Source organism: Schistocerca piceifrons, chromosome 1 (genome assembly GCF_021461385.2).
Source record: "Schistocerca piceifrons isolate TAMUIC-IGC-003096 chromosome 1, iqSchPice1.1, whole genome shotgun sequence".
NCBI lineage: Eukaryota > Metazoa > Arthropoda > Insecta > Orthoptera > Acrididae > Schistocerca > Schistocerca piceifrons.
The window spans coordinates 725322182-725466360 of record NC_060138.1 but is presented as its reverse complement, the minus strand read 5'-3'; the positions used below and the strand labels follow the sequence as shown (position 1 = coordinate 725466360).

General features: G+C 43.3%; 1 protein-coding gene across 1 annotated transcript; it reads left to right on the top strand.

The window, feature by feature from the left end:
* Positions 1–22947: 22947 nt before the first annotated feature.
* LOC124772622 lies at positions 22948–132788 on the top strand. The gene is made up of 9 exons (XM_047249339.1): positions 22948–23041; positions 52378–52645; positions 72945–73122; positions 91489–91917; positions 101100–101336; positions 106793–106948; positions 112147–112534; positions 115547–115971; positions 132630–132788. Exons 1-9 carry the CDS (start codon positions 22948–22950, stop codon positions 132786–132788), a joined length of 2334 nt encoding a protein of 777 aa, XP_047105295.1.
* Positions 132789–144179: the final 11391 nt, after the last annotated feature.

The following is a 144179-nucleotide window of genomic DNA, read 5'->3' as shown; positions in this document are numbered from 1 at the left end:
ATCCCATGTGGAATACTGATGCACACAAGACATCTTCCTTCCAAAGAAAATACCTGACTAAGAATGGATTCTGCCATGAGCTCTAATGTGCTGCCTGTGGTGGAGAGAAAGGATCTCATGACAAGAAATTCCATTAAATAGCATATGATATACTTTTTATTTATAAAATTCAATTTTCAGAGGCTAGTTGTTACTTTTATTTGGTGTGAAAAGTTCACATCCAGCAATTACATGTCCTAATTACGTAATTACACGCCAACAGACTGAAGATGTCACCATATTGGAAAATTTTCCTGTGTGATCACTTTGACATGCATGGATCGACCGAGATAGTTCACAATGCCACCACCAGAGGAAGTACCACACCCCACCCATCGCCCCCTCCTTCCCCACTAGTCACAGAAAAAATTGGTAGGGAAAAGACTCACCCTGTGCTGGAGAAGAAGGATCTCACGACCCGAAATTCAAATCAGTCAATAATATATTGATGCATATTCTTTATTTAATCTCTTTGCAGGAGACGGAGTTCCTCCACTTCCACGGAAATCGTGACTGCATCCCCTATTCTTGCTCCCCATGGCATAATAACTGCAATCACAAGGGAACGAAATGGCGATATATTAGCCACCGTTTGGGCTCTTCCGCGTGTCTGTCTATCGTCAGGGTGCCACCACGAAGGTCAAAACAGCCCAATGTCCTAATGACAGATCAAGTTACTATATACCACCAACCACGGACTGCATATCGGCCGCCGGCCGAAGTGGCCGAGCGGTTCTAGGCGCTTCAGTCTGGAACCGCGTGACCGCTACGGTCGCAGGTTCGAATCCTGCCTCAGGAATGGATGTGTTAGGTTTAGTTAGGTTTAAGTAGTTCTAAGTTCTAGGGGACTTACGACCTAAGAAGTTGACTCCCATAGTGCTCAGAGCCATTTTTTTGTATATCGGCCTTCTTTGACCTCGCAGCCCCCAAACAAAGCATCAAGTGGTAGCATTCTACTGATCGGCAAATTCCAGACCCCATTCCTGTCACTGTCGCACGCAAGACGCAACTCCCTGCTGGCCTGTGTGAATCAACGTCTCCAAACACGGAGATGGAGGTGTTCACCTCTCCTCAGAATACTGTATTCCTGTTGACTAATGCTGGATACAAAGAAAGAGTTGACGCAATTTCGATATAAAAAATACGGTGAAATAATCCATTTGCGCTACACTGTCAAATTTACAGGAGCCAAAAAGGTCCTTAAAACACTCACGTCCACCTTACAATGATCCTTTTTCATAATTAAACATATTTTCAACGTTTTAGTATCACATGCAAACATTATGAAAATCATGTAATCAAATTTCCGTCACAAATAGATCGTAGCGCTAAATATGTCCAAGGTCTTGTACACGCCCTCCTCCACCACAACATTTCCGCTAAACATATGTGAATGTATGCGTGCATGCAATATCGGCAACAATAAATTGATCAATCGGGAATTTAACGTCGTGATCTGTCAGTCGCGGGAGGGGGGGGGGGGGGGGGCGACGGGGGGCACCTCCTTGCGATAGCCGCTTCTCAGGCTCTCGTCGAAGCAACCCGAGTCTTGGCAGCGTGTGCAGTGGCGTTCTGTGCTGTCCAGTGGACAGAGGACAGTGGGCGGTGCGTGCTTCTAGATCGAAAGACTTTTAACAGCGTAATTACGTGTGATGGGTGTTTCATGATAGTATTCCTTGTGCGATCGGAATAAAAAAAGCGATCGATTTAATTAGTTCTTATAAGAACTGCATCTTCCCAAACAGTAGAGAATGACGAGCAAGAGAAATCCAAACCCTGAAAATTGATTTTTTTAATAAATAAACAATATACCTTGAATTTCCTGTCACGAGACCCTTCCTTTCCACCACAGAGCCACTAATTTCCATTTAGGGGAGGGGAGGGGGAAAGGGGAGGGAGAGAGATAGGGGGATTTCTAGAGTGAGAGGGATTAATGCATTGATCAATTTAATTAAGTAGTCAAGCAAATTTATGAGAGTCAAACAGGCTATTCGAATAACTCAGATCTGGAAGTGTACCTGCATCAGCGAGGGAGAGGGGGGTGGGTTGGAGGTTTCCTGTGGGGTTGGGAGGAGGAGGGGGAGTGGGAGAGGCGGGAGTACAACATGTTAAGGACCTGTTGAGTGCATCCTTGCCCCTGGTGTAGGTGACCCGCACTAACAAACTGCAGTGATGCCGCCCTTGTCCCACTACTGTCACTCCATCCACTGTATCACACTCCGGCTTTGTGACATGGCACATTATCTTGTTGAAAAATGCCACTGCCTTTGGGAAACATGATCGTCGTGAAGAGGTGTACATGCTCTGCAATCAGTGTCTCGCTGGCCATCATTGTGTTTTGCACTAGCTCTACTGGACCCATGGATGCCCACATGAATGTTCCCCAGAGCATAATAAAACTGCCAATAGCTTATCTCTGTCTCCAGCACGGATGTCAAGGAGCTGTTCTGCTGGAAGACGACGGATTCGAACCCTCCCATCGGCATAACGAAGGAGGTATCTGCAATCATCAGACCAAGCAATGCTCTGCCATTGCTCTAACGTCCAGTTCGGATGGTCATGTGCCTATTGGTACATGCATGGGTCATCGGCTGAGGAGGTCTACCGTTAGGAGTGCTCGGTGCACTGTGTGCTAATACAGTTGTATTCTGATGTCAGTTCCGCCACTGTTTTACCGGTCTAACCAACCTACGACACCCGACATCTAGAATGAGGAATGAAATTACAATGAAATCCAGATAATTAGCTGCTTACAGGGGTTGATAAATATCGATGGGGACAGTTGAAAATGTGTGCCCAGATCGGTACTTGAGCCCCGTATCTCCTGCTTACATGGCAGACGCTCTATCCAACTGAGCCACCAAGGAAACAGAGGATAGTGAGACTGCAAGGACTTATCTCTGGCACGCTTCCCGTGAGATCCACAGTTCCAACTTACTGTCCACACTCTGCCCTGCGCACTATACTCATTACTCGCGGCAGTCAATCTACCGAATCCCGTAATTTGAATGCATCCGCACTGAAGAAGATCATTGGCTGGTAAGCCTTATCTATATGAAGACAGTATCTGTTCTTTCGGACATGACCATCTTCATATCTACGACGGTTGGAACTGTAATAGTGGCAACTATTTATTTACAGGTCATACAAAATAGATATGTGTTTCAAAGCTTTACTGACCTTCAAAGTAGTCACCAGCTTTGTGTACAATCTGTTGCCAGCGATGTGGAAGTTTTTTCAAAGTACAGTCAGTACTATGCTAGATTGTACAAAGAGACGACCGAAATTTAAAAAAACAAAAACAGCTGTAAGAGAAAAGAAGAAGGGCTGAAATTAGGTAAGTTATACCCCCTAGTGCTCATCAAAGCAAACAGCACCAACTCTTCAGCTATCCACAATAATTTGGCAGCGGTAGGATAGCGCCAAGGCCCGTCCCGACTGCAGTCTTTATAGCCTCAGAGGATGTCGTTAGCCTTAAGAGACGAAACTTCAGGTACAGAAACATGCCTTAGGCCACGACGCAGTGGCCTTATAAATAAGTTCAGCAAGGATGTAAATTCTGTCTGTGAATGCCTGCATTGTATGTGGCGACAGATATTTCGTTTATTTTGTTTGTAATAAATAACATGTTAAGCTAACTCTGATCGTAAGTCAGAGCACAATTTCGGACCTTTGTTGACGGTATAATGAGGAAGCATGCCTCTGCAGTTAAAAGATGATGTATGACTTCCTTCTGTTGCTCTTTTAGACTTTTTTATGATCGTGATTGTTGCGTCAACAGCTGGACGTCGTTAGGTATGCCATACAGTGATAGCTGCTGTGGCAGAAGTCTTCGACATGCTCGTAGGTTAATGTGAGTACAGCGATCGTTCTAACGTACGTAATTACCGATACTTAGCGGAACATGCTTTGTGGGAGAGGTACACTATGAGCATGGATCAGATCTAAGGCTCCAGGGCAATCAGTCCTATGAACCATGTATGTGTGTGTGTGACACACACACACACACACACACACACACACACACACACACAGAGAGAGAGAGAGAGAGAGAGAGAGAGAGACGACCGACTATGGAGTGGGGGTGCGCGCTCATTGTCTTCAATTACGGACCGCTGCGTCCCTTGATTGCTGGGCGCAACCTTCGGCAATAACAGCGTGTGTGTCCCAGGCAGGCAGGCAGGCACAATGCGTAATGGGGCTTTACCGTTTATTACGCCCGGGGCTTCAAAACGAAGAAGACGGCACGGCGCGGCGTGGCGCGGCTGTCGGCTGGCATCACAAGTGGCCTGTAGCCTCCACGACCCAGTTCTGAGGCTCGGGGGGCCTTCCACAGAGTCAAGGCCGGGAAGGGCAGTGTCCGCTGCCTGCGGAGACTATGTTACTGACTACCTGTTGCGGTTGTAACAAATTCGTTCACTGCACTGGTTATCGAATCGTAATTTATTTTCACTGACGGAAAAAAAAATCACAGCAGCAAGGAGTTATGGGATACAAACGAAAGTTAATAGGCATATTTCTAATTCTGAAAGATGATATCTACTCATATTTCACGCTAGTGACATAAGAGTGGCGTTATTAGTGCCACTATGAGAATGTTCTAAGGTCGTGAGCGTTAGCTACCTTTGATAATTGGACTCTGGTGAGTTAATGTTAGTCAAGAATGCCTTCAAGGTGACAAAGGCACCATTATCAACATCTCACTGAGGTTGAACGAGGTTGTGTAATAGGGTTTCTTCTGCGATACTGCAGAAAGATTTGGCAGGTATGAACCCACAGTAGCCGACCTGAGTGGCCGAGCGGTTCTAGGTGCTTCAGTCTGGAACCGCGCGACCGTTACAGTCGCAGGTTCGAATTCTGCCTCGGGCATGGATGTGTGTGATGTCCTTAGGTTAGTTAGGTTTAAGTAGTTCTAAGTTCTAGGGGACTGATGACCTCCGATGTTAAAACCCATAGAGCTAAGAGCCATTTGAACAATTTTTTGAACCCACTGTACATGTTTGCCGGCAGCGATGAACACGGCAATGTGCGGTCACAAGAAGACCGGGATCCTGTCGGACACGTGGCACTACCGAGAAGAAATACCATCGTGTTCGACGTATGGCTCTGGCGCATCGTAATGCATCCGCAGCAGCAGTCCGAGCAGAAATAGGCACCACAGAGGCACAACGAACTGTTATAAATCGGTTAGTTTAAGGACAGCTCAGAGCCAGACGTCCTGCTGCGTGCATTCCACTGACGTCAAACCACCGCATTTGAGGTCCGTCTGATTAGCTGGGTGGTAACGTGCTTGTCTCCCATAAAATCTGGTCCGGGTTCGATTCCCGGCAGGGTTGGAGATTTTCTCCGTTCGTGGACTGGATGTTGTGTTGTCCTCATATTCATTTCATCCTCATCACCGGCAAGTCACCCAGTGTAGCGTCGAATGAAATGAGATTTGCACTTGGCGGCCGAACTTCCCCGAATGGGACCTCCCAGCCAACGATGCCATATGCTCATTTCCATTTCTTACCGCATTTGAGACTTCATTGATGTCAAGTGAGAGTTCACAGGAGTGCAGGGTGGAGGCCTCTTGTGTCTTCTGATGAACGCCAGTTCTGCGTCGGTGCCAATGATGACCGTGTGTTTGTTAGAAGGATGCCAGTTGAGAGCCCGCAACCAAGCTGTCTGCGTGCTGGACTAAGTGACCTGGACATGGGTTTATGATATGGTGTGTGATTAGTATGACTGCAGGAGCACTCTCGTGGTTATCCCTCGCACCCTGACTCCAAAATTGTACGTCAATCTGTTGATTCGTCCTATTGTACTGCCATTCATGAACAGCACTCCGGAGGATGTTTTAATGTACCAGCATTTCACGTTTGCAATGGCTTATCCTCGGGGTTACATTAATCTGTGATCTTACAGAGTTAGTCGCTTAAATGCGTTACCTAGACAAATATTTTCCATAAATTTCATTACTGTACATTAATTATTTTTTTGGTGCTGCGGTTTTTTCCGCCAGTGTTACCAGTTAAATATCGCAAATTGGAAAAAATAAATAAGTAAGTAAAATGCAAGAAACGAACGTCTTGTTCCGGACCTTGTTCACATGAAACGTAATTTAATGCTCAACTTAGGTAATCAAAGAAAAAAGTATTTCTGTGAGTTCAATAGTTTCCAAATATGTTTCAGTAACCTGAAATTTTCAACTACTTCAAACAAATTAAAGTAGCTCAGAACCCAATTAAAATTAAAAGCAGATTTTTGATGTACTAAGGGAATCTGTAGGCACCTATACTATGTGAATTACAGTTCTCATATGAGTTTTGTCAGAGATAAAGACTTTAAGGCGGGTTTTTTATCGTCTCTGAGAGTGGAGAGCTATGGCAGTTCTTTGAGAATTGTCGCGACAACGTCCCAACCTTGAACCTTAAACCTCAGATGCCAACTAATTTAAATCCAACTTTAGTCAGTAGTTATGTAAAGAGTTCCCCAGGAGAAATGGCAAATATTCAGGGATATGACAGGAACTACGATTCGAAGAAAAAAGTCTAATAAATATAGGTTCTGAAATTTATACCTTAAGAGATGTGAAGACCTCATCTTCGATACGGCGAAACAAATCTTTTGCAGTGGACATATTTTGCTTTTCATTTTTTGGGAGGTGGCAGCATGGCCCAAAAAAAAAAAATATCGCTGAACATGGTGTCAGTGGTGTATACCTTGAGAACTATGAGCCCTTGTTTCATCTTCACTATTGTGGTATACACCTCCTCTACTGAAGAAATGCTCGTAGTTCTTAAGGTACGCATTTTAGAGCCCACGGTTCATAGCCTTTTTTGCTTAGAATGATAGATCTTTTCATATCTCTGAATGTGGAGCGCTCCTGAGAACCCTGTATTTGAAATGTAAACTTTTTTGTTGCGTCCCATAGCCCATGATTGGGAAATGAGCTACATGCCCGACGGGGCATTGGGATATTTTCCTACTAATGTTAAGGTGACATCTAACCTGCAAAAACAATCCAAGGCGGACAGCTCGAGAGGGCCCCGTACCTTAGCCTGCAAGATCACCCGGAAGTCCTTTGGATTTTTCTGTCTGGGATCAACTCAAAAATCGTGACAGCGGTTGACGAACTGGAGCAGTCAATCGTACAGTCTTCTCAAGATTTACTAGGTTACGTAAGAATATTTGAAAGAACCCCTACCTCACTACAAAGACGAGCGCAGTCCTTTAACAGGTGCGAATGTACACTAAACTGGGACATGTGACATTTTGATGCAATATTATATTCCCTGTTACATGTTGCGGTCGTAAGACCTGGAAAACTGAAAATGGCTGTGTGAGTGCTGTTCTGAACCCACGCTCCTCCATACCGCATCAGAACAACGCCGAATGGAAGAATATGTCCTGTTTCTGTGGACCTGATCGAGAAATTATCGAGACCACTTAGATAAGGACGCAGTTGTACTGACTAGGACAGTTTTCAAAAGCTGAAATCATTGGTGGTAGGTGCAGAGTCGTAATTATCTCGCAGATGCCTGTTTATGTTTTTGTTCTTGTTATCGTTGACTACGACATTTGGTGAATGCGGACTGTACTGTTTATACCTGTTTGTGTAATTCTTATGCCGGCCGCAGTGGTCTAGTGGTTCTAGGCGCTCAGTCCGGAACCGCGCGAACGCTACGGTCGCAGGTTCGAATCCTGCTTCGGGCATGGTTGTGTGAGATGTCCTTATGTTAGTTAGGTTTAAGTAGTTCTAAGATCTAGGGGACTGATGACCACAGATGTTAGGTCCCATAGTGCTCAGAGCCATTTGAACCATTTTGTATAATTCTTCCTTTTTTTTTTCAAATAATATGCGCGTGGCGCAATAAACTGTAGAAACTAAAAGGGGCCGGAACATCCAGGACTGGTTTAAGTCTCAAACGACACAAACCGCCGCTTGAGACGCCAAGTTGAGAGGGTCGTCAGAATCGCCACAGATGTAACTTTTCTATACAGGACGTATCACAATTAATAGCGGCCACTGGGGGAGGCAGGATCGCAAGTGCAAGATCTGAATACAATACATGGTATGTTGTTGCCCAAGAAGCTTGTCAGTGACAGAGTCATTGTTTCAGAATCATTGGTATATTCTGTGCAGTTAAGTGAACCGTAATTTAAAAAGTGAATTATAATAAAACTTTCAAAATATTTTTACCGTTAAGTGAAATATCTCATTCTACATAGAGTAATAATTATTTGAAGAAAATCTTATTATTGGTAACCGGTGTCGTTATGACCATAAAGCAGAACCAAGTGATATACGTTGTGTCATTCCTTTTAATACGTTGAATAACAGGTCCGTGATTCTTTCATGCTAAATACTGTGTGTGCATTCTCTTTGTTCTCAGGTGGCAATATGAAAGTATTTCTTCAGGCTGACATTTCAGCACTTTTTATGTTAGGGACATTCATATATATCAATCTTAGACAAACACCTGGAAGGACAAAAATTTTATTACTACTTCTAAAATTACATAGAAATAGTAAAATGTTGTTATCGCGTATATAACTATAAAACACGGCCTGTTTTCTCGCCGGTTGAAGCTCTCGTGACGTTCCATATGTCAAACGGTATCAATTTTCACAGCAGTGAGTACCCACTGTTTGTATTACACAGTGGTCTAACGTTTAAGTACCTATTTGGTTTCCATCCAGGTCCATTTCTTTACTTAGGATAGTAATTCCTACTGACGAACAATCGTAACGCTATGATAGTTGTTTTTGGTTTACATCTAAGGCAGAAATGTGTTTCGTTGTTCTCTTTAATTACGGATATGCACTCCCTTTCTTATATGCATTGGTCCGTCAAGTCCTTTCAAAAAATGACTTTTTTTGTAATCCTGACGTCAATAAAAATCATACGTTAAAAAGGAAACACACACACACACACACACACACACACACACACAATATATGAAAAGATACTAAGCATGACAGTACTTTATTATATCAAGATCATCGCTGATCATCATAAACATTAACATATCGGTTTCAGTACGTTAACTACCGTCTTCAGATGTGATAATAATCCACAAATACTTTCGTTACAATGTACAAATACAAGTTACATACATACTGAACGTCATGAAAACCGGTAGGAAATACGTAAATAAAATATGCATACTGTACATCTTTCAATCACATGGCAAAAGATAGTCTGTTTGACAATATACCAGTTCTTAAGATACAGAATGCCCTTGTTGAAGACATCGAAGTTAGAGCTCTCCTTTCGACGTGAAACAGGAAGCCTACTCTCTGGCGCTGGAGGTATGGTCCACATCAATGAACATTGTACTTTGGCAGTCGGATGACTTCAGATGATCGAAGTTCTTCTGAACATGCTGCCACAAGTAAACAATGTTGCAACATGGTGGGCTCTAGGGCGGTCGGAGTCAGATGTTTGCCTGGCAGAACGGCTAAATTACAAACGGCGCTAGCGTCGTCAGACGACGTAATAAACTGGCCGATAGTGCTCGTAATGAATGAGAATGGCTCTTCATTGCGGGGAAATAATAAGTCTCTCCCATTGTCTGCCGAGGGGCAGCTCCGCATCCACGATTCCGTTGTCCGCATCCACTGTATCCAGACAGGAGAAGACTCTCTCTGTGCTGAAAGGGCAGCGATTTAGTGTGCCGTCACACTTTGTTGCTAAGCACAATAGTACATTCCGCAATAGAAAATACGTTTGCGTTGGTGTCTAGAATAAGACACAGAATTAACAGAAAAACCGAAAACCAATAATTCAAATATTACGAAAGATGTGATACGGCTTTCACAGAAATGAAGAAAACATTTTACAATAATGAAAACATCTTTACCACAAAGGACATAATGTTTCACACATATGTCGCTGATAATACTTCTCGTTACTAATAAAAAGGACACGCATCCCATGGGCACGTGTGTCTTGTTATTCACTTGACAGAAGTGCAGATATGCAGAACCGTAAATAATTGTAAGTTACTATATGAACTAATGGCCCAAGTGGTAAGTTTTCCACTGGAATGGGGAAGTTAGTTAACAACTTGATGAAGCAACAGGATCAATAGCGACCGGATTGTGGAGTCTTTTAACACCAACATTTGAAAGTAAGAACAAAAGAGATGATCAAAAGGGAAGATAGTTGAGCGGATGAGAAAGAAGTCTGTTGTAAGTGTATAATTTTGATGACAAATGGTGAGAGCAGTTTGTCGTGTAAGTCTCTGAGGGGATGAAAGATAAAGGCCGTAAGTTAACAGAATATAACGAAATTTGAATTATTGTGCATTTGCATGATTAAATTTATAGGTGTGAAATTCAGTACCCAGGACTGCCACGTCTGGCAGCAACAATGGCTCTAAATTTGACATGGAGCCGAACTTAGCTTGTATGGCAGATATAGCTACGCCATGCCATGGAAGAATATTTTAGTGGTTGTGGCTGGTGGGTGGTGTCGTGGCAGTTTCTTGGCACCTATGAGAAAGTGTTTTCATTGGACGGGAAGTCTGCAGAACGTGCTGCCCAGGACAACACTCAAAGAAGCTCAGGTCAGGACAGCGCGGACAATACCGTCGCTGCGCGATCCTTTGCATCTACATGAATACTCTGCAAATCACATTTAAGTGCCTGGCAGAGGGTTCATCGAACCACCTCCACAATTCTCTATTATTCCAATCTCGTATAGCGCGCGGAAAGAACGAACACGTATATCATTCCGTACGAGCTCTAATTTCCCTTACTTATCGTGGTGATCGTTTCTCCCTATGTAAGTCTGTGTCAGCAAAACATCTTCGCTTTCGGAGAAGTTGGTTATTGGAATTTCGTGAGAAGATTCCGTCGCAACGAAAAACGCCTTTCTTTTAGTGATTTCCAGCCCAAATCCTGCATTATTTCAGTGACGCTCTCTCCTATATTTCGCGATAATACAAAACGTGCTGCCCTTCTTTGAACTTTTTCGATGTACTCCGTCAGTCCTATCTGGTAAGGATCCGACACCGCGCAGCAGTATTCTAAAAAAGGACGGACAAGCGTAGTGTATGCAATCTCCTTAGTAGACCTGTTACATTTTCTAAGTGTCCTGCCAATAAAGTGCAGTCTTTGGTTAGCCTACCCCACAAAATTTTCTGTGTGTTCCTTCCAATTTAAGTTGTTCGTAATTGTAGTTCCTAGGTATCTAGTTGAATTCACGGCCTTTAGATTTGACTGATTTATAGTGTAACCGAAGTTTAATGAATTCCTTGTAGCACTCATGTGGATGACCTCACAATTTTCGTTATTTTAGGTCAACTGCTAATTTTCACACCATTCAGATATTTTTTCTAAATCGTTTTGAAATTTGTTTTGATCTTCTGATGAGTTTATTAGTCGATAAACGACAGCGTCATCTGCAAACAACCAAAGATGGCTGCACAGATTGTCTCCCAAATCGTTTATATAAATGGGTCAAATGGCTCTGAGCACTATGGGACTTAACATCTGAGGTCATCAGTCCCCTAGAACTTTGAACTACGTAAACCTAACAAACCTAAGGACATCACACACATCCATGCCCTAGGCAGGATTGGAACCTGCGACCGTAGCGGTCGCGCGGTTCCAGACTGAAGCGCCTAGAACCGCTCGGCCACCCCGGCCGGCATCCCTGTCGGGAAGTACTATAGCTCTGTGTGCGCGGAACTGGACCATTCAGGTCGGCAGGTATCGCCGACCAACCGTTGAGAGATGATATCTAGATAGCATGGAGACACCGTAGGGAGCAGACGTATGTCTCGACCAGTCAATGGACGCAGCTCGTGGGTACCTTGTAACGTGTTACAGAATTCTGCCCTGTACACTTTGTAAAGTAATACGGAACAAAGTATCTTCACCTAAAGTTCGGTCTCATCACTGTGGGAAGTAAGAGGAGTACTCGTATTACACTCTCCAAAGTAAAATGTACTAGTGCAAGACCAGAGAGAGGCCTGCAAGTAAACCGCGTACAGTAATCCCTTGCGTATCCAGGCACACAGCGCAATTGGTGTCAATTTTACGTCTGTTACATGCTGTTTTCATGAAGATGCAATTTTAATGGTCAGTGGTGTAATTTAATGGTTGCTCAATCATGTATTAGGAATCTCAGATGTAAAAAGAACCGAGATTGAGTCTTTAGAAAATGTTTTTGTTTGTAGTGCTCGCTCCTCTTCCTTTTTGAGAATACGTACAGCCGGTAGCGTTACGCTGCAGGTAGTTAACTGCCGATTGAGGAGGTGAGGTATCGATATGAGGTAGGAGGACGGTAAGCAGCAGGCTAATTGGAAACTGCTGGCGGGGCAGGCCGTGGCTCGTAAACTGGCCGGACACTGCCCCGGACGGCAGCTGGGCTCGCCGCTCGCTTTAATTAAGAGAGAGAGCAGACCGCCGCGCAGTGTCCGGCAGGAGCAGCGCCGATCGCAGGGTACACTGTGCACTGTGCGGCTCCTGGCAACATAATCTAACCTTCCATAATTGCGGACAATATGGCGCCTCTGACCGTCTGGTACGTTACATTACCTGTAAGCCCTGTAGACTTAGGATGTAATTATAAGCACATCCGGAGATAAAGCAGCAGAAGACGTCATACTTATGCTAGAGCTAGCGGATCTCTCGGGGTGCAATTGCGTACGTGAGTGTTCCTCAAAGAAGAAGCGTATGGGTACAATCCTGTGAACATACACTACTGGCCATTAAAAGTGCTACTACACGAAGATGACGTGCTACAGACGCGAAATTTTACCGACAGGAAGAAGGTGCTGTCCTATGCAAATGATTAGCTTTTCAGAGCATTCACACAAGGTTGGCGCCGGTGGCGACACCTACAACGTGCTGACATGAGGAAAGTTTCCAACCGATTTCTCGTACACAAACAGCAGTTGACCGGCGTTGCCTGGTGAAACGCTGTTTTGATGCCACGTCTAAGCAGGAGAAATGCGTACCATTACGTTTCCCACTTTGATAAAGGTCGCACTGTAGCCTATCGCGATTGAGGTTTATCATATCGCGATATTGCTGCTCGCGTTGGTCGAGATTCAATGACTGTTAGCAGAACATGGAATCGCTGGGTTCAGGAGGGTAATACGGAACGCCGTGCTGGATCCCAACGGCCTCGTGTCACCAGCAGTCGAGATGATGCATCTTATCCGCATGGCTGTAACGGATCGTGCAGCCACGTCTCGAGCCCTGAGTCAACAGATGGGGACGTTTTCAAGACAACAACTATCTACACGAACAGTTCGACGACATTTGCAGCAGCACGGACTATCAGCTCGGAGACCATGGCTGCTGTTACCCTCGACGCTGCATCACAGACAGGAGGGCCTGCGATGGTGTACTCAACGACGAACCTGGGTGCACGAATGGCAAAACATCATTATTTCGGATGAATCCAGGTTCTGTTTACAGCATCATGATGGTCGCATCCGTGTTTGGCGACATCGCGGTGAACGCACATTGGAAGCGTGTATTCGTCATCGCCATACTGGCGTATCACTCTCGTGATGGTATGGGGTGACATTGGTTACACGTCTTGGTCACCTTGATCGCATTGACGGCACTTTGAACAGTGGACGCTGCATTTCAGATGTGTTACGACCCGTGGCTCTACCCTTCATTCGATCCCTGCGAAACCCTACATTTCAGCTGCATAATGCACGACCGCATGTTGCATGTCCCGTACGGGGCTTTCTGGATACAGAAAATGTTCGACTGCTGCCCTGACCAGCACTTTCTCCAGATCTCTCACCAGTTGGAAACGTCTGGTCAATGGTGGCCGAGCAGCTGGCTCGTCACAATACGCCAGTCATTACTCTTGATGAAGTATGGTATCGTGTTGAAGCTGCATGGGCAGCTGTACCTGTACACGCCATCCAAGCTCTGTTTGACTCAATGCCCAGGCAGTGAAGGCCGTTATTACGGCCAGAGGTGGTTGTTCTGGGTACTGATTTCTCAGGAGCTATGCACCCAAACTGCGTGAAAATGTAATCACATGTCAGTTCTAGTATAATATATTTGTCCAATGAATACCAGTTTATCATTTGCATTTCTTCTTGGTGTAGAAATATTAATAGCCAGTAGTATAGTTGTCGTCTCCTCGAAAAACGGGATTGTCCACCGCATAATGTTCATGAAGATGTAGAAAAAACGGAACTTGGCTACCGAGAATGTTGAAATAAACATCCTGGTAAGGTGTTTGAGTGGTGCTAAGGCGTGATGGAAAGAAAGACCCTATAGATCCGGCTCCGTCCTCAACTACAGCCTATTACATCCTCCGTACAGTATGGATTAAACGCCTCATTGGGTGGTCGTGCTCTCGACGCCTTGCATCATTAGAAAAGAGGCAGAATCGAGACTCGTCGGAAGATATTACATTCGCCCAGTCAGCAACGGCCTTTATCGAGATACCCGGTTCCAAATGTCCATTGCATACAGTTCCCTCCCGCTCGGAAACTGTGCGAGGTGGACTTACGTTAACTGACAGCTGTAATCCCTGTCTGGTTCGAAACCGATTGCCACTGAAAAGGCGTTAAATCTACCTCTGGTCCCTCCCAGTTAGAATTTACTTACGACCACTGTCCTCTTATACCCTGGTATACGGTTGCAAGTGGTACACCATTGCCTCCAGACAGGTTGGACAGTCTGCATTGATACACAACTTTCTCTCTGAAGAAGAAGAAGAAGAAGAAGAAGAAGAAATTGCTTTAGTCTGTAGTCGCACTTTTTATTTTTCCTACTGATAACCAATTTCGGAGTTGTAGTCAGTAGACAAAATAAAAAGAACGATTGTAGACCAAAGTTAATAGTTTTCTGGTTGTGCTGGTCGCTCTTGCACCTTCCTTACAGCCATTGCGTCACGTCTCCACGTCGACTCACCTTACTGCGCTGATTTCATACAACTGATTGGCACATACATATCATTTGACTATCATGACCCACATAAGCGGTGGAGGGTCACGTGACTGCCTAGTTCCACTTCTGCACCCCATGGTGCCCTTTCAAGGCCAGAACAGTATTTGTTGAAAGTACACTTCTGATTCATTAAACCCAAACTGTTGCAAGTTTCTAGATTAATTTCATAGAAGTTACTGTCTACATACAAGGACAACACACTTTTTTCTCCGCCACTTTCGGTCGAAAAAATGTAGAATTTGTTGTGCGACATCGTGGGATATCCCCGTTTCAGCCCCTATAGTTAGATAAACTTCAGCCGCGCGTGGTAGGCGCGCGGTCTAGGGCGTCTTGTCACGGCCCGCGCGGCTCCCTCCGTCGTAGGTTCGAGTCCTCCCTCGGGCATGGATGTGTCTGTTGTCCTTAGCGTAAGTTAGGTTAAGTAGTGTGTAAGCTTAGGGACCGGCAGTTTGGTCCAATAAGACCTTGCCACCAATTTCCAAATTTTCATAAATTTCCTGTAGGTGTTGGCGCTATTTGTATCGTTGAAAACGGTGTTTCTAACTAAGATGGGTTCCAAGCAGATAGCTATCATTGAGTTTCTTTGGCGGAAAGCCAGAGCATCGCAGATATTCGTAGGCCCCTGCAGAATCCTTACGAAGACCTGGCAGTGAAGAAAAGCGCAATGAATCGTTGGGCGAGGAGTCTGTCATCATCACAACAAGGTCTTGGGAACCTGTCCGATGTCCCGTTTGTCGGCAGATCCTACACAGCTGTGACTCCTGCAATGTAGGAACGTGCGGACACTCTCATTTGGCCTGTTCGACGGATCTCTGTGAAACACCTTGGTGCTCAACTGGACGTCTCTGGGGTAGTGCTGACACACTCGTCCTCCAGTTAGGGTACTTTTAAGATGTGTGCCAGCTAGATTCCTAGCCGCCTAACACAAGACTGTAAAGAGCATCGAAGGACCATCTATGCGAAATCGTTTGCGCGTTACAATTTTTTGTCGAACATCATCACAGACGATGAAATTTTGATTCATCACTTCTAAGCGGAAACAAAACGGCAGTCCATGCAGTGGCGCCACACCACCACACCCTCAGCCGATAAAATCATGGCGACGGTCTTCTGGGATTCCGATGGGGTTATTTTGTTTAATGTCCTCCCTCATTGTGCAACAATGAACTCGTGTATTAAGCTGCTCTCAGGAAACTGAATAAGCGACTTCACCGTGTTCGTCCCCACTAAAATTCAAACGAACTTCTGCTTCCCCATGACAACGCATGGCCTCACTTAAGTCCGTGCACCCGAGAGGAGATCACAGAACTTCATTGTACTGCTCCTCCTCATCCACCCTAAAGCCGAATCACACACCTTCCGTCTTTCATCCATTTTGGCCCAATGAAGGATGCACTCCGTTGGAAGCAGTACGTGGACGACGGGGAGGTCGACTAGTAGACTGGTGCCATGCGGGCATACAGCCGTCCCAGTTAGGTAGCGTAAGGCCGTTTCAGGGAACGAAGATTTTGTTGAAAGACAGGGTTTTGCCGGCCGGAGTGGCCGAGCGGTTCTAGGCGCTACAGTTTGGAACCGCGCGACCGCCACGGTCGCAGGTTCGAATCCTGCCTCGGGCATGGATGTGTGTGATGTACTTAGGTTAGTTAGGTTTAAGTAGTTCTAAGTTCTAGGGGACTGATGACCTCAGAAGTTAAGTCCTATAGTGCTCAGAGCCATTTGAACCATTTGACAGGATTTTGTAGCCAAAAGAGGGAACAAAATGTACTGAAATCCTAAACAAAACCGCCTCCATAATCCCGATTAGGGATTATAGCCGGAAACGTGAAGGTTGACAGAGTGTCCATCTGAATGACATAGAGGCTCGTTGGTTGGCTCTTGTAGGAAAAGGCGAAGCCAGAGAGAGTTCCAGGTTAACTTTGGAGTATTGAAAGCACCCTGTGTGGTAAATGGCGCTCAGAGCGACACTCGGGTAAAGGAGTGTGTGTTTAGAGATAAAGAACACTGTCGATGGAGTTTAAACAGTTTCGGCCGATTACACTTTTGCTCTGGAAATAGTGTGCGAAAGTTATCACATGCTGACTATAGTTAAGAAACAACTGCATGCCGTTGACGTCATCGCATATGAAGTCTGCTGTATATTCAGAGAATCTGTTTTGGTGAACATAGAACTTTCGTGGCAGACTATATTTCTAGTTTAGAGTGTTTACGTGATTTTGTGATTACTAAGTATAGAAATGCTTTGTGGGATATTCAATTACCAAGTAAATAGCTAATGGTTCTATGAAATAATAATGCTGTGTTCAGTTACAATTCACTTTGGTTTACACTTTCATTTATAGTTCATATCCAGTTTACAATATTTTAAAATAGGAAATTTCCAGTTTCGGAAAAGGCAGGGGCCAAGCCACTGGTTCTGAGAGAGTGAGTTGAAAAATTAATCGAAAATATAATCCACCGGCCTTCTTTCAGTCCAGGTGTCACAACAATGATAAACTGTTACCGTCTCAATCCTTCTAAATACTTTAGTAAGGTACTTATACATCAGCAGTTTAAGCAAGCAGCATAGAATGAGCAATCGCAGTCGATGACACCGACATTTAAGAACAGTCCATAAATCACCGGAAAAATACGCGTCAAGATTTTAACTTAAATTGTACTTGAGATCAGGTAAATAAGAGTTCAAACCGAAGTTGGTGTGAACACCATACTGCGTTGTCATATTCTAACTGTTGTGCCTCCCTTTTCTTAATTACACAAGTAGCTAATGTTTATAACTGTCTTATGAATTTACCTTTTTTAAATTTATGTTCTTAAACCTGTGAGTATTAAATTATGGATTAATGGTGAAACTGCTGCAGTTCTCTGAGGAGCACTGCATTATCCCAGTATACGATTTCGAACGCTTTTACGCTTTTCGAATAGGTGAATCATATTTTAAAAAAGAAAAAAACTGACAAACATGTAATTTTCCAGAAAAAGGGAAACTGAAAGAGGGAATCCAATATTTTTTTCAATGATGAGTGCGGGTGTACCAGTTATTTCAATATTACATAAAAACTAATTCTCTGTCATAATCAGCTTGACATGTTCATCTACATCTACATCTACATCTACATTGATACTCCGCAAGCCACCCAACGGTGTGTGGCGGAGGGCACTTTACGTGCCACTGTCATTACCTCCCTTTCCTGTTCCAGTCGCGTATGGTTCGCGGGAAGAACGACTGTCTGAAAGCCTCCGTGCGCGCTCTAATCTCTCTAATTTTACATTCGTGATCTCCTCGGGAAGTAGGGGGAAGCAATATATTCGATACCTCATCCAGAAACGCACCCTCTCGAAACCTGGCGAGCAAGCTACACCGCGATGCAGAGCGCCTCTCTTGCAGAGTCTGCCACTTGAGTTTATTAAACATCTCCGTAACGCTATCACGGTTACCAAATAATCCAGTGACGAAACGCGCCGCTCTTCTTTGGATCTTCTCTATCTCCTCCGTCAACCCGACCTGGTACGGATTCAAGTTAATTGTTAATCTCAAATATTGCCGGACCTTTCAAGACATGTAAGGAATGTTTCCAAGAAGTGTAGTAAGCAAAACGGTATGCATTCTGCTGTACACTCAAAGCTTTTAACTTTGTAATCCACTGAAATATGTAGCCATCTGTGGTTTCATTATGATAGAATCATAGGCTCGATAACGGAATTGGGAGATCTTTAACGACAGACGAGTAGTGATACGATAATTCCTATGGTTTGAAGCGTAACTTTAAATAGAAGAGGTGAGAATGTGCGTGATGTAGCGTTCAAGGCTAGCGACTCAACGCAGTCATCACATTGTCCCTCAATGTCTGCTTGTCAAAGTTGGAAGATCTATGCAGTGTTGGCAGTTATGTCCATCACTTTTATTACATGATCTGTTCTCTTGAAATCCCGCTGCATACAGTAAGAAGTGTCATAGTGTTTCACTTCGCATTTGAACTGCTGTCGACCGTCGAATGTCACTAGAAAGGAGTACATAGTTTCATTACGAGAAGCACAATTGGTTCCTTTTGTGGCAGGTTAACGTACGAATGCGGTTAATTTCAACTAAGGGAGCAATTAGCCGTTCAGTTAGATGTAGTACCTCTTTGATTCGTTCTGTGTACCAGTGAAGATTTCTTTTGCGGACAGCGAACAATAGCTGATTTACTGCCACCAAGTGGAAGCTAAGAGCCGTGTCGAACGACGGCACGTGTTGGGAGCGTGGCGCATCAGAGAAAAACCTCTGTGTCGGATGTGTACTCTGCCGCTGACAGCGGCTAAAAACTGATCACTGGATTGCGGTGGGCTTTTCTCTGCATGAGTCAACACTTTGAGGACAAATGAGGCGCGAGATGCTTTCTCAGGAACTACGTGCTTCAAAGACTTGCGTCAAAAAGAAGGCATGAGAAAAACGGACCTCCCGATCGCGGGAAAATGATCACGAGCAAACAGCGGTGGGCCACTCACACGTCGAAGCGCGCCAGGCGCAGAAGAACCGTCGCTGTGCTTGCAGAATACACGTATTGTGCGCACTTTATCTTCAGGCGCCAGCAAGCTTCAAAATGGTTCAAATGGCTCTGAGCACTATGGGACTTAACATCTATGGTCATCAGTCCCCTAGAACTTAGAACTACTTAAACCTAACTAACCTAAGGACAGCACACAACACCCAGCCATTACATGGCAGGGAAAATCCCTGACACCGCCGGGAATCGAACCCGGGAACCCGGGCGTGGGAAGCGAGAACGCTACCGCACGATCACGAGATGCGGGCGCCAGCAAGCTTTTAGATGAGCAACATACAGCGAAAACTTCTGACCAATTTCTCGCAATCTGTAACAAATAATAAAGAATACACTTTTACCACCACACGTTAGAGATTCGGATATCGGCAGCTCTCCACTAGGAAAAATTTCGAGTTAAAGTCAGCGATGAGCCGTGATATAACATGCTAATGCCCATTCCCACTGGCAGCTAATATATATAATACGTAGACCCTTCAATTCAACGTGAATTCTGAACACCGGTGCAACATAAAAGAAACAACTCTAACAACTCTAGAGTAATCCAGCACTCGAATCCGAAACATGTAAACACTGACCAAATACATACCACTCACACATATCATATCCTAAGAAAACAGAAATCAGAACAAAACAGTTTCTCAAATGATATGATGAACTGTTTAGATTGGCAGCAAACATGTTAGTAACGACTGATGTCATCTCGACCAGATAGATATATTGTCTTCTTTTCCATCGAAGCCTGTTGGTTAATTGCCGTCGTTTCCTGTGTTCTACGTAACTGCAGTAAATTTGTAAAGACTGAACATCCAGTATAATTTGACAGGTTGCCGTAGCAATGATCTGCAATCATCCTGGAAAACATATTTACTTTTTACTTGAGTACTACTTCATTTATTGAAACTACAGTTATCACAACTTGTTGATAAATGTTTCTGCTGAATTCCTGTTCTATCCGATTCCACAGTCCGCTCGCGTCTTTTGTTGTTTTTCTATCCAGCGTGCGGTTTATCTTGACATCTCTCGAAGGAACATACTTCGAAGATTCCAAGAACTTGTTTCCAGAGAACAATCTACGGACATTCTTCAGTTGCGCACTTATTACTCCCGCAGGAGCTGGGAACATAAAATTATACTAGTAGCATCCCTCACAACGGCATAAAATGAGCCATTCACTTCACACTTCACCAGTGAATGAGGGATCCTTCATTTATAGAACATTCTGACAGTTTAAACATGTGTACTGCATCAGGACACGAAACAGGTACCTTGCCTTCCGCGAGCAATACGTAAACTATTTGGCCACGATAAGCTCGTTTCTTCTCTCTCGCAACGAAAATTCTCTATTTTAGAAACTAGAGTTGATAAATTATGACAGATGTTCTTCGATCATAAAAATGAAATAAAATTATTCTGTGTGAGTAGCGAAATTAAAACTATTCTCTATTTTCGAAACTAGAGTTGAAGTTATTCATCCTATAAATTATGACAGATGTTCTTCGATCGTAAAAATGAAATAAAATTATTCTCTGTGAGTAGTGAAATTAAAACTATTCCTTCTTCACACCTGATTTTTTGCCAAACCTAATGACTTCCTCTATAATGCAAACGTAATGTGGGAAAGTTCTCTATACTTTCTGAGTCCTTGACGCTCCAACATACAGTGCCGCTGGAGAAGATACCTCTTACAGTCGGATTACTTTTCTTATCAAATAAGCAGTAAAACGGTAGGATGCAACTTTGTCTCGTCTGTGGTATAATCCTTAACACTAGTACATGCACGATTCTTATCTATTGACGCACTGATATGTTAGAGAGTGCTGGTTATATAGTCGTCTAGAACAACATATGAACGGACTCTTTCCGTAAAAAGCAGTGTGCAATCGTGGCCTCATGATTGCAGAATATTTCTGGACTAGCAGTCCCGAAGAACGGATATTGTAAATAAACGGTGTACTTACAGAGTAGGAATGGTCTGGAGAATGAATCTTTGCAGCGAAATGTGTGTTCTGTTTGGAAACTTCCTGGTAGATTCCTCAGCCGTGCATGCACAGCTCAGTCGATGTGAATTTTGACATCCGAAGGGAAGGTACCCGCCTCTGAATCCGAATACGGGCATACAGTTTTCATCTCATAGGTAGTTTCAAAACTGCACACATTCTGTTGAAAAATGAAAGCTTCATAAAAAAATAAAAAAGGTAAGCTGTGGCTAAGCCTTTCCTCCGCAAGAGCTTTACTTTCTGGTGTGTGAGTCCAGAAAGATAAGGAGAACATCCGGGAAGACTGGACGCAGGAAATGGACTTGGGGACGAATCATGAGTTGTGCCTTAAGAACTCAGTCGGTAAGAGTACTCTTCCGTGAAAGGCCAGGTCCCAGGTTCGGGACCCGGCCAAGCACACAATTTTATTCTGCCAAGAAGCTTCACAACAGTATACATTCCGTTGCGGAGTGAAAGATTCATTCTGGAGCCTTAACATACGGCACTCTAGAAAAAAGCGTCTGTCGTACACCTTGCAATGATTTGCAGAGCGTAGACTTGAATGACAGACAGAAGAGGAGGCCCATCATCGCTCACCCCTTTGCCATATTAAAACGTACACAGTTACGAAACAAAGTTTTTGATCGCCATTTTTATTGTGTGAAGTATCCCATTAGTAAGTGAATATGGAACCACAATATCAGGTGGTTGTAATTAAAGTGCAACTATTCACAAAGGATCCATGTGAGCTGTAATCATCGTACAACTGCGAAACTTAGTAGATATTCTAATGCGTTAATGCGGAATCGATTTACGCTGGAAAAAAAAATGAAGTTTCCTCCACCTGGTGCAAATTAGGGCCCTGTGAATGTAATATTTTCTTGTATAATGGATTAGGAATGGTAAGTGGACAGAAAAGGTCAAACAAGTGAGAAAGGCATAACGTTGATTTTATTATAACCATCGATAAACGATTTGTTCAACACGATAACCTGAGACGTCGATTAGATTCTGTGAAGCTCCAGGTGCGCGATTGATCACAGAAATAATTAGCGTTTATTGGGCAGTATTCTTCAGCAGATCGCAGCAAAAACCTTTTCCCACCACTACCACTACCACCAGATTCGTTAAGTGAACAAGTGCCGATGTTCTGAACTGACTTGCTTTATAGTAGTCTTTCTCACATTTTTAGAACAGGAAAGTGAAAAGTGTGTTTAAGGACAAGAAAATAGTTTTAAGAAGCTAATACTTCTGCGCATCTGATAGAAAATGTAAATAATTTCATGGTGTTCCATGATGCTCCATAAGATTCCATGTAAATTGTATTTCTGGTGCAAAGATAATGGCGGTTCTAGATGTAAATTAGTGTTCCTTGCACGCAGTGACCACTTACACGCGTCGCTAGAAATGGACGGCGAGCTTTCGTTTCCTATCATCAGTAAGTGCCTGAGGAAGCTTCCGTGATGGAAGGCCACGACTATGACAGACGTCAGGTGGCAACGGCCGACAAGGACGAAAGCTTTGCTGACAGATCGACATCACTCAAGTCGCTTCAAGGTGCGTTCCACCAGCAGTTATTTTGATATGTCAGAAGAAGACGTTATATGGTCGTTGTTCAACAACAACTGCGTGATTCTTTAACTGTAGAGATAGGTAGAAAACACTGATTTCGATCCGGTCTGAAGGCTCGCCAATGATTTTCAGTTGCTAGAATTTAATAAAGCGTTGAACTGATGACATATGTTACATTACTTCAGGTATGCGGAGGGATGAGTGAGTTGTTTATTCATGGGTTTCTGGTGAAATTACACTTGAATTAGACAGACTCTCATGTTGTTGTTGTGGCTTCAGTCTGAATACTGGTTTGACGCAACTGCCACACTAGCATTTCATGTGTATGTTTCTTCATCTCTATAAGACTACTACAACAAATTTCCACTTGAATCTGTTAACTGTAATCAAACAGATCTGCATTCGACGACTCATTTGCGGGGGCAGGCAGTGTTAAGAGGTGGACGTGCGACCGTAGTGTTTCAATGTTGTTGTCATGAATCGCAATGGAGCAACGTCTCTGTATTAGGACGTTCTCCAGAATGGACAGTTCTTTTCCGGGTGACGGGACCTGGTTTTACCAATACGGACCTTCCACAAAACGACGAAGTGCAGATATTCACTTAAATAGTCAACGCCTTGACAACATATCTGACATTCAAGCCAATGTGGCCCGCGAATCGGACAACATCCCAAAGTAGAATTTTTCTGACAGTTTCACGTGGTTGTACTCGTATGAACGACGTAGAACATCTGAAGCATTAAAACCACCGTCTTAACTTTTTCTAATTTTTATTGATCCAGTCTCGACACTTCTTGGTCTGACGGGGTATGTAGATCACCGCACACATTAGACAGTATTTCATAATTTAAAAAGCTGGTGCTACCCTCGTCCTACATTTCTCAATAACAGCCACACCACGTATTACAAACACAGTTTAGATACTTTACTCTTAGAGTGCTGTCTAGTTCCTGTACAAGTTGGAGATTGTATTTTATCCTAGATAAAAAACTCCAGAGAAAGGATTACTGTTTTCAACAAAAACACACACACACACACACACACACACACATTCTCTCTCCCTCTCCCTCTCTCTCTCTCTCTCTCTCTCTCTCTCTCTCTCTCTCTCTCTCTCCCTCACACACACACACACACACACACACACACACACACACACACACACACACACACACTAGTGTGTCTCTATAGCCGTCCATAATCGCGAAGGTGATACTGGTGCAGGATTTTGTGCATGAACTGACCTCTCGATTATGTCCCACAAAAGTTCTATGCAATTTATGTCGGGCGATCTGGGAGGCCAGATCATTCGCTCGAATTGTCCAGAATGTTTTTCAAACCATCAACTGTGGTCCTGTGACATGGCACATTGTCACCCATAAAAATTCCATCTTTGTTTTGGAACATCAAGTCCATAAGACTGCAGATGGTCTCCAAGCAGCCTAACATAACCATTTCCAGCCAATGATAGGGTCAGTTTGACCAGAGATTCCAGTCCATTTCATATAAACACAGTCCACGCCATTATAGTGCTACCACCTGCTTGCAGACTGCCTCGTTGACAACTTGCGTCCAATAGCTTCTTGGGGTACACTCGAACCGTACGATCAGCTCTTACCAACTGAAACCAGGACTCGTCTGAGCAGGCCACGGTTTTCCAACCGTCTAGGATTCAGTCGATATGGTCATGGACCCAGGAGAGTCGCTGCAGGCGATGTCGTGCTGTCAGCAAAGGCACTCACATCGGTCGTCTGCGACCATAACCCATTAACGCCTAATTTCGCCTCACTGTTCTAACGGACACGTTCATCGTATGTCCCACATTGATTTTTGCGGCTATTTCACGCAGTGTTGCTTTCTATTAGCACAGACAACTCTAGACCAACGTCGCTGCTCTCGGTCATCAAGTGAAGGCCGTCGGCCACTGCGTTGTCCGTGATGAGAAGTAATGCCTTACCATTTGGCTATCTTGACACTGTGGATCTCGGAATATTGAATTCCCTAATGATTTCCGAAATGGAATATGTCATGCGTCTTCCTCCAGTTCCTTTCTACGTTCAAGGCCTGTTAATTCTCGTCGAGCGGCCATAATCGTTTCGCTGGGAATATCTTTATTTATTTATTTATTTGGTCTACCGAGTAGCATCTTGATTTAGCCAACAATAACACATAGTTACAATGTACATAAAATTGAGGAAAAGAAGACAGAAATGCATATTTACAAGTAGACAAAGCTCAAAACCGACACAGCTGTGTCCACTGTATTTTTGTAACAATTAGATTAAAAGGTAGTTAAAATTGTGTTGAGTTACAGTTCACACCACTGCTGAAATATCTGGAGATGCAAGACAGAAAAACAGAATATATACACCAATAAAGTCTACAGATTGGGCCTAGCACTCTTAAGAATCTTAACACTCACTTTACAAAGGCGAATGTCTTCGGCAAATAAAAGTGAAGTAGCTGGCTGAGGAAGCTGATATCCCATACTCGGCAACGTCTTCAGAAAGTCCGACCGATCGCAGTAAAATTTGGTACACATAAACATGATGTGGTTGAAATGGCTTCAAATTGCTCTAAGCACTATGGGACTTAATATCTGAGGTCATCAGTTCCCTAGACTTATAACTACTTAAACCTAACTAACCTAAGGACATCACACACATCCGTGCCCGAGACAGGATTCGAACCTGCGACCGCTCGGCCACAACGGCCGGCAAGATGTGGTTGACCCCAGCTTCCAACTCAGGATCACACTCACATGCTGGCGAAGAGCAAACGTTGATGCCATGTAGATGTTAAGGAAAAGAAATGTGATTTATCTCTAGGAATACTGAGTCGCCAGTCTGAATAGACAATCTCGTGTTTTTCGGTGTTGAGGAAGGTCTTATCTGCTGTCGAATGCCGCGAGTTGGTTGTCGCTGGACGTGTGGTGGTAGCCTGGCTGCGTGTGGGAATTAAACGCTTTCGTTAATCATTCACTACGATTGTGTGGTTCATGCTTAACTGTTTCCTTGATTTGGATCGCGAGGTTACTGTAACGTTCATGTGCTAGACACCCCTCTTACATATCAATATCTGTCTTTGTGGGCTAGTATGTTTCGAGGTTCGGTACAGGATCTGTTTGCTATCGATCCATCCCGTGACAGTTCATTCCGAGAAGATCGACATCGTACACTGACCTAGCAAATGTCATGGGATAGTGGGACACAGTGGCGCAGGTGCGATGTGTGACCAACACGCTCCCCCTGTGCCAGCTGCACTTGTGTAGGAGACGTTCTGGGAAGTGGTTCTGCAAGTGATTTGTGTAACATGCAACGTCTTCGTGAGTTGACGCCATTGGAGCAGCGTATGGAGGTCGGCACCCGCTGGTGCAGGAATTCGGCTTCACACGTTCAGCCGTGTCCAGAGATGCCTGAATGAGTGTGTCACAGTCCGGCCATTCAGCTACCCTCGATGACCGTGACAGGGTACGTCTGAGACGGATCGTCAGTAGTGATAGAATATTGCAACAAATCACGGCTCAGTTCAACACATGACGCGCCAGACGCGGCTCCCAGTGAAGAATCCTTAGGAATATGGGTTCCATGGGATATGAGAGCAGGCACCGCACACTGCTGCAAATGTTAACCCAACGTTATAGAGCACAACGGCTTGCATTTGCCGTCAGTCACCAGGGATGGCCGGCCTGGGTGGCCGATCGGTTCTAGGCGCTATAGTCTGGAACCGCGCGACCGCTACGATCGCAGGTTCGAATCCTGCCTCGGTCATGGAAGTGTGTGATGTCCTTAGGTTAGTTAGGTTTAAGTACTTCTAAGTTCTAGGGGACTGATGACCTCAGAAGTTAAGTCCCATAGTGCTCAAAGCCATCATCAGGGATGGAGGAATGGCGTAACGTAATATTGTCGGACGAATCACGATTTCAACAGCAGCATGTCGATGGATGCTACTGTGTGCGGCGCAGACCACGTGAATCAACGGATCCCGCGTGTCAAGAAAGTGTGGTCCGAATTTTGATAGTGTCTATGTTATGGTCAGCGTTTCATTTTCCTGGTATGAAATAGTCCCTCTTGTTGTTCTGGAAGGGAGTTTGAATAGTTCGCGGTATACTGAGCTGCTCGGGGACCATCTCCAACCTGACGATTCAGCGGTGTTTTTCTGCGGTGTTTCAAGAGGATAACGCGCTGCAACATCGCCCCCACATCGCCCGGTAATGGTTCCAGGAACATGTAGGATAGGTCCAAGGACTTAAATGGCCATCTCAGAGCCCAGACTTGAACCACAGCGAGCATATTTGGGATGTCATAGAAAGCGGGCTCCGTGTCATGGATCTTATTACATTCACTAACAGACCAGAACTGGCTGCCTCTCTGCAACCGATTCGGTGTCAGCTGCTTCCAGAGGACTACCGGCGACTTGTAGACTCACTGAAAAAAAAAAAATGGTTCAAATGGCTCTGAGCACTATGGGACTTAACATCTGTGGTCATCAGTCCCCTAGAACTTAGAACTAATTAAACCTAACTAACCTAAGGACATCACACACATCCATGCCCGAGGCAGGATTCGAACCTGCGACCGTAGCAGTCGCGCGGTTCCGGACTGAGCGCCTAGAACCGCTAGACCACCGCGGCCGGCAGTCTCACTGCAGTCCACGGGTCCAGAGCGGGCCCACGCGATATAGGTGCCTATCCCGTGACATTTGCTAAGTCAGTGTATTATTTTCTCCCACCTACGACTGGCGAAATGACACGAGAAAATCAGAGGAATTAGAGCTCAGAGGTTTATCGACAATGATTCTTCCAACGCGATGGAGCAGGGAAGGAATGAAAGGATAGTGGTAACAGAAGTAGTTTCCGCCACGAAGGTGGCTTGCTGAGTGCAGATGTAGAGCAATATATAGAGGAATGAGGATGTGTGAGCACCAGGTGGAGCTACACTGAGTGTCACAGTGTGGCCAGCAGCTCTGCCGCGGAGAGAGCTCGTCGACTGTGAGGGCTCAGCAATAACTGCAGCTCTGCCTCAATGAAGCAGCGGCCGACGGCGCGAGCGCTGAGTTGACGCCCAGTAGCGGCCCCGCCTGCGGCTGAATGAAGCCGCGTCCAAGCCTTGCCGGCCGGCTGCCTGCCACTGCGCAGGCATCGTGTGCGCGGCCCCAAACCGGGACGGGACGCCTAACGGCGCTTTTTATGGAGCTGCCTGCAGATATTTCGAAAGGAGGCGGCCCCTCCACGCCTCGCATTTCGACCCCGACTTACGGCCGACGTTACACGCCGACTAATTGGACGGCAATTTGCCCGGAATCGCCTAACCGATCTGATACAGTGTGCTTTAGTCGCCGCCGGCGGAGGCGGCAGGAAGCTCTACGTCTGTATCGCTTGCGACTGGCCGGAAATTCTTTTGACAGCTCGTTTGCAAATTCCAAAACTTGTACTCCGGGATGCTGGAGGCACTGTGTGATATCGTTTAGTGTTCAGTGCGACTGTATAACGACTGAGAGGTCCTGTGTGCGAGTCCATTATTCTTCTGGTCTTGTCACGGAGATACATCGTAAGATATCGACGAAGGTTGCAGAAGTTTTCTAGTTTATACCTATTTTTCTGAGATTTTCGAAAATTTTGCACTATTTCACATTTTCGAAAGGCTCTCCTCGGTCTACAAATGGAATGATAGTTTCTTGATTTTTCTTAAGGTTGGAATCCATTATGAAACGTAATGTCAGAACTGCCCCTCTGGGGCCTTTATTTTTCCTACAGCAGAACTGATCGTCATCTAACAGATCCCGAAGTCTCCTTTCCATTCTTCTGTATACTACTCTTGTCAGTAACTTGACTGCATGAGCTGTTAAGCTGATTATACGATAGTTATTGCACGTATCTGCCATTGATATTTTCGGAATTTTTTGGGTGTGATGTTTTTCCGAAAGCCTGGTGGTATGTCGCCAGTTCCACCGATTCTACAGATCAATCTGAATACCGTAGCCGTTTGGTTGACAATTCCCTCAATAATTTTTGAAATCACGATCTATACCTTCTGTCTTACTTGAGTTCAAGTCTTCCAAAGCCCTATAAAATTCTAATACTGTATCCCCTTTGTCTTCCCTTTCTTCTTGTACACAATCATCAGACGGTTCCTCCTCCCTTGTAGAAGCCTTCAGTGTACTCTTTCCCTGTATCCGCTCATTCTTCTGTGTTTGACAGTGGAATTCCAGTTGCAGGCTTTGCTTTTAATTCCACAGAGGGTTGTTTTGAATTTTGTTTTTGTTGAATCTGTCTTTCCGATGATCGTTTATTTTCTGATCTCTTCACATTTTTCGAGTAACCACGTCGCTTTAGCTTCTTTGCGCTTTTTTCTTATTTTATTCCTAAGTGTGATTTCCTTTGTTTTTCATTCTTTCGTCGAGTAACTGAAGTACTTCTTCTCTTAATCTTGGTTTATTCGCAGTTATTTTCTTTACACCTAGTTTTCTATCCACCCTTTATGATTGCCCCTTTTAGTGCCCACTTTTCTTCAACAGAACCGCCTATTGCGGTATTCAGCATCTCGGTATCTTCAGCCTTAGAGAACCCCAAACTCTCATCATCATTTCTCACTTGTGTTCACATTGATTCTTCCGGACGATTCTGTTAAACTCCAGCCTGTTCTTCATCATTACTAAATTGTGATTTGAGTCTACATGTGCCCCTGGGTACGCCCTATAATCCAATATCTGATTTCGGAATCTCTGTCTCATCATGATGTAATCCATCTGGAATTTTCCCCGTCTCCAAGCCAAGTATACCTCCTCAATTAGTCTTTCTCTTCTCTTAGTCCTATTACCGAGCCCATATTCTCCCGTAGCTCTTTCTTCTATTCCCTTCTATGCTACAGCGTTCAGTCACCCATGACTATCGTTTTTCATTTCCTTGTATGTACTCTATTTCACGTGGAATATCCTCATACGCTTTATCTCTTGGTCTTCTGCTTGTGACGACGGCATGTAGGCCTCGACTATTGTTGTTGCCGTTGATTTGCTGCCGATTCTTATGAGACTAATCCCATCACTGAACTGTTCAAACTAACTCACTCTCTTCTCTACCTTCCCGTTCACGACGAATCCTACTCCGATTACACCATTTCTTCCTCTGTAGGTCACGTCAGTGGCCTCCACTACATCTAGACTGAGCCCTTCATTCTCCTTTTCAGAGTTTCTAAGTTCCCTACCGTATTCAGACCTCACGTTCCATGCTCCGTCTCGTACAATGTTACCATGTCGTCGATTGTTCGGTCGTTTCCTCGTAGTTACCTTCTACCTGGCAGTTCCCTCACGGAGAACGGAACGGGGCACTAATCCGGAATCTTTTGCCAGTGACACGTTTTCAGTTACAGGTGAAATGTCCTAGGCGACACCTTATGTATCTTTAATACAGTGGTCTTTACTATTCTAATGCCGTTAATCACGGCTGATTTTTTAGCCATTTGGGGGCAGGTTTCCTCTCCAAGCGGAAGAGGATGCCCTGAACCTTTGCCCGCTCCTCTGCCGTCTTTCACGAGGCCGTTGCCACAGAGAGGGTGACTTCTTATGCTGAAAGCCTTCTGATGAATTTTATTAAAAATTTATGGAGAAGTTCATTTAGAATCTGGGCGATCTGATGACTTGCCAAGAATGCTACCCCTAGTCCACGCGTTTTTTAATTATTTGATTCTTTGTTTATAAATTTTTAATCAGTATTTTTTGTAGTATTTGATGAGTCGTTCGGTGGCCATGTAACTTCACTTCACATGGCCACACGGAAGGAATAAAATAATGAAAATTAAGAAGCAGATAAGTTGCACAAATTAATACATTTTTATATGTTATACAACGTTTTATTTTACTTGAAATACGTGTCTGATTACAACGCAATTTACTAGTGTTCTAACATAGAAACTGTCAAATCAAAATTTGTGAGCCTTAGGTAAAATAAATATAATGTTTTATCATAACCAACAGACAAGTCAGTCGAAATGACACAAGTAATTGGTGACACACTACGATGGGATAGCTAGAATTGTCTTCCTTAATATTTCAGTGTCACATAAAAATCCCCGCAAATGGACCTCAACTATTTGGTATGAACTAATACTAGATGACTCCAATGTAGGAAATTCAAGCAGACAGGAGGTGGGACACTCGCCGTTGGAAGAACAGGCCGTTGCGGTAGACAGGTGGTGGCTTTAAAATGGTAGGTTTAGCCTAGTTTTGCTTGCTTTAATTTTTTATTATGTATAATAACTGGTTTTCAACCATCTAGTTATTACTAGCTAACAGGAGCAGATATACACTCAGATCACATTGTAGTAGTGGTGATGACTAGGTTGAAGTTTAAAAGGTAAGTTAGGAAGAATCGATACGTGAAGATGGGGGATATGGAACTCCTAAGGAACGACGAGATGCGCTTGAAGTTCTCTAAGGCTGTAGATACAGCAGAGAGGAACAGCTCAGTAGGCAGCCCAGTTGAAGAGGAATGGACATCTCTAAAAAGGGCAATCACAGAAGTTGGAAAGAAAAACATAGGTACAAAGAAGGTAGCTGCGAAGAAACCATGGGTAACAGAAGAAATACTTCAGCTGGACGATGAAAGAAGAAACTAGAAAAACGTTCAGGGAAATTCAGGAATACGGAAATACAAGTCTCTGTGGAATGAAATAAATAGGAAGGGCAGGGAAGCGAAGATGAAACGGCCCCAAGAAAAATGGAAAGAAATCGAAAAAGAAATGGTTGTCGGAAGGACTGAGACGGCGTATAGGAAAGTCAAAATACCCTTCGGTGAAATTAAAAGCAAGGGTGGTAACATTGAGAGTGCGATGGGAATTCCACTGTTAAATGGAGAGGAGAGAGCGGCTAGGTGGAAAGAGTTCATTGAAGGCCTCTATGAGGGGGGAGGATTTGTCTGGTGTGACAGAAGAAACAGGAGTTGATCTAGAAGAGATAGGGGATCCAGTATTAGAATCAGAATTTAAGATAGCTTTGGAGTATTTACCATCAAATAAGGCAGAAGGGATAGATAACATTCCATTAGAATTTCCAAATTCATTGGGGAAAGTGGCAACAAAACCACTATTCACGTTGGTGTATAGTATATATGAGTTTGGCGACGTACCATCTGACTTTCGGAAAACATCATCCACACAATTCCGTAGACTGCAAGAGCTGACAAGTGCGAGAATTATGCCACAATCAGCTTGACAGCTCACACATCCAAGTTGCTGACAAGAATAATATACAGAAGAATGGAAAAGAAAATTGAGGATGTGTTACATGACGATCAGTTTGGCTATAGGAAAGTAAAGGCACCAGAGAGGCAAGTCTGACGGTGCGGTTGATAATGCAAGCAAGACTACAGAAAAATCAAGCACGTTCACAGGATACGTCGACCTGTAAAATGTAGAATGGTGCAAGACGTTCGAAATTCTGAGAAAAATAGGGGTAAGCTATTGGGGGAGACGGGTGATATACAACATGTACAAGAGCGAAGAGGGAATAATAAAGAGTGGGCGACCAAGAACGAAGAGCTCAGATTAAAGAGGGGATAAGACAGGGACGTAGTGTTTCGTCCCTATTGGTCAATCTGTACATCGAAGAAGTAGTGATGGATATAAAAGAAGGGTGGAAAATCGGAATTAAAATTCAAGGTGAAAGGATATCAATGATACGATTCGCTGATTACATTTCTAACCTGAGAGAAAGTGAAGAAGAATTACATGATCTGCTGAATGGGATGAACAGTCTAATGAGTACAGAATATGGATTTAGAGTAGATCGAAGAAAGACGAAAGTAATAAGAAGTAGCAGAAATGAGAACTGCGAAAAACTTAACATCAGGATTGATGGTCACTAAGTAGATGAACTTAAGGAATCCCACTACCTAGGCAGCAAAATAACCAATGACGGATGGAGCAAGGAGGACATCAGACGGAGATTAACACTGCAAAAAAGGGCTTTCCTGGCCAAGAGAGGTCTACTAGTATCAAACAAAGGCCTTAATTTGAGGAAGACATTTCTGAAAGCGTAAGTTTGGAGTACAGCATTGTATGGTAGTGAACATGGACTGTGGGAAAACCGGAACAGAAAAGAATCGAAACATTTGAGATATGGTGCCACAGACGAATTTTGAAAATTAGATTGACTGATAACATAAGAAATGAGGAAGTTCTGCGCAGAATCGGAGAGGAAAGGAATACGTGGAAGACATTGACAAGACATCAAGAAATTTCTTCCGTGGCAGTAGAGGGAGCTATAGAGGGAAAAGCTATAGAGGAAGACAGAGATTGGAAAACATCCAGCAAGTAATTGAGGATGTAGGTTGCAAGTGCTGCTCTGAGAGGAACAGGTTGGCACAAGAGAGGAATTCGTGGAGGGCCACTTCAAACCAGCCAGAAGACTGATGACCCAAAAGAAAAGTAAGACAGAACTTTAGAACAGAGGGAAAAGATGGACCACAGTATATTTTGTACAAACAGTGAGCATAGCTTTCGATACCGTTGTGATTCGTCGAATGGTACACGAAGAGTTTGGCTTTTCCGTTGATGTCTTTAAACGAGACTTGGTTACGTACCTGCCTATGTTTTACCTCTTTCTTTTCTTTTCATTACACACTCATCACAAACACAAAACTTCAGTTTGTTAGCGCATATTAAAATTATCCAAACGTCACAGCTAAACTCTACAGTCACGATCCACCGTCCAAAAAAACAATAATATAACGTGTACACAAATACCTTCCCAGGAATACAGATATCTTGTGTTGTTCATGAGGGTCACCCATTAGTACATGATTTTCCTTTCCACAGTCTGTCAACTTTATAATGCATTGCAAAATGACTGTCACTTTTCGTTATTCGCACACATGGTGTTTAAGTAGCATCTTTATTATAAATCAAATGCCTAGATCCACGTCGAGTAAAAAACTGTCACTTACTTCCAAAGGTTTTCCTTCGGCACCCACGCACAATTTGCAGCTGTTATTGCCATACAATAGTACATGAACCACATACTAGGAAACGATATAAATGATCACGTTAGTTAATATGTCAAGCGAACGTATTGAGAAACCTCTCTTGTTTTCCATATGTTGTTGCCTGCGCGCATTCTCCAACCTGAACGGCACATTTCAGAAAAAAAATAGACGTTTCTTGAAAATGCCACCAGCATCACACTGGAAGTAAAAGCTGTGCCGTATATACAGCAACAGTTTTAGGGCTGCTGTTGACTCTCACGGCTGCGTATTCTGTTTTATTTGATACCATCAACACACGCTGACAACAACACCTGTCGGCCTATCTACAACATTCCGTGACCTCAGGACCAGTTAAAGAATGATTATGCACTCTCTGGATTTTACGACAATGGTACTTATCGTCGCCGCCCACGCTGAGCGTAAATCCCTGACAGAGAGGGTAATATATTTCAGCCTCTTCCCATTTTGTGGTTCCCAAACAAGTCGACCGACGTCTATACCTGCCAGTCGTAAATTTTGTACGCGGTGCTCCAGCATACTTCTTCAGCCCGTGGAGGCTGCAAACACGCGGCCGCCTTGGATTAATGGCGAAGTCGCACGTGCTGCGAGCGTGCCCCAACTCACACACACACACACACACACACACACACACACACACACACACACACACACGCACACTTACTCGACATGATATTTTCGAACACGTACGTGGGATCGTAGGCAGAAAGTGTGAGAGACGAAACGAAAAGAGTGGTAATCGTTTTCTGTTACTGTACAGACCTGACGCCTAATTTGAATGAGATAAATATCAGCTTTTCACGAGCATATCTCTTGTACCATTCATTTGAAAAAGCAGAAAGAGACTCAGTTCTCCTGCTATCTGTCGGATATGCTTAGTATTTCTCGCACCATAGTGAATCTCCACATGTGTGTGTGTGTGTGTGTGTGTGTGTTTTGCAGTTCTCTGAATTTTCGAGTCGTACATTACACCTCTATGGAGACTGCGAGCAAGCAGTTTCACGGCTCATCGAACTCTGTGCCTTATAAGAAATACCTCTGCCTCCATCGCTTATCTTACGCAAATGGCGTGTTGAGAAAAGCAAGAGGAAATATTTCAGGAATCAGGCTGTAGCCTCAGCGTATGTTTCACTTCGTAGTGCTATACCCCTCTTCTTAACCGATCTAAAAGGTTTAGTAGCTTGTTGCCGATGACAAGGAACAAATCCGTGCTCGAGCATCTGTCCGCAACACACTTTTAATTCCTCACAAATATTCATCCCCGCGTGTACTTAAAGTGGAAATAAGTCCTCTCAGGTACAATGTCAAAGTAAACATCTCTAATTCTTTAATGCCTTATCAACTGGCTCCAATATGTAACGAGACGTGAAAGTTTTTCTGTTATCTTCACTGGAAGTACCAGCTCTTGTAACAGGAATGAACGTACCAGCTGTTGTGATCATCTAGACATATATCCGTATAAAGATTCTGGACACACAAATTTCAGTATCGGTGTCTTATGTCCAGACAAACACCTCTCAGTTGGGTATAAGAATGTTATCATCCGATCTTTGTGCGACTAATTCATCACGTAAGACATGTTGCCTGCGTATTAAGTTGTATCAACGAGCTGAGGGGTACATTACCTTTCCTGGCTTCGTACTGGGCATCTGTTTCACTATTTGTACAACGACTGGTAGTATAAGTCACAAATATTGTTTCACGAAGTCTATTGACGATTAAAAACTGAAACGCGCTGTGTCAATGTTCCACAATACTGTGTGATATTAACATGTGTGTTTCACATAGCATAAATCACCCTCAAACTCAAGAATAAACGGGTCGTAAACCCTTTACAGTGTCAGTCTGTAGGGTCACGTACATCAGGTTTGTACTTTCTCTTTTAATTTTCCCCGCAGTGATCAGTTTTCTGTTCATGGTACGGTATTTAAAGAGAAGAATCTGAGAACATGAGATTTTCGGTAACGTAAGCAGACAGACCTTTTAGAACCAAACAAGTTTCGTCTGAACCATTTTACATTTCTAGGATTCCTCTGCAAGTAAGTGGGATAACAATGAAGTGTGCTTATACTTCAGCACCATTCAAGCTGGTTGTAGTTTTTAATGAGTTCTCACACGCATCCAGACGTAAGACGGACTGCTTCGTCATGTGCACCGCAAGAAGTCCGCACACAGATATATATTTGTAAGCTACATGTACTATTCGTTTCTTGTCTTCTTGCTTAACAGAATCTTGGCAACCTTTGCTGATGAATCAAAACAGTAGTCGTGAGGAAAATTTCTAACAGTGTAAACAGTGTGATAAAAACGTGATGTGTTCACGCTGGATATTTAAAAGCAGTGATTTGCCTGCTGTCCTACGCCTTCAGATACAAGTGTGACTCTACAAAACCTAACTGCCACAGGAAGACAAAAAATGTCGGTCTCTGTGTTGAGTCGGCATTACTTATTCACTTCCCGTCTCTTAATGAAAATCACATTTCTGGAGCACACATTAGCGTTTTAAACGTTTTACGTGATTACTACTTAATAAATAGTTGCGCGATCTCTCAAATATTTCCCACTCTATTCAATAGCATACAACATGTCGCTGAAAACATAAAAAACTTTAGCGGAGCCGTTTGAAGTTTGGCATAAATGTAATAAAATGAAGGCCTTCCAAAAGAAGCCCCGGCATGGCCCAGTGTCTGGTAATAATATATATTTGGCTAACAGCAAAGAGTCCACGAACAATGATCATGAATCACAGATAACAGAATATACATTTAGTTGACGTACAACGGAATAAGCTTCCGTTTTCAGAACCAAATGGCAAGTCCACAATGAACTAAGACTCATCAGGCAGGGAGGATGTGACCATAACTCGAATAGCAAGGCGACACACATGTGGCCTCTAGGTGAAGGGGAGCCTTATACAAGGTGTACCACCTAATTCTGGCATCTGTAAGAAAGAACTTAATTAATTTTTATGTGACAATAAAATCGTTCAGGCAAAGCATGTTTGCTTGTGTAAGGTATGTCTGCTTACGTAACCGAAAATCATTTCACATAACAGAAAAAGCTACAGTGACCGCTTGTATTATCAGAATAAGTCTAAGGTAATATTTGCGCCAAAATAGATCAGCATGAGACAATCACTGAGTGAGGTAGGTCAATGATGTGCACCGCAGGAGTTGTGTGTGGAAGATGGCGGTTCGAATCCCCGTCACGCCATTTAGTTTTTTCGTTATTTCTCTAAATCGATTAAGACAGAAGTCGGGATCGGTACATTAAAAAGCACACGATCGATGACTTTGCCCGTCCGTCCCAAAAACAAGCTTGTGCTTCGTCTCTAATGCTGTCTCGTCATTGGAACATTAAACCTCAATCTTCCTTCCTATTTTTCTTCCTTCGTTACATATTCAGTAAGTCTATTTTTAGATCTAATAAGAAATTACAAAATAAAAGTACATTAAGTAGGGGAATGTTGCGATTGCTCTCTTTTGAGAATGGCGTAAACAATAGTTAGGCGGCGCTAGATTCCGCGGAGGGTGGTGTTAGGCTCCGACCGACACACAGTTCAAACGACCACAATAAAAGCACAAAAATTCTCATATTCTATGAATTTTTATTCTATACTTCACATAAGAGCTACAATAGAGCTCGATCGCTAATTGGTATGATATATGTAGCAAAAACATACCTCAATTCCACTTTAAACAGGCCAATTTTTTAGAATGAACACTATCTTTCATGGAATACTAGCTTAGCTCCTGCTGTTTCGTTCGCGTAGGTTGTATGATCTGCAGAGATTCTTTTGCTTACCTTGAATCGATTTTTTGTGTTGTTCTTAAATTGTAACATCATCTAAATTTTCAGTATAATTAGTCAGTTAGCTGCATGGTCTTTTCGGAATGTGCTTCAGACCGAAAAGCGATTTTGATCGCTGGAGTCGGAGGGCTTTGTTAATCATGACTTTACAGATCTTGATGAGACTTTTCTACAAATATTACCATCCCCTAACGCACAACTCTTTAGAACCCAAATAGGAATTCCCACAGATTTACCTTTAAAAATGCTTTAATAATGAAATATTTTCATAAAACACTTCATCCGCTGTTTCACCACCTTAGGCGTTAAATTTAATAACTGAAATACGTACTTTTTATTTGTAACCAAGAAGTCAAATACTAATTTTCACAGGTGTAGCTTTAAAAATGCTTTCACTCACTACCTCAACCAACAAGGGCTCAATTTCCAAAAATGCTGAAAAACGTATTTCTTTATTTCTGTCCGAGAAACAAAATACCAGTTTTCGTAGTTCTAGCTTCAAAACTGTCTAAATAGCGACGTATTTCCAAAAACCTTTTCATCTCTTATTTCATCTCCTTATGGGTGGAACTTAGTAAAACCCCTTTTTAAAACGACGCCTGCAGTATAAGACCAACACCCGCTCCTAATTTCAAGTTTCTATCCTTATCAGTTTGAGGTAGCCGACGATGAGTAAGTCAGACAGTCATCAGTCAGTCAGGACATTTCATTTTATAGATAGGGATGTAATTCGAGTGAATTTCGGTACCGATATCAGTAACGGCTTTTTGATCGAGGCAACGTCGAAATTAACATAGTTCTCCCCGACGCCAAAATGAGATTGGACGCCTTGTATACATCGACATCCGCATCTGTAGTCCGGTAAGGAACCTGCGGTGTGTGGTGGAGGATGCTTTTGGTGGTACTGGTATTTCACTCCCGTTGGATCCACAATGTTTCATTTCTTCTGATGTTATAAGTTAACCGATGCTTCTGGTAGCGTGCCCCTGCACGTGTGGAATTTCAGCAATAAAGCTCTCCGTGATACAAAACGCCTCTCCTGTAGTGACCGCCACTGGAGTCTCTTAAGCAGGGCCGTCGCGAGGGTGTATCGGCTGTAGCAGTCGCTATTGTCTCAGCGCTTGAAACGGCATCGCGGTTGTACCGGTCTCGCGCCGACCTTGTGAAGAGCGGTGCTAGACAGAACAAGTAAAACTTCATGAATGCAAAGAAATTGTGCAAAAGAATTTTTATTTGATATGTAGTGCTGAGCAAGTTCGTCTCTGGTCTAATCATGAATGGGCGGGCGGAGGGATAAGCGCAAACGTAGTGCGCTATCCTCGCGTTGGGCAAAATCTGGTAACTCTGGAACCAGCGCGCCGCTGCGTAGTTTTTAATTTTGTGAACATCAGCATCAAAGAGGTGAGCTTTTCTTTGTTCATTGTTTGCTGATATGTCAGCAGATAACGTTTTACGTCCAGGGACTAATTCTAGAAGTTTTAATCATGTATCTTTTTTTTCTTTTCGGTTAAGGTTATCGATTAAACATGCTAGAAAGCCGTGATAGAGACAATAGGAATTCGGAGGTGGGGCGGGGGAAAACCATGGAAGAAAATTACGGGAAGAATTCCAACAATCACAAAAAGGTGCCCTACAAGAAATTTTTGTGCAACTGTTCATCGCAGTCGTTTGATCAAACATCGAAGGCAAGTCGATTAGCGCAACGATGGGTGAAAGCAGAGAGGAAGAAACTACAGAACGAGAAGTATCGAGTAAGGAGCCAGTGGTAGAGTTTTCATCATCTGACACTGTAAGTTAAGATTCGAAAAAAAAAAATCACTAGTCTTTTAGAGTAAAATCTAGCTGAACCTTCGGGACTAGCAATTAATCTGAATGATCCGACAGAATGGTCAGACATTATTCATGCTTCAGTGACGGAAATTCTGGTACAAAAGGGTTCTTTGGAAATTCCCTTAACGCTCCAATTCCCAAGAAATGAAGGTGGACGCGCTTTCCCAAAGAATTTTGAGACTATAAATTATCAAATGGTGAAATTAATTCAGGAGTTTTGTTCATTTACTCTAAATCTAAAGATGTCGTCTATTGCTTCTCTTGCCATTTCTTCAATGTTAAAGACGCACCGCATATGACAAGTTCAAATGGTTCAAATGGCTCTAAGCACTATGGGACTTAATATCTGAGGTCATCAGTCCCCTAGACTTAGAACTGCTTATACCTAACTAACCTAAGGACATCACACACATTCATGCCCGAGGTAAGATTCGAACCTGCGACCGTAGCAGCAGCGTGGTTCCAGACTGAAGCGCCTAGAACCGCTCGGCCACAGCGGCCAGCATATGACAAGTAAACTCTGCAAACACGAAGGATTTAACTCACGGAGCCGTTGTAGTGATGCCTTTCAAGGACATGAACGTCCTGTGGATCACATTTCGTCCTTCACAAAATGGGTGCAAATGAAACAAAGGCTAAAAAGGGACAGCACGAATACGTGACCCCCTCCCCCCTCTCCCCTCCCCCCTCTCCCCTCCCCCCCCCCCCAGAGTGAGCTCGTGTGCGGCGCACATGGGGCCCTGAGCTACTGCAGTCCATTCTTCGTTCCCAGGATGCATTTCCTTCCCAGTGCCCCTTCCTCCCTGACCTCACTTCTTCCCGTCTGCCCCATCATTCCCTCTCTTGGTGCTCTTATTTATGTCCACCAGGCTATACAAGTGGTTTCCTGTATTCCTTGAGGTTTTGTTCCTCTTGCCTTTTCTTTTTCATCCTTCCTTTTTGGCGTTTTTTGTTTCCCATTGGAGTTTGACTGCCGCTTCTCAATTTTCTTTCTGTAATATGAGCCATTAGTTGAGGAACTCCCTCCCTAGTATCCATGGCGTGGACAACTCTCCCCCCCCCCCCAATTCCTTCACTCACCCATCCCCACCACAGACCCCTCAGCCCCGCTAGGTCACCAGCACGTGTAGCTAGTCCTTGTGGTGTAGCTAGACCATGTGGTGGGTCTACTATATACCTGTCTGGCTGAGCCCTCTGACAACACAGCAATAACACATCTGAAACCTGAGCTGTTGCCTTCCCACATAGACCTAGGAGTAGTTGCTTATCATGCTGGAGCATAAGAACTCTGGAAAATGGTCGTCATGCCAGATGGCCCTTCTGTCGCTGGGTGGCGCCCATGGGGAGAGTCCCTGATCTGAGTCGGTGGTATCAGGGTGGATGCTTTGTGTATAAAAGACAGGCCATTCTTCTACAACCATCTCTTCAGTCGGTGACGAATCATTGGATGCTTCTCCCTAAGAACTGTGGCCTTCACTTCCCAGGCTACACCCAGGGAGAAGGGCCAGGTACCCAGCTTGGAGTGAAGCACTTTCTCCTCTACCTGGTCTGCACTAGGACGGATGGCGACATATTCACTGCCACAAAGTCGTTATTTGAAAATACTGAAAACAAGTTTGCCGAAGTAGAGTCTCTCAGTAAAAAGTGGTCAAGTTCACTGTTGATCGAATCTTCTCCTTCCACCCAATCTGCAACCTATCATGCTTGTGATCATCTTGGCGATGTCCTTGTGTCCCTTACTCCTCACCGGTCTTGTTCAGAGTGTTCAGAAAGGTCGGAAGGACTATTGCACCAACAACAGTGCCATTATTCTGGCTTTTGATGGAGGTAGCCCTCCAGAGAAGGTCAAGATTATTTGTTGTTCGTGTAATGTGTACGTCCTGCCTTCCATGAGGCGTTACTGGTGCTTGCGTTTTGGGCACATATCTTCCTGCTCTATTGCGGACGCTTTATGTGGTGACTAAAGCCCTTCTGGCCTGTTAATTATTTTATATGTGACATGTAAATACTGCCCCTGTCTTTTATTGCTAGTCAATACTTATACTTTTTATATAAAAAATGTCTTTTCCTATAAATTTGTAAATATGTTATAGGCCATTTTAAATGTTTTAATTCTGATGAAGGCACTCTTAGAAGTGTTGAAACCTGGTCAATAAGACTAAAAATAATAGTGATAGAGGGCTCATTAGTTTCAATTTTAATATAGAAACGGTCACCGAACCAAGCAGCCATGTTTAAAACTTTGCTGTTCTACGTCTGTTTTCGGAATATTTAGAGAGGTAGCTTATTCTCACTCAGATCTATTCCGAACTAATCTTCAAGACACGTGCAGAAGTTTGACGGGAGTCATGTTGAGAGCATCAAACCTGTCAGATACCAGATGGGGAAAGTTTGTGAAGCTCTCGAAAAGGTTGCCAAAGCAACAAAGGGTTCAACTGTCCGATCTGAAGCACTGTCTTTAGTATATTCTTCCATTAACTCCTTCGAATTCATGTTGGCTCTTATCACATGGCACGACCTCATACATTCCATCAATGAGGTTAGTAAAGTAGGGTTCACATCCGCTATGTCAACTGCAAAGGAATTGATGGCAGATTTAGCAAAAGAAGCGCATACGATTTTTCGACGAGACTGGAGATCCAGACATTGTCGCCGACGAGAACCAAAAGCAGCACGAAGCCGAAGAAAGATTTAGATTACTACTGGGTGGTCATCAAAGAAACTTTCAGCGGCATGAGATCAAAGTACAAACAGCAGATTAATTATTCCAAATAGTTAGGATTTCTCTTTCAGCTGTCCAAACTTCGTGAGATGCAAAATGAGGACATTGATACGACCTGCCATAAACTACCGAGTTACCTGCAAGGCGGGGAACTACCTGATGTAGGCACATTTGACTTCGTCTCAGAAGTAAAACTGCTGCGGTTTACGATTCCTCCTACAGTGAAGGCAGCGTTGGACGCACTTCAGCACTTGGGCTCGCTCAAAGAATCGTATGCCAGTATCACCACGGCCTATCGCAATTTGCTGACGGTACCTGTCATCGTGATGTCTGAAGAAAGAAGTTTCTCAAAATTAAAACTTACTAAGAACTTCCTAAGACCTACCACGGCGCAGGACCGCCTTAACAGGCTACCTACTCTTTCAATCGAAAGCGACGAGGTGCATCAACTGAAGAAAGAAGATTTGATTTGAGATTTTGCTTTGCGCAAGGCACGTGAAATTCTGTATTTGTAAACACATGCAAGGTCAATTGCGTAGTTTCCGGCTGTTAAGGTTTCAAAATGTTCAAATGTGTGTGAAATCTTATGGGACTTAACTCCTAAGGTCATCAGTCCCTAAGCTTACACACTACTTAACCTAAATTATCCTAAGGACAAACACACACACCCATGCCCGAGGGAGGACTCGAACTCCGCCGGGATCAGCCGCACAGTATTAAGGTTTAACTTGTTGATTGCCAAATACTTTATATACTGTACGTGTTCTTGGGTTCGCCGCGATATTAGTGCGATTTAAGATGAGGTTATTAATACTGATAAGAGTTCTACATGCGTGCAAGTAAAGAGTCTTACAATTTTAAGATAGCCAAAAAATAATAACACAGTTTCCATCTGTTTTGTTAACTTGCTCTTAGCCAAATACTTTACATGCCTCTTGCTATGTTCCGTGATTTTACGCGTTTGAAATATGTTTAATTTGCCAATAAAGAAAATGAGTTGTTTCAAAGCAATTTTCTCGGATTTTGTGCTCCCCCTTCCCACCCAACCCCGATCCCTTTCCGCGACCTCGCGTTTGGCTTTTGCTAAGTGATCCCGTGACGAAACGTGCTTCTCTTTGTTTTATAAGTTCCAATATTAACAAGAAATCAGTTGACCGAAGCGAACTTTTTACGGTGCAAGCATACGCTCGAGGCTGAGCGCGTGGAACCGAAACGGGCGACGCATTATTTGAGACTCGTGTGAGAAACACGGACGCGGCGCCTGCTTACATGACGCAGATTGCGTGTTTCCGCTCGCTAAACGAGCCGCCCCGAACCTGCATCCACGGGATCATAAAAAAAGGAAGCGCTCGAAGCGGTGACATTGGAGGCGCGTTGCGTTAGCGGTGCGGCGGGCCGTGAAGGCGGAACACAAAAACTCCCGACGGGGAGCATGCCGTGCAAGGGCTGCACCTCTTTCTCGCTGGGACGGCGGCAGTGGGAACTTATGGCCCGTCTCGAGCTATCTGGGTGGGCGATACAACACCTGCCGCTTCTCTTTACGTGCGTCCGCTTTCTGCGCTTTCACGCGCTCACAGCGAAAGTATCGGGACCATCAGAACGATGGTCGTGTTTTTCATTGACGGACTCCCCATTATAGTACTTCGGATATGCCAAACGGCGTTACCTTCTGTGAATAATACCCTTACAAATGCAACTATACGGTAACAGAGACGTTTTCAAGTCATGGAGATCTCTGATGTATATACGCAGACTGAAGCGACGAATGAAAATTTGTACCAACGTCGGGATTCGAACCCTGGTTGCCTGCTCACTAGGCAGATGCACTAACAACTGAGCCACGCTTGCACACTGGATTTGCACAACTGCACGCCTCCCTTCTCACTCCAAATTCCATTTCCCGCCTCGGCCCACTTGGTACTCCCCCTAGTATCTAACAGCATTACAGAGGCTCTCCAACTGCATTGTTCGATCTTAGGGGAAACACTGGCCATTAAAAATGCTACACCGCGAAGATGACGTGCTTCAGATGCGAAATTTAACCGACGGGAAGAAAATGCTGTCGTATGCAAATGATTAAATTTTCAGAGCATTTACACGAGGTTGGTGCCGGTGGCGACACCTACAACGTGCTGGCATGAGGAAAGTTTCCAACTTATTTCACATACACAAACAGCAGTTGACCGGCGTTGCCTGGTAAAACGTTGTTGTGATGCCTCGTGTAAGGAGGAGAAATGCGTACCATCACGTTTCCGACTTTGATAAAGGTCGGATTGTAGCCAATCGCGATTGCGGTTTATCGTATCGTGACATTGCTGCTCGCGTTGGTCGAGATCCAATGACTGTTAGCAGAATATGGAATCGGTGGGTTCAGGAGGGTAATACGGAACTCCGTGCTGGATCCCAACGGGCTCGTATCACTAGCAGTCGAGATGACAGGCATCTTATCCGCATGGCTGTAACGGATCGTGCAGCCACGTCTCGATCCCTGAGTCAACAGATAGGGACGTTTGCAAGACAGCAACCATCTGCACGAACAGTTCGACGACGTTTGCAGCAGCGTGCACTATCAGCTCGGGGACCATGGCTGCGGTTACCCTTCACGCTGCATCACAGACAGGAGCGCCTGTGATGGTGTACTCAACGACGAACCTGGGTGCACGAATGGCGAAATGTCATTTCTTCGGATGAATCCAGGTTCTGTTTACAGCATCAAGACGATCGCATCTGTGTTTGGCGACATCGCGGTGAACGCACATTGGAAGCGTGTATTCGTCATCGCCATACTGGCGTATCATCCGGCGTAATGGTATGGGGTGCCATTGGTTACACGTCTCGGTCACCTCTTGTTCGCATTGACGTCACTTTGAACAGTGGACGCTACATTTCAGATGTGTTACGACCCGTGGCTCTACCCTTCATTCGATCCCTGCGAAACCCTAAATTTCAGCAGGATAATGCACGACCGCATGTTGCAGGTCCTGTTCGACTGCTGCCCTGGCCGGCACATTCTCCAGATCTCTCACCAACTGAAAACGTCTGGTCAATGGTGGCCGAGCAACTGGCTCGTCACAATACGCCAGTCACTACTCTTGATGAACTGTGGTATCGTGTTGAAGCTGCAGCATGGGCAGCTGTATCTGTACAAGCCATGCAAGCTCTGTTTGACTCAATGCCCAGGCGTATGAAGGCCGTTATTACGGCCAGAGGTGGTTGTTCTGAGTACTGATTTCTCAGGATCTATGCACCCAAATTGCGTGAAAATGTAATCACATGTCAGTTCTAATATAATACATTTGTCCAATGAATACCCGTTTATCATCTGCATTTCTTCTTGGTGTAGAAATTTTAATGGCCAGTAGTGTAAGAAATTTAAACTGCTGCTGGCGATCAGAATGAATGGCTCCGTGAGAGTTTTCATCCTCCGATAAATGCCGCAAGGGTATTTATATGTGTACAAGTAATCGGAACACAGATTGAATATTAGTTGCGAATTTCTCATTTAGAAACTGTGTAAAATATCCCTTCATTAATAACTAAATAAAACGAAAGATTTTCGAACATAAATTAATGTTTTTTTCCCCTTGTTTTGGTTTGAGGAATCTGCCCTCAAAGATCATTAAAGTTTTCCTGGTACACTTAATTTAGCACTTAATTTGTCTTGTACATCATACGTTTCGATAAGTAATTTTTGTTCTTGGGTACCTAATGCTGTGTCAAATGTGATGATAACTTTGTATGAGCAACTTCATTGGCTTGGCAAAGTCTCTGTGGATCAAAAACGTGTAAATTTATTGTTGGTAACTTTCTGCATCTGTAAATAGCGTAAAATGAAGAAATATTTTTAAAGCTCACACGTGGTAATCATCAACCTCTTAGTTTTCTTTCCGTTCACTTTGACACGGCAAAACCATATGATACACCGTTACCACAACACGGTTCTCAGTATCTGTGTTCCGAGAATAGGAGACGTATAACTTAGATTGGCACAGAGCAAGATAGCAAGACAAGCAAATTATTCGTATTAAAGAGGGGTTATAGAGTACAGTAAACTTTGCCGGGAGAAACGTGAGGAGGAAAATTCTTTCACCTTCAGGATTCGAACTAGTTAAGTCCCACTTGCTTAACATCGCCTCACCACGATTCATAGACTTCTGACACAAATGCATCGCCTGACAAAAATTGAAAGATTCTGTGTGCCGACATCGGTTTGCTGCCTCCTCGTAGCCTATTACGTTCCATGTGTACGGGTGTGGCGTGCGGCGTTCCACGCACTCTCTTCGAGAGGCCGTGTACCTATTGTTACCAATGACCGATTAAAAGCGAGGGAAAAAAGTGGAATTACCCTTCCTCTTGACATCAAGTTCATTATGTGAGAAGATGGTCAGAAGAAAGTGTACTTGATCTTATAGAAGAAACCATCCCGGGAGTAACTCATGAGCGATATTGTCTTCACGCTAAAATTAAACTCATCTTCCCGATCTACCAATTTAGCGAATGATCAGTAGTCCCGTACTTAATGAGCTAGACGTATGAGATGTATCAAACAGCGGTTACACAGTGCAGGTTTCAGCTGCGACTCACAGACGTGCTCATCGTCAGAGGTAAGAATTAGCTGATAACGAAAAGATGGAAGGAACAACGCAGTGACGTAACGCACCAATAATAAACACAAACTGTTTACAAACAAGGTTTTCTTGTACAGAAATCGAATACTTACAAGAATAAAATAAGATCAGTTAACCAAATTCTGAATCATTTCAAAAGGTCTGTGTGTCGAAGACAGTGCACAGTAACTGATATGTCAGCGGAGCAGAGGGCGTTTTCACGCATAGACACCTATTCAGGTGGTCGTTAGTCTACTGATACCGAAACCCGGTGTAACTCTACACGGCAGAACCAATGGCTGGCAGCTAAGCAGTGACACCTGAGCTTCGGGACCCTGGACGTGTAGTGAGCGGTTCCATCCTCGCAGCTTCTGGAGTGTCTGCGTCACGAGCAGCGGGGAGTAAATGAGGACACTCCTGTCGTGAGAACCCGGTACATTACGGCGCCGAGTCCTCCGCTCCTTTCCACTGACAGCGGCCGGCGTCAGTCATTTGAAATGCCTAATTTGTGTGCGCACCAGTAGGACAACTGCTTCCCTTCAGGATTTACCCGTCTGCTATTCCCACTATCCTGTAGTAACACTACCAACATAATTTCACTAGTATTTCATTTATCATTAAAGGCTGGCGTGGAGGTACTTGTACATTGTTTAGTAATGAGTTGAACTCAGTCCAGTATCCCTATACCCCTTCCGTAGAACATGGACTACCCGAGGATATTAAGCCTGCCAGCCATTATAGACACTCTGAAGATGACCAGGAATGTTTGCGTCAGAAACTTATGTTTCTGAGTGAATCATTGTTGACCATTTATTAAACATCAACAACCATGAAGAGGTTAAACGCACAGAAGAGCTTTCACTGTACTATGGCCTTTACTTGTGTTACCACACGGTAAATGAAACATCATTTCTGTGTAAATAGGACTACCATCAACTAGAACTTAATAATTCTGGTGAACTTAATGAGGTAATATTGCTATGTTAGTACCTGCTTTCTTTTACTCCAGATAGAGAGAGGATATACTCATCGATATCAGAAATCTGCTGGATAATTATCACTAAGGTTTTCACAACTTTAATTTTTTTATTTCTTTTTTTGAGTGCGTTGAGATCTGATATAGTCATATTGTCAAAATATATCTGCTGTTACATATGGTAGTATTCGTCACTTTATTGCTGATGTTTGAAGGTTTCCCGCAAGTTCTGAGAATATTAGGTCGAAGCACAGATTTTTAATGAGTTGAACGACTATGAATTCCCATTTGAAACAAGTTTTTTTATTCTTCTGATTTGAGAACTCATATCTGCAGTTCTGTGGCTTGAATTAGTTCATCAGAAATAATGCGAGTAGGTTTCACAGCATGTATTTACTTCAATTAAAACTTTCGGGCTGATAGGTAGTGGTCCAAAAATATGGAACTATTCAGTGACGTTTCTGCGGCTTCGAAGATTTGTCTGGATTAATCAGTAAAACAGAATCTAGGCTAGTAGCAGACTGCTGTGAGACAGGAACGAATCTACCAAATCGTATGAGCCCCACATGGGAGTTACTACATTCAAAATATTCCTTCGGCACATGGATTTCTATGGATTGTCTTTAGATTTCATGTATGCTTGATTCTGTGTCTATCACTTAAACTGGGGCAACATTATTGACAGTAGTTTCACAGAATGGTTCTGATAAAGAAGGGAAGAATAGGTTAGAGAAGGATGGGAAAGGAAATCGGCCACAGATTTTCAAAGGAACCACCCGCGATTCGTCAGGAAACCTGGATCTGGATGGCCGGACGGGGATTAGAACCACTGCTTTCCCGAAAAGGAACCCGGTGTGTTTTAACTGCACCACTTCGCTGTGTTGGGTTTGATCAAGACCTACAGTCCTGACGTCCATATTATTCTCGCTTCCGACCAGCCGCCTTACTGACTGCATCCAAGATCTACACTCCTGGAAATGGAAAAAAGAACACATTGACACCGGTGTGTCAGACCCACCATACTTGCTCCGGACACTGCGAGAGGGCTGTACAAGCAATGATCACACGCACGGCACAGCGGACACACCAGGAACCGCGGTGTTGGCCGTCGAATGGCGCTAGCTGCGCAGCATTAGTGCCCGCCGCCGTCAGTGTCAGCCAGTTTGCCGTGGCATACGGAGCTCCATCGTAGTCTTTAACACTGGTAGCATGCCGCGAGAGTGTGGACGTGAACCGTATGCGCAGTTGACGGACTTTGAGCGAGGGCGTATAGTGGGCATGCGGGAGGCCGGGTGGACGTACCGCCGAATTGCTCAACACGTGGGGCGTGAGGTCTCCACAGTACATCGATGTTGTTGCCAGTGGTCGGCGGAAGGTGCACGTGCCCGTCGACCTGGGACCGGACCGCAGCGACGCACGGATGCACGCCAAGACCGTAGGATCCTACGCAGTGCCGTAGGGGACCGCACCGCCACTTCCCAGCAAATTAGGGACACTGTTGCTCCTGGGGTACCGGCGAGGACCATTCGCAACCGTCTCCATGAGGCTGGGCTACGGTCCCGCACACCGTTAGGCCGTGTTCCGCTCACGCCCCAACATCGTGCAGCCCGCCTCCAGTGGTGTCGCGACAGGCGTGAATGGAGGGACGAATGGAGACGTGTCGTCTTCAGCGATGAGAGTCGCTTCTGCCTTGGTGCCAATGATGCTCGTATGCGTGTTTGGCGCCGTGCAGGTGAGCGCCACAATCAGGACTGCATACGACCGAGGCACACAGGGCCAACACCCGGCATCATGGTGTGGGGAGCGATCTCCTACACTGGCCGTACACCACTGGTGATCGTCGAGGGGACACTGAATAGTGCACAGTACATCCAAACCGTCATCGAACCCATCGTTCTACCATTCCTAGATCGGCAAGGGAACTTGCTGTTCCAACAGGACAATGCACGTCCGCATGTATCCCGTGCCACCCAACGTGCTCTAGAAGGTGTAAGTCAACTACCCTGGCCAGCAAGATCTCCGGATCTGTCCCCCATTGAGCATGTTTGGGACTGGATGAAGCGTCATCTCACGCGGTCTGCACGTCCAGCACGAACGCTGGTCCAACTGAGGCGCCAGGTGGAAATGGCATGGCAAGCCGTTCCACAGGACTACATCCAGCATCTCTACGATCGTCTCCATGGGAGAATAGCAGCCTGCATTGCTGCGAAAGGTGGATATACACCGTACTAGTGCCGACATTGTGCATGCTCTGTTGCCTGTGTCCATGTGCCTGTGGTTCTGTCAGTGTGATCATGTGATGTATCTGACCCCAGGAATGTGTCAATAAAGTTTCCCCTTCCTGGGACAATGAATTCACGGTGTTCTTATTTCAATTTCCAGGAGTGTATTTTATTCCATTACAGTAACAATGGCCGCCCGGGGTGCCCGAGCGGTTCTAGGCGCTTCAGTCTGGAACCGCGCGACTGCTACGGTCGCAGGTTCGAATCCTGCCTCGGACGTGGATGTGTGTGATGTCCTTAGGTTAGTTGGGTTTAAGTAGTTCTAAGTTCTAAGGGACTGATGACCTCGGATGTTATGTCCCATAGTGCTCAGAGCCATTTTGAGCCATTAGGTTTTCGTACCAAGCTGGCCATGCGGGTGATTAGATTTTCTCCGACGCTGAACGGCATATTTGTACATACATAGTAGATTATCTTCTTGTGCGTTAGCCTCTTTCTGCCTTCTTCTTGACATCACCGCCCATCTACGAAATTAAGGTGAAAATATCTTAGTCTGGCGGAGAGCTGGCACCATCTTCATGTCCTTTTACATGAAACTAGGCAAGTCATTTAGTTGTTTGTGTTATCGTGGATACCACTATATCCAACTGGTTTCGTCAGACTTATTCTGGGCAGGCGTAGAGTCTTCACATCTCTAACGAGATCCACATCTGCCGAGAACAAGTCTGCAGAAACCAGTTGGTAATAGTGGCCCCTTCAATAACATAAATGACTAGGTGACACCTAGTTTCGTGAATATGGAAGATGGTGGCAATGAACCACCGAAACTGGGAGCTAAATAAAATTATTAAATAAATTACTGATGTTTTCTTCAAGTCTTCGCCCCCCGTAGTCCCGGTCCATGACACAAGATGGAAATACAGGAACATCACGGAGCATGTGATGGGCGTGGGCACGACCAATACGTAGTGTGGACGCCACTTCTGATAACGTCAAGCGCCTCTCCGCTAACATCATGTCCTGCGTTGCAGCAATGTTTTTGTCATTGGTAGATGTGGACAGACGCCCACTTCGAATTCCATCCTCTCCACTTTCTGCCGTCCTTCTCTGAACATGCAACGCCAGCGGCTAACTATCTGAGATGACTTCTTCACCGTACACAGTCTGCAGGCGCTCATGGATAAGGGACACACTAGTCCCACATGTCCATTCATACCGGATAACAGTACGCGCTTCCATTGGCGATCACGTAGTCAGTCCGTCTGCTATCGTGTTAGGTACTCGAATAATCTTGGGCACGCCGGTCTGCTGCTACTTTCCTTTCTTCGGCGTTCTGCGAATGCGCCGGCCGGGGTGGCCGAGCGGTTCTAGGCGCTACAGTCTCGAACCGCGCGACCGCTACGGTCGCAGATTCGAATCCTGCCTCGGGCATGGATGTGTGTGACGTCCTTAGGTTAGTTAGGTTTAAGTAGTTCTAAGTTCTAGGGGACTGATGACCTCAGCAACTAAATCCCACAGTGCTCAGAGCCATTTGAACCATTTGAATTTGCGAATGCGTCATTTCTCCTCTGGTGACGCCCCTCCCGTCGTTCAACCAGCAGTGGGAGTGGATTCATTTGGCGCTTGATTGTGTCATCTGGTGTACCAAAAAAATGGTTCAAATGGCTCTGAGCACTATGGAACTTAACATCTGAGGTCATCAGTCCCCTAGAACTTAGAACTACTTAAACCTAGCTAACCTGAGGGCCTGAAGATGAAGGTGTATAAGACATCGATTGCAAATGAACTAAAAGCACAGCAGAGTGGAAAATTGGTACGAAAATAGCCTTAGTGGTACGCATTGTAGTGTATGGAACCGGGGACCTAGAAACGACGGAGAGGTATACAACCCCACGACAGGCTACAGCAGTCCACTCACCCCACCGCCGCCGCACACCGATCGATCCCCCCCCCCCCTCCCCCCGGGGACATCTCTCACCAGACGAGTGTAGCCCCAATGTTTACGTGGTAGGGTAATGATGGTGTGTTGTAGACGTAAGTAGAGAGTGGTACGTAACAAAAGAAAATGAAGAATTTTCCGCACTGCTGTTGTACGCTCTGTTTCTCGGGGATTGGTTCGCCTGACTACGGACGACGACCTGCCGCCCGGCTATTTGGCAGACGTGCCTCTAGCGGCAGGCAACGCCTCGCGAAGGCCCGCCTCCCACGGGCCGCAGGTGGGCGCGGGCAGCGTGGAATCCGGAAGGGCGGCAGTGGCGGCGGCGGCACCTCAAAGGCGGCCCAGACCCACATATCGGGCCCAATTAATGCGCGCCTGGGAAGCCGCCGCCTTTTACTTAGGCGTCCGGGGCCCGGAGTGCGCGCAGCGCGGCAACACGCCTGTGCTCTGCACCGGCGACCGGCGGGCCACACGTGCGCCGCATTCCTCGTGAGCAGCGACAGGCGGGCTGCCGGCAGCAATCGGAGCCGATGCCTGTTACTCTCCGAATGCCGATGCTGTGCTCGGCTGCATTTACAACGCCAGAAGCATTTACATGCCCGTGTGGCCTGCCTCCTCCCCTCCCCGTCTCTCTCCCTCCCATCGTAACTCGCAAGGACTTACTGCTGTATGCAGAATTCGAAACCTTGGACCGAACGGGGGTCAAACACGGACCATTGCTTTCATGGGGTAATGCTCTTACCAGCTGAGCTACCCAGGTACTACTCATAATTATATTTTCGCATAATACACTGACGGAAAAAGTCGCAACACAAAAAGTAATTAATGTAGCGCAGCGTATTTTCAAGAACTGTCTAGGACAGAATTCCGAGAATTTTTCTAGTTAACATATTGAAGTGGTTAACATCACAAGTTCACAGGTTAATGTAAGCGCGAGATAAGCCATTGCAAATGTGAAATGCTGGCACATTAATAATAATGGCCCCGCCAGAATGTAGAATCCAAACATGCGAACATGCATGCATTGTGTTGTACAGATGCCGGATGTCAGTTGTTGCATGGAGTTCCATGCCCGTTGCACTTCGTCGGCCAGTATAGAGACAGTTAATGCTGTTTTTGGATGACGCTGGAGTTATGGTCCGATGATGTCCGATATGTGTTCGACTGGAGACAGATTTGATGATGGAAGAGGTCAAGGCATCATGACTGCACTTGGTAGAGTATGTTGCGTTACAACAGAGTTATGTGGGCGAGAGTTATCCTGTTAGAAAACACTCCATGCAATGCTGTTCATGAATCGCAGCACAACAAGTCGAATCACCAGAATGACGTACAAATTTCCATTTATGGTGTGCGGGATAACTATGAGAGTACTCCTGCTGTCATATAAAATCGCACGCCAGAGTGTACATCCAGTGCGTCTAGCACGCAAAAGAGTTGGTTGCAGGCCCTTAATTGGCCTCCTTCAAAACAATACAGGGGCATCACTGGCACCGAGGTGGAACCAGTAGACCTCCACCCTGCCTTCCATTAGCACACTGGACTCGCATTCGGGAGGACGACGGTTCAATCCCGCGTCCGGCCATCCTGATTTAGGTTTTCCGTGATTTCCCTAAATCACTTCAGGCAAATGCCGGGATGGTTCCTTTGAAAGGGCACGGGGCCGACTTCCTTCCCCGTCCTTCCCTAATCCGATGAGACCGATGACCTCGCTCTTTGGTCTCTTCCCCCAAACAATCCAATCCTGCCTTCCAATAAGGTATCGCTTGTCACCATTGAAATCACAAAGGGCTATGGTTTGGGATCAGTGGAATGCACGCTACAGGGCGCCTGGCTCGGAGATTTTCATGAAGCAACCGAACTGTCACAGTTAGTTCACTGCCATGCCAACAGCTGCTCAAATTGCTGCTACAGATGGAGTACGATGCACCAGAACCATACGCCGAACACGATGGTCTTCCCTCTCCGTAGTGCTACGTGGCCTGCCGGACTCCGGTCTTCTTGCGACTTTTCATTCTCCTTATCACTACTGACAGTATTCACGTACAGTGGCAACATTCATGTCAGGCCTTTGTTCAATATAACAGAGGAACAGCCAGCTTCTCGTAGCCCCATTACACGACCTCGTTCAAATTGTGGCTCAAATTGCTCTGAGCGCTATGGGACTTAACATCTGAGGTCACCAGTCCCCTAGAACTTAAACTACTTAAACCTAACTAACCTAAGGACATCACACACATCCATGCCCGAGGAAGGATTCGAACCTGCGACCGTAGCAGTCGCGTGGTTCCGGACTGAAGCGCCTAGAATCGCGCGGCCACGGCGGCCGGCTGTTCCAATTATAACGGCGCCTTTGTCGCCTTAAATGCATTATTGACAGAGGTCAACTCATCACGTTCAGACTTAAACGTAACTAAAACTCACGATCCTTACAGCGTGTATCCTTACAGCACCTATCAAGTTTTGTTTATGTCGCATGACTCCTTGGTATCATGATTTTTTCCGTCAATGTATTTTTGGAGTTTCAGCCAGCAGTGATCCAGATGTCGTACCTTATTACCACTGTTAATTTAAAAGTGTAGTCTATACTTCATATAAAGTTCGAAGCCAATTCAGGTCAAACATCGAGATCCATATTAGCTCTTCAATGTCCGTTAATCTGGTGAAAGATTGGCTACAGGGGAATGACTGTGACCACTGACAAAATGATTTATTTTACATAGATATGTGTGCTACTTTTACATTCTGCTACGCATTTCAGGTTTGCGTCTATGATATCATGATTTCATATATCGTTCTTGGTAGAGGAATACACTTGATTAACTGCAAATTAATCCGATCTTAATTCATTGTAGAAGTCTGTTGCATGTTCTGTGTTCATTAGCATTTGGTACATCAGGACTTTTTCGACGTAGTAACAATTTTTTGTCTCAGAAGAAGCTAACCAATTGCCGATAAACGCAAAGCAGATAAGGAAACAAGTTGGCTGCAACATTCGGTTAGGTTAAGAGCGTTTTATAATGCGTAAAATCTGTTTTATTGACAAACATAATGCGCTATTAGATAATAGGTACAAACCTGAAACGTGGAGTAAAATGCGAATGTAACAAAAATCTACGTATAAAATAAACGCGTCTCGTACCGTAAGAGTACATTTAAGGCCTTTTATCCAAGCCGTGGAATAATTCTTTAACGTCTGCTACAATAAAGGAACTTCCTCATGTGTTCTCTCTATCCTACAATGTTTACATCTGCAACAGCTGACGTGCCCGCGATTCACTAATGATGTAGTATCTCTCCCAGCTGCATCATGATCACAATATGCATCATCACTCTAAGCATTCACTCCTCTTGTCTACAGTTTACATCTCTAAAGACTCGGTACCTATTTCTATTTCCTTTGATTTTTATCTGAAAGCATTTTTACTGAAGATTTTATGCCCTGCAATGTACCGAGTGGGTGACAGATTTCATTTCTCGCTTATTTTAGACAATTTTTGTGTTTACTTATTGTTTACTGTGGGGCTACATTAATTTTCTTTTCTGCCCGACTTCTTACAGTCATCCTGTTCATAATCTCATCACTGTTGCTAATATATACTCGCAGAACATATCCGTGATCTAATAACTTCCGTCTCTGAGTCGAAATCGCCGTCCATCCATCACATATTTTATACTCACAACCAAACATCATCAGGCACACAGTCTGTTGACTATGTCCCTCATCTCGTCACACATACAAGGACGCAAGTGGGTGGTGCTTGCGGCCGCGGCATTCGGTTACTTACGATGACATTTGTAATGCGGCCGGCTTATCTAGCGGTCGGGAAGCATAACTCGTCTCCTCGTGTAATGGGGTAATGCGAGGAACTTTCCCAGCAGTCCTTAAATCATCGCGCAAGAAAGGCTTAAACTCGAACCGCTGCATCGTTTCTCAGAGATCTTACGGGGGTGCCAGTGCTTCATTTCTGTTTTTCTCAGCTAGCTTATTAGATGAGACCCAGATAGGGCGCTACAAGCGTGGAGTACGCCTTGAGACATAAAGTTGTCTGAAGTCAGTAAATATGATGCTGGTGCATTAGAGTGTAAGGCTGGCACTTCTGCAGTTTTTGTGTGTTCGCTGTGCGACGTTTTGAATTACACTAAACTCTCGCTTATCTGGCCTTCAGCTGTCTTGCCTCTCAGTAATCCGGCCCACAACCGGACTCTAATCGCTAAAGCAGAAATAATGCACAGAGCAGTGAATTAGCGCGAACGACAACATTAAACAGTGCTATACATAATTGAAAATGTGACCATTCCTTGCAGTTGGTATCGTGGTTTCTAAAAGCAGACACATTATGTTAGGCCCTAAGCAGAAATTCTGAACAGAGGTTCTTCACAGTCGCCGTTGTTGGTGAGTACATTGGTGGACGGGCAATTGTTTGACATCAAAAGATGTTATTCGACAGTACGTAACCCAAACGGAGAGCGAGTTGGGAAAACGCAAGGTTGTGCGAAATAGTGAGAATGAAGAACTGATCGTAACAGTTTATAAACACATCAAAAAAAGTTTTGCATCACACCGGTTCCCAGACTGTGGATATTGTATCACAGACACAGTCCGCTTCACTGTTCAGAGATGTCACTAAACTCGCCCAAAGATGTAAACAACCACGCATGAACATCGCCTATTAGACGTAGGGGGTCAGACAGCAGATCAGTTCCAGTCATTCCACCAGGAAGGAGGTTTGTGTTGTCTGTAGTTCAACCGTGCCTACCGGTCAATTCTGCGGTTCGATTGCGTCCGCATTGTTACTTTGTGCCAAGAAGGTCTCTCAACCAGTGAAGTGTCCAGGCGTCTCGGAATGAACCAAAGCGATGTTGTTCGGACATGGAGGAGATACAGAGAGACAGAAACTGTCGATGACATGCCTCGCTCATGCCGCCCAAGGGCTACTACTGCAGTAGATGGCCGCTACCTGTGCATTATGGCCCTGAGAGCAACGCCACCATGTTGAATAATGCTTTTCGTGCAGCACAGGACGTCATGTTACGACTCAAACTGTGCGCAATAGTCTGTGTGATGCGCAACTTCACTTCCGATGTCCATGGCGAGGTCCGTCTTTGCAACCTCGACACCAAGCAGCACGGTACAGATGAGCCCAACAACATGCCGACCGGACCGCTCAGCATTGGCATCACGTTCTCTTCACCGATGAGTGTCGCATATGCATTCAACCAGACAATCGTCGGAGACGTGTTTGGAGGCAACCTGGTCAGGCTGAACGCCTTAGCCACACGGTCCAGCGAGTGCAGCAAGGTGGAGGTTCAAATTGTTCAAATGGCTCTAAGCACTATGGGACTTAACATCTGAGGTCATCAGTCCCCCTAGACTTAGAACTATTTAAACATAACTAACCTAAGGACATCACACACATCCATGCCCGAGGCAGGTTTCGAATCTGCAACAGTAACAGCATCGCGGTTCCGGACTGAAGCGCGTAGAACTGCTCGGCCACAGCGGCCGGTGGTGGAGGTTCCCTGCTGTTTTGGGGAGGCATTATGAGGGGCCCACGTACGCCGCTGGTGGTCATGTAAGCCGCCGTAACGGCTGTACGATACGTGAATGCCATCCTTCGAACGATAGTGCAACCATATCTGCAGCATATTGGTTAGGCATTCGTCTTCATGGACGACAATTTGCGCCCCCATCGTGCACATCTTGAATGACTTCCTTCAGGATATCGACATTGCTCGACTAGAGTGGCCAGCGTTTTCTCCAGACATGAACCCTATGGAACATGCCTGGGATTGATTGAAAAGGGTTGTTTATGGACGACGTGAACCACCAACCACTCTGAGGGATCTGCGCCGATTCGCCGTTGAGAAGTGGGACAATCTGCACTAACAGTGTCTTGATGAACATGTGGATAGTGTGCCACGACGAATACAGGCATGCATTAATGCAAGAGGACGTGCTACTGGGTATTACTGGTGTGTACAGAAATCTGGACCACCACCTCTGAAGGCTCGCTGTATGATGGTACAACATGCACTGTGTGGTTTTCAGGATCAATAAAAAGGGCGGAAATGATGTTTATGTTGATCTCTATTCCAATTTTCTGTACAGGTTCCGGAACTCTCGGAACCAAGTTGATGTAAACCTTTTTTTGATGTGTGTGGTATCAAGGTGTTGCTAAGTGGCTGAATGAGAAAATCTGTGAAACAGGCCAAATTTTAATAGATGAAGAAATAATGAAAAGCGCGCAGGAAAGTAATAATGAAAGTGATGAAGAAGAGGACGTAGGAGGAGAAAGGACGAAAATTTCTCACACTGACGGTGTTGTTGTTGCATAAATTTTCCTAGAGTACGATATGCAGCTAACTTGAACATCCTGTAGAAACATTGATGAATGTAAAGCGATTGCGTGATGAAGCATGTCACTGTCGCATACCACCATTGCAACAATTAAAAATCCGGGACATATTTCGTAGGGAGCTACGTATTGCACATGTGCATTCTGAAAGACTATGTTTTCTATGAAAATGTAATGAACATTTCTTGTCCGCAGCTCGTGGTCGTGCGGTAGCGTTCTCGCTTCCCACGCCTGGGTTTCCGGGTTCGATTCCCGGCGGGGTCAGGGATTTTCTCTGCCTCGTGATGACTGGGTGTTGTGTGATGTCCTTAGGTTAGTTGGGTTTAAGTAGTTCTGAGTTGTAGGGGACTGATAACCATAGATGTTAAGTCCCGTAGTGCTCAGAGCCATTTGAACCATTTTGAACATTTCTTTGAATTTAATAAAATATAGCCCTTATGTCCTTAAACTAAATTTCAGACACTCTCAGTAATCCATCAATTCTGCTAATCCGCACTCATATGTGCAAGGGATGGCTGGATTAGCAAGTGTCTAGTGTAGTTAGTTTTAGAACAGATGCTTTGTTAGTGTCATACAGTGGTTCTCTTGCTTCTTATTGTTGTTTGTTACGGATTTATCGTTCTCAGAGAAAGACATGGTTATACAAGACGAACTCAAAATCCGCTCACTAATATTTTCAGAATATTTTGGTATAAAGAACCCGGTGGCTCGTTACAGAGAAATAACGTAAGTCTTATAGTTTCGGATTGTTACCCCAGTCGTTTCAATGACAAAATCTTCACGACGTTGGAAAATCTTCTAAAATGCTATATCGAAATTGTAAAACACGAAACACAGAGTAATGCAAAATGTCTCGGCTGTACTCGTAACAGCTCAGCACGGCATCGGCTTGCCGCTCTCCCACTGATTTCACAGAACCCACACGGTGCTTACTGGCCATTTATTCATTAAATAAACCCATCCATTCTGTTTCAACGTTCTCAGCGGAAACTTAAAAAATCCAAGGCAGAATCGAGCTGTGCTGAATACAGGCTTCAGGGCGAATAGTTAGCATTAATGTTGTCAGCAGCGAATATAGTAAGTGAATGTAACTAGTTTGTTTCTAAACATTTCACACAGTGCACATCTGCAACATTTGTTCTATTATCCAAATATTTTCAACGCAGTCCGGATACCAAAATAAGTGGAGGTAAGATATTAAACGAAATAAAATTATTCCGTAAGACGCCACCGGAGACCACGAGTCCCTTGTACGAAACTGTCGGAAAATATCCCTGAAGAACCTCTAAAAGTTTCGAAAATAATTTAATGTCGAACACAATCACCCTGATTTCAAACGGAATGGTCGGTTCATAAAACACAAGTTGTGTTTCAGCCTCACCACTGCGAAAATAACGCCGTCAGTTAAGAACAAATTCGCTTTAGCAATGTTGACCTTGAGCCACAGCATGTCTTTTTATGATCTGAGTACGGCTGATGCTGTCAAAAACACGTCATTTAATTTTAAATTAGTATGACCGTGTCTGACACTAAATTATTTTCAGAACAATGGCTGACTGTAGCCTCCATCTCGACTAAAATGTCCTTTTTTTTTCCTTCATAAGTTTATTGTTGGTGTTATTGTTCGCTCTGGATACTGAACTGAATCATTTTTTAAATGAGAATTAAACATGACGTTGTTAAACAAAGGTCGTTGTTGTGACTTAAGAGCGGAAAATTTGTAGCTCGATTTTAAGTGATTTCCTTTTGAAGTTAGGATATCGACAGTCACAATAATATGTTATATTTAAGGTTAACCGTCTCTGGCTTTAGATCATTATAACGAATGAAGTTCCCATCACTCTTAGTAAAGGGAAAAAAAAGAGGCGGCTACTTCGCCAGTCTGAATGCAAGGTAAGGTTTCTTATTGTTTTCTGTTACAAACAAACACAAACTTGACCATCCCAAACAAAGCAGTTTCTGTTACAGAACGTTCGACCAAAATGTACATAGATAGGACTGTTGTCCTTTCATTTCAATTTAATATTAACAATTATAACCTTTACGATAAACCGAGAAAAAGGGAAAGTTCTCAAGTTGCAACACATCTGTAATAGATTTTCGAATCGTCAGTCTGTCCGAAGGTGGAATTCGGTAATCGTAGACTTGATGAAATCCTGTAGTCCGTATTGATGATCAATAATGTAATGGCTGGAAAAAACTCTCTGTTTTATGAACCATCAAAATCTGTTCAATTATATGCGGCATTATTAGTCTGCTGACAGACATTTCGTTTAGCGCTCTTGTAGTGGGGACTTATTTTTCATAACGAAAAATCGCTAAATCGCTATGCCGTTGTGATGCTCGGTCTGGAAGCAGCCGTTCAGGATTCTGGTGGCGCAAGAATATTCTCCGCCACAACATGGTTGGCAGGGTAGGTACACAGGGCAGGGCACAGTTCTGGCCATTACACTCTACTCAACTCTCCTGCATGTTGCAAAACTACGTAAGTTGATAAATTAAGAGTGGGAAAAATATCTGGCTAGCTAGATAGCTCATAACAGTCCAGACCACTACATTCTACAGCCGCATTTCACTTTAACCGCAGTCTGCTCGCGAACCCGATTCACATTAGTTGTTCGGCTCTAGACAACCGAAGATTGAAAACCACTGTCAGTGTCGCTCGCTTAACTGAAAAGAGGCTGTGGATGTTCTGGTATTGGGGACACTGACCCTCATTCGATCACAGCCCATGCCTCAAAAATGACAGATTCGTTGGTTGGCGTCTTTTCACATTTCCGCCTACATGTGCATGTGAGACTCTCTCCAACAAACGGGTCTGCGTTGAAGCGGTCACCTATGCACCTGGACTTCTCAGTGCTAAAGTAAAGGAAGTTTTAAAGGTGCGGTCTGCGTTGAAGAGCCAAAGCATCATAACCGCGAGATAGAGCGCCTCCTGATGGCGTTGCGGGCAACGAAAATACACTATCTACTCAAAAGTAGACACCAATTAGCCGACATTAATATGGGATATGACGTCTTGAACTCTGCAGGGGACATTTTTAAGGTAGTATTTGAACGTCCAATGGAGGAATCGAAGCCCATACTTCCTCAAGAACCGAAACCAGAGAAGGTTGTGATGTTGGACGCCAGATGTGGAACGAAGTCGACGTTATAAATTATTCCAAAGATCTTATAATTAAATTTTCCCCGAAACATTAATCTCTCATCTTTATCTTCGATAATGATGGGCGCTGTAGAAATGAGTTAGAATTTGTTCCACGGCTAGTACTGGAACCATGGTCGCCTTGCTTACTAGGCAGAAATGGTGACCTTTACACCACCGCAGCATTACGGTTAACATAGCTGCATAGACTAACCAACACCAGTGCCCTCCCCAACCTAAACTTCAATTCATACCTTCAGCTTATTCTTCCCCTTAATCGTCACTATTGCCAGAGCTCCCCGGCATGGAAATAGCATCCCAGCATTGGACATAACGGGGAAATCCTGTACCTCAGGTGATCTTATGGATCTTGCTGGATCTTATAATTAATTTTTCCCGGCCGTGGCACAAATGTTAATTCATTTCTTCAGATTCCATCATTATCATAGATAAAGATGAGCCTTAGATGTCTTGGGGAAAATTTAATTATAAGCTGACCTGAGGTACAGGATTTCCCCATCATGTCCAATGCTATTCCAGTGCCGGAGAGCCCTGGTAATAAGCTAAAGATTTGAACTGAAGTTTGTGTTGGAAAAGGCACTTGACTTGGTTAGTCCGTGCAACAACGTTAACCATAGTGCTGTGGTGGTGTAATGGTCAGCATTCCTGCCTAATGAGGAAAGAGATCCGGGTTCGAATCCTGGCTATGACAAATTTTAATTATTATTCCAAAGATTTTCCATTAGATTCACGTACAGTCTCTGGGTGGGCCAGTCCATTTCAGTAATGTTATCTTTCACAGACTAGAGGCTGCTTTATGAGAGAATGCATTGTCACGCTGATACAGTCATCATCTGCGAACTGTTCATCTACTGCACACAAACACAGTGCAGTAAAATGGGTTAATATACTTGGGCATTGAGCGTTCTCTTAAGCCCTAACCACATGCTAACCATGAGAACCACCCTCATACCATAACAATCCGCCTCGTTCAAATGCCTCCATTAACTTCATTATCGTGAACTTGACATCCTCTCTACTTTGCGCTAGCGACAATACAGGCCGAAAATGAGGAACTCCACTGACGTAAGTCACATTGACATAGGACATATTGTTATGACGCTATGCTTAGGAACGATCATCGCCTGCCGGAGTGGCCGAGCGGTTAAAGGCGCTACAGTCTGGAACCGCACGACCGATACGGTCGCAGGTTCGAATCCTGCCTCGGGCATGGATGTGTGTGATGTCCTTAGGTTAGTTAGGTTTAAGTAGTTCTAAGTTCTAGGGGACTTATGACCACAGCAGTTGCGTCCCATAGTGCTCAGAGCCATTTGAACCATTAGAACGATCATCTCGGAAACGGTGAAACTGCTCGGCTGAGCACCTATTGATAGTGGTTGAAGGACGGTGAGACCACAAACAGGCGATATTGTGTTGTAGGTCCATGTCTCGTCACAGAGTGTGGGTGTTGAGTGGTTATCCTCTCTATAAAGCACCACTGGCAATGATCTGAGGCACATATGATCGAACAGGCATAAGTGCTTCGGTGCGAACTGTTCTATGTTGACCCAGTGACATAGTCAATTATGATTCCAGTGAGAACAGAATCATCGATATAGTATCGATGGAAACGTATCGTCTGGTCGAATAAATCGCGTTTCTTGTTATGTCAGGTCGCTAGTTGTGTCCTTAAATGCTGCTACCATCAATGCGGACGACTGCTCAAAACATGCGCCACGTCACGGACCCAGGCACTTGGGGCAGTATTATATTAAATCTCGGACACTGCAATTGCAATTGGAGGGTACGACTTGAAACTAATAGCTGTATGAATAAACGACGTTGGATTACAATACAGCTCTTGGTTTCAATTACCATAATTCAAGTATTATACTATAGGGGACATTTACCTGAGGTTCCTTGGGACCTGTGGCAGCAATCGAAACCGCTATGACAGTTGTGGGCTGTGTGAACGTTGTTGCTGTCGACCCGCATTCCCTACGCTTGATGTCTTCCCCGGTGTTGACGGTATCTTCTGCGGGATAACTGTCCGTGTTACAAAGTTAGAAACGTGTTGAAGTGGTTTGAGAGGCATGTTAGTGAACTCATGTTGATATTTTGGCCAGAAAATTCACCTGATCTGAACCTATCGGAACAATTTTTGAATTAACTTGTTCTGCTTTAAGCTAGGAAAATACTATTCATTGCAAATGCAGTTTCGCCACAAGGTCATTTTTGAGCATTGCGGGGTATTGGGGTCCGCTCGACAATATCCCACAATGCTTGACAGCGACCATGCGTAAATTGCAGATGCAATAAATAATATAGGGTGACCCAAAAGTCCGTTAACATTTGAAAATTCAGTACTTCACGAAATGATATAGGTAGAGAGTATAAATTGACACATATGCCCGAAATGAGTGGGGTTTTATTGAAACAAAAAAATTTGTACAAAATGACCAAAAGATAGTGCTTTATGGGATACAGAAGCAATAATTAACGTAACAATTGATATTTACCAAAGGCGGTGCTCTCTATTAACAAGTGCTTTACACGTTGTCAGTCATTCATCAACAATACCTCTAGTCGACGGACAATGTTGTGGACAGCACTGTACAGTATATCAGTAGGTATGGTGAGAAATTTCCGGCAGATGTTTTCTTTAAGTATCCCTGAAGAGGTCGGACGATCGTGGTAGATGTGAGACTTCAAGTAACCTCACAACAGACGATCACATGGATTGAGGTCTGGGAATCCAGGAAGCCAAGCATGAAGAAAATGGCAGCTGAGCACGCGATCCTCACCAAACGTTGTGCACAAGAGATCGTTCACACATATAGCAATATGGGATAGGGCGCCATCCTGCGTAAAAGTCATACCTCCCAGCAGCTGTTTATCAACCAGGCTAGGTATGATACGGTCCTGTAACATATTGACGTACCTCCCACCCGTCACGCTGACAGTTTGAAAAGCTGCACTCCGCGTTTCCTCTAAGAAAGTGGGTCCGATTACGACTGATGCGGTAAATCCACACCACTCCTTGACCTTCTCGTCATGCAGTGGGGTTTACACGACAACTTAAGGATTTTCGGTAGCCCAAATTCTGCCGTTGTGGATGATGACAGTTCCTTGGAATCTGAAATGGGCTTCGTCGTTCCACAACACTTTGGACAACCAATCATCATCTTTCCCCAGTTTCTGAAGTGCCCACACTGCAATTGGAGTGTACGATTTAGTGTTTTCCAAAAAGTAGTGCCTGGAAAGCCGTTGTGACGTGCGACTTCACGCACGCTGACTTCTCATGCAGAGATGAACCAGCTAAAGTCTCCGTTTCTTTCTGAACTCTCCGAGCAGCAGTAGCACTACGGGTGATCGTCCAACCACCCTTGGCTTCGAACTTTCAGATCATTTTCTTCACATCAACACTCGTCATACAACCCTTGCGCCTTCGTATCACCTTATGCCGATAGGATCGTATAGCTGGTAAAGGTAACATGCCGCGACTGCTGACACATCTGGATATCTCTCTCAGTACAGCCCATTTTAAACACGATTCTCAGGCGGCGTCAGTGGTGTGTTGCTGTCCAGTGCCATCTGTTGGCCAGTTTTTGCACTCTTTTTTGGTTTCAATAAGACCATATGACATTTGAGGCATGTTTGTCAGTGTTTACTTCTCTACCGACACTGTTCTATTAATTAGTGCATTTTGGAATGTTAGCGGACTTTTGGATCACCCCGTATTTTAACAGTCTAAAGCGGAAAGATTTCAATCAAAATTTCACTAAGGCTGTGAACCCAGTCCTCATCAAAATTCCAGTGGAAAACGCCTGGGACTTAAATGAGCGTCAGCTCCGCGCCCACAAAACATCAGCTCGTAATTTACAGGAATTGCGTGACCTGTGCGTAGACATCTGATCCCACGTACCTCCAGAAACGTACAAAGGTCTTATAGATTCCATGCCGCTCAGAATCACTTGTATATCGCATTCCACAGGTGGGCCAACACGCTATTAAGCAAGTGGTCATTATGCTTTGGCTCAACTGTCCACTTCCGCTTACACATTTGTGAGGCCGACCAGTTAAAGAAAAGATCTCAAAAATCGTCTTAATGGATTTGGGCACGATAATAAAACATCACCCGTCCTGAAATCTGCCTAGATTTATGGTTTCATCAGAGCAAAGTTGTAAACAATTACTGTTCTAAAGCATGTTCTAGTACAGCGTGACAGGAATAAACTGGAACACCTTATATATCTAGGTAACTTTGTTTCCTCTACCCACGATACGCATTACAGGATTGCCCGCAATATCTATATACAGCCATATCCAGTAGTAATTACAACAAGTGGTGCTGCTTCTAATGCGCATAACCTTCAAGTTAATTCCGCTATAACTGCGGTTAGTTGTGCCCCCCCCCCCCCCCCCCCCCCCCCATGCATCCTGTAGTGTCTTCCTGGAACTCCCCGACAGCAAAGTCTTCACAGTCTCGGTTTGGACAATTTCAGTTTGGTTGGAAAGACAGGGAAGTGTGTTACATTTCGAATACGGATACCTTAGGCTTTTCGGTTCGGAATCTTTAGGTCTGTGTCAGTTTTCAGCTGTACAGTAATCAAGGTGATGCTGTGTTTTTGTGTGAGTGTCCAGGAATGAATAATCATTGGAGAAAGATGTGAATGGAAAGAGAAATCACTGTAAATGACAATACACCCACCCTCTCCAGCATTCGTCCCGAAGCAGGACTATTATGTGTAGGAAAGAAATGTGACTGAAATATGAAGTGAAGCCAGAAGTTAGACACCTTAACGTAGCAATCAGGTTTCCACATTTGTTCCGCAGTCCACTGGTCCAGTTTGCAGCGCAGCGTCGTTTGGACGATGCTTTCCAGACTGGGCTCGTCGGTAGCCTCGACACATGTCAGCCACGCACCGCAGTCTCAGCAGCACTGAGTGTCTCAAGCCCTTGGAGGCGTTGCCGAAAGTAAAAACTTTCATAATAGGTCCATGCAGAGTGAACTGTCGTACGAACACGAACCACGAGCTCCGGCGTAAAACGGTCCTCGATATGCGGGACTTTCTAAATCCGTCGCATGCTTCTCACTCTGCGCTACCTCATTGGCGTCTACTGCAAAGTGGCACGATGCTTGTGAAATGGGACTGGTTTTAGACATCATGTGGTAACTGTAGCTTAGGCACCTGACGTCGATCAGGTGAGCTGGCTAGATTCTCTGGAGTGGGGCACGCCACGTTGGATCGGAACGTAATGTTGTGGCACTGCGCAGGTCGTGTAGCGTTCCGGCCAGCTGGGAGCCACCGCTGATTTATGCGGGCCGTGACGCGGTAATAAGCGAGCTCTGGTGGCCAGATTTATCGCCGGATCGTCGCGGCAGAGGGTCTCCTATCAGAGCATGGACGAGGCGCCGACGTGCCGACAGTGTAATTGTAAGGCTGAGTTACGCCCCGTGCTGCGGGCCCCGCCGAGCGCGGCCACAAAGATGTCACTGTCACTGTCAACGCCTCCCCCTCCCTCACACACGGCTGCTGTTACGTATCGCCCATAAATAAGATGTGATCCGTTAGGTCTCCAGCACTGACAGCCTCGCGTGTACTCTCCCAGCTCATAGTACAAAGTATCATTGTTAGTGGCTACACTGGTCTCCATAAAGCGAGAAATCATTACAGATGTGACCATAACACGAACAATAACGAGTCGAATGTGATGAAATATAGCCACTATGTATAACATACGTGATGACACAAACAAAAACATACAGTTTAGCTTTGACATTGCAACATGTTACTAATGCACAAAATGAATAGGCCAGTTTGTTAGAATACAGTAACATCAACAAGGGGTGTAGTCACCAGGGTGTCAGTGCAGCGATATGTGGGAGAGTTAGGAACGGAAAGGTGAACCATACATATCAGCCCCTGACTACTTCTGTTCGTGTTTGACTTCTCTGCACTTTAATTGGCTGTGTCAGTTGAAGTGTTAAACGGTGCATTGATACATTTCTACCAATTAGGCTAACACAGCTGACTTATCACCGTCTCACTGCCGCAACTGGCACTCAGCTCACAAACATTTACAAATTTCAGATGAAGAAAATAACTGGTTTACACATAGTTGCTCCGTGCGGTGCTGCTGTGGTAATAATATGCCCAACTGTAAGAAAACGAGTTATGTTTTCCCATTTTTTGTCGTTTTCGATAATTAGCCCTACTTTACGGGAATTTTTAGTTGATTCCTAAAGCATTTCACTTTAGATGTGTTCCACTTTCAGCTCAAACTCAGTAAAATCTGAAACACTACAGAAAATAACAACAAGATCATCATCAGTGACAAATAACAGACGTACAAATCAAGATTATTTTTGTTTTTATTCTTCAGTAAACCTCTTGCACACATTGATACAAATGTACTCCATTTGCATGTGAAATCCCACATGCTAATAGGAAACGTATATGAGACATCATATTGCCGACAATTGTTGGTTGGTTGATACGGGGGGGGGGGGGGGGGGGGGAGACCAAACACCGATGTCATCGGTCTTATCGGATTAGGGAAGGATGGGGAAGGAAGTCGGCCGTGTCCTTTCAAAGGAATCATCTCGCCATTTGCCTGAAGCGATTTAGGGAAATGACGCTAAACCTAAATCAGGATGGCCAGACGCGGTTTGAACTGTCGTCCTCCCGAATGCGAGCCAACGACTGTAATTAATTTTCATGGGCTCCATGGCACGTTGTTTCTACTAGTTGTAACCAGTTTCTTTGATACTGTGTACTCAGCGTGGATATTCCCGCCATTTTTTAAAATTTTTATTTGTTTCTTTGAATCACAAGCCTTCTCACTGGTTTGATGCCTGACTAAACAGAAGTTATGACCTCAGTACTGGGCATCACATCTGACAGACACTGTGTCAGTCTTTAGACGTTATTGTATCTTGCATGCCGACCACTGTGGTCGAGCGGTTCTAGGCGCTTCAAGTCCGGAACCGCGCTGTTTCTACGGTCGCAGGTTCGAGTCCTGCCTCAGGCATGGATGTGTGTGATGCCCCTAGGTTAGTTAGGATTAAGTAGTTCTAATTCTAGGGGACTGATGACCTCAGATGTTAAGTCCAATGGTGCTTAGAGCCATTTGAACATTTTGTATCTTGTCTCAAATATCATGTGTTCAAGAACACACTGGATAGCATCAACAACTTAAAGAAATATACGATTGTGTTCGACGAAACATAAATAACCAATAACCTGAATGTGACAACCACTGACTCACTGAATCTTTCTATCCAGAAAAAGAGAGGAAGGAAAGGAGGAAGAAGAAAGGAATAAGAAAATTTATGATGATGAAAATGGGCTACCACTCATGCAGCGTCCTCACTGAATATGCTGATATCGTTCTGATCTTCAAAGTAGGAAACAGGACCGTTCAGTCAAGACTACCTGTCGTAAGGTGTCGGTTGGTGACAATGAACCATCATAGTCTAAATTCACCTTGGAGATCAGTGATACTTGGAACTCTGCTACTTTCTCGGTGGTTATGCGTGAGTCGCATGACAGTACACTCTCAATGCAATGTTATCATACCAGACTGTTCATACGTTATCAGCTGTTTCTGCTACTCGGGATAAATCCCATATTTCTCTTTCACATGAATGAAACAAGTGCTTTGCGACAGCATGTCGGATCAATTATACCTACTTGTTCATGAACAATTGAGATGTTCCCTGAGATCCAGAGGAACATACACAACCTTACGAAACAAAAACAAAAAACAAAAAAATGTAAACCACCCAGAAGACACGGTCTGATGTCACTGCAACACTGTACACGTACGTAGCATCGGTGGGTATGTAAATGATTAGAGTTGCAATTCTCTGTGGCAGGTAGAACGACCACCAGAGTGCGTTATTGTTGTCCGTGTTTAGTGTTCTTCCTTGAACAGCAGCAGATGTTGAGTGGTCACTGTGAGGACACGGAGATACCGCCTATTAGTGTGAGCGGTATCAGCACCTGACAGAGTTTGAAAGGGTCTCCATTTGTCCCGATGGCTCAACCGTGCAGTATCCAGGTTTGTGGGGCATTCACATGCGATCGCGGCCAGTCACTGGACTGTATGGGAACGTGGGGGCAGGCATACACGTCGCCAAGGTCCCAGTCGTTCTTGTCTGACCACCGCAACGGAGGATGGTCGCATTCTTCACCAAGCACATCGTCACCCGTTCATATACCCGTCTGCCATCGGACAGCAAGTAATGGAGTCCCTGGCCGGCCCGTTTGGCCGTGATGTCTAACGCACGGCTTTCCGGACGGGAAGGCGCGCCTGGTCCCCGGCACGGATTTGTGTCGAGGTCCGGTGAACGGGCCAGTCTGTGGATGGTTTTTAGGCGGTTTTCCATCTGCCTCGGCGAATGCGGGCTGGTTGCCCTTATTCCGCCTCATTTATACTATGTCGGCGATTGCTGAGCAAACAAGTTCTCCACGTACGCGTACACCACCATTACTCTACCACGCAAACATAGGGGTTACACTCGTCTGGGGTGAGACGTTCCCTGGAGTGTCCACCGGGGGCCGAACCGCACAATAACCCTGGGTTCGGTGTGTGGCGGTGGAGGGGTGAAGTGGACTGCGGTAGTCGTCGTAGGGTTGTGGACCACTGCGGCTGCGGCAGGGATGGAGCCTCTACGTCGTTTCTAGGTCCCCAGTTAACATACAATACCATGGAGTCCCTGCGACATTCTGTGTCATACCGCATCATTACTCGGAGACTACCAGCAGCCGGACTAGGAAATTATCGTCCCACAACACAAGCGGCTGCATTTCTGACATCCAGTCAGTCGCCGAGCCAGGACGAAATTAAGATGTGTTGCGTCTGTAGCCTGTATGATGTGGTTGAGGGAAACTTGAACACTCCAAATACTCAATAAATGACAAAAAATTACACAATTATTTACAATATGTACAACACAAAAAAATTATACATATCGTTTGTATCACTGGTTGCCTCTGTTTAACACTGTCTACGACTGAAATGGGCACGTGACCTTCGGCAATTTACTTTGGCGCAGTGACAGAGCGTTCCATGGTCTGACGAAGCCCGATACCTTCTTCATCATGAAGATGGGATTGCGCGAATCGTTTGTCTTCCAGGGGAGCAGCTCATTGACACCTGTACTGCGGGGTGCAGACAAGCTGGCGGTGGCTCTGTTATGCACTGGGAAAATTTCATGTGGGCATCCATGGGTCCAGTGGATCTTGTGCAAGCCACCACGATGGCCAAGGAGCATCGTAAGTTGGTTGCCGACTACGTACATCCCTTCACGACAACTATGTTCCAGACGGCAGTGGCATTTTCAACAAGATAATGCGCCATGTCACAAGGCCAGAAGTGATGGAGTGGTTCGAGAAACACAGTGCCAAATTCCAATGAATCACCCCCTTCCCCGGAATTTACGGGAATCAGGTGACTTGTGTGTGCAGATGTGATGCCAACTTCCCTCAGTGACCTGCCAAGGTTCATAGCTTCCATGGCAAGACACTGTTATCCATACCAAATGTGGACATACTGACTACAAGGTAGTTGGTCATCGTATTCTGGCTGATCAGTGTAGCTGCTTTATGACACCCTTATTTCTAGCATTTGTAGACTTAGAGAAATCTTTTGACAATGTTCAAATTCTTTTGACAATGTTCAAATTCTGAAGGTGGCAGGGTAAAAGACAGGGAGCGAAAGGCTATTTACAATTTGTACAGAAACCAGATGGCAGCTATAAGAGTCGAGGAGCATGAAAGGGAAGCACTGGTTGGGAAGAGAGTGAGACAGGGTTATAGCCTCTCCCCGATGTTATTCGATCTGTATATTGAGCAAGCAGTAAAGGAAACAAAATAAAAGTTCGGAGTAGGTATTAAAATCCACGGAGAAGAAGTAAAAACTTTGAGATTCGCCGATGGCATTGTAATTCTGTCAGAGACAGCAAAGGACTAGGAAGAGCAGCTGAACGGAATGGACAGTGTCTTGAAAGGAGGATATGAGATGAACATGAACAAAAGCAAAACGAGGATAATGGAATGTAGTCGAATTAAATCGGGTGATGCTGCAGGAATTGGATTAGGAAATGAGACGCTTAAAGTAGTAAAGGAGTTTTGCTATTTGGGGAACAAAATAACTGTTTATGGTCGAAGTAGAGAGGATATAAAATGTAGACTGGTAATGGCAAGGAAATCGTTTCTGAAGAAGAGAAATTTGTTAACATCGAGCATAGATTTAAGTGTAAGGAAGTCGTTTCTGAAAGTATTTGTGTGGAGTGTAGCCATGTATGGAAGTGAAACATGGACGATAACTAGTTTGGACAAGAAGAGAATAGAAGCTTTCGAAATGTGGTGCTACAGAAAAATCCTGAAGATTAGCTGGGTAGATCATATAACTAATGAGGAGGTATTGAATAGGATTGGGGAGAACAGAAGTTTGTGGCACAACTTGACCATAAGAAGGGATCGGTTAGCAGGACATGTTCCGAGGCATCAAGGGATCACCAACTTAATATTGGAGAGCAGAGTGGAGAGTAAAAATCGTAGAGGGAGACCAAGAGATGAATACACAGATTCAGAAGGATGTAGGTTGCAGTAGGTACTGGGACATGAAAAAGCTTGCACAGGATAGAGTAGCATGGAGAGCTGAATCAAATCAGTCTCAGAACTGAAGACCACAACAACAACAACAACATACCAAACAAATCAGTGCGTGCACCAAGGCTAGAGGGGGTGCAACGTCGTACTTGTTGTTTCACTGCAATAACATCACATGTCTTCTCAATCCGTGAAATTTCATTTCGTAACCTCTTCCTTTCCGGGGGCTTAGCTTTCCTTGTCGAGCAGTGTAGTGGTCGAAGCGGCGTCTGCATTGATAAAAGCTCAGTTCAATAATAGCTAACGAACCGTATCGGTTACACGTCTATTTACTCCCGCCTTAAATCCTGACGCCGGAGTAGCTGGTACGGGTTTGCAACTGCTTCTGTCAAGCGCTAGTGGTCGCGCAGCGTAACTGCCGGCGGTGTGTGGCGCTGCCTTGTATGGAACAGCGGCGGTGACACGGCACGGCGGACTTTTGTCCTGTCAGCGTAAACCGGCGCGGCGTTTCCCGCTATCGGCGGCGGCAGCCGGTCGCAGCAGGAAGCGAGAAGCCCGGCCGCCTCGGCGAGGGGAGTCGGTCCGCGCCGCGCGTCCTTGCTGGGTCAGTGTGGCTCGCGGTCAGGGACCCGTTACGTCGGCCGGGAATGTTAATGACGCAGGAGCGGAGCTGAGCCCGCAGCCGCGTCCGCCGGCGACACCTCCGGCTCCGGCTCCAGCTCCAGCTCCAGACCCGCCTGCCCAAAGCGCAGCCGCGTGGCCCGCCTCGCACCGCGCCGTGGCGGCCCCCTGTCTGGGGCGGCCGACATTACCTCCGTCGCCGGGGTTACGAAATCACTCGTAATTCACCGCCGCACAGCTGCAGCTGCGGCTGCGACTCCAGCAAACCGGTTAACAAAACCTCCTGCATCAGCAGGTCTTCACTAAACGTCGTGACAGGTTAAAATTCAGTAGTGTTTCCACACTCATGTTTTTCTCAGTAGCCTTTTACAACCTTACCTAACTAGTGTTGGACTGTGGTTTGTAAACTGGGTTTGTTTATTACATAAAATATAATTTAAAGCAATTATCTGCGTTAGGCAGTTTTTATTTTCTTCCACAACGCGTTTCGAGGGCTTACACCGTCTTCTTTTCAGACGAATGGAAAAAGTGGTAGAAGCGGACCTCGGGGAAGATCAGTTTAGATTCCGTAGAAATATTGGAACACGTGAGGCAATACTGACCTTACGACTCACCTTAGAAGAAAGATTAAGGAAAGGCAAACCTACGTTCCTAGAATTTGTAGACTTAGAGAAAGCTTTTGACAATGTTGACTGGAATACTCTCTTTCAAATTCTAAAAGTGGCAGGGGTACAATACAGGGAGCGATAGGCTATTTCAATTTGTACAGAAACCAGAAGGTAGTTATAAGAGTCGAGGGGTATGAAAGGGAAGCAGTGGTCGGGAAGGGAATGAGGCAGGGTTGTAGCCTATCCCCGATGTTATTCAATCTGTATATTGAGCAAGCAGTAAAGGAAACAAAAGAAAAATTCGGAGTAGGTATTAAAATCCATGGAGAAGAAATAAAAACATTGAGGTTCGCCGAGGACATTGTAATTCTGTCGGAGACAGCAAAGGATTTGGAAGAGCAGTTGAACGGAATGGACAGTGTCTTGAAAGGAGGATATTAGATGAACATCAACAAAAGCAAAACGAGGATAATGGAATGTAGTCGAATTAAGTCTGGTGATGCTGAGGGAATTAGATTAGGAAATGAGACACTTAAAGTAGTAAAGGAGTGTTGCTATTTGGGAGCAAAATAACTGATGATGGTCGAAGTAGAGAGAATATAAAATGTAGACTGGCAATGGCAAGGAAATCGTTTCTGAAGAAGAGGAATTTGTTAACATCGAGTATAGATTTAAGTGTCAGGAAGTCGTTTCTGAAATTTTTTTATGGAGTGTAGCAATGTATGGAAGTGAAACGTGGACGATAAATAGTTTGGACAAGATGAGAATAGAAGCTTTCGAAATGTGGTGCTACAGAAGAATGCTGAAGATTAGATGGGTAGATCACATAACTAATGAGGAAGTATTGAATAGGATTGGGGAGAAGAGAAGTTTGTGGCACAACTTGTCTAGAAGAAGGGATCGGTTGGTAGGACATGTTCTGAGGCATCATGGGAACACCAATTTAGTATTGGAGGGCAGCGTGGAGGGTAAAAATCGTAGAGGGAGACCAGGAGATGAATACACTAAGCAGATTCAGAAGGATGTAGGTTGCAGTAGGTACTGGGAGATGAAGAAGCTTGCACAGGATAGAGTAGCATGGAGAGCTGCATTAAACCAGTCTCGGGACTGAAGGCCAGTACAACAACACCATCTTCGTCAATTTGTAGCGTTGCTCTTGGAAGGCGAAAAGAAAAAGAATTGTTATTTTATATTTCTTTGTAAAATATCTAAAAAGTGAATATTTCGGTGGGCCACTTGGCAACAGAATCAGGGATTGGTTATACTATTATAATAACATACGTTGAGAATTAAATACCTGAATTAGAGTAGCAGATTGATTTATTGAGATCGTTCGGAAGAAACATTATCATTTCTGGGCATTTTTATAGTCACGATGTAGTCATACCCGGAACAACACTAACGGACCAGAAGATTTATGTACTTTAAAAGAAATGCAACAAAAAAAGAGTTGATTCAGAAATAATAGGAAAACGATAATGTTCCTTCTGCCTCATGCTGCGTTCAGCCCATAACCGTGATCATAATTTCCGGTGATGAACTAACACAAAATAATTATCATTCAAGTAAATGAGGAGATGGAAATCATCAAGGTTAATTTACTAAAGTAAGCACACTTATCTTTAACACACTTTTTTTAAATCCTACGTGCCTTTTCATATTAAATTGCAATAGATGGCCATTGCGGTTAAATACTTTATACATAACAGTCAAAATGTCCTCTTGATGCTGTCTGTTCGTAATCAATTACAAGAACCTACATGTTTTCTGATTGGAAAAATAACAATTAGCATATTCACTCAATATTTTCACATAGAATATAAAATACCGACGCGGAACGCAGCAACTCCGCGTCCGCCTTTCATGGAATACAAACAGTAAAAGGTTAGGCGCCCAATGCCTCATTTGTCTTGAAACAACAGAATTCTTGTTTATATCATTAATCGATACACGTACATAGAGATTTACAAGCACCGCGCAAGAACGGCAAAGATAAAGAATAATAGATCCTGTCGCTGCTATGCGATGGTTCATTTCTTTTACTTTACAATTGTTCGATAACTTTAGGCCATCAGGCGTTTACTATTGAGCGTATATTAATGTTTGTGATGCGAAAATTACTAATATTACAAATTGGATCAGTGAATTACATCACAGTTTTGCTTGCTGGATGTAGCCAGTTGTCTGTTTTGAATTATATTTCGCTGCGTATAAGGTGAAATCAGCACTACTTAACGTGATATTTCGCTAAAATTACAAAATTTTATGTGGCTTACAATGTCTTCTAGCAGAAATTTCTGCATCTGTACAATCTCTGGACTGTTTATATCGTCGTTCCATGTTTGTGTGGCATCTAATGATGAAAATGTACGATGATAAAAATTCTTCTGGATGTTCTACCTCTTCATCGTATAAAATGATTTAATTATAAACTCTTAAACCAACATTTCGACTGTAATATAAATGTCTTCCTCAGGGCAAGAGCCTTACCCTCAGGAAGGCCGTCGTAATACGGTCCAAATATCGGTTTTACAGTTTATTTTTAAAGTATTTTATATAACGACGTGGATCAGCACCAAGGAGAATTTGAATCATCATGCCTCCGGCCGCTGAAGTCTACCTACTTATGAAAATGTATATTTATGACGAACCTCATGGTTCTTCTTGCTGGAAGATATTGTAAGTAGCTTTATTATTGTTTAAAATTTGTAAGAGTTGTGCCATATTGCGTTAACAAGTGCTGATTATACTTTATTTGTAGCAAAATAAAATTAGAACTAGAAAACTGGCTACATACAGCCAACCAAATGTAACTTAACTCACTCATACATCTGAAGCTGAGGGTGTAAGTCGCGAAACACGCTGTGAGAAAAAATGACAAATAACTGAGAGAGATAATTGTTTTATATTCTGTTAAAAGTCGGAAGCAGGGAGTGGCGAGGCGCCCCCCTCCCTCCCCCTCCTTCTCCACCCACCGAGAGCGCAGACACAGAGGGTGTGCAATAACGGACCGGAAAAGAAAACCAGCAAAGAAAGACGGTTTCAGAACTAACCGGAGAGATACGAGAGTTCTCCTACCCGTCACGTTGCTATCTGCTGGCCACGAGCAGAACCCTTCCCTCGGCCCGCTACTACAGACGCCCGCTTTCGTCACAGTATCATTTCTACAGTGGCATTTCGTCCAAGAAGCATCATACAGAAATGACTACAACTGAAGTCTATCGCTGACATGGATTAAGTGACAACAGTGCGCTTGGCTAAAACAGCACCTGAGAACGGAACACTGAACAAATGAGTTCTTGCTGCTACTTTGCTGCAGAACTGTAGGATCTCAAAGTCAGACCACAGGTTGACGAATTTTGCATATTTCTGCGAGAGTGGACAAAGTAAGCAATACACATGGAGGGGTTGTGCAATTTCCTCTAATGCCAGTACCTTTGCTGTACCCAAATTCGTTTGGTACAAACTGCTGTATAAAGAAAAAAAGTCAATAATAATCCTTCTGTGGCTGATTAAAAGGTTTACGGCAGTTGTTAGATGCTGCGCTAGTCTAAGTTGAAGCCTCTTGTAAGCAGACGTATCCTCTTTCATTGGTCTTTGGCTGCGTGGCTCAACCATCTGAAGTCGCAAGATCATTGGCAGTAAGCTTTACTTATGTACTGGATAACCTGTTGTTACTCTAGCGCGAATGAAACCCTGAGATATGGTACAGCATCGAAAGTCTTATCTTCAGTAATCACCGTGCTAAATGTTTAATCCATGATTTCTCGTGTCAAAACTTAGAGGACAGTTTGTTTTGCTGTACTTAATTTTGATTAAACCTACTTAAAAATTACAAAATTTACTAAAACTCTAAAGTAAAAAATTCAGAATGTAGCTTTAGAGAAGCGGCTGGGAAGGGGGGAGGGAGGGGGCGGTTGTAGGGGGCCCATATTTGACGAGTCTGCCCGTGGTGCATGTGGTCGTATTAGGACGGCTATGGCTGGACGACACTACAAGACTCCCCTCTTGACTTTCAGGAGGATAAAGGCACTGGGAACACAACTGTGACGTTGCAATCGACAACGGAAGCAACATTTATCGAAAAATCAAGACACCTTCAGTAAGATTTGTCGACGGGAAAAAAGGAGGTAAAAATGTAAAATGCTGAAAATGACAAATTCTGAGAAATATAGGAGAAAAGTTTACGGAAAGACGGATAATAATATGTTATACCTACAAAAACCAAGAGGAACTGTAAGACTGGGAAACCAAGGGAAAGATGAAAGATAAGGGTGCTATCGTTCACTCCTACTTTTCAATCTATGCATCGAAAAGGCATTGAAGGAAATAAAGTAAGACTGAAGAGTGGAATTAAAATTCCGAGAGAAAGGATTTCAATGACAAGATTAGCTGAGGTATGACAATCCTGGCCATGCAGGGTGGGCGCGCGGTCTTGGACTCCTTGTCTTCGCGCGGCTCCCCTCTTCGGAGGCTCGAGTCCTCCCTCGGGCATGGGTGTGTTTGTTGTCCTCAGCATAAGTTAGTTCAAGTTAGTATGTACGCCTAGGGACCGATGACCTCAGCAGTCTGGTCCCATAGTACCTTACCACAAATTTCTAAAAAGAAATGACTATCCTGAGTGACAGCGAAGAAGAATTACAGAATATGATGAGTGGAACCAATTAGTACAGAATATGGACCGAGAGCAAACAGAAGAAAGACGAAGATAATGAGGACTAACAGAAATGAAATTAGCGGTAAACTGGGCACCGAAATTGGGGACACGAAATAGGTGAAGTTAAGGACTTCTACTACATCGGCCATAAAATAACACATCACGAACGGAGGAATGAGGACATAAAAAAAAACTAGCAAAAGTAAATAGTGCCTACGGCCTCGCCACAGTGGTAACACCGGTTCTCGTCAGGTGACCAAAGTTAAGCGCTCTCCGGCTTGGCTAGTACCCTGATGGGTGACCGTCCGGGTGTGCGGAGTGCTAACGGTAAGCGAACCGCACTCATCCCCTGTGAGGCCGATTGAGGAGCTATCTGACTGAGAAGTAGCGGCTCCGGTCACGAAATCTGGCAACGGTCGGGAGAGCGGTGTGCTGGCCGTATGCCATTTCCTATCCCAACGGCTGAGGATGACACGGCGATCGGTCGATGCCAGTGGGCCTTCCGACGTATGTTCGAATGAGTTTGAGTTTTGGCAGGCAAATAGTTCACGGTTAGCCATGTCAAATCTGCTGGTATTAAGCTACTTCCTCAATCTGAGGCACGAATTTCTGATAACGTGCGTTTGGAGCGCAGCACTGTATGGACGTGAATCATGGAGCGTGGGAAAACCGGAAGAGAAGAGAATCGAAGCATTTGAGACGTGGTGCTATAGGGTCATGTTGAAAATTACGTGGACTGATAAGAAAGGAGGTGGTTCACCAGAGAATCAGTGAAGAAATGAACATGTGAAAAGCGATGAGATGACACGACATGGGTTAAGGCACCAGGGAATAACTTTCATGATACTGGAGTAACTTTAGAGGATAAAAACTGTAGAGGAAGATAAAGACTGGAATACATTCAAGAAATAATTAAGGGCGTAGGGTGCAAGTGCTATTCTGAGACAAAGAGGTTGATACAAGAAAGGAATTCGTGGCGTGCAGCATGAAAGCAGTCAGAAGACTGATGATTAAAAATTTTTCTCAAACCGTGCTTCTCAGTGTTTTGGTACTCAGTTTGGTGTGTAGACAAGAACATTGGGGTCTAGATTTGATTCCAGGAATCGAGACTTTATTTTCATTCCTGTTTGCGTCAAACAAGGACTGTCCGTCTTAGATTTTCTTCATAGTCACAGTATTTGGAAGTCAGCGCCTACATATTTCAGAGCGCTGTTAAGCACAAAACATTTGTAAAATATTGGCATAATCGTCGTTAGCTTAGTGCATAGCAACTTTAGTAACGCCTATTTTACTTTTATTGATTTCCCGTGTGTATTAAGAAGTATAAATGTTAACTAACAAGGACTGAACCATTTTTTATATAAAAATGACATGCGTTTTATTTTTAATTATGTTTGAATGAAAATAAATTAAAGTTTGATGCAGAAATGCGTAATGTCTTATCGTTATATGAAAAAAAATTACGTACATTCATAACACTGATGAATTCGTAGAGATAAAAAAGTATTTTATTTTTCATTTGATTTGATTTATACGAGGGTTGTCCAGAAAGTAAGTTCCGATAGGTCGTGAAATGGAAACCATAGTGAAAACTAGAAACTTTTATTTGCAACAGTTAGGTACACCTTTCACCTACTTCTCTACATAGTCGCCGCTCCAACTTCGAGTTTTGTCGTAGTCTTGTATCACCTTTCCAATATCCTCGTCATAGAAAGCAGCCGCCTGTGCTTTCGGCCAGTTATCTGCACTGGTATGCAGTTCGTTGTCTATGGAAAAATTATATCTTCACAGCTAGCGGTTCTTGTGAGCAGAGATGAGACTCAGGGGGAGCCAATTACGGATTGTATTGTGGATGATTGAACACTTCTCATCGCAAGCGCTGCAAGAGCGTCTTCATTGTCCCTGCAGCGTGCGGCCCAGAACTGGCATGAAGAAGGAACTGCTCGACAGTTGTGTTATGTGGACTGCATGACGCAGGCGAAATCTCTAACCGGGCCCTCATATTATTCCGTTCGCACCTTTACGTGCTAACTGTTCACTCAAAACTGAAAAGAGCAGGGGTTTTGTGGCGTGGGCTGGGCGTTTTTTTTAGGTTAGATGGCCTTGGGCAAGTACAGAAAGGGCAACAGCCTCAACGGGTGCGGGGCAAAGTCAGGACATGCGGGGACCAAGCAGCAAACGGTATTGTAATTGTCAACTGTTGAAGCTGCGTTGGTAAAGTACCAGAACTTCAAGCGCTGATAGAAAGCACCGAAGCTGAAATCGTTATAGGTACAGAAAGCTGGCTTAAGCCAGAGATAAATTCTGCCGAAATTTTTACAAAGGTACAGACGGTGTTTAGAAAGGATAGATTGCATGCAACCGGTGGTGGAGTGTTTGTCGCTGTTAGTAGTAGTTTATCCTGTAGTGAAGTAGAAGTGGATAGTTCCTGTGAATTATTATGGGTGGAGGCTACACTCAACAACCGAGCTAGGTTAATAATTGGCTCCTTTTACCGATCTCCCGACTCAGCAGCATTAGTGGCAGAACAACTGAGAGAAAATTTGGAATACATTTCACATAAATTTTCTCAGCATGTTATAGTCTTAGGTGGAGATTTCAATTTACCAGATATAGACTGGGACACTCAGATGTTTAGGACGGGTGGTAGGGATAGAGCATCGAGTGACATTATACTGAGTGCACATCTGAAAATTACTTCGAGCAATTAAACAGAGAACCGACTCGTGGAGATAACATCTTGGACCTACTGATAACAAACAGACCCGAACTTTTCGACTCTTTAAGTGCAGAACAGGGAATCAGTGATCATAAGGCCGTTGCAGCATCCCTGAATATGGAAGTTAATAGGAATATAAAAAAAGGGAGGAAGGTTTATCTGTTTAGCAAGAGTAATAGAAGGCAGATTTCAGACTACCTAACAGATCAAAACGAAAATTTCTGTTCCGACACTGACAATGTTGAGCGTTTATGGAAAAAGTTCAAGGCAATCGTAAAATGCGTTTTAGACAGGTACGTGCCGAGTAAAACTGTGAGGGACGGGAAAAACCCACAGTGGTACAACAACAAAGTTAGGAAACTACTGCGAAGCAAAGAGAGCTTCACTCCAAGTTTAAACGCAGCCAAAACCTCTCAGACAAACAGAAGCTAAACGATGTCAAAGTTAGCGTAAGGAGGGCTATGCGTGAAGCGTTCAGTGAATTCGAAAGTAAAATTCTATGTACCGACTTGACAGAAAATCCTAGGAAGTTCTGGTCTTACGTTAAATCAGTAAGTGGCTCGAAACAGCATATCCAGACACTCCGGGATGATGATGGCATTGAAACAGAGGATGACACGCGTAAAGCTGAAATACTAAACACCTTTTTCCAAAGCTGTTTCACAGAGGAAGACTGCACTGCAGTTCCTTCTCTAAATCCTCGCACAAACGAAAAAATGGCTGACATCGAAATAAGTGTCCAAGGAATAGAAAAGCAACTGGAATCACTCAATAGAGGTAAGTCCACTGGACCTGACGGGATACCAATTCGATTCTACACAGAGTACGCGAAAGAACTCGCCCCCCTTCTAACAGCCGTGTACCGCAAGTCTCTAGAGGACGGAAGGTTCCAAATGATTGGAAAAGAACACAGGTAGTCCCAGTCTTCAAGAAGAGTCGTCGAGCAGATGCGCAAAACTATAGACCTATATCTCTGACGTCGATCTGTTGTAGAATTTTAGAACATGTTTTTTGCTCGAGTATCATGTCGTTTTTGGAAACCCAGAATCTACTATGTAGGAATCAACATGGATTCCGGAAACAGCGTTCGTGTGAGACCCAACTCGCTCTATTTGTTCATGAGACCCAGAAAATATTAGATACAGGCTCCCAGGTAGATGCTATTTTTCTTGACTTCCGGAAGGCGTTCGATACAGTTCCGCACTGTCGCCTGATAAACAAAGTAAGAGCCTACGGAATATCAGACCAGCTGTGTGGCTGGATTGAAGAGTTTTTAGCAAACAGAACACAGCATGTTGTTATCAATGGAGAGACGTCTACAGACGTTAAAGTAACCTCTGGCGTGCCACAGGGGAGTGTTATGGGACCATTGCTTTTCACAATATATATAAATGACCTAGTAGATAGTGTCGGAAGTTCCATGCGGCTTTTCGCGGATGATGCTGTAGTATACAGAGAAGTTGCAGCATTAGAAAATTGTAGCGAAATGCAGGAAGATCTGCAGCGGATAGGCACTTAGTGCAGGGAGTGGCAACTGTCCCTTAACATAGACAAATGTAATGTATTGCGAATACATAGAAAGAAGGATCCTTTATTGTATGATTATATGATAGCGGAACAAACACTGGTAGCAGTTACTTCTGTAAAATATCTGGGAGTATGCGTGCGGAACGATTTGAAGTGGAATGATCATATAAAATTAATTGTTGGTAAGGCGGGTACCAGGTTGAGATTCATTGGGAGAGAGCTTAGAATATGTAGTCCATCAACGAAGGAGGTGGCTTACAAAACACTCGTTCGACCTATACTTGAGTATTGCTCATCAGTGTGGGATCCGTACCAGATCGGTTTGACGGAGGAGATTGAGAATATCCAAAGAAGAGCGGCGCGTTTCGTCACAGGGTTATTTGGTAACCGTGATAGCGTTACGGAGATGTTTAATAAACTCAAGTGGCAAATTCTGCAAGAGAGGCGCTCTGCATCGCGGTGTAGATTGCTCGCCAGGTTTCGAGAGGGTGCGTTTCTGGATGAGGTATCGAATATATTGCTTCCCCCTACTTATACCTCCCGAGGAGATCACGAATGTAAAATTAGAGAGATTAGAGCGCGCACGGAGGTTTTCAGACAGTCGTTCTTCCCGCGAACCATACGCGACTGGAACAGGAAATGACAGTGGCACGTAGAGTGCCCTCCGCCACACACCGTTGGGTGGCTTGCGGAGTATAAATGTAGATGTAGAGCGATCGACGGGCACACTAGAGACACTGCCCAACACATCTGTGCAAAACTTTAACGAATTTTCCCAGTGGTTTCCATTTCGCGACCGATCCGAACTTACTTTCTGGCCAACCCTCGTATATTATTGAAACTCATGGTCATTGATATGGAATCTTGTTATAATCATTCTTACCAGTTTACGTCGTATTTTGACGTAAGTGAGTTCATTCAAGGCGAATGTCATGAATTGTAGACATACGCGGAAAGACGACCGAGTTGTGCTGAGCCATAGAGGCAGCCGCCGCCGTCGGGTGTGTGCCGAGCTGACGTGAGGTCCCGTCGTTGAGAGGGAACGCCTAACGTTGCCAGCGGCGCTGCCTATGCCACCTGCCAGCCGCCAGCCGCGCCGGTGTCCTGTTTACGGGGCGGTTGCCCACGCGTGGGTCACACGCGTCGTGGGAAGGAGTCGGAGCGTACCGCTGCGAGGAGCCACGCCGGGTCCTTGCCAAATATTGGTTTATGTCTCCGCTAGGAGGCTACACGGACATTTCTCCACGGCCCAGTGGTCCAGTGGGTCAGCGGGGGGACCGGATCCGAGTCGCTGTAAGAGAGAGAAGGCTTATGTTTGCTAAAGCCAAACGATCTGGCGGTGCTATGTTTGCAGTTGGCACTAGATATGTTCAATAGTTGATAATTCGCTACAGAAGCTTACAGTGTGTCCATGTACTGCTCACGTAACTGGTACATCCGCTGAGTGAGAGGGCATGTGGCAGTGATGCAATCTTTCTCCTCTGTTGTTCAGCCTATTTATCGGCGAAACGATGAATGATTTATAAGAGGGATTAAAATTCATTTTGAAATGACTTTTCTGTCCTCTGTGTAAGTGGGAAGATTTACAGAACCCATTAATTGGGATGAACAGACTATTGTGCAGAAAATACGGAGTGAGGGCAAACCAATGCTACTCAAAATCATTGAGGCGTAGTGGACATGAGATTACCGAGAAACTGATGACGATGTTGTACGGAAGTCAATAACAGAGCACCGAAAAAGAACGAAGTCAAAGTGTTCCAAATGAGGTGCGAGACGAGTATGCATAAATTTAATTGGACATAAAAGAAACATGTTTTCTATAGAATCAGCTAAGAAAGGAATGTATCGAAAAATTTAATTAGAAGAGTAGGTGGGATGATAGGACAGGTGTTAAGACATCGTGGAACAACTTACGTGATACTAACAGTAACCGTGAAGGACAAAACTTCTAAGGGAAGACAGAGATTGTAATATACAGAACAAATAACTGAGAATGTTGGATGTAGGTGCTGCTGTGAGAGAAAGAGATTGACATGAAAGTTTGTCGGCTCGCATAAAATCAGTCGGTGAAGCTGTGCCAAAGAAAAGGTCTTATTTGTTTTTGTGTTATTTACCTAGTCCTATATTAGACTAGTTCCATTATTTGACGTTCTTCAGTATATAAATTCAGAACGTTTTCTTGGAATTCCAATTCTCTATCGCTGTTTTATGTTCTGATAGTCACAACGGACCTTCCTTCTGTGAGCTATGTTACCTCTGTTCTGTGTGTGTACGTATTTGAAAATCTGAGTTAGTCCTAACACCTGTAACAGTACCGAGGCTCTGATAAACCGAACCGCATCACAATAATCATGTCAAAAATGTTAGCCGTTGGTCGAAGTTCTCGACTAACCGTCTTCAATTACACAGCGAACTGCTGGATGTGCAACTCTACCAACAGGCCTGCGTTGCAGAGAAGAATAACGCCTCAACATCTTCCTGCGCTTAACTCCTGTTTTGTGCGATGTAAGTACACAGATTTATTAGCAGCGATCATAGCATCAGACAATATATTTCTTTCTGCAATCTCTTACATTCTAATCAGTATCACAGAACATCAACTTCCGCTTAACATTTTTTCCTGCTGAAAGACGCTCCTTTTCAATTGACGCAATAGTCTTCCTTCGTTTCTTTTTGAAGATCGCTCTCAACCACATAAATAATTATAATTATATTGCTTGAATGTGTTCCAAATGTCGTTCGCACTGTGATTATCTTTTATTTACAATTCTCATGTCCGTCAATACGGCTGTAGCCAGTCATAAGAATTCTTCCTTAGTTTTATGTTTCGAATATTTAGCAGCATCGCCTTAGTAAACCTCACGATTTTCGTTAGTGACATCTATTAATAATCACCCGGATGCAACAGAATGGAGACGAAAGATGATCGCGTTCTCTGGTTTTCAGTAGTTTAATTATATTCGTATTAGATATAAAAAAATCTAATTGCAACCTTCATTAAAGAGAAACAAAATAAAAGAACTGTGGCGAATGTAATTAGGGTACATGTGCTCAGGCACGTGTGTGCCACTATAGTATAGTTTTCTGCATTCGCACAGCCTAAATTTCGTGCTGGTATCTTTACTTGCAATTTTTATTTCAAGTTACAACACCATACGACTAACTGAGTTATTACTTTTCAAATATTCAATTCCTTTTGTATTCAAATAGGATTTATTGTACACAGAAATTTCGTGTGAAGTTTCATTGTTCATACCGCGAGGTGTGTTATTATTTTCCAGTTGTATGTGAACAATGCCAGGACGCTGTCGGAGCACTGTGAAAATTTCCACAGATGCGCATTAAAAAAGAATTCACGTTAATGGACTGACAGTACTAGGCAACTCTGTAACTGAAGACTTCACTTCACCTGCTGCAGTTAACAAACCTCGTTATGTTTTAATAACTGGTAATACTATACTGATGCAACAGAATGGAGACGAAAGATGATCGCGTTCTCTGGTTTTCAGTAGTTTAATTATATTCGTATTAGATATAAAAAAATCTAATTGCAACCTTCATTAAAGAGAAACAAAATAAAAGAACTGTGGCGAATGTAATTAGGGTACATGTGCTCAGGCACGTGTGTGCCACTATAGTATAGTTTTCTGCATTCGCACAGCCTAAATTTCGTGCTGGTATCTTTACTTGCAATTTTTATTTCAAGTTACAACACCATACGACTAACTGAGTTATTACTTTTCAAATATTCAATTCCTTTTGTATTCAAATAGGATTTATTGTACACAGAAATTTCGTGTGAAGTTTCATTGTTCATACCGCGAGGTGTGTTATTATTTTCCAGTTGTATGTGAACAATGCCAGGACGCTGTCGGAGCACTGTGAAAATTTCCACAGATGCGCATTAAAAAAGAATTCACGTTAATGGACTGACAGTACTAGGCAACTCTGTAACTGAAGACTTCACTTCACCTGCTGCAGTTAACAAACCTCGTTATGTTTTAATAACTGGTAATACTATACTGATGTGCAAAACTAGAGCCGGTCTGTGTGGCCGAGCGGTTCTAGGCGCTACAGTCTGGAATCGCGCGACCGCTCCGGTCGCAGGTTCGAATCCTGCCACGGGCATGGATATCATGGATGTGTGTGACGTCCTTAGGTTAGTTTGGTTTAAGTAGTTCTAAGTTCTAGGGGACTGATGACCTCAGAAGTTAAGTCCCATAGCGCTCAGAGCCATTTGAGCCATTTTTTGAGCAAAACTATAGGTCGAAAGTAACTTCCGCATGATGCGTCGCTGCCACGTAACATAGCTCGATGGAACTTGGACCATACATAGAAACAAGTGGTACGGTATAGTTCAGAGACTAACTAAAAGAAATACGTAATGAAACTAAAACAAATGACACTCTTACTCGGAGACAATAATTATGTTGAAGTTACAGAGATTTACGATGGTCCTCCGGTCACTACAAACGGCAGGACATGTTTCTTAACAGGGTCTGTGATCGTCACGGACAGCAGTGCATGCTCGGCATCGTGCTACCGCATTACGTGTTCCCACCTGTCGCCATATGAGGGCACATCGAGCACTGTCGAGCTTGATTTTGTAATGTTTCGTGAGTAATGAAAGACTGTGGTGACTTCAGTGTAATAATTGTCTTTGAGTTATAGTATCATTTTTATTCGCCTCATTTCGTATTTCTTTCATCTACTTTCTGCACTGCACTGCACTGAAGGAACCCTTTCTACGTGTGATTCTAGTTTCGTCGAGCTTTGTTACTTGGCACTGGCACGTCATGTGTAAATTACTTTCGTCCTCAAGTTTTGCACATCAGTGTAGTATAGAAACGAGCAGTTTGGGCAGATGGTTGATTACGCTTGTGGTATATACTGAAGAAACATTATTAGGATGGAAGATTTAACTGGTTTTCAGATAGCGGCCACACATATTTGCAGTAAATAATTTAGAATGCAAGTAACTCTTTCAGTTCGAATACCGTTGCTGTCAAAAAATGGTTCAAATGGTTCTGAGCAAAGAAATGGTTCAAATTACTCTGACCACTATGGGACTTAACATCTGAGGTCATCAGTCCCCTAGAACTTAGAACTACTTAAACCTAACTAACCTAAGGACATCACACACATCCATGCCCGAGGTAGGATTCGAACCTGTGACCGTAGAGGTCGCGCTGTTCCAGACTGCAGCGCCTAGGACCGCGCGGCCACTCCGGCCGGCTACCGTTACTGTCGATTAAGGTTTCTGGTATCTCCGTTCTAGTTTAAGAAATTCCGTTGTTAATTGATTACTGTTCTAGCTATGACTGTTGTTGCAAGAGAACAGAAAGTGTGTTTACTGCATCCATGTTCCGAGAATTTGCCCATGCAACATGTGAGCAACTATACTAAAGCTTTGTTGCGCTCTTACATCCTTAACTGCGTGCTGGCGTCTTTATTTGGAAGTTTCATTTTAAGCTACGACGCTATTGGATCAGCTGAGTTGCTAAGTGCCAAATGTTTAATTCCGTGTCTATCAGGATTTATTATACATAAATCTTATCTCGAGACCAAGTGTTATTATATTGCAAGACTATGTGAACCATACCCGGGTGCTGTTGGAGCGCTGTGAAATTTTCTACAGTTACACATTAGAAATAACTCACATTAATGGACTCTGAGCATTAGATAACTCTATAATTGAACGCATTAGTCACGTTAATTCACCTACTGCAGCTAAGAATTCTCGAGATGTTTTAAAAATTGACAATACCGGCATATAAACAAGAATCTACCGTGGACTAGAAATTATCTCAGTACCAGAAGTTTAATTTCCACAACGACGACGATAGACGGTATTAAAAATCAAATTGGTGAATCCGTGCTTTTGGATCGTTGGTGATGTAAATAAGAAAAATACGATCAGACGTAAAACTTGTTGTCTATGTTGAGGTCGTTCAAGATGGGCCACCTGCCCTCCTAGATAACAGCGGGGAAGGAAGCGGACGTGACGCATTTAAGAGACCATCAAGACGTTCCCGTGAAATGATTTACTTACACCACAGGGAACCTAAACCGTGATGATTGCACTTAAATTTTATCCCTACTCCTCCTGAATAGCATCTAGTGTCCTAACAGCGCCATTCAAGAGTCCAGTAAACTATGCAATAGAGTTCTTGGAATAGCTTACTGCTGCGGCTCGTCGGAGAGTCCCCGGCCCCTATATCAGCCTACCTATTGTAACTGTCATCGGCACAGCACGCGATCTGGCCAGCAGGTGAGAGGCCATGTCGGAGAAATTAACTGGAAGCTTCCAATTGGAACTCTGTCGAGTTTGCTTGCATTACTTGCCGTCAGGACACGTAACATATCTCTGTGATAAACGTTCGGAGGGTCGAAACAGGAGGCGACGACGAGTTATGCCTTTAAAACAATTCTCCGTCGTTAGAGTTCCTTGATTGTGTGTGCTTCATACTCACTGCTTGCATAAAAGAGATAAATTTTCTTTGCATTCGTTTTTTTTCAATAAGAACCCGTGCTTATTAACTTCGTAAAAGCTTACGTATGCATTTGTGAGGACGATAGAGTTATGTAAATTTACTCACAACATCGGGGTGCTGAGAGACGAAGAAAGCGTGCAGAGTTTAATAATGATTACCGAATCAAGTTATTCTCTAAATGAGGGAAACGACCAAACGTAGAATTACACCATATTCTAATTTTTTTCTCGATATATATTTAATGTACAAAAATGTGGACCACCTAGAAGAGAATCAAGACGAATTATGGTCAGCGTATTTTGCAATTGATTTTCTTCGTACCGCGCGAAAACTATATTTTTACTTTTTTGATTCCCTGTACAAAGACAGCGTCGGCTATTTGAGATATCCACCCATTAATAAGGTCATATTTTTTTCAGCCACATACCAGGCCCTCTTAAGATTGATACGAAGGGGTTACATAGTTGGGAATGTATAGGAAGGCATTACCAGTTCCGACATTTGTTTCAGGCTGAAGAAAACCTTCGAAAACCTTGATCGAAACTGAGGGATTTCAGCTATTTTTAATTAGTTCCTGGAATAATGTTTCTCAGCCAAAAATATAAATTCCTAGTTTGTCTGATTGTATCTGTTAGCGCGTGAACTAGTGTATTTAAAGTCAATGTCTTGTTCGTCATTAATGGACTGTACGTAGTCATTTACCACAAAAAAACATTTCAGCCATCTTAAAATTAAATATTATATTCACGAACCAATTATCACTGAAGGCCATCAATGTGGAACTCTTTCGAAGAAGATTGGCGGAAAGGTTCAAATGTGTGTGAATTCCTAAGGGACCAAACTGATTAGGTCATCGGTCCCTAGATTTACATCCTACTTAAACTAACTTATGCTAAGAACAACACACACACCCATGCTCGAGGGAGGACTCCAACCTCCGGCAGGAGGGGCCGGAAGATTGGTGGAAGGAATAGCGAAGTTTCAAGACTATAATTCCCCTATATAATTTACAGCTTAAGCTGTTTTTCAGTAATTTTCACTCATCATCTACAAACAATCGTGTTCTTAGAGGTGACGGACTAATCAGCAAAAAGAAGTCAATGTTCCACAACAAAATAAAATAAAACGCGATGGTCCCAAAACTAACAAAAGTTAAAAATTGAGATAAGTGATAAAAGAATGCAGTGATAGTAGTACAGACGTGCTGAACGTGTTTTGGGTTAAGGGTTGGCAGCTAAGGATCGTAACAGGTCGCTACTGCTCATTCGAAAGTGCAAAAGAAATGCTCAGGAAGCTTAAACGGAAATCAGTGGAAGAAAGACGACGTATTTCTCCCAAAACCTCGGAGGGGATTGTGCAATCGTCATTGTATATCCAGAATTTTGATGAGGAGTAGATCCAGAAACTTGGTGTAATTACTGAATGAAGTCACATTTGTCTTATTCCCTTAACCCTTAAACGTAAAAGTATACTTCTTAATGAGTAGTTAGTGACAGCATTTTAAATTTTTAAATTTGTTCGATAATTATATGGAACAATGAAAATCAAACTTTTGTGGTCCTCCAAAGCTGTTACATAGACAACCTGCAACTAGACTGTGCACCATGAATCATGAACTACGAACCAAATTTGTCAGTTAGTAATTTAGATATCGATAATATTGATAAGATATACGAGGGCTATTCGGAAAGTAAGGAAAGATCGGTCGCTAAATGGGAACCGCAGCGATAATCCAGTGAAGCTTCGCATGTAGATGTGTTGGGCAGTGTCTCTAATATGCCTATAGACAGCGTCACGTCGCTCTTTCAAGTTCTCAGCGCACATTGAGCGCTTGGTGATGCCTAGAGAATAGTGTCTCCCGCCAAGTACGGGTGTACGGGTGCCTACCGAGAGATTTCGCCTAATTTCATGCAACCCCGTGTAACGTAACTGTCACTCATCTCCTTCTTCATGACAGTTCTCGGCCGCGACAATAAGGATACTCCATTTCTACCCAGTTGAATCGCTAGTCACGAAGACAACGTTTTGGCACAGACGACGAGGAATGCACACGAGGTTGCCTCCCGTGACGAGGGTGTTGGAAAGTTGGTACAACGCTACGACCGATGTATAAGTCAGAGCGGCGACTGTATAGAGAAGTAGCTGGAAGGCATAGCCAACTGTTGTAAATAACACAGATTTGAATTTCGCTATGGTTTCCTTAATTTCCGAATAGCCTTCGTACTTACCGCCGGCTTGCAAAGTATAGAGGTTCAACTCTGCTTCAGGACAAGCCGCAACAGCTTGTACCAATATCACTTTGCACCGATTCTACAGCCGGAACGTCTGACATTGACCCACCTACCATACCAGCTGATTTTTGTCGCTCGAACTTCTCTGTTTGTGTTGCGCATGCGTATTGTGTATTTTTCTCTTATCTCGGCCCTAGTCGGTCTTGCAGCGGCTTCCTCGAGGGACCATCATGGTAGATAAAAAGTAGAACTTGTGTTTTTCAAAAACATGAACTTTTTGCTACAGACGGCTATTTAAGAGCAGAAAACTAAAGATTGTTATTAAAAATGAGACGTGTGTTTTCAGAGTGCCCGCTGCGTGGACGACTCGGAGGGTTCTGAAGGCGGCGGACGGCAGCCCGCGGCGGACGGCGGAGAGGCTGCGGAGGCGGCGTCGTCGGCGCAGGACCGCGGCGGTGGAGCGGGGGCGGGTGCCGGCGCCGGGGGCTCGTTGAGCGCCGCCGAGGAGCGCGACCGCGTGGGCGGCGACCAGTTGGCGCTGGAGGCGGGGCCGGGAGCCGGGGCGGCTCGCAAGCCGCCCTACTACGGGCCGCACCTACCGCCGCCACCACCTCCGCCCCCGCACTTCTACCACGGGCCGCCCCCGCCACCCCTCGACGCGCTAGACAAGCTGTACGCGGCCGCGCCCGTGCCCGACGCCGCTTGGCCTGCACCCATGCCTGACATGCCCAAGATCATCTCACTCGACGTCAAGTGCGAGCGCGACCTCATGAAGGTAGGTGTTGTCTGCAAAAGAGGTTACTTGCAAAATACTGTCACACAATAGAGTTGATTTTAAGAGATACCTGAAATATAACATTAGGTAATGACCACAATGTGCAATCTAAGCTGTGACAGGCTCACACCAACTTACTGTGCCTGAAACTTCTAAAGATCCAATGAACAACCGAGGATCGGTCACTGAGCTCTTGGATTTGTAGACATAGATTTGACACTGATCTGTTCTTATTCCAACGTGAATTATAAGTTTTTCTTCTGTATCCATCACTATGCTCTACCTCCATGAGAAAATGACGATGTAAATCTTTGTATTTAAATCATAGTACTGCGGGGACATGCAAATATACGACGTTTCGTGTCTGTGTCTCACAAGGAGTTCTTATGCACTGCTGTGCCCTCTTCGATTTTGCAACTCAGTGCCCGGACACGATTTTTTTGACGCAGTATGACACTCGTCCCCGAATAATACCGTTTCTGAAGATTCCCGAGCGATGTTATTTACTGAAAATTTCGAAAATTTTGGCAGAACCTTCAATAGTTGCGTGCTAGTCTTAGAATCGCGCGAGGTTTTTCGTTCATTTCTCGCTAGACGCAGTTTTTTGAGTTTCACTTTCCCCAATTGTATTAGTCCATCTTCTCCTCCCCCTCTGTCCACCTCCTGCCCCCACTCTCTGACCATCTTCTCCACCAACCCACCTACCTTCTCTCCACCTCCTCCTCCTCCTCTCTCTGTCTGCCCATCAGCTACTTCCGCATGTCTCCATCTGCACTTTCCTCCTCTCAGACCATCTCCTCTTGTTCCCTCCATCTCGAACTCCCTCCTCTAAGACAATATTCTCCTCCCTCCACTCACTGACCGTCTACTGCTCCCTCACACTCCTCCCTTGCTGTCCATTTCTTCTCCTTGTCTCTCAGTCCGTCTCCTCCAACCCCCTCTCTCTGTCCATTTCCTCCTCGTTTCTTTCTGTAACCTTCTCCCCCTCTCTTTGTCCATGTCCTCCTCTTCCCTTTCTCTGTCTGTTTCTCCCTTCCCCTTTTCTCCGTCTGTCTCTCCCTTCCCCATATCTGTGGCAATATCCTCATTCCCAGAATGAAATTTTTACTCTGCAGCAGAGTGTGCGCTGATATGAAACTTCCTGGGAGGTTAAAACTGTGTGCCGGACCGAGACTCGAAATCGGGAACTTTGCCTATCGCGGGCAAGTGCTCTACCATCTGAGCTACCCAAGCACGACTCACGCCCCGTCCTCACAGCTTCACTTCTGCCAGTACCTCGTTTCCTACCTTCCAGACTTTACAGAAGCTCTCCTGTGAGAGTTTTTTATGGTAAAAAGTATTCAAGGACTCTGCAGCCGAGCGAGTAAGCGCTTTTCTTCCTAAGTCCTAGGTCTCTGGATCGAATCTCTCTACCGTTACTTCGTTTTCTTTTATATCTACATAGTTCTAAAAACAGATTTATTATTTTCATAGTATTTATAACGAAAGAAGCAGAAAAATATTTTTCGTAAGGAGACTGAAAATATAAAGACGATACACAAGGACTTTCGGTCACGTCAGTACAGTCATTTTATTTATATTACTAGTGTGTAACCTAAGGTGCACTGCACGTATCAGGATGATACTGATCGTAGAAACATGGAAAACAATAATTACTGTGACATACAGCAAATATAATGAAGGCCTAATTTTTGCATCTGGATGGTTCTTTCAGTGCATCCATTGAAAATCAAACATGGTTTACATTCATAAACGGTTCTCGTTCGTCATATAATTTGGTGGCATATTACACATATCTGTCGTTAGAATTACGTGGGAATGAGAAAAAAGGGAAATACTGACAGAGATTCGATCCAGTGACCTCGCACTTACGAAACTAAACGCTTACTCATTCGGTTGCAGACTCCTTGAACTTGAATGCTAGCGACCATACAAAGTATATGATCACATCTAAATTTTTCAGACGCGATTTTCTCGAGAACTGTCGAATGTGATGTGTTCCTGTTCACATACATGATGGTTGAGCTGCCCATATCGCTGGCTTCTATGCATCCCACAACACCATATAACATCACCCACCAGATTTTCATATTCTCTCACTCACAATGTGCAAACTATTACTCCCATAGAAAAAATGAACGGGAACGTTTTATAAGAATCTTAAAGTAGTTAATTTTTGTACTGGGACACGTTTTCGCTGGAAGCCACAAGAAAAACGTCACTTTTGGAAGTTTTTCTACAGAAAACGTGTCCCAGAACAAAATTTTACTACATTAAATATCCTACAAAACGCTCCTGTTCATTCTTTTGTGGGACTAACAGTTTGTTGGAAGCGGGCGAGAAAATATGACATCTTGTGCGTGGTGTTTGAAGGCATTGCGGTGTGCGTAAACCCAGTGGCAGGGGCAGCTGACTCATCCTGTATGTTGAAGTCCTAGCCGGGGCCTGCACACCTTGTCAATGTGAAATAAATCGATGAGGGGATGTTCGCGAGGTCTTCTTGTAAGGGAGTCTACTGAAATGAAATAATCGTACGGCACAAATTGCTGAGAGACCAAGTCTTTTGTTTTTCGGCCCCCTAGTGCGAGTCTTTCTATTTAACCCCTCGTCAGTGACTTGTGCGTGGATGAGGATGAGTTGAAGTGTTTGGGTCAGCATAAACAACCATCCCCAAGCGAAGAAACTCTCCGACCCAGCCGGTAATCTCACCCGAGACTCCACCATGTAGAGAAAGCGACGCTAACTACTAGATCACGAACTGCGTAGCAGAATAGTGGAGAAAAGTCCCCTTTAAAACAGTTATAAATTTAATTTGGCTACGTGTGGCTGGACCAATACAGCAACTGGAAGGCAAACGAAAAGGCATCTACGGTAGGAATTTTGTTCTTGTTTCTGCTAGATCGTTGAAACAAAGCTGCACGTCAAAAACTGAATAAATTTGGAAAACCAGGAATTGAGGTATTGAGACTGCTGGATAATAACTTCGCCTCCTGAGGTGGTCACGAAAGAATGTGGTCATAAAAACGTCCTTAAAATTTCATTTATTTCATAAAGTGTTCGAAACGCCCATTTTACATTGCAGTTCAAGTTTGCAGTCACAGCTGCAGGAACTTGTCGATAGACTGAAGAGATTACTTCGATATTACTGCATATGCTCAAACAATGCGATATTTTAAATCCTCTAATGTGGTCGGAATTAGTGGATAGTCTTAGTCTTTGAACTTAACTCAGCGTAAGAGTCCAGTGGCATCAAAAGAGGCGTGTATTCTGGCTACACTTAGTACCCAGCGACCAGAAAGAACTGGATGAGCGTCGGCTTCTTTTCCACAAACTAACCAATACCAGCAAACTAATCACACACGTGAACGACTCAGAAATAATGTAAGCTATATTTCGATTGTGTCCCTTTTACACTGAAGAGCCTAAGAAACTGTTACACCTGCCTAATATCGTGTAGGGCCACCGCGAGCACGCGGAAGTGCCGCAAACACGACGTGACATGGACTCCACGAATGCCTGAAGTAGTGCTGGAGGGTACTGACACCATGAATCGTGCAGGGCTATCCATAAATCAGGGGTGGAAATCTCTTCTGAACAACACGCTGCAAAGCATTCCAGATATGCTCAATAATGATCATGTCTGGAGAGTGTGGTGACCAGTGGTAGTGTTTAAACTTAGAAGAGTGTTCCTGTCGCATTGTCCTGCTAGAATTGTCCGAGTCCGTCGGAATGCAGAATGGGCATGAATGGATGCAGGTGATCAGACAGGATGCTTACGTAAGTGTCACCTTTCAGAGTCGTATCTAGACGAATCAGGGGCCACATATCACTCCAAGTGCACACGCCCCACACCATTTCAGAGCCTTCACCAGCTTGAACAGTCCCCTGCTGACATGCAGGATCCATGGATTCATGAGGTTGTCCCAATACCCGTTCATGTCCATGCGCTGGATACAATTTGAAACGAGACTCGTCAGACCAGGCAACATGTTTCCTGACATCAACAGTCCTCTGTCTGTGTTGACAGGTCCAGGCGAGGCGTAAGGGCTTTGTGTCGTGCAGTCATCAAGGATACATGCATGGACCTTCGACTCCGAAAGTCCATGTCGATTATGTTCCGTTGAATGGTTCGCACGCTGACAGTTGTTGATGGCCCAGCATTAAAACCTGCAGCAATATGCTGAAAAGTTGCACTTCTATCACGCTGAACGATTCTCTTCAGTCACCGTTGGTTCCATTCTTGCAACATCTTTCCCCGGCCGCAGTGATGTTGGAGATTTGATGTTTTACCGGATTCCTGACATTCACGGTACGCTAGTGAAATGGTCGCACAAGAAAATCTCCACTTCATCGCTTCCTCGGAGATGCTGTGTCCCATCGCTCGTGAGCCGACTATAACACCACGTTGAAACTCACTTAAATCTTGATAACCAGCCATTGTAGCAGCAGTACCCGATCTAACAACTGCACCAGACACTTGTTGTCTGATACAGGCGTCGCCGACCGTAGCGCCGTATACTTTCTGTTTACGTACCTCTGTATTTGAATACGCATGCCTATACCAGTTTCTTTGGCGCTTCAGTAGATATCGATAAAGCGACGGTGCAGCACTCTGTTTCCTCTTTGTCCAACATGACATATTTCCTTATTTGGTTCTTAAACCACGAACTTCCACGTAAGGTAGCAATCTGTTTCATGTACAAAACCGATAAATCCTACGTTGTATATACTGTATTGACTCCGAAACTAACAACCTAAATCTGAAGAGTGAAAGGCCTTTGAATTCGTCTCTTTTTTAACTACAGAACTATCAGCAGAAATTACTTTAGTTTTTCTTGGAAAAGCGAAGTTGATACCGACATCTCTATAATTAACGAAGATATGAAGACAGACCATACGTCATTTACTGCGTACTTTCGCACAGTTCATCTGAATGAGGAAGAAGTACGAAATACCTATGGTAAACTGCTTAGTTGAATCACTCTGGATAGTCACAGTTGTCAACGAATAGCCAATCCAAATGAAATTATCTCAAATACAATTTTACACTGTAGACTACAAATCAACAGACTGTGGACATACAGATTTGCATTGGGATGTGACTTACGTGAAATGTCGGCCTGTATCGCACCCATCTGTGTGGCGTGCTTATAATTATGTATTATTTATATTTTAGGACAACTAATCAATAAAAAACGCACTACATGTTTTAAAGAAAGCATGAAAGCCGTCTGACGACGAATTGTAATGATTCTAAACCGGTAACGGTACCTTTTGAATAAAGGAACTTAAATTTGTGGCTGGTTGCTGTCTCAACACCAACAAAATTTGTCTTCAAATAACAGCCACGGTTTCCTACCATGTCATCATATGACAAAATTGCATTCAGCTAATCAATTAGGAGCCTAAAATGTGAGAAGGTAAAGTTTGAAAAAAATCTGCAGGAAGTTAGGAAGCCATTTCCCAAAGGACTGGCATTCACAAGGTCCTTTAGACCATGCATACATATTCATCTTTACAACCACTGCAGTATCAGAGCCAGTTTCAAGAGTATCATGAAACGCTTCTTCAAGCACAAGATAACAGTATGCCCAGCCAGCTGCATCTGTGCTAGAAGTTTCATTCACTGGTCCACTTGACACTGTGCTACACAAACTACCACCAGTTACTACAGTAGTGTTTGAAACTGTAGAAATAGTAGCAAGATTATCTGCATGAGAGTCTCCTGCAAATTCTGAAGCTGCTGCGTGCTTTTGTGTAACATGTTCCCGGCGGTCAATTAGCGGTCAATTACATGATCAGATAGAACTTCATCTACCATGGAACAATGTCATCATCCTACATGTGCACTGTCAGACGAAATAATTTACATTATCCCAGCCCGGCCAACATATCCGAGATAATCTGTGAAACAATATTACCTGAAATGTTTATTCTTCATTGTAAGCAGCATTTCGCAGCATATAATCAGTAAAATTGGATGTAACTAGGAACTCAGTTCACGACCACTTATTCATATGTACGGCGCGGAAGAAAACTAGCTGTAAATGTGGTTACAAAAGACTCCCCTACTGGTTTTACACATTATGACGTAGGAAATATTGCCGTGAATTGAAATTACTGTCGTTTATATCAGACCATACCAGGAATGTTAATCCACAGGTGAGAAATGTTAGCGAAAATGGAGCTAGCCCTGAAGACGAATGCCTCACATACCATATAGCCCAGTCAACGAAGATCAAAACAGGTAGACCCACAGAAAAAATTCGGGTAGTCACAAATTTTTGTACAGTGGTATGGGTAGAGTGTCGTGAATAACATACTCAAAACCCTGACCGGTGGAGTGTAAATTTTGTGGGTGGGAGTAAGGGGGGAGGGGGTAATGAGATGTAAAGGTCAGATTTTTAGGATTTTCTTGAATACTTCGAAAACCGCGACATTTAGCGAAATTTTTCTCAGTCAAAAATTGAATTACATTAAATATCCCACAAGGGAATTTGTGGGTGTTCACTTTGGTAAATAGAGATATGAGTTGCTAATCATACAGACGCAAGAACAGCATTTTGCAAACCTATGAAGGATGGAAAAGTATGACCACAATCCGGCAATTACGTACCCTCACGCTTCTAACCTCCACCACCATGTTTCCTCCCTGTTACACACCAGAACACAATTTATCTCTTAATACGCTTCTACTACACTTAGGCGTAGTACACGCTTTTAACATTTGCTCTCACTTCCCTAAAACATCAGTTTTATACCATTAAAATACTGTATTTAATAATCGATTTTTGCGTCCTCTGTAACGCGGAAACATTAATTCTATATAACAAATGAATAAGATCTTTTTTGCAGTATATGTAATGTAGTTCAATATTTGACTCAGAAACATTTTCGCTAAATGTCACAGTTTTCGAGACATTGAAGAAAAACCTAAACAACTGACACCTTGCCTACATGACCTCCCCCTCCCCCCCCCAAACCCACCCAGCACGCTCACACCACACCAGTTAGGGTTCCTAGTGTGTTGTTCAAGACACTCTCCCCTTCCATTGTACAAAAATATGCTGCTATATTAATTTTGTCTCCTAATTTTCCTTCGTTGACTGCACTTATCAGTAAATATCTGTACAATTACTGACTTGTTCTCTGATATTTCAAGCCTACAGGTTTAGAAACATAAGAATTGTATTCATACTCATCAGACAATCTATAAACCTAACATGAATATATTAATATAGAAATGTTGTTTGTCTGTAGTAATAAAATAACACAAAGCATTCAAAAACAGTGGTATATACACCGTAAGGAAAAGGAAACCGATGTACCGCGAAGGACTTATCCTAATGGACTGCAATCGGTAGATGTTATCTAAACGTACAAACAAACAAATGATTACACTTTCAGAAAAATTGGATGATTTATTCAAAATAAAGAGCTTCACAAATTTTGCTACTCAATAACCCTTTGGTCCATCTCTTGCCCTTATGCAAGCAGTTTTTCGGCTTGGCACTAATTTATAGAATTCTTGGATGTCTTCCTGCGGGATATCGTACAAAATTCTGTCCAACTGACACGTTATATTGCTAAAGTCCCGATATGGTTGGAGGGCCCTGCGCACAATGCTCCAAATATTCTCAACTGGGGATAGATCTGTCAAACTTGCTGCCCAAGCAAGAACACAAGCAATAGAAACTACCGGAAGTGCCGCTGGTGTCAGTCTCAGGGATCATGCTGTGAAATGAAGTGGCACCCCAGACCGACACTCTTGTTTGTTGGGCCGTATGGCGGGCGACCGTCGGGGAGGTACCGCAACGCTGTCCACGGCGTCTCCAGTCACGTCTTTAGCTTGGAATCTTATTGAATAAAGTAGAATTATCATCAGTGATAAGTCCCGCTTCGAACTGTGCCCTGATGAGTAACAAGGACGTGTCTGGAGACTGTCGCTCGCCATACGTCCTGAAAGCCGGGAGTGGTGGTCTGAGCTGCCATTTCTGTTCAAAGCAGGACCCATTTGGTTGTCGTCGGCAGAGCGTTTGCAGCGCAGTGGTACATAGACGATATTCTACGCCTCTTTTTGTTGCCCCGCATGACGAGCCATTGTGGCCTTACATTTGAACCAGATAATGCTCGCATACACACGGCGAGAGTTTCTGCAGGTTATATTCACATCTTGGCCAGCAAGGTCGCCAGATCCTTTCCCAATAGGAACGTTTGGAGCCCTTCACCAAGCTAGGATTTTAACGATTTTTTTCTTGTCTTAGAATATTGAATGTATATTTACCTGTGTCACTTGGAGACGACCAACTCGGCGACAGGGTGCGAAACATGGTCCTTCTGCGTCGATTCGAGTATTATTTGAGTTAGATTTACGTTTCCAGTGGTGCGTACATTAATGGACGGAGAGAGAGAGAGGGAGGAAGCTGAGACCTACATTAGTATACACGAAAGATGTATGTGCTGGGCTTTCCACTATTTTCATATTATAGTCAAGGGTTTATATTGCCTTTTGCTTATAAGGGTAGAATGTAGTCCTAGATGCATATTCAAAGTGGAAGAAGAGCAAATCAACGTCAGGTCTGTCTCTACAAGTCTAATAGTTCAGGTTTCGACTCTCGACTGCTGGATCTTTTCTGGTATTTAACATGATACTCATACGTGGTAACGTTCTCTGGTGTAAGAAAAATTGTACTGCAGGCTATATTCTAGGAAGATCAGTTTCATTAAATCTGTTTCTCCTTTACATAGCGATACTCAACAATTTGTTAATGTTACACGCATAAAATGAATGGACTGTATTTATTGTGATGTCAACGGAACGCAAGTTGCTGGACCTGTGACAGCTCGAAAATATGACCGCATATATTGAGGAAAATTATATAACTTATGTTACTGGGGAAGGTGAGAAAATTATTTGCGTTAGCTCTGTTTCCTTAATTTGCTACGCAGAGATATCAATTGTGGCAGTTAGTTCTGCCAATAAAAGTGAAAATTAAAACTCAGGTCTTATTAATATGCGGTGTGAGAGGTAAACAGCGCTAAGGAACTGAGCAAATTAGCGGTCAGATTTAATTTTAAGCGGACAATATTTACAGCCGTGCGCATATACCGGGGTCCCGGAGATACCGGTTCCGCGAGCCGGCCGCGGAATAATGTCCCGCTAATGAGGCGGCCGGTTGCAGGTGTACCTGGGCTTCGACAAGCCGTTCTACGGCATCGTGTTCAGCAAGGGCCACTACAGCAACGTGAACTGCGTGCACCTGCCCGCCGGCCTGGGCCGCAAGGCGGCCACCTTCGACATCAGCATCCACTCGTGCGGCACCGCCGGCAACTCCGAGAACGGCCTCTACGGCTACGGCGCCGACTCCGGCTCCGGCACCTACTTCGAGAACATCATCGTCGTCCAGTACGACCCGCAGGTACGTGGAGGACAGCGCCACAAATCCTCGTCTGTCCATCTTATAAATCACTTCCTGATAACTTTTTCTTTTTTTTTTAAAGTCGACAATCTTTCGTGTGGTTCGATGCTGACCTCCATTTCTCCTGGCCTTTGCTAACCTTTCCACCTCTGCCCAATTTTTACACCCAACCATCTCCGTAATCTGATGTGTACGGTGTCGAAGAAAAAGTACAACACCCTCAAGGACAAGGTCATATTATTGTCAACTGACGTGACAGGTAGTCAGTCGTTAAAGAAGTATGTGTTAAATTCACACCAAATGAAACACATGTGTCACAATAGACGGTGCCAAATAACAGCATCAACACACTGTGTATAACTCCCCCCCCCCCCCCCCCCCCCCCGCCTCTGGCGGCAACGCAGACGTTTTTTTCCCGCATGTAAGCGGTTACAAGCATGTCGAATGACATTCTACGATACGGTGTCCTAAGCATCTTCCGCCTTTTGTTGCAGCTCGGCACTGCATGTTGCAGGCCCTCGAGAATGAGTAAGTTCCTGCTTCGTCACGCCCCTTTACGTGTTCAATTGGCGAGAGATCTGGTGATACAGCTGATCAGGACATTTGCTGTACACTGTACACAATGAAAGCACATCGTGTGTGGACGTGCATTATTCTGCTGTAAAAGCGGGTCACCTCCCTCTCGAAGAAATGACAGTACAATGGGGATAAAACCCTGTGCCGCTCGATGCTTTACCCTGCAAAAACACCCAAATGTGACCGCTGGTTGTAAGTGATGGATACTCACATTACGAGGCCTGAAATGAGATCTGTCGCTCAGAAATGTCTACGGTACGTTCCCTTTGCATCTTCTTTTGTATTTTTCTTAATTCATACCTGTTCAATTTGAGATTCTTAGACATTCCGAGAAATTCTGTCATTATAGGTTATATATTATATACCACCGACATAGCTATGAAATCACGTAGCAGTAGGTGGAGGAGATGAAGAACAGCTACCGCCTAGATATTTCGGAGATTTCTGGAATTTTTCCTGTTTTGGAAGTCTTTGAGGAAGAGCCCACTCCTTCCAGCAGTCTAGAAACAGCTAAGCTCGCCACTCGCCTCTCCATCCTAGCGTCCCCCATCGGTAGATCCCTCACCGCCATTGACCTCACCGAAAGCCGAGGTCCCGGTGCTGACGTCACATTGATCAGCGAATGTGAAATACGCTGCCTGCTCACCAGGTCTATGCAGTACACGTGTACGTCCATTACTCGCATGCAGACAGACCCTACTCTCATCACTAAATACAGAGTGTAGTTCCTTTCTCCACTTTTGATCGCCACCAGAGTAGCCATGCTTGGGAGCGTTATAGTGTCAGTAGTAGCCTGGCCAGAGGCGCACGTGGCCTTTATCTTGCTGCAAGAAGACGGTTCCCATTGGTCCCTGATGACACAGCAGCTTCAACATGTACTCAGAATTCGTCCTCGGTTGATATTCGGTCGACCACCGCTGCTCGCACAATGCGTCACTCTTGACCTGCGTATGTACTACGCGGACGTCCACAACCTGGTCTACACTTGTGGGAATGTCCCACAGACCACAGCTGAAAGCAGCGACGCACCGTCGGTACACTGTGCCCAACGTGTGCAGTTAGCCGTCGATACGTGCATTCAGTATCCCACCGGCCCACAATGCGAATGTGTGTGTACTCGTCGGTGGGGCACGGTTATATCCAAGAATTAATACTACAAACTGTTTACCCCTAAAGTCATCACAGATAAGCCTGCAGAATCAAAACAGAGGGTGGGCATTTGGGCTTCCTGAGCGCCGATGACTGACAAATGAATCATTAACACTACAGCCCCTCAGTATGCTCGTACTGTACTCCGGTGAAGCTGAACACGGTCCTTGACGATGTTGCATGATTTTTTACGGCAAGTAAATTCTATTGTTTACGTGTGTCTGTTGTTTTCCTCCTCTACTACTCTTTGCAACACCAGAATTTTTATTCCCGGATGTCATAGCAGATTTCCGACGACTTCGTCCTTTCTTCTGGTAGGCGTTCTCCATAGACCTCAATACGCACCTAACCTTACAGTACCTCTTCATTCTAAAAACTGATGCACAAACTTCTCCATTTTGTGCAATACCTGCCCAATTTTTCGGACATGTTATCCCGTCGACATGTTTTAGTAGTATATATTAGCTGTTTAAAAGAAGTGTCGCACCGTATAGGTAAACTCTGTACCACGCATTCTGCCACATCCTTCAGCCCTTCTTTTCCATGGAATCACGCACTCTTTCAAATACACCTCGCTCCATTCAGATTGCGTCACGTGCGTTGGTCATACACTCCTGTTATGTCTGCACATTTTCGATGGGTTTGGCGTTCGACGATGTTCCTATCGCCAGAAATCCAACGGATTCAGGTTCGCTGAACGCAGAGGCCACCCTACCCGACCCCTTCAACCATCTATCTCTCATGAAAAGTTGTGATGAGGTACTGTCGGACTATCCTTAGAAAGTGAGGTAGTGTGCCCTCGCGCATAAGCCACAATCGAATGTCACTTGGCGCTGGTAATTCACCATACAGGAATAAGTGATATAATACACCAGTTAATCTGATAAAGAGTATGGTCCTACCAGTCCGGCACCGACAATTCATTCCAATACATCGATGCTGAGGCGTTCCTGAAACCTCATCTCTGTGATTTCTCGGGATTTCCATTGGCTCACACTAGTGCACTGTGGTAATTTCCTGCGCCATCTCTATGTATCCTGCCGTCACAAGTAAAACGGCCCATCTCTTCAGATGAGCGATTACGAGAACTTTTCTTCTAATTTTGATCAAAACTACCTCCAGTAGCAATATATGACACTCTTTTTCAACATCTTGTACAGCATCCTGATGAAAGCTACTTGCAGCAGTGACCGGAACGTAGGTCTACGCAACAACGTGATGACGCGTCAAATGCAGAAAAAATTTATTGAACATGAAAACGGCTGCGGAAGTGTATGCTTGCACAATTATCAGCCCTCTTCACTTTTAATTTTCTTCGATAGCATCCCTTTCTAAGCTTCCTTTCTTCTTATGCGTATTCCCAATGGTCCACGCTTCACTTCCACGCAGTACTGTGGCGCTCTAGACGGACACTTCCAACTTCTCCCCGCGTTCCACATTAATATCTGATAGCAGCAAGAAAGCCCTCTTTGTCTGGGCTAATCTGTTTTGTTATACCTTCTTTTCTTCGACCATCGTATGTAAGCTTACTGCCTATTTTGAAGAGCTCTTTCACTTCCTCCACTACCTTGCAGTTATCAAATTTGACATTAAGTAAGTCGTTAGTCTCCTTTCGACTACTCTTCATCTCCTCCGTTTTGTTCTGTTTATCCTTAAATCACATTCTGTGACAAGCATATTGTCTGCTCCTTTCAACAGGTCTCTCTCGCATCCGGCCAGGAAGGTTATATCGTGTGCAAGCATTAGCATTTATATCTCTTCCGCCGGAAGTTCTATTCCTGTTTAAAAATTTTATTTCTCTCCTTCATTATTCGACGTACAGGTATATTTCTATACGAGTATTATAAATATGTAATTTTTACCGTTGAAAGTTGATATCCACTCTATTTGAACAACTTTATAGCTGTACTATCTTCTATATTTTTATCAGAGTACTATTTCTTTCTAAATATTGTCACAGCGCAGTCACGTTGTTAGGCTTTATCTACCATTTATTCCTTCTCTGTTGCTCAGTTTGCAGTTAATCGTCTTTAAAGTTTCATATTCGCTAGTTTCATAGGTACTGTTACTTTACTGATGTCTTATACGCTAAGTTTTTAGATATTTTGCTTTACCATTATCGAGATATGAGGTCTGTTTGCGTTTATATTTAAGACCCCAAATTACTTAGATCTTTCATCGTTTACCGTAAAATTAACATTTTTGATGTCTTGCCTAATGTTCATTTTTCTCCCTGAGATCGACGTGTCTTATTGTAGCTTAAGGAAATGTTTGTTCCATTTTAGCAGTATTGTCACAATACTACTGAACTCAGCGAAACATAAGATTGTAAATTCCGTCAGTTTCTTTACTTTCGGCAGCACAGCCACTATGAAAGTGTTACAGATTAAAACCATTTTTCAGGTGGGATTATAAACCTATTGTTAAAATTAAAATTTAATGTGACATCTCGTGTGGCCAGTTTCTGCCTTGCAGGTAATTTTCAACTGATACCTGCAGTACCAGACGCAGGTTTAATACGACAGGCTCCATTCCTGTCCTCACGCACGCTCTTACTTTCTAGTTTACTATGGCGAGTGTGACTTGGAAGTAGTCTTTAGAGGAGTAACTAGTCTGTTGGGGGCAAATAAATTTTAATTTTGGCAAAAGCTCGCAATCCAGTCGGGCGTACAGTTTTATCCTTTAGTTAGTTAGTTACGTGTTCCATTGATCAAGAGCACGGAGAAACCGTTATGATATGGATCGTATCAAATGCACAAAAAAATGCGCACAGGAAGCAAGGGTCTTTTGTTTACATTATAGTGTTATACCTAAATATTTCTATTATCCATCCCATTCCCTTAAATGGCACAGAATGCATATACTATATCTCCAGATTTATTTAGTCATATTCAAGAATTCATCTATAGTATAGAAGGAGTTGTCAAGGAGGTATGATTTCAATTTGTTTTTGAAACTATTACTGCTGTCTGTCAGACATTTTATTTCATCTCGTAATTTATCAAAAAGTTTTATAGCAGCATATTTTACCCTTTCTGTGCCAAAGATAGGTTAAGTAAAGGGTAGTGTAGGTCTTTCTTTTTTCTGGTATTGTAATCATGAATGTCGCTGTTGATTTTAAACTGGTCCATGTTGTTGGGAAAAAATTTCATTACTGAGTAAATGTACTGTGAAGCAGTTGTAAGAATTCCTAACCTTTTAAACAGATGCCTACAAGATGTGCGACTATGAACCCCACACATTCTTCTAACTACTTTCTTCTGAGCAATGAATACCTTTTGCCTAAGTGTTGAGTTGCCGCAGAGTATTATTCCGCACGACATCAGAGAGTGGAAGTATTCAAAGTATGTTAGCTTACTAATTTCTACAACCTCAAAATTGGCAAATATTCTGATTACAAAAGTTGCTGAACCTAGTCACTTTAGGAGATCCAAAATATAAATTTAACAATTAAGATTCTCATCTATATGTACACCCAAAAACTTAGTATGCTCTACCCTGGCTACTGGCTTCTTTCGATGTGTTATGTTTATTGAAGGAATTATACTTTTTGCAGCAGAAATGTGGATGTACTGAGTTTTTTTTAAAGTTAGGAGCAAGCCCATTCGCGGAAAACCAATTAATAACTTTTCTAAAGACCTTATTTGTATCATTTTCTATCGGACTTTCTTTTACTGGATTAATAATTAAGACTTGCCAGCGTGTGACCGACTGTCGGTGTGGGTGCGCAGGTGCAGGAGGTGTGGGACCAGGCGAGGAAGCTGCGCTGCACGTGGCACGACCAGTACGAGAAGTCCGTCACGTTCCGGCCCTTCCCCGTCGACATGCTCGACGTCGTCAGGGCTGACTTCGCGGGAGACAACGTCGGCTGCTGGATGCAGATACAGGTGAGTCACTCCGTCGCATCCCAACGAAAACTTTCACCACTCCTTAACAAATAAAGACCTCCTCCGGTTTCAGTACACGTAGGAACAGTGAGATCTATTGTTGTGTAATATACGCGTTTATTACACTACTGGCCTTTAAAATTGCTACACCAAGAAGAAATGCAGATAATAAACGGGTATTCATTGGACAAATAAATTATACTAGAACTGACATGTGATTACATTTTCACGCAATTTGGAAGCATATGTCCTGAGAAATCAGTACCCAGAACAACCACCTCTGGCCGTAATAGCGGCCTTGATACGCCTGGGCATTGAGTCAAACAGAGCTTGGATGGTGTGTACAGGTACTGCTGCCCATGCAGCTTCAACACGTCACCGAAACGTGTAACCAATGGCACCCCATACCATCACGCCGGGTGATAAGCCAGTATGGCGATGACGAATACACGCTTCCAGTGTGCGTTCACCGCGATGTCGCCAAACACGGATGAGACCATCATGATGGTGTAAACACAACCTCGATTCATACGAAAAAATGACTTTTTGCCATTCGTGCACCCAGGTTCGTCGTTGAGTACACCATCGCCGGCGCTTCTGTCTGTGATGCAGCGTCAACGGTAACCGCAGCCATGGTCTCCTAGCTGATAGTCCATGCTGCTGCAAACGTTGTCGAACTGTTCGTGCAGATGGTTGTTGTCTTGCAGACGTCCCCATCTGTTGACTCAGGGATCGAGACGTGGCTGCACTATCCGTTACAGCCATGCGGATAAGATGCCTGTCATCTCGACTGCTAGTGATACGAGGCCGTTGGGATCCAGCACGGCATTCCGTATTACCCTCCCGAACCCACAGATTCCATATTCTGCAAACTCAATCCACAGGTCCTGGCGGGCCTGTCGGTATCGTCCGACCATTGTGTCATTCTCTTCCAATGGCGTCAGTGGCGGTAGAAAGGGCGTGGGGTCAGCGAACCACTCTCCCCGCCATTGTGGCCTGGAGGAGCTGCTGCTCGGTCTAGTAGTTCCTCCATTGGCACCACGAGGCTGAGTCGAACGGAAGAGTACGAAACCCAAATCAAAACAGTAACTAAACAGAGTCACCCGAGAATTCATTGGGACATATATAATTTCTATGACGTCATACTGAGAACTGTAGGAGAATTAAACATCCTGCCATTCTGCCATTATTTATAAAACTTTCATGTAGAAAAATACGTGTAAATGCCATTTCAGCCAAAACCCAAACACCCTGGAAAAACTACCCAATCTGACAATTTCGGAAACCACGAAGTATCGACAAAACAATAGAATTCGCCAAAATAAGTCATCATATGAGACTAAGCTATTTACAAATTATGCGAAAGAACCTGTTGCCCTCATAGGAAGGAAGGATGATTGGGTTTAACGTCCAGTCTACATCGAGGTCATTAGAGGTGGAGCACGAGCACGACTTTTGTCAAGGATGGGGAAGGAAATCGGCCGAACCCTTTCAAAGGAACCATCCCGGAATTTACCTGGAGCGATTTAGGAAAACCACGGAAATCCTAAATTTAGATGCCGGACTTTGGTTTGAACCGTCGTCCTCCCGAATGCGAGTCCAGTGTGCTAACTACTGCGCCACTTCTCTTGGTGCTCCTTTCCGACAAGAAAGTCCCTGTAGGTCTCTGAAACAAGAAAGCGTTCCAAGCAATTGAGAAAAGTTGCAAATCATTACAACTTCCAAGGAGGGCGATCGGGAAGACGCGCTTAGCTGAAGGTCAATTATTCAAAATGACAGCCACAATCGCATCATTTATTTTGCCGCCAACCGGTTTCAACCCGCGATGGGGTGACGACTCCAGCGATCGACCAAATGGTGTAAATTGCCCTGAAGATGACACCATCGTGGGTTTAAACTGGTTGGCGGCAAAATGAATAATGCGATTGTGACTGTCATTTTGAATAATTGATTATAAGTAAACCAATCGCTGTTATCTCCACACAACTATGTTGTCTAAAAACTTAGCTAAAGGACTGAGTGCTTCATTGTCCATCTTTTGCATTTTGCAGATCGAGAATCCATTATGTAGGAATTAATATGGAATTTTCTAAACAGAGATCTTGTGAAACTCAGATTACTTGGTCTGTCTATGGGATACCGGCACCCATGTTCATGATGTGTTCATTGACTTTCGGTATAGTTACAGTCACAGCTGCAAGCTAACACCTCGTGGACAAAATTCTTGGATGACCTTCAAGATTGGATCGATGACTTCGAAGCAACTGCAGCTCATCATAGTGTCCTTAGCGGGTAGGAATCGCCATATGTGGAAGCACATTCAGGTTTCGGACGTATAACGGCCAAGGGAGTGTTGAAGAACTGCTCTTGTTTACGATATACACTGAGGGGCCGAAGTAGGTTTAAAAGAAAATATGTAACCTTGTATAGCAAATATTGTTTTATACCAGTCCCAATATTCACAATACATGAAGAAGTACTTCAACATAATTTCTATTTTATGATGTTACTTCATTATTCTTGTTCATTCTTTTCATTATCATTATAAAACTCACATCATGTAATTTTAAACAAGTAAAAGTAACTTAACAGCACATAAATGAGACTTTAATGACGATATGCTCATACAAAGTGCACGAAAGCCAAGGCGAAATGGCTGCAGGATAAATGTGAAGGAATCTGAAAAAAAAAGCTGTCGGAAGAGCAGATTCAGCATACACGAGTAGAGGTCGGGCCTGGTGGTCTACGATTAAAGTGCATCCCTCTTAGCTGATAGGTCGCGGGATCGAATCCCGGCCGGATCAAAGAAACTCTGCCTGCTTTTCATCTGTACTTCACCTCTCAGTGACGTGAAGAGTCGTCAGAAACGACAGCGGATCGGTTTCCAAGTTGAACTGTAGGTCCTCTTCCCCCTTTTGGATAAATGAGGCAGGTTAACAACACACAAGTCGCCAACGTGGTGCCCAATTGAAAAACCTGCAACAAGCCACTGATCCATACGCTATTAATAATAATAATAATAATAATACAATTAGAATACAGATAAGTCAAAAATAGCTACTCTGTAATTAAAAGCAAGGGTGTTCAAATTAGACTGTAATAGAAATTCCGCTGTTTAAATGTAGAGGACAGAGCAAATTTGTGGAAAGTATGCACTGAGTGCTCTGCGAGGGGTAGGGACATTCTGCTAGCATGATAGAAAAAGAAATGGAAGTCATTTTTGAAGACATAAGGGGAATCCATTACTAACGTCCAAGTTTAACAATTTGGAAGACTTTTAATCAAATAGAGCAGAAGGGAACGATAATGGAATTTCTGCAGTCACTGGGGCAAGTGACAACCAAGCAACTATTCGACTTGATATGTAGACTATATAGGCTGGATACGTACAATAAACCTTCAGAAAAATATCGTCCACGCAATCCAGAAGATAGCAAGAACGGACAAGCTAAGAATGAACTCACACTCATCTTAACGTCTCACGCATACGCGTTCGTGCCAGAGAATGGAAAAGAAAATCGAGAGTCTGTTAGATTAATACCTGTTTAGCTGACGGAACTATAAAAGCACTTGAGTGACAGTTCTTGCATGGAAGCAAGATTTCATTGGATTTGTCAATCTGGAGAAAGCGTTCGATACTGGTCATCGGTGCAAGATGTTGGAAATACGAGAAAAACAAGAGCAAGCTATAGGGAAAGACGGGTAATATATAAAGTGTACATGAAACAAGTGGGAACAATAAACGCAGAAAACAAATAACAAAGTGCACGGGTTGAAAAGAGGTAAGACAAGGATGCAAGTCTTTGCCCCAACTGTTCCATCTGTACATCGAAGAAGCAGTGACGGAAATGATAGGAGGTTTCAAGTGTGGGTTTAAAATTTAGGGCGAAACTATGTCAATGATAACATTTGAGATCCTCAGTGAAAGTGAATAGGTATTATAGGACCTGTTGAATGGAATGAATAGTCTAACGAGAGCAGAATATGAATTGAGAGTAAAGGGAAGAAGGACGAAAGTAATATGGAGTATCAGGAATGAGGTTAGCTATAAATTTAACATCAAAATTATTGGCCACTAAGTAGACTAAATAAAGGAATTCCACTACCTTGGAAACAAAAAACGCATGAAGGACGAAACAAGGAGACCATACAAAGTAAACTAGCACAGGCAAAGAGGGCATTTCTGGCCAAAGAAGTCTACTAGTATCAAACATAGAGCTTGTTTGAGGTAGACATCTATGAAAATATACATTTGGAGCACAGAGTTGTATTGTGGAAGTGAATCATGAGCGATGAGAAAAACAGAAAAGAAGGTATATAAGAAAAAGTACTACTACAACTGTGTCTTGAGAATGACTTTATTGTCACACACGGCTAGTTTCGGAGGCACATTACCGCTATCCTCAGGCCGCGCCTCTGCCAAGACCGTATTAAACTTCCCTGGCGCATATATTGTGGAGTCCTTGTTACTTGTACACGTGGTCTAGCTTTCCTCAGGAGTCTCGACACCGTGTGGCATTGGAGACATCATGGTGTCCAGTAGAGACTCCTGAGGAAAGCTAGACCACGTATACTGGTAACAAGGACTCCACAGTAAATGCGCTAAGGAAATCTATTACTCTTTTGGCAGTGATGGGGCCTGAGGATGGCGGTAATGTGCTGCCGAAAGTAGTCGTGTAAGTCATAAAGTCGTTCTCAAGATGCATCTGTGGTGGTACTTTTTTCATATGTATCATCAGCCGAAGTCCCTCGTACATGCAATAGGATGGACATCTACAAATAGAAAAGAAGGTAATCGATGTTTTTGGGATGTGGTGCCACAGAGATGTTGAGATTTAGTTGGGCCGATAAGGTAAGGATCGAGGAGATTCTCCACAGAATCGACGAAGAAAGGAGACCTGATAATATTGACAAGAAGATGTTGCAGGATGATAGGACGTGTGTTAAGACATCGAGGGCTAAGTTCCAGTGTACTAGACGGAACTGTAGAGGGGTTGCAATACATCTTATAAATATACAATTGAAATAACAAACAAAAATACTTGAGTGTTAAATTTGTCTCCTTAATATATTGTAAACTGTACGTGACAATCCAAAAATACTGTAATTTTGACGTCTTAATAAAAAAGTAACAAAGTACACAAACGAGATATGAAGCACAGCTCTCTGTAGGAAGTTCATGATACATCTGTCTCCAGGTGGGCAAAGGACCGTGGGCTTCCGAGGTGTCTGGGCTGGTGAAGATCGGCCAGACGATGACGATGGTACTGGCCATCAAGGACGACGACTCGAAGTTCGACATGCTGGTGAGGAACTGCATGGCGCACGACGGCAAGCGCGCGCCCATCCAGCTGGTGGACCAGAAGGGCTGCGTCACCAGGCCCAAACTCATGTCGCGCTTCACCAAGATCAAGAACTTCGGCGCCAGCGCCTCCGTCCTCTCGTACGCGCACTTCCAGGCCTTCAAGTTCCCCGACTCGATGGAGGTGCATTTCCAGTGCACCATCCAGATATGCCGCAACCAGTGCCCCGATCAGTGTTCCGAGGCGCCGCCGCTGGCGCTCTACGGGGCCGACACCATCTACGGTAAGTCAGCCTCTCCTACCCACACTTCCAGCTACTTTGTGGTGGGCAATTTTTATTTCGTTGCTTAGTTAATGAGTGAGACTTCCGAGTATGTCTTCCGAATGGTTCACGAACAAATTCTACCAAACCTCCCTCAGCATTCAATGTCCAAACTGCCGACTGCTGTTCGTTCCAGAGATACCAGCCATGAACTTTCGTTATTATCATGAGGCGTATCTTCAGGGAATACATTTTGCTAATACAGTCGAATCGCGAATCGGAGATGGATCCCATTCTCCCTGAAGCAAGAGTTGCCATTTTTTTTTTTTTTTTTTTTTTTTTTTTTTTTTTTTTTTTTTTTTTTTTTTTTTGGAGGAAACTCATATGGCACGTAACCGATGATCTACTGCGCTCATTTTGTCATATGCCAGAGCTAATGATTGCAGTTCGGATCATTCCACTTCTACTGAATGTAATTGTCGGAACAGATCCAGCACATAAATGCCATTTACTAGGCGTCCACTAGGTCTGGGCAGATCTATCTGACACAGTACGTACCGTGACGAGGCTCTCCATGAAATATTTGACCAGTAGTCCACAGACCAATGTAAGCATTGCGTCCATCATTCTAACAACTCATTCACCCGTCAGTGCCTTTCAGTGCACGTTTTGAAAACTAAGTCATTTCTGTCTTTGAGGACTGCACTCGAGTCTTATAACTCGGCATCTTCTTCTCCACTGCAGTCACACATCGGCAGAAAAAACTGCCCAATAATCTGAACATATCCCGTGCACGCTGTTCGGCAGCTACAAATCGTATAAAATACAAAATGTATTGCAGTTATATTTCAACACAGCTGCTGGCAGTTTCGAGCATTTGCTATTTTGCAGAGTAGTGTTTACGATTTTACAGGGAACACTTGAAAATGAGTAATGCTAGAAATCGGTAGCAATAAATAAAAAAGATCTATATAGAGCAGCTGTTGTGGAATATCATTACAACTTCCAGCAGATGCCTGTGACGACATAGTATAATGCGTCGAAAAGACAACTGAAGCCTCTCCAAATATTCTGTATCTCTCCTCTCGGTATATCCCAGCAGTCCTTCCCTCCAGCAGCGAGTAAGCATCTCTATCCCACTTATCAGTATCTCTGTTTCAGAGTTCCACATCCCTGTCTTATCCGCTTTCTTTATTGCTCTTTCTTCTGCATCCATAGCTAATGCTGATTGTTCCCTTATATTCTTGCTCTTCGGCAGATGAATTAATAAAGTTTTTTTATAGTCTACTGTCCAAAGCTAGCAGATAATTTGAATAAAGCACGTATGTACCATCAACTGTACAATTGTGTGTTTATTCTGTACTGGTTTCGATTACAATAATAATCTTCACGAGAGAAAAACACAGTACATCAATGGCTCAAACAAACATTTTCGTCATATATGATCCAATCAAACGTAGAGCATACATAATTATTTTTTTTATTTTTCCTTATCAATTAAGTTTGATTATAACTAATTTAGAGGCCCTCTTGTATCGTCTCGGTCGGTATCTCTGTCTCTGGCTCCAGGAGGCTTTAGGTACGAGGGTCACTCCAAAAGAAATGCACACTATTTTTGTAAAAATACAGTTTTCATTCTGCATGTGAGAAAGTTTTACAGTGTGTAGATACATCCTTCTCGCTTGTTTTCAAACTTAGTTCAACCTGTTCCCGTGAGTGGCGCCGTCACAGCATGTCTTAACGATGGATGTTACACTTGACGTTCGTCAGAAGCAACGTGCTGTCATAGAATTTCTGTGCTGCGAAAACGAGACAGTGGGGAACATCCACAAGAGGTTGAAAAAGGTGTATGGAGATGCTGCTGCCAATCGTAGTATAGTTAGTCCGTGGGTAAGCAGGTTACGCGATGAAAACGGGCACTGCAATATTGAGGATTGTCCTCGCAGCAGCAGGCCTCGTACTGCACACACCCCAGACAACGTGCAGAGAGTTAACGAATTGGTGACTGCTGATAGACGCTTCACAGTGAACGAATTGTCACGCTACATTGGGATAGGGGAAGGAAGTGTTTGCAAAATACTGAAAATGTTGGCGTTAAAAAAGGTTTGTGCCAGGTGGGTTCCCAGGATGTTGACAGTGGCTCACAAAGAAACAAGAAAAACGGTATGCAGCGAACTTTTGGATCAGTACGAGAATGGTGGAGATGAATTTCTTGGAAGAATTGTGACAGGTGATGAAACATGGCTCCATCATTTTTCACCAGAGACGAAGAGGCAATCAATGGAGTGGCATCATACAAATTCACCCATAAAAAAAATTAAAAAAAAATCAGAACCCCACCTTCTGCTGGAAAAGTTATGGCTACGGTGTTTTTCGATTCCGAAGGACTCTTGCTTGTTGACATCATGCCAAGTGGAACCACCATAAATTCTGATGCATATGTGACGACACTGAAGGAACTTCAAGCTCGACTTAGTCGTGTTCGACCACATCGGCAAAAGCAGGATGTTTTGCTGTTGCACAATGCATGGCCACATGTCAGTCAAAAATCCATGGAAGCGATCACAAAACTCGAATGGACAACACTGAAACACCCGCCTTACAGTTCTGACCTGGCTCCATGTGACTATCATCTCCTTGGGAAACTGAAAGACTCTCTTCGTGGAACAAGGTTTGAAGATGATGACTCCCTTGTGCACGCTGACAAACAATGGCCCCAGCAGGTTGGTCCAGAATTTTACCGTGCGGGTATACAGGCGCTGGTTCCAAGATGGCGTAAAGGTAGTTGAGAGGGATGGAAATTGTGTGGAAAAAGGAAAGTATTGTTCCTAAAGGATGTATCTACACACTGTAAAACTTTCAAACATGTAGAATAAAAGATGGATTTTTAAAAAAATGGTGTGCGTTTCTTTTGGAGTGACCCTCTTAGTTCCCTGACTGACGCATTAAGTCTCTAATCTACTTGTAACTCAGTGTATGTTCCGAGCCCAGTGGCTTGCTCGAGCTGACCGCTCCCCGTCCCGCTGTGTGCAGGCCCGCCGCCGCAGCCCCTGGAGGCGTACCTGAACGCCGCGGGCGCGGCGCGGCCCCGCGACGAGCGTCGCGTGCGCCGGCAGCGGCGGGAGGTGCCGCCCCACGACGCGCGCCGCCAGCAGGACGCCTCCGGCTCGACGCCGCCCCCGGAGAAGTCGGTGGGCGTGAACCGCGTCATCCGCGTCGTGTCGACCGGCGACCTGACGTTTCCGCTGGACGAGGCGGCGGCGCGCCAGCAGGCCATCCCCGTGGCCGAGGGCTCGACGGCGGGGGCGGGGGCGGGCCCGGACAGCGAGCCGGCGCCGCACCACCTCATCTGCATGACGACGCCCGGCTTCGCGGCGACGCTGGTGGTGCTGCTGGCCGTGCTGCTGGCGTCGTGCCTGGCGTCGGCGCTGCTGTGCGTGCGCCTGCGCCCGCTGCTCGCCGCCGCCCACAAGCAGCGCCGCCTCCACCCGCCGCCCCCGCCGCCCCAGCCCCTGCCCAAGGCGCGCAGCTGCTTCTACTCGTAGGCCCGCTCGCCGCGCCGGACTCGTCCGCGCGCTCTGCCCTTACCTCAGCCGCCGCGCACACCTGCTCCTCAACCACATTACAGCTACAGACACTTCTTCTCGGGCGTCGATCTTTCTTATCTCCTTCCTTTAAAATTCTTCCGTAGTCTTCTTCGTCTGCTGCCTGTCTAGGGAGGACGCCTTTACGGTGATGGGAATTCTGTGCGGTTACCCGCTACGACGAATAAGCGACGTCATTTTTATGTGAGTAGGCTTTTACGGCCGGTGCAAGATTCAATAGAAGCCTTCTGATCGTGTGACTGCATCGCGCAAAGTGCAGCAATGTTTCGGTCATTACTACGGTTCATCGTCAGGGTACCATCTAAACTCTTCACGAAACTCCAGTAAAGGTCTCTGCAGGATGACTCGCGTTCTGTAAAAACCCGCAATATTTCGTAAGTGATAGTACACAAAGCTAGCAAGGATTTCGCTGCATTGTTAATATTCGTATCCATTTATTTCATTTCGCCTTTTTATTTCTCAATACACATACAATGTGGCGCGAGTGTGGTCTACCACTGCTATTGACCTTCAAATTTACCATATTATTGCCAAAAGTGTACCTGAAACAGACAGACGGTTTACAGCACTGTTTTTAAAATTTCTGATATGTCTATAAACCACTGCCTCCGTTCGATGTTCGCGGGCTGAGAAAGTACAGTGTGGTTGTAATTAATGTGCAGCTACTCACAGAGGTCTTGTGCGAGCTGTAATTGTCGTATGGCAGCGAAACTTGCTAGGTATTCTGAAGCGTTAATGCGGAACCGATTTACGCTGAAAAAAAAATTAATTCCAATTTTGGCTACCGGGTGCAAATCTGGCACTCTGAATGCAAGAAACACGTACTGAAATGTTTCGGTATGTAACGGATTACTAACAGAACGTAGGAAGAAAAGGTAAAACAAGTGAAAAAGCCTTAAAGTTCACATTATTATTACCACTGCTTACACAGTTTATTCAGTATGAGCACTGGAGAGGTCGACGAGATGATGTACAGTGTCGGATTTTCACATGATGGCCAGAATTGGAACTAATTTTTTCCATATCAAAGAATTAACGTATCTACCAAGTTTCCTTGCCACACGATAATTACTGCCCGTCCTAGACCTCCTTGAGTAGTTGCACCTTAATTAACTATACCTGATACATCAAAATACGCTTCTGGGCATTAAAACTTGTTGAAAACATTTTAGTGTTCTTGAGGCCATTTTGAAACGTTCAGTGTCAGCATGCTCTGTTACAGCATGACAAGAGCAGTGAACAACTCATCTTGTGGTTGATTGAATGACAGGAGAATGTAGGTGCAGAGTCGAGGTGCTTTATTACTTATGTTTGTAACTGTTTGCTGGTATTAGAAAAATCTGTGATTCCCGTGGCGGCACTTAGCCGCGTGTGGAGCTTTTGCTACATAAGGGTTTGTCTGCGCCACGATGTGCTCACACTTCCAGAGATCTTTTATTGAAACTGTTCATTTTTCTTTCTTTCACTGTTTTCTGTGGTACTGGAGTTTCACTTTTGCTTCTTCTGCCATTCCTTCTCCAGTTAATGTATCGATACAGCAGACACACTATTGGACATTGTTGTCACAGCTGCCGCAAATGCTACCTCATGTTTCTTACACTAACAACGATCACAGCTTCGCGAACAATTTTCTGGCTGGAGTTACCCTAGGCGCATACAGTAGTTGGAGATGTATTAACAAGATGGTGCTGCCAAGTAGGTTCCCCATAACATAGGTGCGAATACCTCTCCTATGCAATAAACTGCTAGAAAATGTTTTCAACAGGTCTAGCATTCCATTCTTTGACTAATGCATCACAGCTATGAATCGAATTACGTGAACGCCACAGTATCCGCCCTCCTAAAATAACACTGTGTACAAATTTAGGAATTACAATAGACGGAAAATGTGGTTCGATCGTATATGTTCCTTAAGAACTGATTATGTGTACTTTTAGTGCATTACATACAGATCTACTTCCAGAGCGAGTTTAATCACAAATAAATTTAGGTTGGCTCCTATTTTGAAACCTATAAATGGTTTTTTGGCTGCTCGACTGTCCTTTTCATTCTCTCTGTTCTTAGGAACTTGACTTATCTAGGAGTCTGCTATTGCAGCACCTACGTACTTGCCTCGGAAATAGTTCTGGTGTTTAGTATTCTTCGTAAGTTACTTTCAACCTGTCCCTTACTACTATGTGCAGAGCGCATGATCAGCTATTGCTATCGCGAAGTCACTGTAGCTGTGTCGACTCGTCAGTATCAAGGAGCAAGATTTCGTACAAATAGTGTAAAACCTTAATTGTTGGTCAAAACTAATAACAACGCACCAGTACACCTACTCATAAAGTTGCACTACTGGCAACAGCATTTTCGAATGATGACATAGATTCAGCTTCGTGACTCAGGTCAGTCCCTCCCAATATTACTATGATGTACTGCTGAAACTTCTGATTACTTATTTGAGTAATTAGAATTTTCGGAAACTTAGTGAAGCCATAGACACAGATGTCACTGTACGTTGTTAGCTTCATTTATGAAAATGTTACTAGTGACACGGAAGTTCAATCTCATCAATGACTGACGTTAGATGTACATACTTTTCTAATTATACCAGACACATCACTTCCACATTTTTGACAGGTACGAGTCAATTTATCGTACTAATATCATTTAGTTGGAGAAGAGCAGCAGTGACACCTATCGATAGCAAACTGGTCAAAAACTCAAAGAACATTCACCATTTTAATGTGTGTGTAATTATATTGTATGCTACTTTTTAGTGCACGAGATAGTAAACTCCTTGCTCATTTTTACGTCGCTGAAGGTCAAGTTTGTCTCCGAAATCGTGGGTAACTTACAAACTCTAAAGACAACAACAACATTTGGTGTCTGCACAAGTACCTAATACAATCATGCTTAATGTTTTATTGTGTAACACAGAGTGTACAGAACTGTTTCATGACTTGACTAGGGTATCTAAAGGGGAAATGGTGCAAGTAGAATTTAGTTCGAGACGTCTGTTTCCTTTCGTTACAATAGAGTTTTTACAGGGATTCCACAAGCGTTCCGATTGGCTTGCTGTCTACCAGAACAACGTGACTAGTTATGTACCACTAAACATCATTATTTGGTTAGCCGTAGCTAATTCCCTGTAAATTTCTTTGATAAGTACTACTATGTGTTTACTAAAGTGATTTTTTATATTAATGTCTGCTTTACGTGTTCCTGTCATGCCAGTGCAGTATGTTAACCTGGAGATGGGAAGCCATTCTTGTAACGCTAGCCTGGAACGATATAGTCAGAAACAGTGGTGTCGTACCACTTCAAAATGAGAATCTTCTCTTCTCCTCTTCTTTATTACAGAGAATGAAGCAACAGATTAAAATAGTCATATGTGTACATCCAGAATGGCAGAGTTATTGGAAAAGCGACTAGGTAGCGTCCTTCTTCGGTATTTGTTAAAAATACTGTGACAGTAAAAGCCCATTAACATAAGATGTGTGCTAAATAGTTTTTATTCGTCTCTCCACTGAAAAGTGCGGTAACATGTGTGCCTCTTCTCTCCACAAAAATTACTAGTTGAACTGTGTGTTATATTTAGTATTTCTGAGAATGAGTAGCTCTTTTTTCAACAACATTGCCAATCTGGATATATTAAAAGTGTAAATCTGTTTTCGAGATTACTCTGTATATAGTCCACGTATAATATAAGTAATCTTTGTGTACAGAATGTGTGATCTATTTATTTGAGTGCGACTGTGTCAGTCGGGTGTGTGTTAAGTGATACAGGCAGGAACGCCGCCATTCTGTCTGCTCACTATTTAATTCACTATGAACGGCGACGATCCTGCGGTAATCAACAGTTATTTATGTCCTTCTGCGACACAACGTAGGCTTCGTGAACGATGTTTGCATTAAAAAAGAACGCAAACTGAAGCTACAGTTGTTCCAGTTTCATAGATACTTGTTTGCATTAGCAATAAAGATTCAGAATGAAGATAATTTCTTTTGTTCGTAATATTAAATGACTATCATATGCTCGTAAGGTCTTCCAACAGACGTGAATATTGTAACGCAGAGACAGAAATAAGAATATGAGGAAAATCTTCTGAGCGAAATATTCCCTTTGATTGAAACAGGACTTTAAATTCACAGAGGATGTACGCAGAGTTATTCAACAGTGTCAGATCTTGAACTTCCCAAGTGTAGTGGATGTAAGATGAAAAGAGATTGCTTAACGCTCTAGGCAACGTGCCACCAACACATCTTGAAAAGCGAGCATGGAAGTTTTGGAATTTCGCCTTCGATTTCAGTAGGCGGTGTCTTGTTCTAACGGCCCGACTGCCGTGAAAGGGATAGACTGCGTGTACGCATGTCTTTCAATCAAAATTTTAGTAGACGATGCCGACTTCTTTTGTAATTAGATATATTGCAGGTCTACACTGGTGTACTAATTCTCTGAGTGATTAAGGTTCAAAAAGACCTTTAATGTTATGGGCCTCAGCCAAAAGCTGAAGAAAAACAACTCATTTTCCACTACCTGAGTGAATCAAAGTAAAATAAGACGGTGATCAGGCAGAAGAAAAATATATTGTCCTTCTACTTTCTATGACATTTTGATGAAGATGTTACATTTTCACAGAAAATGTGGTACCGGCGTAATCCCTACAATTAATTACAACCCTTCGTCAAATTATACAAAAATGAGTCACTACCTGAAAACATAGCGAAAATGGAAGTAAGTGCACCGGTAACATGTGAAAACTGAAGTTTTCCGTTTAAAATATGAATGCTAAGGAAGCAGCTCCAAAACTTATCTGAACAGATGGAGTATTTATTTCTCTCTTTGCGTGGTATTTGGAGACCGATTGAGACTCTGAGAATCTGAAATGTAAACTTGTATGATATATGAAATGTGTATGACTCTGATCATGTCAGTGCAAGTATGAATGATATTTATTGGCTTGTGTTAATTTATTCTGTAATTTATATTTTGATAACAAAAATAAAGTATTTCATATTTGTATATTTCCACTCATTTCATTTCTGTAATCTTAAAGCAGTGAATAGTTTTCATCAAGTTTAGAGTTAGCAGTTACTCCAAGGTCCTAAAAAAATGTCATGCACGTGATTACTTAGTCTGTCGTCCGAATATACTTTTCACTCGTTGTTTCTTGTCATTTCTCCAACGACTTTCAACAGTTTAATTTAAAGGAACAAACAAATTATGTTATGTTGATGCCATAGTCTGCAAAATGAGCCCGCACACAACGACCAACAAAAAGTTAGAAGGATGGATTTCTCTCGCAAACAGTGTAATGACAAATGAATCATAATTATATGTAACTAGAAGTAGCAATTGCTACAAACAATACTCATTTTCTTATCAGCAAAAAAAAACAATATAAAAAAACTATAGTAATTTCCATTCAACTTTCACAATACTAATATGCAAAATTTGCAACTAATACGTCACGTATAGGAATATAAAATTGTGTATTTCACTAACCAGTCATTCTCGCCCAGGTCCAGCCGTGAATGGTACTTACAGAAACCTTCATGTCTGCTACAGTATAAAGTTTCCTCTGTAGGGCACTTCACAATTGTTTGTAAAGTACACACCTAAATGGAGTCCCTGTACAAAACTGTCAACAAGTGAAATTCTTCTGCTATTGTGGACCTTGCAGACATATTGTTACAAGTCTAAGAGTTTTCGCAGATGAGGAGGTTATCTGTACGTGATCAACAGTCTGAAAAAAGCTGTAGATATATTCAGTAAGATATTAATAAGAACTCAAAGTGGTGTAAAGAGTAACAACTTGATTTAGATGTTCAGAAATGTAAAACTATGCCTTCCACAAAATGAAGATACATAACTGCAATATCCGTGATTCACAGGTGGTATCGATCAACATGCAATTACTTGGGTGTAAGAGTTTCTAGGTATATATAAAGGAACGATAACAGTCTTCGTAAAACCTGAAGCAGGTGGCAAACTGCTGTTCATTCGTACAACACTAGGGAAATGCAATCAGTGTACAAAGTAAATCACATGCAAAACCTATTCCAAAATATTGCTCAAGTGTGTGGACCCCTTACCAAATACGACTAACAGTGGTTGCTGAATGAATATAAAAAAAGGCAACACGAATGGTCAAAGGTTTTTCGATCCATTGAGAGTGCCACAAAAATGCAGAAAGAACTGAACTAGCAGATGCTTGTGGATAGACGTTAACATGAAATATACCACGGGGTAACAATTAAGTAGCAAATATCTTTATTTCTCGGCATAATTCGATGCTGCAGTAGCTGTAAAAGGACTTGCAAGTTACCTGGACCACCAAAATTTTGGGAACTTGCTGAGTTCTTCGCAGTTCTTCACACAGGTCCGGTAATGCTATGAGATATTTCAAAGGTTTTTCATGAAGTTGCTTATATCATGAAAACTATTAGTTGGAAAATGTTCCTAATATTTCTACATTACACAAATACAAATGGAATGCTAATTTCAGTCCTTACAAAAACTACCCTGTATTTACTAAATGAGAATTACTTATGTTTTATGTTCAAGTATCAATTAGTAAAAGTCGAACCAGCATTTCCTAAAGTCAGAATGAAATGAATGATAGAAAATGAATCAGTATAATAAACTGAATGCTAAATGACCACATAAATGAAATAAGGTTGTTAAAAAATTTATAAGCCTGTAATGTGGGAACCTGGCACTTGAGGTCAAAACTTCATGTAATATTTGACCTAACGATTGTATATTGGTACGTCTCAACACCCCCGTCTCCCAAGAGTATAGCAGATGTGAATCAGATATAATACCCTGCCAAAAACAAAACTTTGATCAGTTGCCAGAAACATGGCATAAAATTCTCCCAAAATTACCAATCAACACAACATGAAATTGACTTTAGCTAACATAAAATGTGACAGAGAGTATAGTAGATCAAATATGCAAACATTATGAACAAAAGTTCGAAACAAAGCTTAGAGCAAAGATTCAAATTTAAACCTTGTCCATTTCCATATAATTTGAAAAAGAAATACGTTCTTATATGCATATCTCACTCCCTGAGAAGATTCCGGTCCATTTTTGATAACTCCTCCTTCTAGTATCTTTATATTTCTCTGGTGCTCCCAGGCACACAGTTTGTGTTCAGCAATTTCTGCAAATACAAACAACCAACTGTTATTCATTATTCACAACTGCAACATACATAGCACAGTATACAAAGAAACAAAACAGGTAACAGTATATACATAGTTGATGCTGAAATATGGAGATATAGTGCCTATATTGAAGTCCTAGATTTCATTACCATTACACAAATGTTGCTCTGTAGACTGTAGCTTTATAGCAAGATAGGTTTTGGTCCATACTACCAATACGGGTGTTCAGCTTCCTCCAATGCTCTTTGTGAGTGACATGTACATTCCCAAATATCACCTCCAAGACAGAATAAATGTTAAAACAGTGTTGAGGTAGCAAGCTAACGAGTATGTGTTTTCATTGATAAAACTTATTTTCAATTTCTCTGCTGGTTTGTATATTCATTTTGATATTACACTTGCTATCTCTGCACAGTAGTCATAACTCAGGAAACATCAATATGTTTAGCAATACTTCTTCCAGATGAAGGAAACAATGTACAGGCACATGCTTTTGTCTAGTGTCCCTCTCATGTCAGCAAGGTAATGTGTATATTCATAAAATAAAAAAATTAGCAATTAATAATTTCTGTCCTTCAGTCTTTTAGTTCTATAGAATTGTGGTTATCTAAGGTAAGTAATACTGTGCAGGTACATGCTTTTGTGGAAGTATTTCTCATACTGATGAATGAAAAAATTTCATGTAATGATGAATCAATATGTTTTCTGTGCAAATTATATGATTAACAATTATTAATCCAGTCAGATGTGTCACTACAAATTATAAATTATACGCAAATTCTATTTAGTTTTTTGATCCAACAAAGTTACATTACAGTAAGCAACAACTGCCCTTCACCATAGCCCTTCCAGAGTAACCCTCCTTTCAAATTACCTTAAATGTACTGTGTAAGTAGCATTCATTGCGTCTGTCATACAAATATTTTTGTTACATAATATACTGGAAATGTGCAGAACACAGCTCAATAGTAAACTTTCATTTCAGTGCCCCTGTAATCTCCCATAAATTAATCACATAAGTTTTGCAATTGAACACCGCAAAAAAAAAAAAACGAACTCAAGCATAAGTTTAGAAGTGTGCCACTGAGACTATCTGCGTTTACTATAGAAGAATGTGAAATGTAAATTTAGTAAACTACCATACAACACAGAAAAACACTCCCATCATCCTGAACCTTGACGATTGACCTTACAATACATGAACAGTAAACAGATTCTAAATAAAAGAAATCAATATGCATGTATCTGATAAGAACATTGACAAAATGGCTTCAGAAACAACTGTGACTTCTATCAGTCAGACATTTTTTCAATATATTATTCAATATCTCTCTGCATGGATTTTGTCTCTCTCTCTCTCTCTCTCTCTCTCTCTCTCTCTCTCTCTCTCTCTGTGTGTGTGTGTGTGTGTGTGTGTACCATAAAACATAGATAATTAGTTTTTTATCAGTAAGATATTACAAATAACGTTAGGGGCTATACAGGGTGTTACAAAAAGGTACGGCCAAACTTTCAGGAAACATTCCTCACAGACAAAGAAAGAAAAGATGTTATGTGGACATGTGTCCGGAAACGCTTACTTCCCATGTTGGAGCTCATTTTAGTTCTTCCACCTACGCTCAATGGAGCACGTTATCATGATTTCATACGAGATACTCTACCTGTGCTACTAGAACATGTGCCTTTACAAGTACGACGCAGCATGTTGTTCATGCACGATGGAGCTCCTGCACATTTCAGTCGAAGTGTTCGTACACTTCTCAACAATAGATTCGGTGACCGATGGATTGGTAGAGGCGGACCAATTCCATGGCCTCCACGCTCTCCTGACCTCAACTCTCTTGACTTTCATTTATGGGGGCATTTGAAAGCTCTTGTCTACGCAACCCAGGTACCAAATGTAGAGACTCTTCGTGCTCGTATTGTGGACGGCTGTGATACAATACGCCATTCTCCAGGGCTGCATCAGCGCATCAGGGATTCCATGCGACGGAGGGTGGATGCTTGTATCCTATCTAACGGAGGACATTTTGAACATTTCCTGAAACAAAGTGTTTGAAGTCACGCTGGTACGTTCTGTTGCTGTGTGTTTCCATTCCATGATTAATGTGATTTGAAGAAAACTAATAAAATGAGCTCTAACATGGAAAGTAAGCGTTTCCGGACACATGTCCACATAACATATTTTCTTTCTTTCTGTGTGAGAAATGTTTCCTGAAAGTTTGGCCGTACCTTTTTGTAACACCCTGTATACATTCAGCTGAGTTAATATTACGTTTGAGTTGTTTGTGCAGCATAAACAACGCAGAAGTCTTCCATGTGAACATGTTTGAGACACTGTATTAATAAAATCCAATGACTTCTTCCGAATAGTCTACTACCAGTCACTCAGCAGCTTCATGGCAAGAACAATAATGTAAAATAGTATTGACTGCACTGACTGTGTATCATTGACTTCCTTTTTCCTTTACCAGTAGAAAATAAATCATGTGAAACAGCATGTAAAGACAACATTTATGTATAAAGTAGTTTCAAGTGAGGTAAGAGTGTATTATCTCTTAACAACCTGAGGAAATATATTCCAGTATCAATAGTAATTCACAGATGTGGTTTCTTTTTTAAGATTGCTAGTAAAACTGCCAATTTCAAGCATAAAATTCTGTCTGCATAATCAAGTGTTCACTTCAAAACAACTCAGGACAGTATTTAAAATCCACTCCTTGAAAAGCTGTTCCAATAACAAGCAAAATGTGTCTCACATATGTAATATTACCTGTGATAATTTGTAGTATATAGCTGTGTAGCTGGCAAATGAATACAAATAAGATGAAATTAATAGAGAAAGGAAATAAAGTTTGGCACACAGAGATTCTTTGTAAGACTAACATTTCATCTTTTGTTACTGAGTAACTTTTATATGTAACCTTCTTCATGACCATAACTCCACAGTATTAGGTAAAAGAAAACTGACATCCACTAGACAGATGACAGCAGTAAGAACAGAGTAAAGGAACAGTCAGAGTAGCTCTACATCAGAAGATTAAATTACAGAAGCAAGCTGCCATACTCTTAATGTGCAAAGAAAACAAGTTTCCGTAAGGGAATATTGGCACTGTTGCAAAATAGACTTATATATCATATTTTATGTATTCAGAAAATAGTACGTAAAAGATTTATAACTTGGTAGTATGTAATAATATGTAAAAGATTTCTAACTTTTCCACTCCACATCATATGGCAGTTCACTTCCTCTTTCCACATCTGTAAGTTTTTAGTTGTAGTACATTCCTTAATACAAATATTTTTTTGTTTTAAGATAACCTAATTTGTAAGCATCTGAATGAGGCTTTGATATTACTTCAGATGGTCCAATGTATATCTTATTTTTTTAAATTTCATTACTAATTGCTCCAGATCTCCAATTCTGAACTGTACAACTTTTCTGTCATGTCTCTGTTTCCTTAAATTGTACTGTTATTCCTCCCATTTCTTGTGCAGTTAAGCTTCTACATTCAGGGTAGTCTAGTAGTTCATTCAAAACATTGTCAGGTTTTTTGTTGTACATAATTTCATATGGTGAAAATGCAGTAGTAGCATGCTATAAAGTGTCTTCAAAGTTCCTCACATAGTACATCCACCCTCAATGATTTTTACTGCAATGCATTCTAAAAAAATCTACTTATCTCTCTTATGCACCTTTCTGTTGGATTGCTACCACACAGGATTAGCTGAGCGGTCTAAGGCACTGCAGTCATGGACTGTGTGGCTGGTCCCGGTGGAGGTTCGAGTCCTCCCTCGGGCATGGGTGTATGTGTTTGTCCTTTTAGGATAATTTAGGTTAAGTAGTGTGTTATTTATTTATTTGTTTATTTATTTACATGTCAAGTTCCGTAGGACCAAATTGAGGAGCAAATCTCCAAGGTCATGGAACGTGTCAGTACATGAACTTACAACATAAAAGTAATAACAGATAAAAATAAATGTTCATGAACCTGAAAGAAAATCAGTCCATAAGTTTAAGCAAACGCTATCAGCAATACAATGAGAATTAGCTTACTTTTTCAAGGAACTCCTCGACAGAATAGAAGGAGTGACCCACGAGGAAACTCTTCAGTTTCGATTTGAAAGCGCGTGGATTACTGCTAAGATTTATGAATTCGAGTGGCAGCTTATTGCAAATGGATGCAGCAGTATACGCACACCTTTTTGCTCAAGAGTTAAGGAAGTCCGATCCAGATGCAGGTTTGATTTCTGCCGAGTATTAACCGAGTGAAAGCTGCTTATTCTTGGAAATAAACTAATATTGGTAACAAGAAACAACAATAAGGAATATACATATTGAGAAGCCAATGTCAAAATACCCAGACTTGTGAACAGAGGTCGACAAGAGGTTCGTGAACTCACACCACTTATTGCTCGAACCGCCCGTTTCTGAGCCAAAAATATCCTTCTAGAATGGGAAGAGTTACCCCAAAACATAATAACATACGACATAAGTGAATGAAAATAAGCAAAGTAGACTAATTTACGTGTCGAAGTATCACTCACTTTCGATACCGTTCGAATAGTGAAAATGGCAGTATTAAGTCCTCGAACAAGATCCTGAACGTGGGCTTTCCACGACAGCTTACTATATATCTGAACACCTAGGAATTTGTTGAATTGTGTGTTAGAAACTATAAAAACGGAGTCTTACTGTGATTTAACGTTAGTTTATTTTCTACAAGCCATGAACTGAGGTCATGTACTGCACTACTTGAAACCGAGTCAATGTTGCACACAACATCCTTTACTACCAAGCTAGTGTCATCAGCAAACAGAAATATTTTAGAGATACCCATAATACTAGAGGGCATATCATTTATATAAATAAGGAACAGGAGCAGCCCCAACACTGATCCCTGGGGCACCCCCCACTTGACAGTACCCCATTCAGATCCCACATCACAGCCGTTATCAACATTGTGAATAATGACCTTTTGCTGCCTGTTGCTAAGGTAAGAGGTGAACCAATTGTGAGCTACTCCCCTTATTCCGTAATGGTCCAACTTCTGGAACAATATTGTGAGATTAACACAGTCAAATGCCTTTGTTAAATCAAAAAATAAGCTAGCGTTTTAAAACTTTTTGTTTAGTCCATACAGTACCTCACAGAGTAAAGAGAATATAGCATTTTCAGTAGTCAAACGACTTCTAAAGCCGAACTGTAGATTTGATAGCAAATCGTGTGATATAAAATGATCAATTAACCTTACATACACAGTCTTTTCGATAACTTTTGCAAACACTGATGGCATAGAAATAGGTCTAAAATTATCTACATTATCCTTTTCTCCCTTTTCATAAAGCGGTTTTACTACTGAGTACTTTAATTGCTCAGGAAACTGACCATTCCTAAAGGAAAAATTACAAATATGGCTAAATACAGGGCTAACATGTGCAGCACAGTACTGTAATATTCTACTGGACACTCCATCATAACCATGAGAGTCCTTAGTATTCAGCGATTTAATTATTGACTCAATCTCCCTCTTGTTTGTATCACAGAGGAGTATTTCAGACGTCAATCTCAGAAAGGCATTAGCTAAGAAATTTATATGATTTCCTGTAGAAACTAAATTTTTATTTAATTGACCAGCAATTCTCAGAAAATGATTGTTGAATACTGTACATATATCTGACTTATCAGTAACAGAAATTTTATTACTGCGAATTGACTTTATATCATCAGCCTTGTGCTGCTGACCAGACACTTCCTTCACAACTGACCATATGACTTTACTTTTATCCTGTGAACTAGCTATTCTATTTGCATACCACATAATTTTGCCTTGCTAATAACATTTTTAAGCACCTTACAATAGTGTTTGTAATGGGCTACTGTAGCTTGATTGTGACTACTTATAACATTTTGATATAATTGCCACTTTGTTCTACACGATATCCTTATCCCACCAATCAGCCAACCAGGCTGTCCATCGCTGCTAGTACCTCGTTTAGAATGTTCTAATGGAAAGCAACTCTCAAAGAGCATGAGAAATGTGTTATGGAAAGTATTGTATTTATCATCTATATCTGTAAACATCTTGCCACTCTTGTTCCTTGACAAGTCTTGAAAAACTCTCTATTGCTGTTGGATTAACTTTCCTACGTAGTTTGTAATTAAATACGACATCAGTTTGAGTACAAAAACCTTTTAGTGTTAAAATTTGTGCATCATGGCCTGAAAGGCCATTCACCCTTTTACTAACAGAATGCCCATCTAGTAATGAAGAATGAATAAAAATGTTGTCTATGACTGTGCTACTGTTCCCCTGCACCCTAGTTGGAAAAAACATAGTTTGCATCAGATCATATGCATTTAGGAGATCTACCAACATCCTTTTTCTTGCACAATCATGTACAAAATTAATACTGAAGTCACCACATATAACTACTTTCTGATACTTCCTACAAAGTGAATCAAGAACCTTCTCTAGCTTAAGCAAAAATGCTCTGAAGTCAGAGTTAGGGGACCTATAAACAACAGCAATTAGAAGTTTAGTTTCACTAAAAAAAAAATTCAACTAATACTGGACAACTTTCAAATATCTGTTCAGTGCTGTGTCGTGATACGTCTATGTACTCAAATGAAATACTGTTTTTTTACATACAGAGCCACTCCCCCACCCCGCAAGGAACTCCTTGAGAAACAGCTAGCTAATCTGTAGCCTGGTAAAGGAAGCCTCTGAATTATCAAATTATTTAAGTGGTGCTCTGATATACCAATAATTTCAGAGTTAACATCTATTATTAGTTCACTAACTTTAATACCTCTTATATTTTGATGAAATATGCTAATTCCTTGGAAACATTACATCCTCTGGAGGTGAGCCCTTAGTTAGAGGCACTTCCTTTAAGCAGGTATACCTATCAGCTGACTTCAGTCTAAAAAAGGTGCAGCTCTAACACCAACTTCTACAGGAATTTTTCCATGAGTGATACCACTACCACCACCACCACCCACTACACTGTCACCTATAAGCTTAGACAGCCTCCCCTTCCCATACCTATTGAGGTACAGGCCATGCCTAGGGAAACCCCATCTACTGATACATCCAACTGGCACCACTGAGATGTGATCCACGCCCTCCGCCATCAGTGCCCTCCCCAGCCCCACATTAACACGCCTAGCAGCCGCATTAAGGTGAGGCCGATCATGACGCTGAAACTGTTGCACAAAATGCACATTAGTGCCACCAGTTTGAGCAGCTATCATAACCAAGTCACCACTGACATCATATTCCCCGTCCCTATCGAGACTGTTCCCTGCTCCACCTACTATCACTACCTGATACTCTTTCGTTAAATTCTTACATAAGCTTAGGGACTGATGACCTTAGCAGTTAAGTCCCATAAGATTTCACACACATTTGAAAATTTTTTTGTTGGATTCCTGGCTGGAAAATATGCAGAAATGATACATGTTTTACATTTTCATCCCTCAAAATTTTTTTTTCCATAGTTTGAAAGTGAATTGTTCCCCATTATCTCAAAGTATGGCTTTGGGTCTCCCCTCATTCCTGAAAACAGTTTTTACACATTTCAGAGATAATGTTCTTGCATGTAGCTTCTCTTAACAGATAAAGTTCGATGAATTTTGAGAACAGATTATCCATCACCACCATATAGGTATAACCACCTTTAGATTTTGGTGGCTCCCAATAAAATCCACCCCTAGTAATTGCAATTGTGATTTTGGTAGAAAATTTTGCTTATAGCCTCCGCATGTTTGATTACTAACTTTTGTTCTCTGACATATGTCACAGGTTGAAAGAGTATAACCCTTCTTGTCATGTTATGAAAATATAAATTTTCTTGAAATTTCTGTACACTTTTGAATATTCTACAATGACCATACCTTTCATGAAGATACCAAATAACTGTGTCTGTTCTGGTCAACATAACTCTGTGATATTTCTCCAGAAAACACCCTTGAAAACTTAAAAGAACAAACCCACTTTTCCTTTTCCTTTCTTACCAATATAGCTTTTTACTAGTTTCCAATTTGAAGCATGATTTGGATTCCACCTGATGTCTTTCCAAATCTTAGTTTTTTTCCATCTCATCTTTAATTCCATTCATAAACAGAATTTTGAAATTTTTATTGTATTCTACTCCAGTCTTCTCATTTTCATTATCCAATGGTAGTCTAGACAATTTATCTGCAGTCATCTTTTCTTTACCTTTTATATATCTAATAGTGTGATTAAACTATGGCAGAAGAGGTGCCCACAGAGTGATCCTCTTGTGTTATAGCTTACACTCCTGTAAATAGTTCAGTACATAATTATTTCATGTACTAAAATATATTTCCTGAATTAGAAAAAATGGCCATTAGATAGCCAATACTCCCTTTTCTGTAACTATGTAATTTTTTTCATGTTTCTGTAGAGCTCTACTTGCAAAAGTTATTGAACAGTGCTTCACTTTCCCATTACAGATTTTTCTTTAAATAAATGAGTCCCAATGCGACTATCACTGCTATCATGAATTATGTAAAAGGGTGCAGAAAGATGATGTCTATATAAGATTTAACTGTGAAAATGTTCTTTCTTTATCTCTTCAAAGGCTTGCTGGCAATTTTCATCTCAAATCCAAATCTGTTATTCTTAAGAGGATTATTCAAACATGGGGCCATTAAGGGCTAATGTTTTTACATATTTTCTGTAGCAATTAGTTAACGTAAAAATGACTTTAACCCCTTTTTTTCTAGGTTTAAGAAATTTTGTTATGACCAAGATAATCTCTCCATTAGGCAAAATTGTCCTCTGTTATGCAGAGCCCCATAAATTTCAGTTTAGTCACTGCAAACTTGCATTTTTCCAATTTTTATGGTCATTCCCCCTTTCCTTAATTTCTGCCCACCCTTTCTTTTAAGATATTGAAATGTTCTTTCCATTTTTTCCCAGTCACTATGTTGTCTACGTGTATAGTTAGTTTGTTTGACAGCTGCTTTCCCAACACACAATCCAAACTCATAATGAATTCAGCAACAGACACATTTCATCTCAAAGTTGTTACACATTACTGGAACCAGCCCTCAACATAGAAAAAAACTGTGTATTTGCTAGACTCAGGTTCAAGAAAATTTAATAAAAACCAGAAGTAAGGTCAAGACTTGACATATAGGATATGCTTCAAATTTATTGAGATGCTGATCTACAATCTCTGGATGGTCTCTTTCTCTCTGCAAGTATTTATTAAACCGTCAGTAATCAAGTACAGTTCTCACTCCCTCATCTCTTTTTCCCAAAACAACCAATGGACTATTCTATTCACTACAACCCCCAGGTCTTCATGGTCTATAGTTCCTTATCAACAGCGTCTATTTTGAAACTAGAACACAGAAAAGTTTTATGACAAATGTCCCAGGTTTCAGACAGAAATCACGTCTGGACTTCAGCACGCCCAAGATGCAACACCAGAAATCGAAGAAGAAGAAGAAGAAGAAGAAGAAGAAGAAGTGAGAATAAAAAAAATCATCAGAGCAGTTGTTTCGAAGAATGACAAATGATCATAGATATTAGTTTTCCCATTTAACTGTCCTTTGTAGGTCATGACACTTTTAATTAATATTTTTCGTAATATTTATGTAAATAAAGTTCGTCTTTTCAGTTTTTGACACTTTATAACTCGAAACCCGTGGACAGTCGTGCTGAGGCACTCGGCCAGTGCACATCGCGCGGTGACGGGCGGTAGCGCGGGCCAGTGTTTACGTCGCGAGCAGTGCTGCGGTGGAGAGCTGAGCAGCGTGTGCGAGCGCTGTTAACGTTTGTTTCTGTACCAATGTCGACAATTAACAGAGCGAACAGCGTTCAGTGTGTTTTCGATCGTGCTGCCTTGCGACCGACGGCTTTTGAAAGCCATGAGTGGATTTTTGAGGATCTGAAATTGCCGGAAGATGACACGTTCCAGTTGGACTTTGTGCAGTACTCGTTATTTATCAAATTTATTTCGAGTGACACTTATGAGAAATTCGTTGAGGAGCATGCTGGTGTGAGACCATTTCGTCATAATGATGGCATTATTAGTAATGTCCAAATCGTGCCTTCGGGATACGGAGTGAGAACCGTCAGGGTATTTAATGTGCCACCTGAGTGCCCTAATGACCTGATAGCACGTTCCCTGTCACTGTACGGCGTTGTTTTGTCGGTTACCAATGAAAAATGGTCGAGTGCATATCGCTACCAAGTTAACAGCGGGGTGCGAAGTGTACGTGTAGACTTAAAAAAGCATATACCTTCGTATGTTGCCATTGGCGGCTGTCGTGCACAAGTTACTTACATTGGGCAACCCCCTACCTGTTCGATCTGCCATTCAACAGAACATCTGTGGATGAACTGTACACGTCGACGTCCATTTCAACTTCCACGGGAACGTCCTGCAGACGATAGTGAAAAGCTTGTTCCGCTATTGAGTGAGGTAGTCGCGGGGACGGTACCACCACCTCGGCAGCCGGAACGTGTTAGCGAGGCGGAGATGCCAGTTCAGGTGGAATGCAGTGCCAAAGACATTCGCGGTAGGACGGACGTCGATCCGGCACCGTCATTCTCACCGGGGCAGTTATCGCTGGATAGCAACGATGCGCCAGCCACCTCTGAAACTAAGCCGTGTGAGATACAGGAGTGGGTGCAGATCAGTTTGCCTGAACCACCCCTATCGGTAGAGACTGCAGCAGAAGCGAAGAGAGGCCGTCGAAGGAGAAGCAAAGGGACTAGTAGCAAAGAGGAAAAGTCGGATGATTTGAGACCCGTACACGTGTCAGAAAGTGGCAGCGAGACTGAACCTCAATCTTCTTGCTCCGTGCGCTGCGAGGACACCGCGAGGCAAGAACGCATTCGTGAACAAACCAAACACCTGAAGGCACTACTGAGCGCTGAGAGGGAACAGAGCACCGTAACGGCTAAGAGGAAGAGCGAACAGAGTAGCGAGCAGCTGCAGCAGCGCTCCCGCAGGAACTCGATGACGTCAGTCGCAGCCCCGCGTGGTGGTCAGGCAGATGCGCCCACGTTGACAGACTCAGCCGGCGGTGGCGGGCAGGGCGGCGCGCGCACCGCGAAGCACCCCCACAGCAATGAGCCGTGGTAGCAGCAGAACGAGGAGATGCAGCAGTAGCTGCTCTCGCGCATGACCATCGCGCTGCGACATTTCCACTCTCTGACCCGTTATTGGTTTTGACATTTCGTTTCGTACTCCAGACGTTCCCAGCGAGTTTGATTCAAAGCCGTCGAGAAGGACGATCCAACACAGAGATTGTCCTCTGAACCATCATGTGCGATAGCCAAACCTAAAACGTTACCACACTTAACGTCAATAGAATCCAAAGTGCGGTGAAACTCCGTTCGCTAACTGATTTCTTGTATGGTACCAGCGTTGACATTGCCCTCCTACAGGAGGTAGTCACAGTCTTAGAAGTGCCCGGTTACGTTCTCATTGATAACATCAATCTCCAGGATGCTGTAGCCACTGCCATACTTCTGCGCGACGGTATACCATTTACGAATGTGCAGCTGCTGCCTAGTGGTCGTGGCATTTCTCTTCGAGTGAATGGTATGCAGATTGTTAACGTGTACGCCCCTCAGGTAGCACTCATAAGAGAGATCGCTCAACATTTTATAAAAACGAGGTTCCCATTCTTCTTAGCGCTTATCGTGCACATCTCATCCTCGGTGGTGACTTCAATTGTGTGCTTAACGACAGAGACCAAACTCCTAACACGAACAGATGTATCGAACTTGAACATTTAATTCATGGCATGCGTCTTCACGATACATGGCAACAACTGCACGGTGAACGGGTAGCGTACACCTTCGTAACCAGTCATTCTGCCAGTCGGCTGGATAGGATCTATGTGTCTGAGGCCCTCCAGCGACACGCTGTGAACTGTGACATAGCTCCTGTCAACATCTCCGACCATTGTGCGTATCAGTGTTACCTTAACCTACAACGCCAGCAAATATACCGCGGGAAAGGCTACTGGAAACTGAATGTCAGCCTTCTGCAGGATGCCCAACTTGAAGAGGAGGTGAACATATCGTGGCAACAGCTCCAGCGGCAACGTCGTCGTTACGATAGCGTTCTCCAGTGGTAGATTCAGTGTGCTAAGCCTAAATTACGCCTCACCCTCATGAGTTACGCCCGACAAAAAAGCTTTTGGCAGAAACAGACTATTGAGTTTTACTATCGCTGTTTGAGAGAACTGTACAGTCGCACTAACAATCCTTCTCGCGATATCGACGTAAAGATCAAACGATATAAAGCGAAAATCACGGCGATACAACGCCAACGAATGCAAGGCATCATCGTGCGAGCCCACCCCAAGGACGTTGCCGCCGAAGAACGGGCCTCTCTGTACCACATCCTGAGAACGACGAAACGGTGTAAAGCCATGTTGATTGAAGCCGTAGTTGATGACGCTGAGAATGCCATCACGAAGCAACGTGACATCATCTCGCACGTCTACGACTATTATAGTCAACTTTACAAGAAGCAAGCCGTTGATGAACACTCGTGCGACGATTTTCTTAGGACCTTGAGCTGTCGCTTGTCACAACAGGATAATGCAAATCTGGAATCTCTTTTCACAGAGGACGAAATCCGACTGGCGGTCCACAGTGCAAAGAAAGGGAAGTCACCAGGACCCAACGATCTTAGCGCTGAGTTTTACCTGCGTTACTGGAAACTCCTCGGTCCGACACTCCTCGAGATAGCGAATGAACTCTGGCACCTGGAAGTTATACCCAAGGCATTTACGGAAGGTATCATCCTGCCCTTACCGAAAAAAAGGGAACAGCAGGAAGGTCGAAAACATGCGACCTATCACACTCCCGAATGCCGATTTCAAAATCATCACCAGATCGATTAAGCTAAGGATGCAAACCGTTATGTACAAGGTTTTGGGCAGTTACCAGCACAGTGCAGTGCAAGGCCGAAGTGCAATCTCAGCAGCCTGCGATTTGAGGGACATCATCTGTTCATATGCTGAAACCAAAGGACAGGGCGCTCTGATCTTTCTAGATTTTGAGAAGGCTTATGACCGTGTACGTCATGACTTCCTCTTTAAAAGCGTGAAGAAACTAGGATTTGGACTTCATCTCATAGAATTCATAGAATTAATTCGCAAACTTACTACAAACGCCTCTTCACGGATTCTCATTAATGGCCATTTTACAAAAGAAGTTTCCATTGAGCAATCCATTCGCCAAGGATGTCCTCTGTCAATGATTTTGTACGCCATTGCAGTGGAGCCGCTCCTGAACAACTTGGCGCATAGCGGGATCGGACTTAGCGTCGAGTCTGTCACTATCCCATGCACTGCGTATGCTGACTATGTATGCGTAACTGTGTCATCATCGCAACAACTTCTGTCAGCGGAAACTCTTTTACAAACATTCACGTTTCTTTCAGGAGCAGTACTCAATAGAACTAAAACCACAGCTTTGCAGATCGGTGGCGGTATCGGAGACATATCCCATGTTACCTGATGCAAGGTCAAGGATTATCACACAACCCTCGGTGTTACCTTTGAGGCCAAACCAGACAGATTCCTGACGAAGACCTGGTCACACATGCTTAATAAATTACGTGCTGCTTTGATACTTCACTCCGACCGTGACTTGAACATACGACAGAAAGTTAAGACCATCGAGATCGCCATTACGAGCAAGATGAATTATTTGGTGCAAATTCTTCCAATCTCCGACCATCTAGCCAAGAGTATACAACAAGCGTTATGTTGGTTTCTTTTTAGGGGGCACATTTTCAACGTTCAATTCGATACTTTAACCTTACCTTCGTTCAAAGGTGGCCTTAACCTCATAAAAGTAAACAAAAAATGTGTCACCCTGCTCCTAAATCGCATCAGGAAGGAGTTCCGTACCCGGAGGACCAGTATCATCACAAACCCCATTCAGCGGTGGAAGCCTCATAGCCTTGACCCACCCGTTAATATCGCCGGCATTCCACTTCCTTACCGACATGTGCGACTGTACTACATGGAAATGAGCTACATTCGACACAACATCGTCGATAACGGAAGCCTGACGAACAGGAAGCTTTATGGCCTTCTCATGACAACAAACCACAGGAATCGTCTCGAAGAAAAACATCCACATACACATTGGAGTATAGTATGGCGGAATGTGCACAGCGACGTGTTACCGTCACGCGTCATGGCCGACTGGTATCTAACAGTCAACGATAAAGTTGCAACGAATGAAAAGCTACATAAAATTGGCCTTCATCCAACGCCCAACTGTGACGCATGCGGAAGGGTCGATACGCTTCTTCATAGGTTCACGTGCGGACATGCAGAAGAAATTACTGCATTTCTTCAACGATTGTCGGTGATAGACCGTACGACGCCCTGTGGTGTAGATCATTTAGAGATCATTCAGCCACAAAAACTGAGATATCCACGAGCAAAAAACAACGCTGCAACGTGGATCATGGGCCACACAGCATCGTTTATTATGCAGAATAGGCATGCTACTTTCCTCGACTATTATTCTTACATAGAAATTGAACACTTTAAAATGAGACAACATTGTGACTACAGGAGGATATTTGGAAATATGCTGAACATCATAATTAACGGTTAAATGCTTCAAATACAATATTTCGGATAGCAGAGGTTGCCAGTGACCTGTATGTATGAATCCCATTTGCTTCCTGGGATTTTAGTACTTGTCGGAATTTTACGATACTATTCAGATGCTCACCAGTGCAGAAGGCATTTTTTCTTTCCCATTTTCGTTTTCACATTTCCCTTCTCTCGCAGAGCATTGGAGCAAGCTTGCTTCAATTATGAAGTGATAGTCTTTTGTGCACCATACAAATTTCTGTTAACTACTTGGTCCAAAAAAAAAAAACAAAAAAAAAAAAAAAACTCAAGAAGTCATTTCATTTCTTCTATTGCGCTACGGCAGCCTAGAAATGATAAACACTTTGTTCATTCTATTCTTATTACAAATTGGAGCAAATGTTTACTTTCCTTCCTTATGAAGAAAAGAAAAGTTGCGTAACGGTAAACGTCGCGCACAAAAAAAAAAAGAAAAAAAAAGCAGAGCACTTGCCCGCAAAAAAAGATGGCAGAGCACTTGCCCGCAAAAAAAAAAAAAAAAAAAAAAAAGTGGTCTAGGGGTACGCGTCTTTGATTCATAATCGAAAACGTCTTCGGTCCCGGGTTCGATCCCCGCCACTGCCTAAATTTTGATAAATAATCAGCATTGGCGGCCGAAGACTTCCGGCATAAGAAGTCAGCCTCATTCTGCCAACGGCCTTGTCAAAGAGGGTGGAGGAGCGGATAGAGGTTCAGGGCACTCTCTTGTCCTAGGGGTGGGAAATTGCTCCTAAAGGGGGAAGAATCAGCAATGATCAACGACATGAGGATGCAGAAGGCAATGGAAACCACTGCATTAAAGACACGTAACGTGTATCCACAGGACATGTGACCTGTAATTGAAGAAGTGTCATGATGATCTCTCCATTGGCAAAGGATTCTGGAATAGTCCCCCATTCGGATCTCCGGGAGGGGACTGCCAAGGGAGAGGTTACCATGAGGAAAAGATTGAATAATCAATGAAAGGATAACGCTCTACGAGTCGGGGCGTGGAATGTCAGAAGCTTGAACGCGGTAGGGAAACTAGAAAATCTGAAAAGGGAAATGCAAAGGCTCAATCTAGATATAGTAGGGGTCAGTGAAGTGAAGTGGAAGGAAGACAAAGATTTCTGGTCAGATGAGTATCGGGTAATATCAACAGCAGCAGAATATGGTATAACAGTTGTAGGATTCGTTATGAATAGGAAGCTAGGGCAGAGGGTGTGTTACTGTGAACAGTTCAGTGACCAGGTTGTTCTAATCAGAATCGACAGCAGACCAACACCGACAACGACAGTTCAGGTATACATGCCGACGTCGCAAGCTGAAGATGAACAGATAGAGAAAGTGTATGAGGATATTGAAAGGGTAATGCAGTATGCAAAGGAGGACGAAAATCTAATAGTCATGGGCGACTGGAATATAGTTGTAGGGGAAGGAGTAGAAGAAAAGGTTACAGGAGAATATGGGCTTGGGACGAGGAATGAAAGAGGAGAAAGACTAATTGAGTTCTGTAACAAGTTTCAGCTAGTAATAGCGAATACCCTGTTCAAGAATCACAAGAGGAGGAGGTGTACTTGGAAACGGCCGGGAGATACGGGAAGATTTCAATTAGATTACATCATGGTCAGACAGAGATTCCGAAATCAGATACTGGATTGTAAGGCGTACCCAGGAGCAGATATAGACTCAGATCACAATATAGTAGTGATGAAGAGTAGGCTGAAGTTCAAGACATTAGTCAGGAAGAATAAATACGCAAAGAAGTGGGATACGGAAGTACTAAGGAATTACGACATACGTTTGAAGTTCTCTAACGCTATAGATACAGCAATAAGGAATAGCGCAGTAGGCAGTTCAGTTGTAGAGGAATGGACATCTCTAAAAAGGGCCATCACGGAAGTTGGGAAGGAAAACATAAGTACAAAGAAGGTAGCTGCGAAGAAACCATGGGTAACAGAAGAAATACTTCAGTTGATTGATGAAGGGAGGAAGTACAAACATGTTCCGGGAAAATCAGGAATACAGAAATATAAGTCGCTGAGGAATGAAATAGATAGGAAGTGCAGGGAAGCTAAGACGAAATGGCTGCAGGAAAAATGTGAAGACATCGAAAAAGATATGATTGTCGGAAGGACAGACTCAGCATACAGGAAAGTCAAAACAACCTTTGGTGACATTAAAAGCAACGGTGGTAACATTAAGAGTGCAACGGGAATTCCACTGTTAAATGCAGAGGAGAGAGCAGATAGGTGGAAAGAATACACTGAAAGCCTCTATGAGGGTGAAGATTTGTCTGATGTGAGAGAAGAAGAAACAGGAGTCGCTTTAGAAGAGATAGGGGATCCAGTATTAGAATCGAAATTTAAAAGAGCTTTGGAGGACTTACGGTCAAATAAGGCAGAAGGGGTAGATAACATTCCATCAGAATTTCTAAAATCATTGGGGGAAGTGGCAACAAAACGACTATTTACGTTGGTGTGTAGAGTATATGAGTCTGGCGATATACCATCTGACTTTCGGAAAAGCATCATCCACACAATTCCGAAGACGGCAAGAGCTGACAAGTGCGAGAATTATCGCACAATCAGCTTAACAGCTCATGCATCGAAGCTGCTTACAAGAATAATATACAGAAGAATGGAAAATAAAATTGAGAATGCGCTAGGTGACGATCAGTTTGGCTTTAGGAAAAGTAAAGGGACGAGAGAGGCAATTCTGACGTTACGTCTAATAATGGAAGCAAGGCTAAAGAAAAGTCAAGACACTTTCATAGGATTTGTCGACCTGGAAAAGCGTTCGACAGTACAAAATGGTGCAAGCTGTTCGAGATTCTGAAAAAAAGTAGGGGTAAGCTATAGGGAGAGACGGGTCATATACAATATGTACAACAACCAAGAGGGAATAATATGAGTGGACGATCAAGAACCAAGTGCTCGTATTAAGAAGGGTGTAAGACAAGGCTGTAGCCTTTCGCCCCTACTCTTCAATCTGTACATCGAGGAAGCAATGATGGAAATAAAAGAAAGGTTCAGGAGTGGAATTAAAACACAAGGTGAAAGGATATCAGTGATACGATTCGCTGATGACATTGCTATCCTGAGTGAAAGTGAAGAAGAATTAAATGATCTGCTAAACGGAATGAACAGTCTAATGAGTACACAGTATGGTTTGAGAGTAAATCGGAGAAAGACGAAGGTAATGAGAAGTAGTAGAAATGAGAACAGCGAGAAACTTAACATCAGGATTGATGGTCACGAAGTCAATGTAGTTAAGGAATTCTGCTACCTAGGTAGTAAAATAACCAATGACGGACGGAGCAAGGAGGACATCAAAAGCAGACTCGCTATGGCAAAAAAGGCATTTCTGGCCAAGAGAAGTCTACTAATATCAAATACCGGCCTTCATTTGAGGAAGAAATTTCTGAGGATGTACGTCTGGAGTACAGCATTGTATGGTAGTGAAACATGGACTGTGGGGAAAAAAAATTGGTCTGAGCACTATGGGACTTAACTTCTGTGGTCATCAGTCCCCTAGAACTTAGAACTACTTAAACCTAACTAACCTAAGGACATCACACACATCCATTGCCCGAGGCAGGATTCGAACCTGCGACCGTAGCAGTCGCGCGGTTCCGGACTGAGCGCCTTAACCGCGAGACCACCGCGGCCGGCCGACTGTGGGAAAACCGGAACAGAAGAGAATCGAAGCATTTGAGATGTGGTGCTATAGACGAATGTTGAAAATTAGGTGGACTGATAAGGTAAGGAATGAGGAGGTTCTACGCAGAATCGGAGAGGAAAGGAATATGTGGAAAACACTGATAAGGAGAAGGGACAGGATGATACGACATCTGCTAAGACAAGAGGGAATGATTCCATGGTACTAGAGGGAGCTGTAGAGGGCAAAAACTGTAGAGGAAGACCGAGATTGTAATACGTCAAGCAAATAATTGAGGACGTACGTCGCAAGTGCTACTCTGAGATGAAGAGGTTAGCACAGGAAAGGAATTCGTGGCGGGCCGCATCAAACCAGTCAGTAGACTGATGAAAAAAAAAAAAACTCGTAACGTAGTTTTTCGTAGTAAATAAATTTCAGTTTCACGAAAGTTTATCGCACAAGTGTCTGCTCAAAGAGGCAAGCAGTACAGTAGTACACACAACTGGTAACATAACCTGCCATTCAAGTATGCTGTTCCCTTCTGCAACTCAGGGTATAATCATTGGTTCCAACAACCACAAGTGATATCCAGTGACGACAAGAATTTTGCCCCATGAAACCTCTACAGAAGTTTGTGAAACGAAACCAGTCCATCATTTTCCACAATTTTGTTTAGTTTGCAGGCATCTAGCACTAAATGTGCACTACTGTCCTTTTCCACAACGCCAACCAAAGTGTTGATTTATTCGTTCCTAGCAGTCTCATAATTGTCCAATCGAACATCCAATTTATTTCATTTTTTACTGTGTCTCTACGGAAAAAAGGTGCCAGATACATCGTTGCCACTACCTTTTCGTGTGGGTTTATTGTCAAGCTACACTCCAAGTTATTAACTACTCCTGGGGAGTCAGTACATCACTGGCCTCCAAAAACACTGTCTTTCAAGTTCGTTTTTGCGTCAAAATATTCATTACGTGAATTCTTTCAGCTGTTTTAGCCTTTTTTTTTTGGTCAGCCAGACGATTGCTTATTTTCACTATACCTACTTCTCTTACTACCATAAACCCGTGGATCTTAATTACTGTCATCTCTTGCCTTCCGTCTTCCGTCGAGTTTCTGAAGTACCCGAACACTGATCTTTTCGTTTTACAAAATGTATTAATAGATGCTTTTCACGTATGTGGAATGTCAACTGAAATCCGAAAAAATCAAGTTTACAGGAGAAACGGTTTAGAAAGTCAGCACCCACAACCATTTCAAGACAAGGATGTGAAATAATTAAGAATAAGTATCCCACATAGCTGTTAATAATCTCCAAGGGTTGCAACACCTTTCAATTGATAGCTTTGGACAATTTTCCTATTGCTCCAAACATTTGACACCAGACACCAGTATTAACATCATTCCTCCTTCTCTTGGAAATGCATCAAAATACTCATGATTCACCATAGATATTTCCAAACTGCTGTTCCTATTTATTTAGTTATTTATACCGCTGCAATAGGACTGATGTTAATACTAGTTGGCGTTGGATCATCTCTGTGTAATAAATCTTCAGTCATTGTTCTGTGATCAAAATCTTGCTTACCACAAGAGTTATCAGTTTGCTCTCTCATCAGGAGTAAACAACGAAACTCCTTAAGAACCCTATCATGAAATGACCAATCACATAGGTTCTGTGGTACACACCACATATGTCCTGCAGTTAAAATAAATGTAGTACTACTATTTAGCCCAAACAACAGTTCACATTTGGATTGTCCATTGAATACAAATCTGTATATGATATCACTTACCACCTTGACCACTTTTGAAGGTTTCAGTACTTCTGCTTTAGTAAATTAAAAAGTCCTGACCCAAGGTTGCGTTCTCGAATGAACACTTTCCCAGATCCAATTTGAGATCTATATTTGCCAATGAAATGTAGTTTCATTTTCTTCCTATCCTACAGTGTTTTGTTCACGTTCATTGAATAACATTGAAATCCTCAAAATATAAACTTAGTTTCACCAAAATAGGATGATGTCTGAAATTGCCATCAAGGGTGGTATCCCTGCACTGTGCATAAGTTGCTAATATCGTGAGAATCCCGTCTCCTCATGCCAAGGTTAAATATTGTGTCACCAAAGTCAGGGTTGCTGGAAATCCAAACAAAATGGACAACCTGGGCAGACTCCAGGCCGTGCAGATGCCTCTGTAACTGCCTCGACACTCCAAGCTCAAGTATGGCTCCACAGTTTTGCACTTCCTTTTCATTCACTTCAAAACCCTTTTCTTCAACTTTGGAATTTGACATAAATGTTGACAACTCAGAAATCGTTGCGCCTAATTTATTATTTAATTTAACAGCTCAGGGAGAATATACTGATCGATATAGTCTGACAATTCACAATGTCCCCCATTGTGTAGGCTGTTACATTAGTCTGGATGCCTACTGGTCGGTGCATGATATGCCTATGTCAGTTAGTATCGCCAAACGCTAAATTAACAACCATTTATGGTGAATAAAGACATTAATATCGGAAGTACTGTGGTTATGTTCATAGTAAAGACTAAATTCGTTTCTGTGGTGATTATTGTAGTATTTAAACTATATTTA

What these genes read in the sequence shown, in the direction of transcription:
- LOC124772622 (XM_047249339.1), top strand. Translation starts at nt 22,948, where the DNA reads ATGGAAGGCCACGACTATGACAGACGTCAGGTGGCAACGGCCGACAAG. An exon ending in ACACGTGCGCCGCATTCCTC is followed by an intron (nt 52,646 to 72,944) that starts GTGAGCAGCGAC and finishes TTAATGACGCAG; the next exon opens with GAGCGGAGCTGAGCCCGCAG. An exon ending in CCGGGGTTACGAAATCACTC is followed by an intron (nt 73,123 to 91,488) that starts GTAATTCACCGC and finishes GTGTGTTTTCAG; the next exon opens with AGTGCCCGCTGCGTGGACGA.